The sequence below is a fragment of the Leuresthes tenuis genome, unplaced genomic scaffold, assembly GCF_036924035.1.
Source record: "Leuresthes tenuis unplaced genomic scaffold, fLeuTen1.0.hap1 SCAF_21, whole genome shotgun sequence".
In the NCBI taxonomy this organism is placed as follows: Eukaryota; Metazoa; Chordata; class Actinopteri; order Atheriniformes; family Atherinopsidae; genus Leuresthes; species Leuresthes tenuis.
The window spans coordinates 1,603,492-1,725,104 of NW_027325375.1; the positions used below are offsets into that span (position 1 = coordinate 1,603,492).

A 121,613-nucleotide genomic window follows, 5' to 3' on the forward strand; every position below is an offset into this window, starting at 1 on the left:
GCAAAATATTCCGGTGGTTTGTGGCTGTGGAAGCAACAGAACTTCTAATGGACATAAAATATATGAATAAAGTATTTATATTCAGATTTTTTGGTCATTTATTAACTCAATTCATCCGCACTCTGCAGTGACCCCCTGAACTTTCGCCACAAATGCCTTCCGTTGTGTGAACATACACCGCCACCTGGTGGCTGTTCTGTGTAGCTGCAGATAATGTGACGTCACTGGTCTGAATTTTCCATAACAATTAATTCATCCATCTGTCTATAACCCCATTTTAACTGAGATTCAAAGGTCTGTGGATAAGGATTTTCACAAAGGACCCAATTCCCCAATTAATCTTTTTAAGTACAAGTATGAGGCAGCTGAATTTCCATGCTGCCGTCTTTTTCTCCCCTTCACCACATTCTTCTTACAGATGCCTTCTAACAATGTAAGATTTTTGCACACAGCCATGAAAAACTAATAGAATATTTTTAAGACACAAAGGGCCCATTCGAACAAACGCACTCCTTCTCAGGTGAAGTGCTGATTCTCTGATCCTCAGGAAGGTGTTGGTGTGATTTTAGATCTAACAATCACTTTGACAGCAAAATAATACAGTAGCTGGGGGTAGATTTTCTCTCTTTAAATTCCTTGAAAGCCCCCCGAACCGTAAATGGACCCGATGGACAAAGGCTTTGTAAATTCTATTGGTTCTATTTCATGTTTGCCTTTTAAAGCTTTAATGAAGAAGAACAAGTGTAGAGAAATTGTCCATAAATTTGGTCAAATTACGTTTTAATAGAAGAAAAGTGTAAGAATATAAGAAAATAAAAATATATACATAACATATATATATTTTATGTATAAAATAAGAAAAAAAACTTTGTTGCAATTTAAAAGTAGACGCAAGATTAAATATATGCTTTCAGAAATGGATTAATTTACTAATAAATGTATGCAATGAAGTGCAGGGGAGGGGGGGTTGCCCCCAAAACACGTGCTAAATTGTCTCCTTGCAGCCAAAACTGTGCTAAAGTGTCTCCTTGCAGCCAAAAACGGTGCTAAAGTGTCTCCTTGGAACCAAAACGGTGCTAAAGTGTCTCCTTGGAACCAAAACGGTGCTAAAGTGTCTCCTTGCAGCCAAAACATGCGTGAAAGTGTCTCCTTGCAGCCAAAAGGGTGCTAAAGTGTCTCCTTGCAGCCAAAACATGCGTGAAAGTGTCTCCTTGCAGCCAAAACGGTGCTAAAGTGTCTCATTGGGAGCCAAAACGGTGCTAAATTGTCTCCTTGCAGCCAAAACTGTGCTAAATTGTCTCCTTGCAGCCAAAACTGTGCTAAAGTGTCTCCTTGCAGCCAAAAACGGTGCTAAAGTGTCTCCTTGCAGCCAAAAACGGTGCTAAAGTGTCTCCTTGGAACCAAAACGGTGCTAAAGTGTCTCCTTGGAACCAAAACGGTGCTAAAGTGTCTCCTTGCAGCCAAAACATGCGTGAAAGTGTCTCCTTGCAGCCAAAACTGTGCTAAATTGTCTCCTTGCAGCCAAAACGGTGCTAAAGTGTCTCATTGGGAGCCAAAACGGTGCTAAATTGTCTCCTTGCAGCCAAAACTGTGCTAAAGTGTCTCCTTGCAGCCAAAACTGTGCTAAAGTGTCTCCTTGCAGCCAAAAACGGTGCTAAAGTGTCTCCTTGCAGCCAAAAACGGTGCTAAAGTGTCTCCTTGGAACCAAAACGGTGCTAAAGTGTCTCCTTGGAACCAAAACACGTGCTAAAATGTTTCCTTGAGAACCAAAACACATGCTAAAGTGTCTCCTTGAAACCAAACCACGTGATAAAGTGTCTCATTGGAGCCAAAACTGTGCTAATGTGTCTCCTTGGGAACCAAAACACGTGCTAAAGTGTCTCCTTGCAGCCAAAACTGTGCTAAAGTGTCTCCTTGGGAACCAAAACACGTGCTAAAGTGTCTCCTTGCAGCCAAAAACTGTGCTAAAGTGTCTCCTTGGAGCCAAAACGGTGCTTAAGTGTCTCCTTGGGAACCAAAACGGTGCTAAAGTGTCTCCCTGGGAGCCAAAACTGTGCTAAAGCGTCTCCTTGCAGCCAAAACTGTGCTAAAGTGTCTCCTTGAAGCCAAAACGGTGCTAAAGTGTCTCCTTGGAACCAAAAACATGCTAAAGTGTCTCCTTGGAGCCAAAACTGTGCTAAAGTGTCTCCTTGGAACCAAAAACATGCTAAAGTGTCTCCTTGGAGCCAAAACTGTGCTAAAGTGTCTCCTTGCAGACAAAATACGTGCTAAAGTGTCTCCTTGCAGCCAAAACTGTGCTAAAGTGTTTCCTTGGGAGCCAAAACTGTGCTAAAGTGTCTCCTTGGAACCAAAACACATGCTAAATGTTTCCTTGAGAACCAAAACACATGCTAAAGTGTCTCCTTGGGAACCAAAACACATGCTAAAGTGTCTCCTTGAAACCAAACCACGTGATAAAGTGTCTCCTTGGAGCCAAAACTGTGCTAAAGTGTCTCCTTGGGAGCCAAAACTGTGCTAATGTGTCTCCTTGGGAACCAAAACACGTGCTAAAGTGTCTCCTTGCAGCCAAAACTGTGCTAAAGTGTCTCCTTGGGAACCAAAACACGTGCTAAAGTGTCTCCTTGCAGCCAAAACTGTGCTAAAGTGTCTCCTTGGAACCAAAAACATGCTAAAGTGTCTCCTTGGAGCCAAAACTGTGCTAAAGTGTCTCCTTGCAGCCAAAATACGTGCTAAAGTGTTTCCTTGCAACCAAAACTGTGCTAAAGTGTTTCCTTGGGAGCCAAAACTGTGCTAAAGTGTCTCCTTGGAACCAAAACACGTGCTAAATGTTTCCTTGAGAACCAAAACACATGCTAAAGTGTCTCCTTGGGAACCAAAACACGTGCTAAAGTGTCTCCTTGCAGCCAAAACTGTGCTAAAGTGTCTCCTTGGAACCAAAAACATGCTAAAGTGTCTCCTTGGAGCCAAAACTGTGCTAAAGTGTCTCCTTGCAGCCAAAATACGTGCTAAAGTGTTTCCTTGCAGCCAAAACTGTGCTAAAGTGTTTCCTTGGGAGCCAAAACTGTGCTAAAGTGTCTCCTTGGAACCAAAACACGTGCTAAATGTTTCCTTGAGAACCAAAACACATGCTAAAGTGTCTCCTTGGGAACCAAAACACGTGCTAAAGTGTCTCCTTGGAGCCAAAACGTTGCTAAAGTGTCTCCTTGCAGCTAAAACACGTGCTAAAGTGTCTCCTTGGAACCAAAACGCGTGCTAATGTGTCTCCTTGCAGCCAAAACTGTGCTAAAGTGTCTCCCTGGGAGCCAAAACTGTGCTAAAGTGTCTCCTTGGAGCCAAAACACGCGCTAAAGTGTCTCCTTGGGAGCCAAAACACGCGCTAAAGTGTCTCCTTGGGAGCCAAAACACGCGCTAAAGTGCCCTCTACAGTGGCGAGGACGCGCTATATGTGCCCTTTTTTTCTTTCCGCCCCTGCCCTTGAAAAGTCTGTGCGCGCCGCTGCATGTATGTTCTTATTTGTGAGGGATGGCACTGGCTTCACACAGACCTCCTGGTGCTTCCCTGGTGTTGCAGTTTGGATTTCTGACGCTGTTCGGCGCTCCCGCACAGCGCGTGCAGAGAGCGCGTCCTGTCCGGTGAAACACGCTCTCTGACAGCTCCCGACTCTGCCCCCCACCCCCCTACGGAAAGCCACCATTCAGCATTTCAGTCCTGACGCCGGAGCGCACGCACAGGCATGCAGGCATCCACGGAAGCGCACTGACAGGACAGAGCGGGATGGACGCCGAACCAAGACACCGGGGTCTGTCTGGTGGGAGATGCAGAAGCTGAAGGCGCGAGGAGGAGCACCACACCGTCAGTTTCTATCTAACTGCTGGTGCAGCCTCTCAGTAATCCGTTCCCCGGCAGGAGCAGGGAAAGCCCCTCACTGACACCGACAAAGCGGAGGCTTGAAGTCCGACAGAGTTGATGAGCGCGCGCCGCGATATTTTGAGCGTTTGACCTGCCCGTGGAGGCTGAAATTGACTGACTCTCCTGACTCTGAAGGCGGTGTAGTTATTCAGGCTGCTGGGACTCCACTTCACATCATGAGCAGACCAACAAATGGTAAGCGATTTGTAAGTGTGTGTGTGTACGTGTGCGTGCGCGCGGTGCGTCTGGGGGGCGTCTAACCAATCAATATCGGTGTCCTGGGAGGATTTAACGTGAAATAGATCATAAAGAGTCCCTCACAGAGGTCATTTTTCTTTTCTTTCTGAAGTCTTGTAAGTCTTAAATGATGAATCTATGAAATGAATCAGAGTTTTGGGGATTCTTATGCAGTCGGAAGCTAAATAATCAGAGTCTGTTATAGTTCCTGCCATCGAAGAGAAGAAGCCTGCAGTCTGACAGCATGAAGACAATAGAGCAAGGTGGTCAACACAAATTAAAATGGCTCACGGTCTAAATATAGAAGCACATAAAGCCAGTCTTTTATTAACGTGAAATCCCAAATTTGATTTTCCATAAAAGAACAAATGAGCCTGGCACCAGTTAAAGCCCTGGAGTAGCTGCTTACTCCTCCATACGTCCCACCTGAGGGGGATATCCAACCTTATAAAAGCTGCTGGGATAAAGTGGCACAGAGTTATAACCTCTGGCTCTGGCTGAGGGACTCTAACCCCTTCCATTTCCCACAGAAATAATAAAAAAAACAGGAACTGAGCTCATTGGTTTTCATCCTGACCCGTGAGGTCACAGGTCAGAGTAAATCTGTGGCGCTGTCAAAGACTCGGGTGTAAATGGTCCATCTGACTTTGAAGTGATTCGTAGGAGAGATGCAGGAGAACGAGTGTATTCCTTAAATATTAGAGAGAAGCTTCCTGCACAAACTGAATGAAAATCAGGGTCAAAGCCACACAAAGTGTCTCAACCAGCTCCTTATCTCACAGTTTTCCCAACCTGAGGGGACAACTTGCAGGTTTTAGGCGTTATTTCATCTTTTTCCTTTCAGCAGCATTACATCGCTTTAGCTTGACTATAAAACAAAGCAGTAATTAGACAAAATAAAGGTTAATTTCACGTCATTTCCAGAGGAAACCTGCATCTAAACCTGCTAATAATGACAAAGACTCCCAGAAATAACACATTCCTCTTGCAGCCACTCACAGGTGGCTCAGATCTTTCTCTGTCTGTTGTTCCAGTCCTTGTGCTGCCATCTGGCTACAGAACCAATGCCAGCACACATGCATGAGGATACAACATTGTTGTCCCACTTTTACCTCTTTTTTTCCCCCGTGAACATGCATATATCCACAGCTCTTACTCTGTGTGGCCCCTCCTGCTGCCATCAGCTTAACCTGCCAGCATGCTGTGTTTGCTGCGATTGCGTAACACTGGGATGCAAAAGCATTAGCAGAATACAGTAGATTTGTTGCTCAGTCTGTTGCACAGTGGGCCGTCTTTGGAAATCCAAATGAATTGAGACACAGTCAGATAAGTCTATTCATTCCATGCTTCTTTTGCTGCGTCACCCTGACAAAGAGGAACCAGCATAAAGACACAACTCGTTCCACTAAGAGGGATTTGAGCAGTTTCATAATCGAGGATGAAAGAAGTGTAATCCCAAAAAGATCCACGGTGACCTTTTCTGTCTCTAGTAGCACGTATATCAGGATTAGTCAAAGCTTTGCATGAAGGACAAGTTGCAAGTTACAGTGCATTCCTGTGGAAAACGTTCAGGAGAGCTTCGGATCTTCTTAGGAGCAAACGTCCCAACAGGTTGACCCCAAGGTCATATGATACAACACAAAGACAAGTTGCAGTAAATCAAAGAGCCACAGGCCTTAGGCGGCATATTAAATGTTAAAGTTCACAGCAGCACAGTTAGGAGAAGACCGAAGGAGTACGGCTTGTATGGAAGGAGGCAGGAAAACCAAAACAAATCATTTTTTTAATTAAGAAATGGCAGCTTATAGAGAACCAAACACCTCATAGCAGCTGTCAAGCACGGTGGTGGAGGGCTGATGATCTGGGCTGGTTCTGCAGCCACAGGACCTGGGCACCTTGCAGTCATTGAGTCCACCATGAACTCCTCTGGATACCAAAGTATTCTAGAGTCAAATGTGAGGCCATCTGTCCCACAGCTAAAGCTGGGCTGAAACTGGCTCATCAACAGGACAAAGATCCCAAACACAGCAGCAGATCTACAGCAGAATGTGGGAAAAAGAGAAGAATCAAGGTGTTGCAATGGTCCAGTCAGAGTCCAGACCTCAGCCTGACTGAAATGCTGTGGTGGGACCTTAAGAGAGCTGTGCAGAAACACATGTCTGGCAGTTTTTAGGCAGTTTTTGGGCATTTTTCAAATAAAGACTCACTGAAATATGTCGTCTGAGGATGTTTTTACCTACTTTTAGGAGCTCATTGGAACCAGATGTTATTTTTCTCTTGGAATTGTTTTCACATGACTGTAAGTTAGTCCGAAAAACATCAAATCAAGAAGACTTAATCTTTAATGGCTTATTATGAATAGCTTATTGCCATGGTTACTTAAAGTTTATATAGAATCTGGAAGCCAGGAACTTTAAAGACGAAGTTTCCACCATGCTGCAATGTGCTTTCTTCAGGATTTAAACCACATTAGACGTGGTTTTGGTCTAATTAAAGTGGTTTTGTATATTAGAAGATCCATTCATGTCATTCATGGACCGTGGCATTGGCTGCTGTCCTCTGAAACGGTTGGAAAGGTTTAAAGATTTATACAAAAATGTAAAGGACACTGAAGGCTGGTAAAACGTCTTTCTCCCTGGTTAAGAATGGGTTTAAGGCTGATATTCTTGTCTTTCCAGGATTTCCAGGAACACCATTCGTTAAAAAGCTAATCGCTAAGCCATTTTACTCTTCTGGGAACCTTAAGCCAAGAATCCACGGGATTATTTTGTGTGTTTATCTGTTTTACTGTTTTTTTGCTGTTTGATCCACTCAAATAAAAGCTCGAATCTGCTATTTTAGCTGCTGCTTCGTTTCCATTTGACTGAGAAGACGAGCCTGAAGGAGCGTTTCCACACTCATAAAAGGCTGTTTAAAGTGCACCAGCCATCCTTTCTGTTTGAGGCTGTTGCTTCTCGTTTCTTTATCCCACTTTGATCTGCTTGAATTCCCAGAAGAAGAAAACGAACGGCTTGAAAATGACAACGTGTGACATGCTTTTGATGCTCTTCTCTTCCTCCAGCTCACTACCAGTCAGGTCTCTACGGAGGAAACAACAACAGCAGCAGCTCTCCGCTCTCCAGCCGTGGAAATTCTCCCATTGTGTGCGAACGCTGTGGGAAGGTTTGTCGCGGCGAAGTAGTTCGTGTGAAGAACACGCACTTCCACGTCCACTGCTTCACCTGCCAAGGTAAAGAAGAGAAAAACTAAAAGAAGAAAACATTATCATTTACCGCCTCCTGAGTACAAACTCACATGTTCCCATTGCACTTTATTTTCCAGTCTTTTACTAATGCATGGCTTTCAATGTGTGGATTACACCCAAATCAATTTGCTTGATTAAATATTGAATTATGGCCAGTACTCAGACAAGCGGGAACCAGCACAATTGAAACATTAGTAGCCTCTGTACTCACTGAAATAAAAGCTTAACTATGACTATACCGGGATTAAAGCCAGGATGGAAGCCAATTACAAAGTGTATTATATCAGAAAAAGGACATTGGCGTCACCACAGACCAGAGGGGACTTGTGGGATCTCTGCAGGGTTCAAAATGGGGGGAAAATGTACATATTTCAAACATTAATTCAATTCAATTCAGTTTTATTTATAAAGCGCCAGATTACAACAATTGTCATCTCAAGGCACTTAAGTAATAAAGTCCAATTCAAGCCAATTGGAATTCAATTCATTGTAATCATAATCCAATTAATTCATATGGAGCCAATTCAAAAATAATATCCGAGCTAAGGAAACCAACAGATTGGACCGAAACTTGTCTTCAGTCCAATCTCCCGTCCTGAGCCTGAGGGACTGTGGAAAGGAACGACTCCCTTTAACAGGAAGAAACCTCTGGCAGAACCAGAACCAGGAAGAAACCTCTGGCAGAACCAGAACCAGGAAGAAACCTCTGGCAGAACCAGAACCAGGAAGAAACCTCTGGCAGAACCAGAACCAGGAAGGAACCTCTGACAGAACCAGAACCAGGAAGAAACCTCTGACAGAACCAGAACCGGGAAGAAACCTCTGGCAGAACCAGGAAGAAACCTCTGGCAGAACCAGGACCAGGAAGAAACCTCTGGCAGAACCAGGAAGAAACCTCTGGCAGAACCAGAACCAGGAAGAAACCTCTGGCAGAACCAGAACCAGGAAGAAACCTCTGGCAGAACCAGGACCAGGAAGAAACCTCTGGCAGAACCAGGAAGAAACCTCTGGCAGAACCAGGACCAGGAAGAAACCTCTGGCAGAACCAGGAAGAAACCTCTGGCAGAACCAGGACCAGGAAGAAACCTCTGGCAGAACCAGAACCAGGAAGAAACCTCTGGAAGAACCAGGAAGAAACCTCTGGCAGAACCAGAACCAGGAAGAAACCTCTGGCAGAACCAGAACCAGGAACAAACCTCTGGCAGAACCAGAACCAGGAAGAAACCTCTGGCAGAACCAGGAAGAAACCTCTGGCAGAACCAGAACCAGGAAGAAACCTCTGGCAGAACCAGGAAGAAACCTCTGGCAGAACCAGAACCAGGAAGAAACCTCTGGCAGAACCAGAACCAGGAAGAAACCTCTGGCAGAACCAGAACCAGGAAGGGTGTCCATCGGCCTCGACCAGCTGGGGTTTGAGAAGACAGAAAAGAGGGAAAAGAGGGGGGAAAAACACCATAACACCATTCAAAGGATACCTGCTGGAACAGGGAAACACAAGTTAATAACCACAATAATGTCACAGGGACATAAAATCATTTGAGAAATTAAACAGGGGGAAAAAGAGAGCAAAGTGAGGAAAGGTGTGACAGATGAGGTCCCCCAGCAGGCTGGGCCTATAGCAGCAGAACTATGGGATGTTTCAGGATTACCTGAGCCATCCCTAACTATAAGCTTTATCAGAAAGGAAAGTTTTAAACCTAATCTTAAAAGTGGAAAGGGTGTCTGCTTCCTGGACATTTACTGGCAGCTGGTTCCACAGAGAGGGGCCTGATAACTGAAGGCTCTGCCTCCCATTCTGCTTTTAGAAACTCTGGGAACAACAAGTAAACCTGCAGTTTAGAGCTCAGCAGGTGAGAAGACCAGACACAGAAAAGCTCGGTATTCCTTGGCTTTGGAAGAGACTTTTGAAGGGCCATACGGACCGCTAACATTAGCCTGCTAGTTTTCCTGATGTCACTTCCTGGTTCTGGTAAAAGTTTGATTTGACTGCTGATTCAACACAATGTGAATGTGGTTATGTACAGGTGGACATCTTATGGCTCAGGTGTCTCCTCGCCCGTTTCCTGCATCTTTCTTTGAGTGCATGTAAAATGGTGAGCGTTATTAGCAATGACAAGACTTTTAAGGTATGTTTTGGTCATGTTTCATGCAAGTTTTCTTGATGCATGATGGTTTTTTACTGATATCACCTTAGTTGTGCTGCCTGATTCTGGATCATGTTCATATGAAAAGCTCGGTATTCCTTGGCTTTGGAAGAGACTTTTGAAGGGCCATACGGACCGCTAACATTAGCCTGCTAAGTTTGATTAGCCTGCTGATTCAACACACCGCTGTACGTCTTCTGCTGAATGTGGTTATGTACAGATGGACATCTTACGGCTCAGGTGTCCAGATTTCCTCTTTGGGGGACACGTCCTCGCCCGTTTCCTGCATCTTTCTTTGAGTGCATGTAAAATGGTGAGCGTTATTAGCAATGACAAGACTTTAAAGGTATGTTTTGGTCATGTTTCATGCAGGAAAAACAGACTGTCGGATGATGCACAGGTTTTTTTTACTGATATCACCTTAGTTGTTCTGCCTGATTCTGGATCATGTTCATATGTGGCTCATTCTTTGCATGATGGAGCTTCAAAGAGAATCTTTTGATGGTATTATATCAAATACTGGTCCATAATTTGTAGAAGCAGAATTTACAGATTGCTCAGCCTTTGATAATCTTTACTCCTGAGAGACTCTGCCTCTCTCAGGTGCTCTTCCTGGCATCCTCCACAGTCCACAAACATGCAGGTCAGGTCAAGTGAAGAATCTGAATTCACCCTGGGTGTGAATGTAAGTGTGCTTGGTTGTTGGCCCTGTTTTAGACTTGAAACCAGCAAGTAGCCTGGCCCCTAAGGTGCAGAAAAAAGGGCCAAATATAAGGCCAGTGAACACTGGAGAGGAGCCTTTGCCTTTGCTGAAGGTTATGATGATAACTGCTGATGATCCGCGCATTAGTTTTTGTTCTTTTAACCAGGTTGCCCCATACATTTTCTATTCCCACTTAATCCAACTGTAAGGGGGCGGAGCCACAGATAACCAAGACAACAGTAGATGCTACTGCTAAACCTTTGCTGAAGGCAGCTAATGATCCGAGCAATGATAAGCAGGAACAAATTGTTAGTATAATTAGTCTTTGTTCTTTTAACCAGGTTGCCCCATACATTTTCTATTCCCACTTAATCCAACTGTAAGGGGGCGGAGCCACAGATAACCAAGACAACAGTAGGTGCTACTGCTAAACCTTTGCTGAAGGCAGCTAATGATCCGAGCAATGATAAGCAGGAACAAATTGTTAGTATAATTAGTCTTTGTTCTTTTAACCAGGTTGCCCCATACTTTCTATTCCCGCTTAATCCAACTGTAAGGGGGCGGAGCCACAGATAACCAAGACAACAGTAGATGCTACTGCTAAACCTTTGCTGAAGGCAGCTAATGATCCGAGCAATGATAAGCAGGAACAAATTGTTAGTATAATTAGTCTTTGTTCTTTTAACCAGGTTGCCCCATACTTTCTATTCCCGCTTAATCCAACTGTAAGGGGGCGGAGCCACAGACAACCAAGACAACAGTAGGTGCTACTACTAAATAGAAAAGAAGACAAGCTAACACAGCATCTTATTGAATTCATTTAGCAACCAAAGCCTGGAAATGCCAATGCATGGAAGAGGCAGTAGATTATCCAATGAACAGCTACGATCTTTTGGTCAGATCAGCTACCAGTGTTGGCTTATTACTGGTTAGAGCAATAGCTGCCTTTTGTAGGGACCTAGCCTAAGAATAGCACCAAACCTTTCACCTAATGGCAGCTTAGACCGTGTCCAGCACTCCTGTGATCCTGAATAGGATGAAGTGGGTCTGGAAATGAATGAATATTCTCACAGCTGTGTCATTTTTGTACTTTTGCTGCCTCCATCCAATACTGGAGTGGCTAATTGGGAGCATCTAGAGGATTCCTGCTGACAAGATGGGCCATTCCAGTGTAATCTCTATTGCTACTTTTGAGTTAATCAATCGTTCAATCGATCGTATGGCTGAGAAGCGGTTGTAGCTCTCTATCCCTTGTTGAACTTGATCTGTCAGATAGAAATGATCCCAACAGACACAGACCGGCCCATTCAGGAGCAGCGTATTGCCCAGATGTTGGTGTTGCTGGTGAGTCTTGTGCAATTAGTGCTCCTCATTGCTCTGAAGGTGCTTTTCAGCTAATTATTGCGGTTCCTCCTCCCAAACTATCAAAGGTGGTAGAGACCAAAGAGTCTGACTTCTATCTTCACAATGTGGTTAAATCAACCCCTTAAAGTAGGTCAAATCTCAGGTCACTGGGGAAAGACTTAAGAATGTCTCAAAGCACAAAGGGCATGTCATATAACAACACCCCGTCACGCTTTTGTAGCCTTTGGGCCGTATGTATTTTTACTGAGTAGCTCGATGACCCTGAAATTAGTCCCGATGAACCTGACAGCTGCAGGCTTAACAGGAAGGATCCCAGTTTAATATGTGTGAATATGAGTCATTTAAAAACACAAAAAGGGTTTAAAATCTGTCTGTTCAGAAGCTTCTGATATTTATATTGTAAATTAAAGTGACACAGGTCTATCAGAATGAGTTAGACTAGTGTTATAGATTAAATACATCAATTCAAAGCGCTGCACCGTGTCTTCAAACACAGAGTTGTTAAGTCAATAGTTGTTTCAGTTAAAGGGGAACTCCGGTGTTTTTAAACCTTATTTCTGGCGTGAAATACGTTCATCTGCTCACTGAGAACAGTTTGGTGAAAGTCGGCGTCCTTCGGAAGATATTTAGATAACTGGAGATCCATATAACGGAGTGAACGGGGCTTAGAGGATGCAGCCTCTAAATAAGGCATTATCTGTCTTTATTTCACCAATACTTTAAGAAGAATGAATGAATGAACGTGTGCTATAGCTCTGTTAGCTCATAGCTCTGTTAGCTCATAGCTCTGTTAGCTCATAGCTGCTGTTATGTGGCTACTTGCAGCTATAGGAGAGCTAACGGAGGGATTTCTACACAGGCACTCTACTGGGACCACTTCATCCACACGCCCCCCTGCAGCACAGTTTATTCACTCCGTGCTCTGTGGCAGTCGGCTAACTTCACACAGAGTTTGCTGCTGATAGTTTTGTGCAACATGGCAGGATATTTATCAGATTTTAACAACGTGAACGAGGACTTTGAGTAAGATGGACGTTCTTACCGGAGTGAATGAGCTTTAAAAATACCGGAGTTCCCCTTTAACTGCTCAGTGATAAATGATTAAAACAATCACCAAGTAACTAAGATATTTAGCAATCTGTCCGCTGTGAGATGTTTTGGAGCAGGTGTGTGCTGAAGACCTAAACACATCTCAGATGAGCTCAAATGAACCATCGATCAAACGGAGCTTGTTTCAACTCAAGCAAACTGCTTAAATGTGAAATGTGCACATTTCAAATAGCTTGGTCTGCCTCCAGCTTTGGAACAAGTTGCCAACATTGTTTTGAGCTGTGCTGCAGCGGCACGTCATTGACGTCATCCCAGTAGACGAGTGTGTAGAAAGCCCTCTATAAGCCCCCCCCGATAGCCTCCAATAACAACAACACAGCAGCTATGAGCTAGCAGCAGCGATGAGCTAACAGAGCTATGAGCTAACAGAACTATGAGCTAACAGAGCTATGAGCTAACAGAGCTATGAGCTAACAGCAGCTATGAGCTAACAGCAGCTATGAGCTAACAGCAGCTATGAGCTAACAGAGCTATAGCACACGTTCATTTATTCATTCTTCTTAAAGTATTGGTGAAATAAAGACAGATAATGCCTTATTTAGAGGTTGCATCCTCTAATTCTCGGTGAGAGAGGCTTCTCAGCACTGACTAAGGAGAACTTTCAGGCCTTCATGTTGATGTGTAATGAAACATATTTTATACAATATATAATATAACAGACCAACGGTAACATCATTTAATTGGTTAAAACCACAGTGACACGTTGCTTTGTTGGTTTGGTTCACTCCACATAGCAAAGAAATGGGCTGAAAGAGCACATTTTTTTCATGAAACAGGAAAATCTTTGAACATTTCCTGTGTCACATGTTCCATTGGGATTTAATTGAACCCTTAACCAGTATTTTTTGGATCTGGGATTTTACGGCTTATATTTGAGATAGTTTTTCTCTTATATTTGCATCTTTTAATGTTTGAACTCCTCCACCAGTAAACAGAGTCTGGAGTCAGCAGCTGGCTTTGCAGTAGAATCAGCAGGTTTTCTGCCCGTAGTCAACCTCCTTTTCCAGGCCGGGACTCATGCTCAGAGACTCTGAAGCTTTCTCCATTTGTTCTGCAACAAAACACTCAGTCACCAAGCACCAAAAAGGCAGATTTTCTATTTTTTTTCATGAAATAGCATATTTCAGGTCGTGCAACAGTCCCCACAAAGGATCTTAAAAATAACTTGAGCTAAAGGAGGCTCCTTGGTTGTGTCTTTGGATGAATTATTGATCGTCCAATTGGCTGATTGTTTGCTCAGTTAAAGGAGCTCATTCCTTGTGACAGGGCAGAGCGAGATTAATTGACAGAAGTTGTTCTGCCTTTGATATTAAAGTATCTGTCATCATGGACACTTGATCTTGCAGAGTAAGCTTAATGACTTTAAGCTAATGGAGTCTTGGCAGTTTCCATCTCCTCCCCCGGTCTTTCTCTCACATTCTTAGCTTGTCTGAGTGCTTTAAATGTCAGAGTTACAGTCCATCTTGGTTTTTGGTAAACAGAGAGTGACTTTTCATGTCTGAAAAGGGTCAAAGCAGGAGATAATCGATGTTCGAATGTGACCGGAGATGTTTGGGCTCCTGCAGGAACCAGTAACCTGCAGTAAAATTCATATCCTGTTTATCTTTTAATCTTTTTCCAGAAGTGAGAAGAGGTATGCTTAATAAATTAGATTAGCTTTCATAATCAATCATATAGATTAATATAAAAATCAGTTAATAATTACATGGCATATGTACAAAATACAGTTTAGTGATGGTTACTTATAAGCTGTTGCTATGAGACAGATGTGTGTTGGTCAGAGCAAACTATTAATTAATCTATTAATGAATTTTTATAGAACATTAGGAGATATTCATGTTTCCCAAATTTTAATAACTTTACTTACTCAAGTTCCATTATCAGGCATAAATTTAGTGAATTTAATGCTTATTAACTGGCCATCATGTACATCTTTACGTACATCCTGATGTGATTAATCCAGATGAACACTAAAGGGACGCTGTTTCATGACTGGATCAATGCTCTGGTCTCATTCTGTCTGCCAAAGCAGCTGTGACACGAAGCACAGCCATGAAACCGCTGCTCTGCTGCCTGTGGGATTCTTTGTGGTTATAAAAACGTGTGTTTGATACATTTATCAGGTGGCCAAGGCCAAGAGGGGATTTGTTGCATGTGTCAAAGTAAAGTTGATATGAATGGATGAAGCCGAGGTTTGAAAACAAACTGCCACATAACCTGTTGGTGCAAATATGCAAATCCACGTTGTGCTTTATCTCAGACCGACGAGGTTTCTTTTCCTTTTCTTGGACTCATCCATCCATCCTGATCATGCAAATTGAGCAGGGAAAGGAGTGACAGGACGGCAGATGTGTGCAGGATGGACAGATCGATAGACTCTCTGATACCTCCCTTGGGATCCTCTGTCTCATCCTTTCACTTTGCTGTCTGCTTCCCTTTCACATCATATATGATGCCTGTTCTTTTCCTCTAATCTGTCCCTTGACTCCCATCTTTCATAATTTTTCTCCCCATCTTGTCTCAGACGTAATTCTCTCTTCCTCCATGAAAATGTAGCCATCATGCGTGACCTTACAGCTTTACTGGGAAAAAGAGCAAATGCAGTGCAGTTCTGGACAACCTTTTGGGATAATCTGGCATCTATCCATGTGTTTGAGCTGCAGGAGCTTCCTCTTCTCAAAGTAATTTTAAACAGACTTAAATGATTCCCCTTATGACATTTAGTGGAAAGTCTGACCTACTTTGGGTTAAAACAAGTAGGTGTTTGCGAAGAGATGCATGCCAAGAGGAGGGACTGTGTATTTCGTCTGCTCCGCAGATAGTCACGCATGGCCTGGCTCATTTCTACAGAAGAGACTTCAAGGACAAACTGTACAGTATTAAGGACTGTATCAGCTCTGCTTTGCAGCATCTGTACAGCAGGTCAGTGTCCTTGCACTGGGTTTTTATGTGTAACTCTGAGCTAAACAGCAAAGATGAGACAACTTGTGTCATCTGGCCTCCATGAGGCTCTTAAACACTCTTTTTAAATGAATTTTGCTTTGCCTCAACCTTTAGCTTCTGGTAATAAAGAAAGAAACGTTTGCAGCCTGTGTTTAAGAGCATCTTTGTCTACATCAGTCTTACCAACAGGCTAAAAGTCCTTGAAACAAAACTGATGGAGTTTGGAAGGAAGGATAAAATGTTGCAATTTTACTTATTTGCACCGAAGATCATTTTCTCTGCTTTCTTAACAAGGCTGATTTCAGTTTTCCCTTCTTCTAGTTCTGCAGAAGGTCCAGAACTTTGTTAGCTGGAGGTTACATCATTACAGGACTGCTGCCTCCTACAGCAGGGATAAAGAATAAGCTTATTCATAGTCACAAGCTGGTGTATTTAGTGCTACTCGGCGTGTTTTTAGCTTTTCGTGCATTCTGTGCACTGAAAATGTTACATTTTAAAGATGGAGGCAAGAGTCTGTTTGCTAAAATGTTTTTGCCGATATTTCAAGTTTTTACAAACACTTTCATGACATGTTTTTGATATAAAGTTTGCAACTGATCGAGATATCTGCTCATTAAGTGCTCAGATAGGTTTTAGGCCTTCCTTCCTGTGTTTAACCTGCCCTGCGGTGTCATTCCTGTGCTGGTTTTGGTTGTCTATAACTTAGATATCTCAGTGCACAACTGTCTGGGTGGCAACATCTGTGACATTTTATTAAATAAGCACAGAGTTTTGGCATTGATTACTTTGATAGCACCTTCATACAATATATGCACATAGAAAAGTGGCCATTTCTAGTGTTATATCTGTATATTCTTAAAGAAAATGCCATCTGTGTTGTCACCATTCAACAGCAGGACAGCATCCCATCAGTCTTCTTCAGTTGTTTGTGTCTGTCTATGTTTAAGCCGTATATTTTTGTCCTTTACTTTTCTCAAAGCGATGCCGAAGAGACTCTCTATTTAGATACAGAATTAGAAAAAAGAAACAGGAAGAAAAGCCTGAGGTTCTACAAATAGCGAGACTCCTGGGATCCCAGACACTGTCACAACAGATAGCTGACTCACTGGAGTCTGGCTGGGCTGCACAGTGGGAGAGAAATGAAGCTGGATTACCCTTCAGATGGAGGTCTGTCACTTGCTTTGCTCCTGGTTTAGTTGGCCATTAGAAACAAAAAGTCACAAAAGATATGTTTGCTGTTGCTCATCGATGATTTTCATAATCACTGATGGGACTTACGGTTGATTAGCTCAGTCCCACAGTACTGCTGCCAGGTTTTATTTAGCTCCTGGTTGCTGCTGATTCAGCACGCAGGGAAGAGTGTGGAAAGCACTCAGTTTTGGACAACAGGTGAGGTCAGGGGGAGTCAGATGGTCCTGATGTCTTGCTTGACAGGTCTGGCATTGGAGCATCTGACCAACCTTTGACCTATTTGGAAATTAAGCTTGAGTCAGCAGGTTCAAGTGGCAGCAGGAAGGTTTGTCCCGACTGTCTGATTCATATTCCAGGGGTATTTTCTTCTTCTATTACAGTCGCACTTTAAATGCATCCAGTCCAATCTTTGTCAGATTGAATTATTTCTGCTCAGGCACACTTTTGTGTACTATATGATACAGACAGGAGTTACTGTGGTGGTGTCACCATTTGTCAGTGTAAGACTGATGCAGCCATTCCAGCAGCTCTTTGATGGAGAGGGATTTTGCCTCTTTAACACAGGTCCTTTGGAATGATACTGAATAAAATAATAGCAGTAAAGGTTGTGGTATACATCAAGGAAACAATGTGGGCTCACTTCTTTTTCCTGCTTTTGTTAAAGGAGATGCACCACATGCAAAAATTCAGTCGGTATTAATCGTGTAGGTTTTTCAAAATCCAAACTTACAACTTGAAAACACCTCAGTGTTGTTTGAGATTGTTTTTCCCAGCATGCAGTGGGGTCACTGCTACCTCTTGAGTTTGGGAATAATTACTGACACCACCAACAGCGATTTCATTCAGACGTGTTATAAAAAAGATGGAGCTGAACATTAAAGGGGAACTTCGGTATTTTTAAACATGAAATCCGTTCATCTACTCACTGAGAACAGTTTGGTGAAAGTCGGCGTCCTTCATAAGATATTTAGATAACTGGAGATCCATATAACGGAGTGAACGGGGCTTAGAGGATGCAGCCTCTAAATAAGGCATTATCTGTCTTTATTTCACCAATACTTTAAGAAGAATGAATGAATGAACGTGTGCTATAGCTCTGTTAGCTCATAGCTCTGTTAGCTCATAGCTGCTGTTAGCTCATAGCTCTGTTAGCTCATAGCTGCTGTTATGTGGCTACTTGCAGCTACAGGAGAGCTAACGGAGGGATTTCTACACAGGCACTCTACTGGGACCACTTCATCCACACGCCCCCCTGCAGCACAGTTTATTCACTCCGGTAAGAACGTCCATCTTACTCAAAGTCGTCGTTCACGTTGTCAAAATCTGATAAATATCCTGCCATGTTGCACAAAACTATCAGCAGCAAACTCTGTGTGAAGTTAGCCGACTGTCACAGAGCACGGAGTGAATAAACTGTGCTGCAGGGGGGCGTGTGGATGAAGTGGTCCCAGTAGAGTGCCTGTGTAGAAATCCCTCCGTTAGCTCTCCTGTAGCTGCAAGTAGCCACATAACAGCAGCTATGAGCTAACAGAGCTATGAGCTAACAGCAGCTATGAGCTAACAGCAGCTATGAGCTAACAGAGCTATCAGCAGCAAACTCTGTGTGAAGTTAGCCGACTGTCACAGAGCACGGAGTGAATAAACTGTGCTGCAGGGGGGCGTGTGGATGAAGAAATAAGTTCTAGGTTTAAAGATACCGGAGTTCCCCTTTAATGACTTTTCCTGCAGTATGTGTTGAAATATGAAAGTATAATGATGTACATGTAAAAAAATAAAGATCAAACAAATAAACCGAGAATTAACAAATGCAAAACTAGAGCCTAAAGCTGAATTATAGGGCCTACCTGTTAACCTGTTGTTCTTACTCAGAGATGAAGATGCTGTTTTTCCATCGTGTAAATGAATGAATGTGGCCTAAATGAAAAGTGATTAGTTTAGGATGAGGGTGATTCACTTTTTTCTTCTTTTAAAAGAAGAGGTTTTACATTTTTAGACTCATTGGTGCCTTCTGCCCTAATATGTGGCCTAAATAAAAAGTGACCGTCATGGAGTAGCCTCGTGTCTTCTCAGAGGTACACACAGTTAAAAGGATGCAGTTCTGTTGTATTTCTCCATCTGGCCAGCTTATTGAATCGTTTAGCTGTTTCTAATGTTTCTAATATTGTGCACTACTGTAAGTACGATGGTTTGCAAAGCATTAGCATTAGCGGCACATGCTAATAGTTGCTAAGTCATTTTAACCGACTTTCTGGTTTATGATACATGGCCACATCCAGGCGCAGGAAACATGACATTAAAAGTATTTTAAAGACATTTATTTGATTAATTATAATATATATTTGGATTGCAACATGTATTGCTTTCTGCATGCAGTTTCCTGGTCTGGCATTTAAACCAGAATGAGCTTTTATGGAGCATATTTCATTGCTATGACAATCTATTGGGGAGATAATATTCATATTTTGTGACCAAAGATTGTTGTTTTGCATGAATCTAATAAGACAAGATCTGACATCTGAGTTTGAAAAGAAATACTCAGCTATTTCTCACGAGGCTGCCATGAGAAAAGGGAACACGTGCACAGATTCTGGCCACTGAGGGCAGCTTTTGGTCAGCCATTTGAAATACAAATATGCCAGAGATCCCTCCAGAGAGGCCAAGTCTCAACAGCTCCCCTCTTTCCTGTTTACTCCACATCTTAATAGCTTTCCATTTAGACAGGGATGAATGTGTGAATGCTATCAGCAGAGTGAGAAAAGATTGTTTCGAGTGTTTCTGGGTCCAGTGGACACAGAGACAAGAGGAAGCGATGTCTGTGGGTTTGTTTATGGCGGCTCATTGAAGCCTCACAGCAATATTGTCTTTTAAGTCCCACAGAAGCATGAACTTGCTGGGCTTGTGTCAGATGTGTATTGTGCTTATGTAGGAGAATATGAATGTGTTCCAGCAGCTCTTCCATAAACAGCTTTAGTCCTGGGATAAAGGTCAGGCTGACATTTCAAAGTTCTGCCACAGAAGAGCTAGAGGAAAACACACAATTCGATTTTTCTGTGTTTTGGATGATAGTTTTTATTTGCTGAGAGAAAAGTTTCAAGCTAACTCTAGAGAGAGAATCACAATGTTTTTCCTCTGGGGAAAGTAAAAGTATGTCTGTGTTGGACAGTCTCATCCTTAGTTTCTGATCCGCAAGTTAAAACATTTAATTATAGTCAGATTACGTTATATTGGGGGTCAATCCTGGTATTTATCACGTGAAATTTAAAAAAAAACACTCAAAAAGAGTCATCAATAGGCAAATATTACAAAATCCATCCATTTTTAAGTGTGGAGATAACATCTTAGATTTACTACATTTATCTTAAAGTGTGAAGCAGTTAATTTCTGTGTGAAAAGTGGAAAAATTCCAACGTGATCTCATAAAAAAACAGATTTATTAACAATGAGACGAGTGAACCTGGAAGCTAAGTCCTGCAGGTGATTAGTGACGAGGTTCAGCTGTGGAACAGAAACAGGTGACCTGAGTGAAACCTAACGGGGAAAAACACGACAAGAAATAAACCAAGACCTGAAAACATGACAGAACAAAACTCAAAAGGGGACAAATACGTAGTTTGGTGCACGGGAAATGGAAAATGTGTTGCTATTTCACAATAACAGCTCAAAGATTGCACCATCATTCTTCTATATTTGTGTGATTACTGACCTTTCTGCTAATGATTATGGTTAGGAGTTAAAAGTCAGGGTTTAGGGTTAGGATAAATGTACTTGGATAGGCTTGAATAGTAAAGAATTAATGGTTACGGTTAGAAAATATACATTTTCACAGATTCGGAGGGTTGGCACCATTTATTTACACTGTTTATATCAGACTGTGCTTCTGTGGTATGTTCTGTTCATGCTTTTTATGTCAAACACTGAAGCTATGCAACAGTATGGATTTAATGGTAATTAAACTTAGACAAAAGAAGTGGAGCACATCAGTCCAGCTGTGAGGTCTTTCCACCGGCTGCCGGTCCATCAGAGGATAGACTTTAAAGTTCTGATGCTGGTCTATAAAGCTCTGAATGGTCCAAAATGCATCAGTGACCTCCTGACCCAGTATGAACCTCCCAGACCCCTCAGGTCATCTGGATCCGGTTCTTTATCAGTTCCCAGAGTCAGAACCAGACCTGGAGGAGCTGCATTCAGCTTCTATGCTCCACATGTCTGGAACAAACTCCCAGAAAGCCTCAGATCAGCTGAAACTCTCAGTATTTAAGTCCAGGTTGAAGAAACATTTGAATAAGCTTGAGTTTCAAAACGGAATCATATTTTAACTGATTTTATCTTTTATATATATAATTTTTTCTGATTTTATCTATTGTTCTTATTTCTTTCTTTTGCTTAAATTTTAAATCCTGCTTTTTATTTCTTCTGTTTTAATGTCTCTGTGAATCACCTTGTTGTTGAATTGTTCTGTACAGATAAACCCAAAGAGAAACTGTTGCCGAATGACGGGAAAATGATTTATATAGTTTTTTTTAAAGTAAAAAGAGGCAGATAAGTTTTACACTTCATCCTAAAGAAGTTCCCTCCCCTGAGACTGAGGGGATTTAATTTTTCTGATCAGTATGTTGTGCGGAGGGCGTGTGTCCACTTTGTGAAGCAGCCGGTGCAACCTTTCAGCTCCAGGGTCTCCAGCACAGAGCCAGCCTTCTTTATCTGTCTCCCCAGTTTCTTTGAGTAACTGCCTCTGCTGCCCCAACAGTTACAATTACATGCTGATAGAAAATATGCAGCTTCTTGTTGCAAACAGTCTATGTGAGGAATGTTGTGCTTACAGTTACCCTCTCCTGCAATAAGAGGAGACACTCAAACTGTGGCGTTATGGTAACAAAAGGAGGCCTTTAATTGATGCTCTTCTCTTTGAAAATGAACCAGTTGGTCTTCAGGCTTGTATCAAGTGCAGTTGCACTCTCATAGCCACCCCCCACCCTGCAGTATCTGTCTGGCTCTTTCCCTCTCTGTCTGAGCCTCTGAACACTCTGGCTTGGATCAGCTCAGATCCATTCACTCTGCTGGGTTTAGACCCATTAGCTTAATTACAGAGCAGACACTCAATTCGCTGTCCGATATCTTGATCTGTTGGCTGCCTTTCAGACGTCTAACCTACATTTTCATTGAGTTTGTATCATAGTGCACGTGCTCACCGGTACCCTTCATACCTGCTGACTTCTGTGGAGCTGATTTGGCAAAACGTGATGCAGGATTTTACTCATCTCCATTTGTTCCAATACCAAAAGATTTTTCTAAACGCTGTGAAACTCAGCTGATAGAAGTCGAGAGGCTGAGCTCCCCCCAACTGGAGCAAATCACGGTTTAGCTCCTTTTAAACTGCATAACCAACCACCTCCTCACTTTTGGTGGACCAGAAATAATCATTTGGCAGAAGGACATTGCATTTTCTTAATAAAAGTCATACATCATGCTGTCAGGCCACATAGTAAACACTTTCTTTTGTGTCTGTCACACAACGCTGCCTGCGTTTATGCATATAAATGCATATAAATAACATTAAGTTAATCTCACAGAAACAGCTGAGCAGAAGCTAAAGGCAAAGCAACATGTTGATGATGAGTCAGCGCCATAGAAACTGAAACTAGTGCTGAATCACTGCACCGGGACTTTTGGGACGTCGTTTTTTCCCCTTTTGTCTCTGAAGAAGAACTTGTTGCCATGGCGCAGGATGAGTGTGAGGTTGTCCTGTGAAAGATATTTATGACGGACTAGCATCTAAACATCTGCAGCGGCTCGGGACAGTTGCGCTACATCCACTCATGTGGGCAGACAACCAAAGCGTATTGTGTCATGTGAGAGTTCCTGTTCTAATCTCCACAGCCAGATTACAGCATTAACCCTTTAGAGGTCAGAACAGACATCAGATTGTTCAAATCCACTCCCACAAACACACAGTGCTGAATGATCCGTGATTATTGCTCCTGTGGCGCCCAAAAAAACAGAAGGTGAGGGGATTAACATGAATGTTTGCGTCAAACAAGGCGAGAAACTCTGGCCTTAATCACATGTCGTCACTGATCGCATATTAAAAGCATGTAAATATAAATGTAATTTATCTATAAAGCCCTTTACAATAATCCATTTCGGTTTACAGCAGATAATAAATAAAGAAAAGAATAAGTAAACGCAATAAAATACGGCAAAATTGAATAAGATAATATAAAAGTGTCACCATACTGCTGGGTATTAAAAGCCATCTGAAAAGTTAGCAAAGTTAGCATGTTATTGTTGTAATGATGAGAGTTTGTCCTGCAGAGGATTGAACATCTGCTGCAGATGTTTCTGAGGAACAAAACGAGCCTGTTGAGTGTTTCTCTGTTCAGTGTGCGGCGGTGACTTGGTGCACTCTGGGTTCTTCCACCACTCTGGGGAGTACATCTGTACAGAGGACTACCAGCGGCTGTACGGGACCCAGTGCGACAGCTGCGACCAGTACATCACCGGGGAGGTGGTGTCTGCCCTGGGGAGGACCTACCACCCGCACTGCTTTGTCTGCAGCATCTGCAGGTAAGGCGGGGGGGGGGCTGCGCTACACAGACTGGTGCACAGCAGGCACGGGGACGGCCAAAGTCAGAAACTCACACAGGTGACAGGGGAAGGCGGCGCAAGCTGGAAAAATGGCTTTTAAATAAATGTTTACTGCGAAAATGTGACTATAGAGAGACATACGTGATATTTAGAGAAGATGAGGCGGAGCTGAAGTATTAGAGGTGTAAGGGGGGGATGAGATGCAGATTTTAAATAAAACACTTGATTTATTTACAAAAAGGAACAAAAAGCGCAGCTGAGCCAGATAACAATAACTGTAAACTGTGGAAAAAACTAAGCAAAGCTGTGGAAAAATGAGGCAACTCCCATGTCTTTTAAATAAATGTTTACTGCGAAAATGTGACCATAGAGAGACATACGTGATACTTAGAGAAGATGAGGCGGAGCTGAAATATTGACGTGGATGAGATGCAGATTTTTAATAAAAACACTCGATTTATTTACAAAAAGGAACAAAAAGCGCGGCTGAGCCGGATAACAATAAATCTAAACTGTGGAACAATGAGAGGCAAAACCTGAGCAGACAACACATGAAAGAACGAGGCATCAGTGGAGGTGGAGTAAAGATTTGCACTGTCTGGGGAAACCTGGAAACTGAATACTAAGGGAGGTGACTGGGGATGAAGTGCAGCTGTGAAGCAATGAAAAAACTATTGAGTACAAATAAATCTGAAACCCAAAACAAGACACTTTGAAAGTCTCTCCACAGACTGCAGGCAGATCATCATAACTAAAACACAGTGTGCCTCATATGTACTGCAGGCCAGTAAACTCTGGTGTTTGTGTTCATCTGCATCATAAAACTGAAGCCAGGGTAAGAGACGCCGTCTTTGATGGCTGTTTAATCAGAAAATGTGTTACTGTGGTTGGAATTTAAAGGGTGGGGAGAATAAAACACACACCCGTCCCAGTGATCTTAACTTTAAAATAAAGGTTAAAGGTTTCTGGACAGCTGGGCCAAAGCATCGCAGAGTTACACTGTTTTTAGTTTCTTTTCCTCCGATTGTCACTGCTCATCTATGCAGAGGTTTTCACACGGCATCGCTATGACAACTAGGTCATCCTGGTTGTCATAGCGAACATGCTAGCGAACATGCTAGCTGTAACATCTGTAAAGGTTTTTGCTGACATGTATGCGTGGCGTTTCTGGTTATATATGTGTGTGTCTGTTTGTTCTCAGGAGTCCATTCCCCATCGGAGACAGAGTAACCTTCTGTGGGAAAAAGTGTGTGTGTCAGCAGTGCTCAAACCATCTGAGCAGCGACAAGCCCGTCAAGGTCCACGGGCCGAGCTGTAAGAAGCAAACACACCTTTCTGTGGCAGATTTGCTGCATTATGGATGAAGATATCAGTAAAGATCTATAGTGCTGAGCAAGGGCGTAACCATGGTTTAGACATTGGGGGGGTCCAAGAAAAACAAAATTGTTAAGTGCATTATCTACAATTCTTTATTTATATATGAAAAATTGGACATTTAGAACATAGTTTAGAGGACTACATTGACCATGTAAGTTCACATCTAAAGGAATAGTGTAATTTCTCAGAGACAGTGACTGCCCCCCCACTTTGTTTTGGTTAGTTGCTTACTGTTTACTGACCTTAAACACACCTACCAATTACAGTTATGCTCTTCCAGTAGTTCTGTAGCAAATAGGACAGCTTCCAATGGAAAACGACCAAATACCCAAAGCATGTTTATGGAAATATTTTAATAAGGACAACTAATGATGTAACAAATTACAGACTTTTCCTTTAACAAAAAATGTGCTGAGGACTTTTAAGTCCAGGTTCAATGTCTCAAAATGTGCATTAACAATGAAAAGTCTAATAGTCTAATGTTATTTTTGTTTTAAGTTCTTTTATTTTGAAAGGGGGCGGAAGTTTATTTTGTTGATTCTGTGTTGGACTTCCTGTTCTGGTACAATCTGCTCTGTTGAGCAGCGGCTCCGTCAAAAGTAGAAGTCCAACGTAAAGATAAGGAGAGCCGCTGCTGAGACGGCGGCGCAGCCGTTACGTTCCCATGGTAACACACGCAAGCGCGCCCGGTGGGTCACTCTCATTGGCTGTTAGCATCACCAACGGCCACCGCGGCGCAGCCGTTACGTTCCCATGGTAACACACGGAAATAAGTTGAAAATAAATAAGACATAACAAGAGACCGATCCCTTGACAGGGTTCATAAAAGGAGAACATGCATTTTACATGTTTTCTGCTGAATATTGGGGGGGACAGGTTGGTATTTTCTCAATATTGGGGGGGACACGACCCCCCCCAAAGAATGCGTGGTTACGCCATAGGTGCTGAGGAATAAAATATAAGAGGCTCATCACTGGTCTCCTGATTACGGCTTTATCTAATCTACTGATATGATTTGTAATTCATCTCAGTCCAAAAGCACATCCCCTGTCCCTGCAGCTTCTGAAGCACACATGAGAAGGTGGCCTGCTGCTTCAGGTAGCCTCGCAGCCTTATTCTGGGAGCTCCATCTGTTATAGGAGCGTCAGGGCAGGACAGGGGGGTGAGGAAAACAGGTGAAGGAGGAGAGACCCAAATGGCAAGAGAAGGCAGAGAGGGAGGCTGATGAAAGCAGAAATGCTGGAAATGTTGAACGTCTTTGCGTGCTTTGTCCTCGCCTACAGACTGCGCCGGCTGTGGGGAGCAGATCAAACAAGGTCAGTCCCTGTTGGCTCTGGAGAGACAGTGGCACGTCAGCTGTTTTAAATGCCGGACATGTGGCTGTGCGCTCACTGGGGAATACATCAGCAAGTAGGTGGCTTGATCTTCCAGAAGAAACTAGCATGTTTTGGAAAGACCCGGCTGCACAAAGCCCGGCAGGGAACCTGAACAGTGTGTCCTGTTGGCAGAGACGGGGTTCCTTACTGTGAGACCGACTACCACAAGCAGTTTGGCATCAGGTGTGACGGCTGTAACAGGTATATCAGCGGCAGAGTGCTTGAGGTGAGGGCATTTGTGTGAGTTGGTCCATGAAAATAGAGCAGCTGTCCCTCCTCAAATGACTGATGTCATAGCAGCAATCGTTTTTTCTCCGTTTCTTATCTCCACATCTGCTTTTCTGTCCTTTCTCCTCCTTTCTACACCCTTCTCTGTCCTGCAGGCTGGAGGGAAGCACTACCACCCCAGCTGTGCCAGGTGTGCCCGCTGTCACATGATGTTCCTGGAGGGAGAGGAAATGTACCTCACAGGTAACGGCAGAGCAGGAGAAACTGTGGCAGCCTCATGTAAAGGTTTTCCTTACTTATAGATGAATTCACCGGCCAGATGGTGCCGAATTATGATATAATAAGTATAAATAGAGGTGCTTTGCATTTGTACAGTTAACAGGCGTAAAAATAGACTTGGAGCATCTATTGAATTTGCTGTTCCCTGCAAGGATCCAGATGGCTCGTGAGTTATGCTGCATCTGTGGAACTGTGTTAGCGAGAGCTTGCATAACTCATGTTGTGGGGACATAAATCTGTTTGCAGGGGCATTATTGCACAGACCTGCTTCCCTTTGAGTTCAAAAGTTGGGTCCCAGTGACATGCAAATTATCAGGAACTGGTGGAGAGGTAGGACCCAGATGCAGCTCTTTTGGTTAAAAATAAAGGTTTATTCCAACAAAAACAAGAACAAACAAACAGAGCAAAAATATAACGATGAAGAAACAAGACATAACAAGACTGAAAATACTGCGGCTATGGTGGCAAAAACCCTGACTTGCCAACCGTGGCTGTGGCATGAAAGGTTAGTGAGGATTCTGCAGTGACTGGAAGGAAACCAGGAGGCTAAATACTGTGGAAGTGATCAGTGAATGAAGTGCAGCTGTGAGCAATGAGCCAGGTGACGTGAGTGAACCGAACATGACTAGAACATAACCTGAAAACAAGATTAAACATAAACTGGGACATTAACATGGACTGTGACACAAATGGAGTAAAGAATGAGCTGCTGTATAAAAGGTTTAGATATTATTTAGATGGAGAGGTAGGACCCAGATGCAGTTCTTTAACTTAATAAAAAAGGTTTATTCCAAAAATACTTAACTACAAAGAACTTAAAGTGTGGCAAAAAATAACAAGACTTTGAATAACAAGACTGTGGCTATGGGGTAAAAAACCTGCCCTGACGAAACAGACAAAGCGTGGCACGAATGGTAAAGTGAGGATTCTGTGATGAATGAAAGGAAACCAGGAGACTAAATGCTGTGGAGGGAGTGATTAATGAAGGAAGTGCAGCTGATGACAAAGAAGCAGGAGACATGAGTGAAACTAGGTGGGAAAAAACATGGAAAAACATACCCTGAAAACATGGGAAACTGTTAAAACAAGACTATTAAAACATAAACTGTGACATAAAAAACATAAACTGTGACATGAGTGAAACTAGGTGGAAAAAAACATAGAAAAACTGTTAAAACAAGACTATTAAAACATAAACTGTGACACATGTTGTATTTTCTGCTGATCTATTATTGTTTCAAAGCAACAAAAAAAGGACTTAGGCCTAAATTTGGCTGATGAAGTAACAGCCCCTCTGTGCCGTGGCTTATTATGGATTTCTGTGATAACGAGGAGTCCTTCAGATCTTCTTTTGGAGGTCTTCTCTCATTCCAGCTCTGACTTTAGTGGTGTGTCTTTCATGCAATGCTCTATTATGGTCTGTCCACATCCTTTGGCTTCTGTTTAGTTCAGGAGGCTGTGACAGTTTGCACGTCTTGGGGTGGTCCGGTGTGGGTTTTGAGGTGTATTGCGCATCCTTTTCTGGAAGCTATCATCATTTCTCTTTCGGCTTTTCAGAGGTGGTGTGTGCTTTCAGAATTTAATGGTATTTAATGTGATCCCATGTCCCACAGCCTTAAAGCATGATCCATCCACCCCTGTCCTTAACAACCAAAGGTTCTGCACCCGTTTTCTCCTAAAGTATCTTTGTTTAAAGCTCTCAGGATGTTCTGTTGTACTTTAACCCTTCAACAGGCCTTTTTTTCTTCGGTTTTTGTACTTTTACATGCTGCTGTGTTCATTTTTGTGCAGAATATCTATTAAATGTGACTGCATTTTTGGCCAGTGCTAGCTGCCTAACACACATCAGAGAGCCGAGTTAGGCTTGGATTCATGGTTACGCTGGAGTATTTGATGGGGTTCTGGTTTATATGCGCCTGTGTGTGGCAAAGAGAAGGAAAGCCTGACAGATGGAAGAAGTGGTGACCAGATAAAAGGCTGCTTTTAACCAAGTACCATTGAAAAGGTTATTGATTTCACATATAACACTTGTAGCTAGACTGAATGGTAAAGACACACAAATGCACTTGTGCACACCATCTGATATACTCAAAGGCTGAAGTCAATTACCTTTTATCCTTCACCTCTGCTGCTGGGCCCATTACTCTGAGCTGTCACCGACAGAATTATTCTGAATGAGATCAACAGTGGACGACTAAACTGAATGATCCTGGAGCTTCTGTTTTATTGATTAGACGGCAGTAATCTGTGGATACGAGGAAGCTTGGAAGCGAAACATTTCTAAACAAAATGTCCCACATGCAGAAGAGGAAATAGATACCGGATTTTAAACAGAACATCTTTATGAATCTTTTGTGTTCAACAGAAATATCGACAGCGAAGGAAAGAGTGTTGGAAAGGACACACGGTGCATCACACTGTAAGAATAATGACGTATAAATGAGACATTTTGCATATACATCCACATTAAAAGTGCAGTTTGATGCTCTAAAGAAAACAACTTTTATTTTAGGACATGATGGCGATGCAAATAGGTGCATATGAAGGTACTGTAGGCCTGGAGATAAGAGCACTGGGCTCCAAACTCTGCTCGCTTTTCAAGATAAACTCGAGTCTGAACAATAAATTCAGATAGTAACACGACAGTAAATGTGAGGGTAAACAGAGGAAGTTTAAAGCGGAAAAATACACTTTGTGCATCTCAAAGGAGGCGGCTTGAGGGAGCAGAGATTAAGTGTGGAGGTACTGCACCGTAACAGAGTCGCCACACAGGTCGACACCTCCTGTTTCACCTCATTGGCATTCTGCTGCTCGCCCGCCCAGAGCAACAGTAAAATTTAGCATTTGCATGTTGTGCTTGAAGTCTTTGCCTGTGTGTTCTAATCTATAGCTATTAATACACACAAGGTTTTCTCTGTATCTGCCTGAATGCACGTTTTCACAGCCGTGCGTCTGCATTTGAATGCAGGCGCATGTGCAGGTGTGTTTTTGTGTGTTTTTGTGTGAGTGCGCTGAGCTCCAGATAACCGCCCCAAGGTTACATTCCCTCCTTCTGATGACTTCAGACTTGTAGGAGGGCTGAGCAATCACCCCCGTGAGACACGCTAAATCAGGACACACGGAACATGCACATGCACGCCAACACGTGCACACGCCTCTCTGTAATCAATCTGCTGATGCGTGTCTGGAATAGGAAATGGTGTGTGCGTGGATTTGGTGGAGATGAATAACTTTTTCATGAACCAGCTGTGGATGCTTTATCTCGTCATCCACCCATTAGATAGATAAATGAATAATAAAGTATTTTTTCACCATCGTGAGTCAGGTTTTTTATTGATTAGGGCTGCCACAAACGATTATTTTAATAGTCGACTAATCGGATCGTACATATATCGAATGTAAAACTTATGCTTATCTCACCAGGATGCAGCTGCTCTTATATAACCATCATTAGCCTTCAGCTTGGACTGTTTAAGGTAGATGCTAACTAAAAAAAAGACAATTAATATCATAGTTCATTAACCCTTTGATGAAATATGCAGCTTGTTGCAACAAACAATTATTTAACTGTGAAGCAAACACACAAAAATGAATACTTTAGGTTTTTCTTTCCTTCATTTGTCTCTGGCATCAAACACAGCTGCTTTTAAATCAGACGAGGCACCTGAAACTAAGGAATTATTAACACCAACATGTTCAATATGGACTCAGTCAGGACATTTGCTTGCTGAGGTGTGCTTGTAGCTAGCTTTGTAACAAAGCCGTCCATTGTACCTTTTTAGCACTGAAACGTAACGTTAGAAAACATTAGCGTTCATAATTAAACACATCAGTGTTATAACGTTACAGAAAACACATGAAATATGTGTGCTAAGGCTAATTAATCCAGTCATAATCGCTAATGTTAACGTTTACAGCTATTAGTATGAGTAAGCAGCAAGCTAACTCTCTGTTTATGCTAATTTTAGCAGCTAACTAGCCAGTTAGCTTAGCAAGAGGACGGTGCCTCTTCACAATCAGACAGAACAACATGCTTCCTGTTCAGGGGCTCGTGCATCGTTGTTGTTTTAATAGTAGACTAATCGTGGCAGCCCTAGTATTGATGGAAACGGCTTGGAAAGGCTTGCAGAAAAAAGATTTTCTATCAAATGTGGCCAAGGCTAATCGTGTTTGTCTCCCTCAAAGTTTTGTTTTTCAGCTAGTGGCCACTGCTCTGTCTATTACAGCCTAATTAAGTCTGAGAATACATGGCAGGGTCACATTTATTCTCTTTTCTTTGACATCTTAACACCTGAAACTGCTCTTTCTATTGTGTGAGACTTAGTGAGGACCTGTAGATGTCAAACATGACCCAAACTGCCAGTTTTGGACGACTTTTAACTGTTTTATTGATCCAAACAGCTGAAACCTGATCTCAGTCCAAACAGAATGAATTTTGAAGTTATTACCTTACACACTTGTCTCATTTGCTGCTGAACTCTACAGTTTGTTCCTAATCCCAGGAATACATCCTTCTGATAGTGTTTCTGATGTAGATCAAGCACGTTTGAGACATTTTTGCTCGTGTAAACTGAAATATTCACTGCTCAGAGCTATCTTCTACACAAGGATCAACAGTAAAGTCTATATATATATATATATTCTGTATTTATCCATCTGAAATAATGAGGAGATTACATTTGATGTTGAAATAATCTTACAGTTGCTGTTTTACTCAACAAGAGGAAGGTGATTTCTGAGGGCTGAGTAGTATTTTTGGTCACCAAAAGTGGTGCCAAACGGGATATTTTTTTTATTTGGAAGAATCAACACAGATTTCATACAAAAGAAACACTCCCACATCTGTAGAGGAACTTATTTATTTTTACTCAGACCGGTCAAAGATGTCCCTTTAGAATCTGAATGTATTGTTCTGAGCTGCTCCTCATGACAGCATTATTCAGCAAAGAGGAACTCACTTAAGGCCATTTAGAGATCTGCTGCTTTATACTAAACGTCAGGATGATTTTGAAAGGTTTGCACTGGCTGCTTTCATCCCGTATTATTGAATATCTCAGGTCAGAATCAAAGGGCTGGTTTGTTAAATTGATTCATCGTATTTTGCATAATGAGACCTCATTCGTCAAGTCACCCTTCAAGTAACGTAAAGACAACATCTGTACAGTGAAATCAGTTATTTGTTATTACAAATGCACGATGATGTCCCACAGAGAAAGATAGAAGCTGCAAAATATCTTGAAGGCATCCGACATACATCACAAATTCAAAGTGTGTTCTACAACTACAACAAACAAAAATGCCCTCATTCGCAACAATTTCAGGAAAGAAACTGTTCCTAAACTGTTCCTAAACAGCTATGGGACTGTGTTGACATCACAGTTAGCAGTAGTAGCATAGTTAGTCACTGGCATGTAAACCTAACGGCTGCTGGAGGCTCTTCTAAGGGAAGGTGGGGGTCTGCAGGCTTTGCTGGAAAATCAGCAACAGGTCCAATCAAAGAGAAAGTCAGACAATGATGTGCATGTAGTGCAAGTTTTGACGTTCCAGGAGTATGATACTTAACGTGGGCTGAGGTACCAGAAGCTGCATCAGGAGAGGAAAAAGTAGAATTTATGCATTCCTAATGTTTCCAGTAGCTGGTTCCACTACATTAGTTTCATCAGCTTTCAGATCAGATCAGAATCAAAGGGCTGGTTTGTTAAATTGATTCATCCTTCATTCCTTAACATGTAATGAAACAAAAAAGGGAGTCTAATCATTTCATAGGACGTGTTTGACAAACTTCACGCTGATAATCTCCGACCTGCACCTGAATTCCTTTTCTTTGCACAAGACTTTGATCGTCCAGGAGATAAAGGATCTGAAGGCCGGTTCGGCAGCAGAGCTGAGGAGCGTGGGTGGGACGGGGGTGCACTGAATCACCACGCATGGTTTCTGTCCACAGTATTGATTCTGCGAGCTGGTTTGTGAGAGAGTGTGTCTACTTGCTGTGTGTATGTGGCACATGTGCAGGTTAGATTTATGGTGTTGATGGTAGCTGTATATTAGAGTCATGATCAGCTAACTGAGTCCGTTCTGATGGCCTGCATTGCCCCAAGGCCCAAGGAAATGATACATACTCGTTCATGTGTGCTCTGAGCGGATATATTAACGTCATTATCACTATCAGATCCATATGCATGTAGCATCCTGACATTAGTGGTTTATTGTTATGAATCAGATCTAATAGCCTTTGTTCATTTCCTCTTTCGTCTCTTGCTCTGTAGGTCATCCTCTGCTTCTTTGTTCTCCTCCCTTCATCTTTCCTCTCAGATGACCTTTATGTTCGCATTTATCTCAGTTCACTTCAACTGAACTTTTTCTGCAATCCAAAAATCACAAGTTTCCTGAATTATTAAGGCTATGAGATGAAGTGAAGTGTGCTCTCACTCGCCTGTCAACATCTCGGTTGCTTTCTTTTTCCTCCTTGATGGGCTTTTAAACTCATAAATGGACATTATTTAAGCAGAATTTCATAATAGAGTAATATTGCTCATTGGAATTTTTATTGTGGAATATAAACACAAAAAACAGCCTCTCTCATTACAAGGCGACGCATCGCTCAATTTGTTTTTAGGTGAAAACATCAACTGTTTACTTGGCAGCTCCCCTTAGGATAAAATGTGAAAAAGTTTCCTCAAAACAGTTTCTCTGGTCCATGTTGTTAACTTTGATGTGACACTCAGTGGGTTTACATGCTGAGATTAACTGGATTACAGCTACAGTTGGGTTCTGCTCCTTATCTGAGGGTAATTATCCTTGGATATATGGCGGTGAATGAATGGAATCACTGGCACAAAGCATGTCATACCCCGGTACGATAGGTGGCGCTGTCCCCATTTCAGCTATCGCTAATAGAGCCACTTCCTGTTGACGTCTTCACCGCCAACAACAACAAACTCAGGCATTCAGAAAGATGGCGAACGCAGAGTGAGATGAAGCTGCGTCCCTCTCCATCTGTGATGAGCTGGTTATGGAACAGACGATGCCCAACGGCGCATTCTCCATCGCGTTGTTTCTTTCTTTCTGACGGCAGCAACAGGAATATCGTCTCCTTCCACTTCCGGGTGACGATCGCGGGAAAAAATCTGGAGCATGCGCAGAACGATCGATCCGATCCGCTGTCGTCTGCAGGCACGTTCAGTGCACGTTTGGATAGAATTATCTCGGGTCTTAACCCGATCCGATCCGTTTTTTGGTCAGATTAAGCTTGTTACATGAGCTGAATAACTCAGTCTTATTGTAATTTAGCCATTAATCCGATCCGATGGCGCTCATGTAATCTACTGAATGAAATGCTTATGAAAACCTGGGAGCCTATCCCAGCGGTCATTGGGTGAGAGGCGGGGTTCACCCTGGACAGGTCCAGTCCATCACAGGACCGCACACAGACAAACAACCACACACGCTCACTACTAGGTTCAATTTAGAGTCACCAGTTAACCTAACAGCATGTTTTTGGGCGGTGGGAGGAAGCTGGAGAACCCACACATACACGGGTAGAACATGCAAACGCCACACAGAAAGGCCCCACCGGGAGCTGACCCTCCTGCTGTGAGGTCAAGTAGTTTGGTGAGAGGTGAGAGGTGAGGACCACCCGGATGCAAATATTTAAATAAAACTGGATTTATATCAAAGAAACTGTAACAAAAAACAAAAAACGCCGTAAAACAAAAATCTAAACTGAGACTGAAAAACCTGAGTGCTGGTGAGGCTCTGACAAAGAACATGAATCAAATCTGGAGATAAATACAGCGGAGGGTGATTAGTGAATGAATGCAGCTGATGATAATGAACACAGGTGGAGGGGGGGTGGAGCTGATGACCAGACCAGAGGCAGACTGAGGAGAAATGGCTAAACTTTAGAAACCAAACAGAAACACAGATCAGGTGGAAAATCAAGTCTGATGAAACGTGACGTCATGAATTCAGCATGATTCAGAGCACTCAACTGTACTTCCTTTCCTTTGAGCACATGGTTCTAAAGACAAATTCACAGATAATACACAAGATAATCATATATATATATATATATATATATATATATATGAGCTCACACAAACCTGGTGTGGTTACCGTTGGTGATATATTGCACAGTGGGCTGGACCTCGCCACATCTGTGCTTTCAGCCACATCAGCATGCTAATGTACGCATGGTGATTAAGCTAATTATGGGGATGTTTGGCGGGTTTAAGACTCACTGTAATGATGGTAACACATGGTCATTAGCACCAACATAAAGCAGAGTGGAGGCTGATGGGAGGTGCTGTGTTTATCCAAGAATTAGAGCTAATAACCAAAGTAAAAACCATTTTCAGTGGAAATGAATGAGCAAAAACTCACCAGTAGCTGTTGAGATATTTACTTTGGGACCCTTAAAGCCATGCTGTTAGCGCAGCTAATTCTCTTCCTCTATGTTTATCTGTTTGAGCAGACCAGAGGAGCTCCATCCATCCTGTTTGTAGGCCAGACAAACTGCCTCCACAGCCCTACAGCCCGGCTCCTGTGAGCCTATGTGTGTTTGTGCTGGTAACTGATGTTGATGCACTTGAGAGAGACTGATCTACTCTTCACTGGAGCTCATAAAACTGACAATAAACAAAATAGAAAACTTGTGTGTGTGTGTGTGTGCAGGTTCAGAGGTTTGGCACCCAATGTGTAAAGAGGCAGCCCGGCTGGAAAGAAAACTGAGGGTGAGTTAACCTGCGAAACACCTGCATCCACCCTGCCCTTCCTCTCCGGTTCTGTTCCTGCCCTTCAACACTACTTGTACTAGAATGATGCACTCAATGCTAGAAGGCTACCAGCTATAAAGTGTTTTAAATGCACTGAAATGGTTTAAGAGGTATAAAATGAAACGTGCGCTGCTTGATAAAACAAAACTGCATCTCATGAGTGTTGTATTGGAGCTAATTTCACTGCTATTCTCTCTCTGGCTCCTTTTTTTGACCCACCAGCTGAGACGTACCTCTGAGACGGCGTCCATTTCCCCCACGGGCTCGTCCCCTCTTCTCGGCTCCCCTCACCGGCTCATCTGTGTGAGTAGCTGTCACCACAGTTAGGTCCTCAGCTGTCAATGTCACGGCCGTCATTCAAATCTAACCATCACAGACAGAAGTGTTAAGAGTCCCCTGAAAGCTCCCACTTTTGTCTGTCAGTCTCACCATCAGAGATTTTTCCCACAAAATACATGTATTTTTATACAAAATGGCCACTGGTCATCTAGTATTTTATATCTATGACTAAATCCCTCTTTACTATCCTGTTTGTGTGTCTTTCTTACAGTCTAAGGCTGACAGTGATGTTTTAGACTATAAACAGCTGGCAGCTCTGCCCAGGGTCAAAGCTATATATGACATCCAGCAGCCTGACATCATTCCTTATCAGGCTGACCATCCACACTCACAGCTCTCAGTTGACACCTTGGAGAGATACAACTGTGGGCAGGTACACACAAAAAGACAAGTTGATTTAAGATATTTTTACAACAAATCTGATCATTTAGAGGAGCTAAACATTTTCTCTTCTTCTTCTTCTTCTCCTTATCCAGTCATTGGGCTCCTTATCACCGTACTCCCATGTAAGTACTTCATCCAACAGTCTTTCATCTCAATTTAATGACTCGATTTGTTTTACTCCAGTGAATTGAATACAAACTAGAGAAGAAGGTTAATCCCTACAAATGGGCAACGTGTGCTCAAAGAAGGACATTATCTGTGTTTCAGGCTTTCTCATTAGTAAATCTGTACTGGTGGCATGCGTTCTGTTGCTCTCTAACATTAAAGAGAAGGCAAAGCTAGCAATGGTGTTGAGAGACAATGAAGAAAAGGTGCCTGCACATTAGGGCTGAGCGATTTTATCGATACCGCGATATATATCGATACCGCGATATATATCGATATTTTGTTACCCAATAAAGTATCGATTTTTCGGCACATTAGGGCTGAGCGATTTTATCGATACCGCGATATGTATCGATACCGCGATATATATCGATACCGCGATATATATATCGATATTTTGTTACCCAATAAAGTATCGATTTTTCAGCCACGAGTATCGATTTTAAAATTTTTTTTATTAAACTTTATTGAATAATTGGACTTTACAATTAGTGAAAACACAGAACATCAACATAAAACAAAACAATGTCGGGGGGGGGGATGATGTAATATTCACAACATAAACATGAGTCTGCGTACGCTGAAGACACGTTTGTGACGTGTTTGTTTGTTTCCGTTTGTCTGGCGGTGTTGTCTTTCAGGTTCAAAGGTCGGACCACCGGTCCAATCAGCGACGATTCATGTCAAATCACACTGTCCCTTTAAAATCTTTCAGAAAATTATGGGTTTTGAATCGTATCGAATCATATCATATAAAATCGTATCGTATCGTTGGCTAAATGCCGTGTATCGTATCGTGAGATTAGCGTATCGCTACAGCCCTACCGCACATGCTCCCAAGTTCTATCTTTTTGCATCTTTTTGTAAAAACAGTGTAAGTTACAGCCAAATGCCCAATAAAGCTGCTCTCATTCACATATTTCTGTTTCTTTTGTTAGGCCGCTAAACATGTCACATTGTTATTGAAAATCAGGCCGTTAAGACTCTCTTTTAACTCTGACTTACAGCATTTCCAGACTGACACTCTGCTCTAATTAATTACTGATTTTACGACATCAGCGTCATCTGACAAAGTCACCCTTCAAGTAACGTAAAGACAACATCTGTTCAGTGAAATCAGTTATTTGTTATTACAAATGTCCCACAGAGAAAGATAGAAGCTGCAAAATATCTTGAAGGCATCCGACATACATCACAAATTCAAAGTGTGTTCTACAACTACAACAAACAAAAAAATGCCCTCATTCGCAACAATTTCTGGAAAGAAACTGTTCCTAAACTGAGCCTATACCGCTATGGAACTGTGTTGACATCACAGTTAGCAGTAGTAGCATAGTTAGTCACTGACATGTAAACCTAACGGCTGCTGGAGGCTCTTCTAAGGGAAGGTGGGGGTCTGCAGGCTTTGCTGGAAAATCAGCAACAGGTCCAATCAAAGAGAAAGTCAGACAATGATGTTCCAGGAGTATGATACTTAACGTAGGCTGAGGTACAAGAATCTGCATCAGGAGAGGAAAAAGTAGAATTTATGCATTCCTAATGTTTCCAGTAGCTGGTTCCACTACATTAGTTTCATCAGCTTTCATGTTTTAGGTGAATAGATTTCTCTTCAGCGAGTCAGGCTCGATGCTTCTGCATTTTTCCAGTCTATAGTTTGCTGGCTTTAGCTTCATTTTAAACACGTAGTCACCTGAGTGATATTGAACTTCTCGTTTAGGTCTTGAAAGCCAGAAATCATTAAAGTTTGGCTTCTTCGTAGGTCAAAGTCTTTTTTCCCTACCGACACTAGCGGAAAATGATAAACAGAAGGGGCTTAGGAGCATAGAGGAAATGCTGAGTTATACAAGACATAAGATATACAAGATATTAAACTGCTGTCGACATGGTTAAAATTGTTGGGCGGAACTGCGTGATTTGATTTGCTGCTTTGATTGAACTAAAGCACATTACACCAAGACAGCATCTCTTTCCTTTCAGGATCTGTTGGATGGCATGGAGCTGAGAACGAGGCGTTCCTCCAGCTCCGCCTTCACCGACTCTCCGACACACAGTCGTCACGGAGGATCCCCTCTGCATTATTATCTCCCTGGTAACGTGCACAAACTGGAAATATGAACTGTACAAGCAGTGTCACGCTCCACCGCCACCAGTCGCACACAGTAGCTCACAGACTTGTAAGCCGTCAGGTTGTCTTTCATTTGCCTGTCATGCTTTGGTTTCTCTCACTGTGCTTGCCTGGGCTGACTGCAGGCAGTGAAAGTGGCAGGAGCTCACCCTATTACAGTCAGCCTGAGCCCAGGTGTACTACACCCACCACCTCCACCTTCCAAGCCCCCAGGCATTTCCATGTGCCAGGTAGGCCATCACAAATAACCCCGACCCCTAACCGTTTACTAACACCAACAACGCCCTTAAATAGCTTCTGCAACATGTGGATCATGGCAGCTAATTGGGGTTCTAGCAAGAGCCGATTTGTGGGGCTATTACCAGTTTGGAGTAAAACATTTGAACGCTGACACATCGACCAGTTTCTGTAATTATTGAGAAAAAGGAAATTGATCGGGTCGCATTTTATTACCTTTCTAACAATGCATTTCACAAATTAGAGAACGACTTAGACAACATTTGACTTCACACCATCTGCTCAACCATTTTCTAAGTGTAATTCAAAGTGTTTTATATATGCAGCCAACTTTTTTTGCATGATATTTTGCAAATAAAAAGCATTTTAAAGGGGAACTCCGGTATTTTTAAACCTAGACCTTATTTCTTCATCCACACGCCCCCCTGCAGCACAGTTTATTCACTCCGTGCTCTGTGACAGTCGGCTAACTTCACACAGAGTTTGCTGCTGATAGTTTTGTGCAACATGGCAGGATATTTATTAGATTTTAACAACGTGGACGACAACTTTGAGTGAGATGGACGTTCTTACCGGAGTGAATAAACTGTGCTGCAGGGGGGCGTGTGGATGAAGTGGTCCCAGTAGAGTGCCTGTGTAGAAATCCCTCCGTTAGCTCTCCTATAGCTGCAAGTAGCCACATAACAGCAGCTATGAGCTAACAGAGCTATGAGCTAACAGCAGCTATGAGCTAACAGAGCTATGAGCTAACAGAGCTATGAGCTAACAGCAGCTATGAGCTAACAGCAGCTATGAGCTAACAGCAGCTATGAGCTAACAGAGCTATAGCACACGTTCATTCATTCATTCTTCTTAAAGTATTGGTGAAATAAAGACAGATAATGCCTTATTTAGAGGCTGCATCCTCTAAGCCCCGTTCACTCCGTTATATGGATCTCCAGTTATCTAAATATCTTCAGAAGGACTTTCACCAAACTGTTCTCTGTGAGCAGATGAACGTATTTCATGCCAGAAATAAGGTTTAAAAACACCAGAGTTCCCCTTTAAGTTGAAACGATATACCGATATAAAAACCCAGTTCTGCTCTTTAGTTTTAACACTCATATGAACTGATCTATCTTCTCTGTCTCCTCCAGTCAGTCACAATCCGAGGTTCCTCTGTAGCATACAGACTCTTTTTGGTTTTTCAACTGTCCATATCCCCTCCATTTGGTCAATTTACTGCCCACTTTCCTCCTGAACATTTCCCATCGCAGTTCTTTTCACTTTAAAAGCTTCATGCCTTAACTGCGAGCTGTGAATTTGATTTCCTTCCATCATTCCCTCCGCTTGCCTACAGTCCGTTTCTGCAGGTTTCTTTTTGCAGTTTTTTTCGTTTTTTCTTCCTGGAGTCTGTTCTTCCTTGCCAGCTCTGCTCCTTTCATGCTTTTTGAGAGTGAGCAAAATGTATTTGGCGCAGGCTTTTATCCAAAGTGCCTCACCACAAGGGCATACAGATTTAGCAAGGATGGCCCACTGGGAATCAAGCCCCCAACTAAGTAGGATTGGTGGCACTCTTCGTATATATATTATTTTATTTTTTGCTGTATTTTTATGGTAGGACATAAGCTATTTCTAATTTACTGAGACATATGGTTGTGGCGCTTCTCAACCGATCAACATGAATGGCTGTACAAAATCCAGCAAATGAGGGCTACAAGATCCATTCTTGTCATCTGTAAGTTTCTCCCTCTTCATGTTCCTCCCCTTCTCCTCCACCCTTGAGCAGCTCTCTCCCTTCCTCTCCACTCCTGTGCCATCTGCCTCTCTTCTTTGTATAATGCCTGTGAAGCTGTATTAATCAGCCTCTCCGGATGTCAGTCAGGTTGTCTGGATGCACAGCACCACCTCCGCTGCAGCAGTTTATTACTTGTGCTGTCAGCTTTATGGCTCTGAAGGCTGTTAATGCATGCAGCTAATTTGGTGGGATTGAATGAATGAGGAGATCCAGATTAGTCTCCTCCTCCTCTCCAATGAAACAGTCTTTTGCTTTGTGCCACTAACTATAGTTTTGCTTCTGTTTGCAGCCTCTGAGGAAACAAACATATACAGGAAGCCTCCCATCTATAAGAGACAAGGTTAGTCAGCTCCTTGTAATATTTGTTGTTTTTTTCCACATGTTCAGCCAGTGGATTCATAATGCAAAATAGATCTGTTTGACAAACTTAATGAAACATCTGTGGAAAATGTATTTTTCATCTTCAGAAAAGCCTGGTTGCTTTTGATGGTTTTTGAGCCCACACTTCAAATTTCCTCCAGAGGGAAGTAATCAGAAAAAGCCTTGTTGTCTGAAAGCCTGCACAGACTAGATTCAGAAGCAATTTGTCTTCTGCCATGTTGCGTACAAATAGACTTCCACTGGATAATGTGAGTGGAAGATCAGTTTTCAGAACTCATCTCAAATTCAGTGCTTCATTTTCTCTGGTCATCGCAGAAAAAATCCTCTCTTTATTTTCATTCTGAAAGAAACATTTTGTTTCTGAATAAAGATCAGATAAACAGCATGAAAACCATAAAAGATAGAAAGTTGTGCACCTATGATTAGCGTGGTGTAGAGGGAGGACCCAGATGCAGAATTCAAAGAGTAACTTGATTTATTTAACAAACAATAGGAACAAAAAGCACGGCTGAGCCGGATAACAAGTTATCTAAACTGTGAAAAGCAACAAAACATGGAAATATGGAAAATAAGGCAAAACCTGACCCGTGAAACTTGTTGCATTGAACTGAGAGAAACCTGGAAACTAAATACTGTGGGGAGGGGATTGGTGATGGGGTGCAGCTGTGAAACAAAGACAAGTGACTTGAGTGAACCTAATGTGACAAACATGACAAGAAATAAACCTAAAACCTGAAAAGAACACTTAAAACATGGCATGACAACCAGTGTGATCCCAGCCTGTTGAATAGCAGGCTTCTACATTTCTGCTGCTTTGGGAAAGCTACTCGCTAAAAGAGACACTCCAAAGTGAGATTTTTAATGGCAAAGTGAGAGTTTTGCATCAGAATCAGTGTATTTGAGGAGTAAAATGTTGGATATACTCACTGACCACACACTATGGGGTGTTTTGGTTTGCCTAAACTCAACTAAAAGAGGAGGATGTAAAGTTTGGTCGTTGTTGCCACATCAAAAATGAGATTACAGATCCAGATGATGATTTAAGAGATGAAGTAAAGCTGAGAGAAGCAGTGCCAACTACTGAGTGTGTCGGTTATCCATCAGTGCAGAGGCAGCAGGTCCCACAGAGTTACAGTTCCTCGAAAAGACCTCCCTATGATTTACACTGTGCTACAAAACGCTCTCTCCTCAGTCTGACCAAGCAATGCGTAATCTGGGGTGGTTCATTGGTAAAATCTACGGTTTGAATCGTGTTAGAGAGCAGCTTTCATATGATGGCAAAATACCAGAAATACACCATGTTTCCTCTCTTTTTAAAGTAGGGTTGTGTGTGAAATACTTATGGGTAGTCGGTATCTAACCTGCAACAGACAGGGGTCGCCAGGAGTCCTTCTCGAGAATCTCAGGTTGCATTTAGGCCCGTAAAAGGTCAGGAGGTCAGCCATGTATTCTGGAGCTAACCGTCTGCGTCTTAACCTCATCCAACCCTTGAGCCTCCTCCAGTCAGGCAGCGTGAAACTATTCTTTTAGAGGATTTCATGCATCTGTTGCGTTACGTCGGTATCGCTGAGATTTCCCCAGCTTCTGACCTTTTTTTAGGGTTTTTCAAAGCAAATTAGCATTTTTCCAAAAAAAGCAAATAGTTTACAGGGTTAAAGCTGGTTCAAATCTATTCTAACACTGAAAGGGAGACCACGAGTTGGCGTTTGTTGAGATTTTATTTACTCTGGTAAAAGATTGTATTGCAGCTATTGATCATCAAGTTTGATAGAGAGCTTTCTGCAATAGTTTCTCATGTTTAATGATCTTTGATCTTTCTTTTTCCTCAATAGTTTGACTAGTTAATATGACGAAATTATGATTATCAACAATATCAATATAATTGGAGGTCGTATAAAGCAGGGATGTCAAACTCCGGTCCTCGAGGGCCGCTGTCCTGCAGGTTTTAGATGTTTCCCTGCTTCAAAGCACCTGATTCAGATTAAATGAAGCTCTTCAAAAGATTGTTACATTCTGCACAAACCAGCTAATGAGGCATTGATCTCAATCAGGTGTGTTGGAGCAGGGAAACATCTAAAACCTGCAGGAAAACATCTAAAACCTGCAGGGAAACGTCTAAAACCTGCAGGGAAATGTCTAAAACCTGCAGGGAAACGTCTAAAACCTGCAGGGAAATGTCTAAAACCTGCAGGGAAACATCTAAAACCTGCAGGAAACATCTAAAACCTGCAGGAAAACATCTAAAACCTGCAGGACAGCGGCCCTTGAGGACCGGAGTTTGACATCCCTGGTCTAAGGGCTCCTGATTAGTGGGCTAAAGCTGAAAGTCTGTCAGAAGAGACACAACTTTTTCCATCTAAAGCAACTCAAACCTGAAAACAATTCATGGCGGTCCAAGTGAAAGCTGTATTGTGGAGTTTTACACGTTCACATCACATTTACGGTTACTTTCTTTGTCACGACACTCTCTAAACCAAGGAACGTCCAAGTCCAACACGATCCTCTTTCTATATAAGCGTTTGCCTGGATCGCCGGGACATTTTTGAGTTTTTAGAGCCAGAGAATTTGCTTTTCTGCTGTCCCTGTTCGAAGCAGCAATTAGCTTGAATTACTTATCTGGAATCCTGCCTGAGCGCTCGGCCCACTGTCTACTGCAGGTATGACACTGCCCACTCATAAATACCTCATACTTCAAATGAAAGGAAAATCCCTTTAAGTAGCTCTTTGGTTATAAAGGGAGAAAAGAGGCACAGATTAGTCATTTTGACAGTTGATCAAAGCTAATCGATTCAGCGTTTACTCAGCTGAATTTTTGAGCCTGTGTACTTTTGAATGGTCTTTTTTTAAGTCGATTCATGAGCTTTGATACATCTCACCATCTGTTCCTCTCTGAACTTTCCCACCACTCATTAGAGACTGTCTAATAAAAGCCAAATTGCCCCAAAATTGCTCTCTTTTCATTAGTTTGCAAACCCATCTGCTGCTTAATCACAAAATGTGTAACAGTTACAGTGGTAATAGTAGAAAAATGTGGGATGGCACCCCCCCCTCCTCGGTGGTAAGGCCCCAGGGGTGGATGAGGTCTCTCAGGGCTCTGGATGTTGTAGGGCTGTCTTGGCTGACACACCTCTGCAGTATCGCATGGATATCGGGGACAGTGCCTCTGGACTGGCAGATTGGGGTGGTGGTCCCCTTCTTTAAAATGGGGGACCGGAGGGTGTGTTCCAACTACAGGGGGATCACACTCCTCAGCCTCCCTGGTAAGGTCTATTCGGGGGTACTGGAGAGGAGGATCCGTCGGATAATCGAGCCTCGGATTCAGGAGGTGCAGTGTGGTTTTCATCCTGGCCGTGGAACAGTGGACCAGCTCTATACCCTCGGCAGGATCCTGGAGGGTGGATGGGAGTTCGATGTGTTTGGGGGACTTGGAGAAAGCGTTCGACCGTGTCCCTCGGGGAGTCCTGTGGGGGGTGCTCCGGGAGTATGGCGTGCCGGACCCCTTGATAGGGTCCGTTCTGTCTCTGTATGACCGGTCCCAGAGTTTGGTCTGCATTACCGGCAGTAAGTTGGATATGTTTCCGGTGAGGGTTGGACTCCGTCAGGGCTGCCTTTTGTCACCGATTCTGTTCCTAACTTTTATGGACAGAATTTCTAGGCACAGCCAGGGCGTTGAGGGTGTCCGATTTGGCGACCTCAGAATCGCGTCTCTGCTTTTTGCGGATGATGTGGTTCTGTTAGCGTCGTCGGGCCGTGACCTTCAGCTCTCACTGGAGCGGTTTGCAGCCGAGTGTGAAGCGGCTGGGATGAGAATCAGCACCTTCAAATCCGAGACTATGGTCCACAGCCGGAAAAGGGTGGAATGCTCTCTCCTGGTCGGGAATGAGATCCTTCTCCAAGTGGAGGAGTTCAAGTATCTCGGGGTCTTGTTCACAGTGAGGGACGAATGGAGCGGGAGATTGACGGAGGATCGGTGCGGCGTCTGCAGTGTTGCTCTGCCCCGACCCGTCGCTGTGAAGAAGGAGCTGAGCCAGAAGGGGAAGCTCTCTACTTACTGGTCAATCTACGTTCCCATCCTCACCTGTGGTCACGAGTTGTGGGAAGAGACCGAAAGAACGAGATCAAGAATACAAGCGGCCGAAATGGGTTTCCTCCGCAGGGTGTCTGGGCCTCCCTTAGAGATAGGGTGAGAAGCTCAGTCATCCGGGAGGGGCTCGGAGTAGAACCGCTGCTCCTCCGCATTGAGAGGAGTCAGATGAGGTGGCATCTGGTTAGGATGCCCCCTGGACGCCTCCCTGGGGAGGTGTTCCGGGCCCGTCCCACTGGGAGGAGACCCGGGGAAGACCCAGGACACGTTGGAGAGACTATGGCCTGGGAACGCCTCGGGGTCCCCCCGGAAGAGCTGGAGGAAGTGGCCGTGGACAGGGACGCCTGGGTTTCTCTGCCCCCGCGACCCGACCCCCGGATAAGCGGTAGATAATGGATGGATGGATGGATGGATGGGCACCCCACCCCATAATCTTCTCTATTGATCCACCACCATGAAGTTTAGCCCACACTGAAACTCACCATAAAGTGCCCAGGGCTAAACCTAAGGTTACCCGACTGAGCCACAAATTCTGCTTCAGTTGTATGGACCCTTGGTGCCTGAATAGTGAACATGATGAAGAGTGGTTGGAGACTGGAGATTAGATTATATAGCGGTAATCAGGTATGTGGATGCTGCAGGTTTACTGATTGAGAAACAGGAAGGAGGTGAGGAGGGTCTGGCAAGCAAGGAACAAGCAACGAAGGGAACCTCATGAGAGTGGATTACAAAATAAACCAAAAACAATGAAAGATTTAGGCTGTGGACAAAAGTAAAAAATCACACAAATAGATATGAGGCCAAATATTAAAGCTTTTAAAACAACACTAAGGCAGTGCGTTGAAATCTTTCACGTATTTCACACCATTAACTGTTTCTTTCTTTTATTGTGAGCCTTACAGCACCACACCGACAGCCTTGCTTCCTGTCTATAAACGGAACATTTTCTCTGAGCTGCTCTCTGTTATCTGTTCCCTTATTTTTGACGCACCTCCTTTATTCTCCTCCCTTCTTCTTTCCTGCTGTGCTTCCCCCCCCCCTCTGTAAGTAAATGTCGATCGTCGTCCGTCTGGTTTCTCTTGCACTAAGTCACTAAAAACCAAAAATAAAGGTTTCATACTTGAATTGACCCGTAGAACATTTAGAAAATAACTCTCTGGCTCAACTAATTTTCAGATTTACTTTTTAAGTTATTATTTTGAGCCTGAAAATCATCCTGAATTCCTGATTAGATAAAAAAGTTTCACCCTCGTAAGATAAATATTCATTGTTTTTGTAAAATGAGCTCCTTTCTTTCTTTGATTATCTTCCCGTCAGATATGACTGCCTCACCATCAGCGAATAAGAGCAAGACCAATGAGAATTTCATCCATTCCAGCCGCCTTTCTACCTCTAATTGCAACAACCTGTATCACACGGACTCCAACTACTATCCCTATAGTGGCTCCCCAAAAGGTAAAGCCCGCTCAAGTTAACATTTTGTTACTTTTACCCCTCATTTCCTCTTACTTACCGTTACTTCCTCCATCTGTCCAGTCTCCAGAGTGAGGAGGTTTTCATCTGGAGGAGAGGAGGATGGATGGAATCATAATATAAACAGGGTAAGAGAGGAGGATATTCTCCCTTTTTATAACGTGAGTGAGTGTTAATATTTAATGATCCAGTTAATTAAATGCTTCATTCCAACCTCACCCACTGGACATCACACAAAGTGATGCTTCGGTGCTTCTTGCTCCCTCTTTCTCCTGATATTCTGCTTTTAAAACCGCAGCCATCACATTTCCCTCTCATCCTGTCGTATTCCATCATCATCTATCATCTTATGCATCCGTCCCACCCAACTCTTATTGCTCCATCCATCTCCTTCTGCACCTCTTTTTCCCGATCTCTTTAAGTAATTCCTTTGTGCCTCCCCTCTGATGATCTTTCCCTCTCCCCAAGCAGGGAATTGGCAGAATGATCCTGAAGGAGGAGATGAAGGCCCGATCAGGTTGTCACAACAATGACCAGTGGGGGAGCAGGCGCAGTTCCCAGTGTAACAGCAAGGAGGCGCTGAACAACCTGGACTATAGCTCCCTTAATGGCTGTAAGTTTATGTTTCTGTTTCTGTATTTCTCAGACGCTTTTATCCAAAGCGACTTACAAATCAAGATATAACAAGCTATACAAAAAGCTAACAATAAACTACATAGAAGAAACCCTGAAACGCTAACTTTGGTGTCACGGTTAAAGGTTTTACTCATCAAGATAAAGATCTAGGTGCTCACTACATGGATAGGTCCATGGTAACCAGGTGATGAATAACATCCTTGGTAAACCCAATGGACCCCATGACAACCACCGGATGTTAATGTTTCTGTATTTATCAGACGCTTTTATCCAAAGCGACTTACAAATGAAGATATAACAGCTTTATAAAAAGCTAACAATAAGCTCCATAGAAGGAACCCAGGAGTCCGACTCTGTCAGAGGGGACAGAGTAGAGATAGGGTGCAGGCATAGAAGGAAGTGCAGAAAGATAAAGTGCAGAGATAGAGGGGGTAGGGAAGGACAAGGGAAGTGCTGGGATAGGAGATGCTCTCTGAAGAGCTGGGTTTTCAGGAGCTTCTTGAAGATAGACAGGGACGCCCCTGTTCTGGTAGCGCTCGGTAGGTCATTCCACCATCGTGGGACGACACATGAACAGAGTTTGGATTGTCTTAGGCGTGGTGTAGGAGCTGCTAGACGACAATCCTGGGACCAACGGAGGGACCCAGTTGGGACAGAAGCCTTTGCAAGAGCATTCAAGTAAATGGAGCCGTTCCATTAAGCTCTTTGTAGCTAACATCAGGGACTTGGATCTGATGCAGGCGGCTAAGGGCAGCCAGAGGAGCTCAATGAACAGAGGGGGGACGTGTTCTTTTAGGCTGATCCAAGACCAGACGCACCGCCGCGTTCTGGACCATCTGCAGAGGTTTCACAGGCTGGAGACCAGTTAGGAAACCAGTTAGGAGACCAGTTAGGAGACCAGTTAGGAAACCAGTTAGGAAACCAGTTAGGAAACCAGTTAGGAAGCCAGTTAGGAGACCAGTTAGGAGACCAGTTAGGAGACCAGTTAGGAGAGCAGTTAGGAGACCAGTTAGGAAACCAGTTAGGAGACCAGTTAGGAAACCAGTTAGGAGAGCGTTGCAGTAGTTAAGGTGGGAGATGACCATGGCCTGCAGCAGGAGCTGGGGGGCATGTTGGGTTAGGTATGGTCTGATCTTTCTTATCTTTAGTAATGCAAAGCGGCACGAAGGAGCAGCCGAGGTAACGTGATCTTTGAAGGTTAGTTGGTCATCAATCATGACACCCAAGTTTCTAGCAACCTTTGATGGAGCAAGAGTTAGGGATTCAGTTTGGATGCAGATGCTGCGTTTATTAGAAGTTTATTGGGTTTGATTTTCTTACTTTTTGAATGTTTGTAAGATTTTGATTCCTCATCTGTCGAATGCCCAGACAGAGGTATGTGTCACCAGTTTGTTTGTCTCTCTGATGGCTCAGTGAAGAGGTAAAATCATGCAGATTCACCTCACTTTCTTAGAAACTGAAAAGGAGGGCTTTGGCTTTGATGAAAGATGTGCTCACCATGTTCCTTTGAACTGTGGTTTACCTGCTTTATCTCAATATCTGTGGCAGCTTGTTTTTACTGCTCGTCCCTACTTCTCTTGAAAGACCCTCGACTACAAGATCGGTGGTTTGAAGTAAGTCTCAGTCAGACCTAGAATAGCAAAGATTAAATCACCGGGACTGTTTGTAAAGAGGAGGCATTGGAATGGTAGTAATGGATGTTTCCCTTCTCAGTCAGGTCTGAAATATCTTCACATTTTGCACAAACATTCATGATTCTCTGACTTATATTATAGCAGCAGTAATGTTTTTCTTTTCAGTTATTCAGATGATTGTATTATATTGTATTTTCCAGGCCTAATTATCTAATTAGATGCTTGGATCTTGGATGATCCACTGACCTTTGCTCAGAGATACTATGATGGTGACCTCATGGTTTCAGGTTAAATCTGAATAACTCCACAGACAGGCAGGTGGAAAAAATAATTAACTTTTTTCTTATGAGAAACTTAAGGTGCCGCTGACAGGAACAATCTAAACTCTGATTTATTTTGACAAGACACAACCAAAACTCCTACAACGATCCTGCAACAAACAAATGAAACCCAGGAGCTGATACGCTGAGGGTGGTAATGACTTAATGCAAAAGCAGGTGTGGCAGTCAGAAAAAGAAACCTGGTGTGACTTAAGAGCAGGAAGCAAAGCAAAGGGGAGCGAACAGCAGGGGGAAGAACTACTAAACAACACAGGAGGTAAAGTGAACCACAATCCAAAATAGGGCAGGAGCTAACCAGAAAAGCAAGAGCAAAAAAACTTCATACAACCACACCTAATCTAACTGGAAGATATCAACTGAACATGGCAAAAAAAAACAAAAAAAGACAAACTACAAAAGCCGTAGATCATGGCAAAATGTCCCAACCAGTATTGGACTGGTTCCTACGATTTTTGGTGCAGAGATGAATGTTTCTCTAGCTTTTGATGACTGCAAACCTAATGCTACAACTCTAAAGTGGTGAACATGATTTTAAACTTGATAAACTTTGCCCTGTCGTCACAGAAAATGTTGCCAGGTTTGTAGAAATATTCAGTGTTTCTCAGCCAAAAGAGTGTGGGGTCACACTCAGTTCATCCGTTGACTTTCCTTAAAACTTACTACACTTACAGAAAGGAAAAATGCTCTCACATTGGTATCAAATCCATGTCTCTGGGTCTACGAATTAGTTCGTGTTTGCTAACCGATAAAAGCAACTGACTGATGTGGTTTCCAGAAAAATAGGAGGCAATGAAAGATTTAGTCTGTGGACAAAAGTAAAAAATCACACAAATAGATATGAGGCTTGGCCAAATATTAAAGCTTTTAAAACAACAGAGATCAACAACATTTACAAAAAAAGCTGAGAATCCATGTTTTCTAAAGAGCTAGCTTGGAAAGGAAGCTAGCTTGAAAAGGCAGCTAGCTTGAAAAGGCAGCTAGCTTGAAAAGGCAGCTAGCTTGATTAAGCAGCTAGCTTGAAAAGGCAGCTAGCTAGCGTCCCTTTAAACCTGAAGATTGCTTCTGCCTGATGTGGTGACAAAGTAATGAACATAATGTTAAGTTTATATCATTTGTAAACAATGTCTTTCAAGGTTATGTTTATGTATTTAGCAGACGCTTTTATCCAAAGCGACTTACAAATGGAGATATAACAAGCTATATAAAAGCTAACAATAAAGGTTAACTTCCAACTTATAGTAAAGTTAGAACTGAAGGTTCAATCCTGAGCTAAAGATCAGCTTTTGGTTAATGTGATGGTGATAAATAGTCGCGTCTTTGGCAGGAAGAATGTGAGAGTTTTCTTTATCAACTCCTCCATTGATGTAATTTCTCATTGCCTTCAGCAGCTATAAGGGGGAGACTAAGATGAAGAGACTCACAGAGCAGAAAGAAAGGATAGTGAGTTTGTTGTAGGTGGAGGCCAGATGGGAATAAAAGAAGAAGAAGGGTGTTATTACAAAAAAGACAGAGTGAGTAGAAAGTGAATTAGATGTTAGGATGAGAGAGGGAATTAGACTCTAAGGCAATTTGAGAAGACTCAGAGAAGACGTACGACATGAGGCCTGGAGGTAAATCAGGGTCAGAGAGTCAGAAATTAGCTCTGTGCAACAGAGAGTCACAACGAGAGAGATGTGCATAATCATTATGGCTTTTACGATGTCTGCTGGTAAAATACTGCTTAGAAAAATCATATGTGGTGTGCACTCAAATACCCTTTAGAGAAAGTTATGACGAAAAAATATAGGGGCGGGGGGGTTATTGCTCTTTTGGTGACAGTTACTTCTGTTTGCCTAAAATAAAAATACCAGTTCAATTATGAATTTACGACCAAGACGGGGCCCTCTTCTGTCACGGCAAGGATTAGGACCCGGATGCAGATATTTATAAAGAAATTTATAAATGAAATTGATTTATTTATATTCCAAACAAAAAGCTTAACTTTAAACTTGAAAACTAACTAAACAAACCATGACAATGACTGTGAATAAGAACGATTGAAGCCCAACCTGGCAACATGAAGGTGAGGATCTGGCAAAGAACTGAGGGAACCTGGAAACTAAATACTGTGGGGAGGTGATTGGAGATGGAGTGCAGCTGTGAACAAAGACAGGTGGCGTGGATGAACCTAATGATGTGCAAGAGTGACCGAGGAAAACATGGCAAGAACTAAATCCTGAAGAGAAACATGAAAAACCTAAAGTCATAACAGAGAAATCAACCACAAAAAACCCACAGATGTGACATCTTCAGTCTAAACCAGGTGCTAAAGTTTCTGTTTCACTTAAATTACTGTTAAAAGTCCATTTTTGGACCTTGTAAGAAGAGGCTCAGAGGTTAAATATCAAGTCTGTTGATGCCAGAAGTGTTGTTCCTGCAAAGGGTTTGATTCCTCGTGTCCTGAAGAATTTAGCACGCCATTTTGTACATGTTCCCAGTGGATATACATTATTTGCAGGGCTTCACTGACCGGTTTAGTGCTAAGTATATATTTTCAGGAGCATGTTACATGCATATGAGATCAAATCTAAAAAGGTTAAAGTTTCCCTCTCTTATGCCTGGGGTCCAGCAATGCGTGTGACTTTGTTCTAGAAAAATAACTGCTGAAACAGTCCGTTAAACTTAGAAAAGGCAGTGTGTTGGTGCCAAATGCAAATGCATTTTTAACATGAAGGTTGTGAGTGTAAACCCTGGTGCTTCATATTTTATATGTTGTGTAGGTCTCGATGGTGATTATGCCTGCATTTTGACGCTGTGAGGGACATATCCGCACGCAGCTGATGTTTTATGGATGTCTCACCGCAGCTGGACGTATTATTTCCCCTCCAATGGAGGCTTTTACTGTGTCGTAGATTTATTGACACGACTGAACACAGTCGAACTCGCTGTTCATGTTTATATAGCAACGGAACAGTTAAAGAGCGATAGAAAATAGGATATTTAAAACATGTAATCTGCCAGCTGCAAAAGTATTCAGTCACAGGGCAGATGGAGGCGTTCAGGGAACACCTGCACAGGGAACACCTGCACAGGGAACACAGGGAACACCTGCACAGGCAACACCTGCACAGACAACACCTGCACAGGGAACACCTGTACAGGGAACACCTGCACAGGGAACACAGGCAACACCTGCACAGGCAACACCTGCACAGGGAACACAGGCAACACCTGCACAGGGAACACAGGCAACACCTGCACAGGCAACACCTGCACAGGGAACACAGGCAACACCTGCACAGGGAACACAGGGAACACCTGCACAGGGAACACAGGCAACACCTGCACAGGGAACACAGGCAACACCTGCACAGGGAACACCTGCACAGGGAACACATGCACAGGGAACACAGGCAACACCTGCACAGGGAACACAGGCAACACCTGCACAGGGAACACAGGCAACACCTGCACAGGGAACACAGGCAACACCTGCACAGGGAACACAGGGAACACCTGCACAGGGAACACAGGCAACACCTGCACAGGGAACACAGGGAACACCTGCACAGGGAACACCTGCACAGGGAACACAGGGAACACCTGCACAGGGAACACCTGCACAGGGAACACAGGCAACACCTGCACAGGGAACACAGGCAACACCTGCACAGGGAACACCTGCACAGGGAACACAGGCAACACCTGCACAGGGAACACAGGCAACACCTGCACAGGCAACACCTGCACAGGGAACACAGGCAACACCTGCACAGGGAACACAGGCAACACCTGCACAGGGAACACAGGGAACACCTGCACAGGGAACACAGGCAACACCTGCACAGGGAACACAGGCAACACCTGCACAGGGAACACCTGCACAGGGAACACATGCACAGGGAACACAGGCAACACCTGCACAGGGAACACAGGCAACACCTGCACAGGGAACACAGGCAACACCTGCACAGGGAACACAGGGAACACCTGCACAGGGAACACAGGGAACACCTGCACAGGGAACACCTGCACAGGGAACACAGGGAACACCTGCACAGGGAACACCTGCACAGGGAACACAGGGAACACCTGCACAGGGAACACCTGCACAGGGAACACAGGCAACACCTGCACAGGGAACACAGGCAACACCTGCACAGGGAACACCTGCACAGGGAACACAGGCAACACCTGCACAGGGAACACAGGCAACACCTGCACAGGCAACACCTGCACAGGGAACACAGGCAACACCTGCACAGGGAACACAGGCAACACCTGCACAGGCAACACCTGCACAGGGAACACAGGGAACACCTGCACAGGGAACACAGGCAACACCTGCACAGGGAACACCTGCACAGGGAACACAGGCAACACCTGCACAGGGAACACAGGCAACACCTGCACAGGGAACACCTGCACAGGGAACACAGGCAACACCTGCACAGGGAACACAGGCAACACCTGCACAGGCAACACCTGCACAGGGAACACAGGCAACACCTGCACAAGGAACACAGGCAACACCTGCACAGACAACACCTGCACAGGGAACACATGCAACACCTGCACAAGGAACACAGGCAACACCTGCACAGACAACACCTGCACAGGGAACACATGCAACTCCTGCACAGGGAACACCTGCACAGGGAACACAGGCAACACCTGCACAGGCAACACCTGCACAGGGAACACCTGCACAGACAACACCTGCACAGGGAACACAGGCAACACCTGCACAGACAACACCTGCACAGGGAACACCTGCACAGGGAACACAGGCAACACCTGCACAGACAACACCTGCACAGGGAACACAGGCAACCCCTGCACAGGGAACACCTGCACAGGGAACACAGGCAACACCTGCACAGGCAACACCTGCACAGGGAACACAGGGAACACCTGCACAGGGAACACAGGCAACACCTGCACAGGGAACACCTGCACAGGGAACACAGGCAACACCTGCACAGGGAACACAGGCAACACCTGCACAGGGAACACCTGCACAGGGAACACAGGCAACACCTGCACAGGGAACACAGGCAACACCTGCACAGGCAACACCTGCACAGGGAACACAGGCAACACCTGCACAGGGAACACAGGCAACACCTGCACAGGGAACACAGGCAACACCTGCACAGACAACACCTGCACAGGGAACACATGCAACTCCTGCACAGGGAACACCTGCACAGGGAACACAGGCAACACCTGCACAGGGAACACCTGCACAGGGAACACAGGCAACACCTGCACAGGGAACACCTGCACAGGGAACACAGGCAACACCTGCACAGGCAACACCTGCACAGGGAACACCTGCACAGACAACACCTGCACAGGGAACACAGGCAACACCTGCACAGACAACACCTGCACAGGGAACACCTGCACAGGGAACACAGGCAACACCTGCACAGGGAACACAGGGAACACCTGCACAGGGAACACCTGCACAGGGAACACAGGGAACACCTGCACAGGGAACACCTGCACAGGGAACACAGGGAACACCTGCACAGGGAACACCTGCACAGGGAACACAGGCAACACCTGCACAGGGAACACAGGCAACACCTGCACAGACAACACCTGCACAGGGAACACCTGCACAGGGAACACAGGCAACACCTGCACAGACAACACCTGCACAGGGAACACAGGCAACCCCTGCACAGGGAACACCTGCACAGGGAACACAGGCAACACCTGCACAGGCAACACCTGCACAGGGAACACAGGGAACACCTGCACAGGGAACACAGGCAACACCTGCACAGGGAACACCTGCACAGGGAACACAGGCAACACCTGCACAGGGAACACAGGCAACACCTGCACAGACAACACCTGCACAGGGAACACCTGTACAGGGAACACCTGCACAGGGAACACAGGCAACACCTGCACAGGCAACACCTGCACAGGGAACACAGGCAACACCTGCACAGGGAACACAGGCAACACCTGCACAGGCAACACCTGCACAGGGAACACAGGCAACACCTGCACAGGGAACACAGGGAACACCTGCACAGGGAACACAGGCAACACCTGCACAGGGAACACAGGCAACACCTGCACAGGGAACACCTGCACAGGGAACACATGCACAGGGAACACAGGCAACACCTGCACAGGGAACACAGGCAACACCTGCACAGGGAACACAGGCAACACCTGCACAGGGAACACAGGCAACACCTGCACAGGGAACACAGGGAACACCTGCACAGGGAACACAGGCAACACCTGCACAGGGAACACAGGGAACACCTGCACAGGGAACACCTGCACAGGGAACACAGGGAACACCTGCACAGGGAACACCTGCACAGGGAACACAGGCAACACCTGCACAGGGAACACAGGCAACACCTGCACAGGGAACACCTGCACAGGGAAAACAGGCAACACCTGCACAGGGAACACAGGCAACACCTGCACAGGCAACACCTGCACAGGGAACACAGGCAACACCTGCACAGGCAACACCTGCACAGGGAACACAGGCAACACCTGCACAGGGAACACAGGGAACACCTGCACAGGGAACACAGGCAACACCTGCACAGGGAACACAGGCAACACCTGCACAGGGAACACCTGCACAGGGAACACATGCACAGGGAACACAGGCAACACCTGCACAGGGAACACAGGCAACACCTGCACAGGGAACACAGGCAACACCTGCACAGGGAACACAGGGAACACCTGCACAGGGAACACAGGCAACACCTGCACAGGGAACACAGGGAACACCTGCACAGGGAACACCTGCACAGGGAACACAGGGAACACCTGCACAGGGAACACCTGCACAGGGAACACAGGGAACACCTGCACAGGGAACACCTGCACAGGGAACACAGGCAACACCTGCACAGGGAACACAGGCAACACCTGCACAGGGAACACCTGCATAGGGAACACAGGCAACACCTGCACAGGGAACACAGGCAACACCTGCACAGGCAACACCTGCACAGGGAACACAGGCAACACCTGCACAGGGAACACAGGCAACACCTGCACAGGCAACACCTGCACAGGGAACACAGGGAACACCTGCACAGGGAACACAGGCAACACCTGCACAGGGAACACCTGCACAGGGAACACAGGCAACACCTGCACAGGGAACACAGGCAACACCTGCACAGGGAACACCTGCACAGGGAACACAGGCAACACCTGCACAGGGAACACAGGCAACACCTGCACAGGCAACACCTGCACAGGGAACACAGGCAACACCTGCACAAGGAACACAGGCAACACCTGCACAGACAACACCTGCACAGGGAACACATGCAACACCTGCACAAGGAACACAGGCAACACCTGCACAGACAACACCTGCACAGGGAACACATGCAACTCCTGCACAGGGAACACCTGCACAGGGAACACAGGCAACACCTGCACAGGCAACACCTGCACAGGGAACACCTGCACAGACAACACCTGCACAGGGAACACAGGCAACACCTGCACAGACAACACCTGCACAGGGAACACCTGCACAGGGAACACAGGCAACACCTGCACAGACAACACCTGCACAGGGAACACAGGCAACCCCTGCACAGGGAACACCTGCACAGGGAACACAGGCAACACCTGCACAGGCAACACCTGCACAGGGAACACAGGGAACACCTGCACAGGGAACACAGGCAACACCTGCACAGGGAACACCTGCACAGGGAACACAGGCAACACCTGCACAGGGAACACAGGCAACACCTGCACAGGGAACACCTGCACAGGGAACACAGGCAACACCTGCACAGGGAACACAGGCAACACCTGCACAGGCAACACCTGCACAGGGAACACAGGCAACACCTGCACAGGGAACACAGGCAACACCTGCACAGGGAACACAGGCAACACCTGCACAGACAACACCTGCACAGGGAACACATGCAACTCCTGCACAGGGAACACCTGCACAGGGAACACAGGCAACACCTGCACAGGGAACACCTGCACAGGGAACACAGGCAACACCTGCACAGGGAACACCTGCACAGGGAACACAGGCAACACCTGCACAGGCAACACCTGCACAGGGAACACAGGCAACACCTGCACAGGGAACACAGGCAACACCTGCACAGGGAACACAGGGAACACCTGCACAGGGAACACAGGCAACACCTGCACAGGGAACACAGGGAACACCTGCACAGGGAACACCTGCACAGGGAACACAGGGAACACCTGCACAGGGAACACCTGCACAGGGAACACAGGGAACACCTGCACAGGGAACACCTGCACAGGGAACACAGGCAACACCTGCACAGGGAACACAGGCAACACCTGCACAGGGAACACCTGCACAGGGAACACAGGCAACACCTGCACAGGGAACACAGGCAACACCTGCACAGGCAACACCTGCACAGGGAACACAGGCAACACCTGCACAGGGAACACAGGCAACACCTGCACAGGCAACACCTGCACAGGGAACACAGGGAACACCTGCACAGGGAACACAGGCAACACCTGCACAGGGAACACCTGCACAGGGAACACAGGCAACACCTGCACAGGGAACACAGGCAACACCTGCACAGGGAACACCTGCACAGGGAACACAGGCAACACCTGCACAGGGAACACAGGCAACACCTGCACAGGCAACACCTGCACAGGGAACACAGGCAACACCTGCACAAGGAACACAGGCAACACCTGCACAGACAACACCTGCACAGGGAACACATGCAACACCTGCACAAGGAACACAGGCAACACCTGCACAGACAACACCTGCACAGGGAACACATGCAACTCCTGCACAGGGAACACCTGCACAGGGAACACAGGCAACACCTGCACAGGCAACACCTGCACAGGGAACACCTGCACAGACAACACCTGCACAGGGAACACAGGCAACACCTGCACAGACAACACCTGCACAGGGAACACCTGCACAGGGAACACAGGCAACACCTGCACAGACAACACCTGCACAGGGAACACAGGCAACCCCTGCACAGGGAACACCTGCACAGGGAACACAGGCAACACCTGCACAGGCAACACCTGCACAGGGAACACAGGGAACACCTGCACAGGGAACACAGGCAACACCTGCACAGGGAACACCTGCACAGGGAACACAGGCAACACCTGCACAGGGAACACAGGCAACACCTGCACAGGGAACACCTGCACAGGGAACACAGGCAACACCTGCACAGGGAACACAGGCAACACCTGCACAGGCAACACCTGCACAGGGAACACAGGCAACACCTGCACAGGGAACACAGGCAACACCTGCACAGGGAACACAGGCAACACCTGCACAGACAACACCTGCACAGGGAACACATGCAACTCCTGCACAGGGAACACCTGCACAGGGAACACAGGCAACACCTACACAGGCAACACCTGCACAGGGAACACAGGCAACTCCTGCACAGGGAACACCTGCACAGGGAACACAGGCAACACCTGCACAGGCAACACCTGCACAGGGAACACCTGCACAGACAACACCTGCACAGGGAACACAGGCAACACCTGCACAGACAACACCTGCACAGGGAACACCTGCACAGGGAACACAGGCAACACCTGCACAGGCAACACCTGCACAGGGAACACAGGCAACTCCTGCACAGACAACACCTGCACAGGGAACACCTGCACAGACAACACCTGCACAGGGAACACAGGCAACACCTGCACAGACAACACCTGCACAGGGAACACAGGCAACCCCTGCACAGACAACACCTGCACAGGGAACACAGGGAACACCTGCACAGGGAACACCTGCACAAGGAACACGGGGAACACCTGCACAGGGAACACCTGCACAGGGAACACAGGCAACACCTGCACAGGCAACACCTGCACAGGGAACACCTGCACAGACAACACCTGCACAGGGAACACAGGCAACACCTGCACAGACAACACCTGCACAGGGAACACCTGCACAAGGAACACGGGGAACACCTGCACAGGGAACACCTGCACAGGGAACACCTGCACAAGGAACACGGGGAACACCTGCACAGGGAACACCTGCACAGGGAACACAGGCAACACCTGCACAGGCAACACCTGCACAGGGAACACCTGCACAGACAACACCTGCACAGGGAACACAGGCAACACCTGCACAGACAACACCTGCACAGGGAACACAGGCAACCCCTGCACAGACAACACCTGCACAGGGAACACAGGGAACACCTGCACAGGGAACACCTGCACAAGGAACATGGGGAACACCTGCACAGGGAACACCTGCACAAGGAACACCTGCACAGGGAACACAGGCAACACCTGCACAGGGAACACAGGCAACACCTGCACAGGGAACACAGGGAACACCTGCACAGGGAACACAGGGAACACCTGCACAGGGAACACAGGCAACACCTGCACAGGGAACACAGGGAACACCTGCACAGGAAACACAGGGAACACCTGCACAGGGAACACAGGGAACACCTGCACAGGGAACACAGGGAACACCTGCACAGGGAACACAGGGAACACCTGCACAGGGAACACAGGCAACACCTGCACAGGGAACACAGGGAACACCTGCACAGGGAACACAGGGAACACCTGCACAGGGAACACAGGGAACACCTGCACAGGGAACACAGGCAACACCTGCACAGGGAACACAGGGAACACCTGCACAGGGAACACAGGGAACACCTGCACAGGGAACACAGGGAACACCTGCACAGGAAACACAGGGAACACCTGCACAGGGAACACAGGGAACACCTGCACAGGGAACACCTGCACAGGGAACACAGGCAACACCTGCACAGGGAACACAGGGAACACCTGCACAGGGAACACAGGGAACACCTGCACAGGGAACACAGGGAACACCTGCACAGGGAACACAGGCAACACCTGCACAGGGAACACGGGGAACACCTGCACAGGGAACACAGGCAACACCTGCACAGGGAACACAGAGAACACCTGCACAGGGAACACAGGGAACACCTGCACAGGGAACACAGGCAACACCTGCACAGGGAACACAGGGAACACCTGCACAGGAAACACAGGGAACACAGGGAACACCTGCACAGGGAACACAGGCTACACCTGCACATACCTCCTGTTGTAAAGGAGCCTGCAGCTTTGATGGCAAACGAGGAATCCTAGAATTTACTTCACCTTTGTTCTTGTAATCTAATTTTATTTTCCAGATTAAGATTTTTATGATACCAGATGTTATATTACAACTCAGCACTTCTGTTTGTGTCTTTTTCGAACCTGTAAAGCATCACAGGTGGTATATATATATATATACTCTGAATTCTTCCCTGTTGCTTAATTTGTTTAAGTTTTGCTTCTAATCAGAGTCTATAAATCTCAGGATGACTTCTTTGGTATTTATTATTATAATTTTTTAGCATTTTTTAGCATTTTTAGCATTTAATCCTGAAGTTTTTCTTTGGTCATTTTAGGAAGTCGGTTTAGCACCATAAAGTTAAATCGTCTGTCTCTCTGTCCTCAGCTCCCAGGTCCTTCTACGGTGCAGACGACGGTGAGTGTTTCATCGATGTGTTTTCATCCCGGGGGGGGGGGGGGGGGGGGGCGTTTCAGCGCTCCCTTATCCCCTTCATCCCGTCGTAAAGTGGGAGATAATTATCAGCTCACACTTGGATACACAAATCTATCTTGTGGGTGAGAGGTGGGAGGATGAATGGTGCTGTAGTTAAAGCCCGTATCTTTGATAAAAGCAGCACTGATAGAGACCCTCAGCCATCTGCTTCATAACATTTAGAAATAAACTCATATTATCCCCTCTTGCCTCTGTGCCTTCCGCTTATTTTACTGCTGGGGTGAGGATTTTAGCCCTTTAACATCCCAACTCTGCTTCACATTTGTTTTGGAGCTATTTTGATGACTAAAAGTGGTGCAAATTGCACAAAAACCTGAACTACGGGATGTCGGATAGCAGTTGTAGTAATTGCAGAACTTGTACAGTAATAACACTGATGAATGAGATGCTTAGGCCAGTAGTTTCCACATGGTTTTGCGTGCGGCACACTTTGATGAAACAGCTATATTTCTGAGACTAACACCATGACTAATCATTTCTCACTGAACGAGAGAGTAGAAGATGACAAACTCATTATAGTTCAGCATCTCGTGCAGTGGCTCTACACACCGGGCAGGATTTTGCTGCATCATGGTGTTTCTCCCAGCTGTCTGACATCGCTGTGCTGTTCAATTCCTTTAAACATGAACGTGAAGAAGAGAGGGAGAGGCTGAGAGAAAAGATTAGCAGAGCGAGTAAATGGAGAAGAAGGGGGAAAGGAGGATGGGAGAGGATTGGAGAGCAAATAACACAAGGAAGCGATGGTGAAGCCTTGGAAAACAGTGAACTCTGCTGCCCTCTGCTGCTGCTCCTGCTGCACTGCAGGCCACAAATCCGTGCCCGTCAGAGGATGTTTGGACGCTGGTGTTTACCATCGGAAAAGAGTCACATTTATAGATAAGAGTCTCTCAGGAAGAAGTCATTATTTAAGGCTGTGGCTTTGAGATAAGAAGAACGCTGCTGCTTTGAATTTTTGCAGCTGTGGAGAGTCTGTTCCTCTGGTGTAATACTCTGAGAAACTGGAGAACAGGGATGGATTACAGGCCTTTTTCTAATCTTTCACCAACATGTCAGTGAGATTCTGTTGAGCTGCACAGAAGCTCTGCAGATGTTGGTGACACTCTGAGCTTCAACAGAGAGGATAAAAGGGAACTGGGACCAAGAGTTAGTTACCAAGAGGGTTATATGAAAGCATTCCAGAGGTAGAGTAACTCAGGAATAATAAGGAAAAAAAGAAATTGATGAATGTAAAGAGATTTTTCCCACCTGAAAACCCAAAACTGTGAGCTGTGCTCTCCTTCCTAGAAAGAAAATACATTTAGAATAAACAGAGGAACTGTCAGTATTAATCTATTTATGGACACGGTTTTGTTTCCTCTTCCAGATTCATGCGTTGCCAAATCTGCCTCGTTGCCAGGCTATGGCAGAAATGGATTAAACCGGGTAAGCAGGCTTGGTTGCTGACGTGTGTGAGTGTGTACTTGTATTGCTTGGATGGTGCTTTCCCTTTTATGGACAGTGAGCACGTCTCTAATTTCATTTTGCTGTGGGCTTAGGATCTGAGATAAGGTAAAATGTCTTTAGGGTGAAGTTGGGATAAGTCCAGGGAAGAATAGCTTCTTCTGAAGTGACTAAAGTAAGACACTAAAGATAAAAAAACACATTGTTTTATCAATTTTAAAGTTTCTAACTTGCTTCCACAAATTAAAAATGCACACTTTTCCTATTAGACATAGCTAGCATTAGCTAGGACGGTATGTAGCTTCTGTTACCTCGTGAAATAGATAAATTTTATCATTTAAAAGGTGATATTCAGTCATTTAAGGATCTGAGATAAGGTAAAATGTCTTTAGGGTGAAGTTAGCAGTCGCAAGGATAAGTCCAGGGAAGAACAGTTTCTTCTGAAGTGACTAAAGTAAGACACTAAAGATAAAAAAACACATTGTTTTATCAATTTTAAAGTTTCTAACTTGCTTCCACAAATTAAAAATGCACACTTTTCCTATTAGACATAGCTAGCATTAGCTAGGACGGTATGTAGCTTCTGTTACCTCGTGAAATAGATTAATTTTATCATTTAAAAGGTGATATTCAGTCATTTAAGGATCTGAGATAAGGTAAAATGTCTTTAGGGTGAAGTTAGCAGTCGCAAGGATAAGTCCAGGGAAGAACAGTTTCTTCTGAAGTGACTAAAGTAAGACACTAAAGATAAAAAAACACATTGTTTTATCAATTTTAAAGTTTCTAATTTGCTTCCACAAATTAAAAATGCACACTTTTCCTATTAGACATAGCTAGCATTAGCTAGGACGGTATGTAGCTTCTGTTACCTCGAGAAATAGATTAATTTTATCATTTAAAAGGTGATATTCAGTCATTTAAGGATCTGAGATAAGGTAAAATGTCTTTAGGGTGAAGTTAGCAGTCGCAGGGATAAGTCCAGGGAAGAATAGCTTCTTCTGAAGTGACTAAAGTAAGACACTAAAGATAAAAAAACACATTGTTTTATCAATTTTAAAGTTTCTAACTTGCTTCCACAAATTAAAAATGCACACTTTTCCTATTAGACATAGCTAGCATTAGCTAGGACGGTATGTAGCTTCTGTTATCCCGTGAAATAGATTAATTTTATCATTTAAAAGGTGATATTCAGTCATTTACTGGACACAGTATTAAGTATAAAGCATGCTGAGTTTGCCTTCTTACTGCAAGGCCAGTGGTTGTTTCACAAATCTTTACTTTAGCAACACTTGAAAAATGCTAAAAATGATATTTCTCCCATTTTTCAGAGGTTTTTTTTTTTTACACAGGGGTGTGTTCATATGTCGTTCAGTCCTGATATTATTTATGTCATTTAACATATAATTTTATCCTTTTTTTTCTGTATGTGGACATTATGAGATATTCACAATCCTCCCTTTAAAAACATTTGACTGGAAATTACTGCATATTCTACTATATATATATAGATATATATATCTATATATATATATATAGATATATATATATATATATTATGGCATGCCGTTCAGGAAATTAATCAAATTAATTGAATATATGGAATGAAACTTTGAATATATTGAATGAAACTCTGAATATATTGAATGAACCTTGAATATATTGAATGAAACTCTGAATATATTGAATGAAACTCTGAATATATGGAAGTAAACTCTGAATATATTGAATGAAACTCTGAATATATGGAATTAAACTCTGAACATATTGAATGAAACTCTGAATATATTGAATGAACCTTGAATATATTGAATGAACCTTGAATATATTGAATGAAACTCTGAATATATGGAATTAAACTCTGAATATATTGAATGAAACTCTGAATATATGGAATTAAACTCTGAATATATTGAATGAACCTTGAATATATTGAATGAAACTCTGAATATATGGAATTAAACTCTGAATATATTGAATGAAACTCTAAATATATTGAATGAACCTTGAATATATTGAATTAAACTCTGAATATATTGAATGAAACTCTGAATATATGGAATGAACATATAACTAAAACCAAAAGAGATGTACAGAAAGAGACTGAGACAAACATGAACATTCACTAAGCTGTGATACAGTCCTTGAAAGTCATTTATATCAGATTGCTACATGAGGCCAAACGTGACAAGTGGTCAGATTGTGATGGATTAATAAGTCCCAGATTTAAAGTTTCTGTCGTTTTTGTTCTATGAAGACAGAAAAGTGTTTTTCCAAACTGATTTTGTTGTGTTTTGGCAGCCTGGGAGTGCAGGTGCAGATTATTACCAGTATGACGGCAGTAATGCAGTCAACTGGCAGATCAGAGGTAAGCATGTTGAATGAATTCAAGCTTTTCTCTTAATGTAGCTCTCCTTTCACTTTATCTGTTTATCTTCTTCTTTTCTTTCAGAATACAAGGTAGGATGCTGCTGTTCCTGAGTCTAGTGGGAGAAGCCTGCACCAGTCTATAATAGATAAGAAAGAAGTGTTCCCGGTTTCCATTGACTGCATCTCACTCTCTCACACCCACTCTACTGACTCACTTATCAAAGACCAATAAATTCCTAAATGAACACTGACAAAGGGCAACTCTGTGGCATTTACTGGGGTTTGTGTGAGCCACCCACTTTGTCTCTTTATGTCAAGATGAACCACAAACAAATCAAAATGTGTTTTTGAATCGTGTGCCGGAACGTTTTAGCTTAAGCTTAAGATTGAAATAACAGAAAATGCATCCAGACAGTCAAAGTCGATCCGATTTCTTTGAAATGGGTGGGAACCATGGTTTAGAAAAGTCTAATAGTCTAATGGTCTAATGTTATTTTTGTTTTAAGTTCTTTTATTTTGAAAGGGGGCGGAAGTTTATTTTGTTGATTCTGTGTTGGATTTCCTGTTCTGGTACAATCTGCTCTGTTGAGCAGCGGCTCCGTCAAAAGTAGAAGTCCAACGTAAAGATAAGGAGAGCCGCTGCTGAGACGGCGGCGCGCCCGGCGGCGCGCCCGGTGGGTCACTCTCATTGGCTGTTAGCATCACCAACGGCGACCGCGACGCAGCCGTTACGTTCCCATGGTAACACACGGAAATAAGTTGAAAATAAATAAGACATAACAAGAGACCGATCCCTTGACAGGGTTCATAAAAGGAGAACATGCATTTTACATGTTTTGTTCTGTATATTGGGGGGGGGGGCAGGTTGGTATTTTCTCAATATTGGGGGGCACGACCCCCCCAAAGAATGCGTGGTTACGCCATAGGTGGGAACCACTTATCATCAGACTTATCATGTCTCTCTACTAATAAGAAAGGATAAAACAGAACGTGTCAGCATTGTATCCTCTGCAATCTTATGTTTATTTGCTGGAAATGGAGACAGTTGCTCTGTTAAGAATGATAATACATTTAATTTTTCATTTTTTTGGAGTGTGAGAAGCTGATTTAATGTTGAAACACATCTGTAGTGGTCACAGACGGGTAATACCTTCTTTTTCCCCGTCAGATCTACCCATATGAAGCCCTGGTGGTGTCAGTCAGAGGGCAGCAGCGTCTCCCTGGCGACGTGGACAGAGCCAGACTAGAGGTAAACATCTGCATCACCATCAACCAGATGTACTTCCACTGAAACATTAGAGCGTAAAAACAACACGGAAAGACATAAAGTGCCTCCTGAAAGCCATCTTTTGTAAAGAATAAACATTTCAGTTGTTAGACTTCACCTGTGCCTAACCGAGCCGACTGAATATTATCACAAATGTTACATATTCTTGCATGTAATGGGTGAAAACTGCTGTGAAAACCTGGCCATGAGGTCCAGAAAGCTGACTTTGAGTCGGGCATGTTGTAAGGCACACTTCTAGGGGTGAATAAGACATCTCTGGGATTCAAAGTGCCTAAAACAGTGGGCTCTGCCTGTCTAAAATGGAGAAACTTGGTACCATCAACAAACTCAGAGCTTGGTCAGACAGGTAACCAACAAGTGAACTCCGTTAATCCCGCCTTAATGGAGGAGTTACCCACGGGAAGTCATTCCTGTCCAAGATGTGCACGAGAGCCTGCTGCAAATTTCCTAAAAGGTACCTGAATGAGCGCTGAAAGCCTCTTATCTGATTAAATCAGCACTGGCTACAAATCCAAACCAGGAAGTGAGTGTTAGTGACGTTATCCCACAGTCTGACACGGTGGTGGCAGCATCATTCTGTGGGGACTATTTGCTCAGGGGACTGATGTAAGCCAAAATGAGTTCAAATCTTTTTAGATTGCTCAGGATCGAGATTTAAATTCACATCTAGACCACAACAGCAAGGATGCTGCCAAGAAAACACCAGGATGACTTCAGGGAAACAAAGAGGAGGCAACAAAATAGCCGAGCTAAAGTTATGAAAGGCTTTAAATCCTTTTGCAACCCAAAAGTCGATTAAATCAATGAATGAAGACTTTTCTAAGTCAGGCATTTCAGTTTTATTTGATCCAAAACTGGCAAAACACTAAATATTTCTGAGCAGACTGAGAAAATGAATCGAATTAGTCTGAAACTCATCTAAATGGGGGGAAACTGAACGGGTTTGAAAACTGATACTGAAGCTAAAAGAGGGAATCCTCCTCCTGGATGCTGGATGCTGCCAAGAAAGCACCAGGTTGACTTCAGGGAAACTTCGCCTGGTCCTGGAGGGATCAGTCCAGAGTCTGGACACTGATGCTGCTAAACCACCTGGTTGAGTTTGGATGAGCAAAGAGGAGGAAACAAAATAGCCGAAAGGCTTTAAATCCTTTTGCAACCGAAAGTCGATTAAATGAATGAATGAAGACTTTTCTAAGTCAGGCATTTCAGTTTTATTTGATCCAAAACTGGCAAAACACTAAATATTACTGAGCAGACTGAGAAAATGAATCGAATTAGTCTGAAACTCATCTAAATGGGGGGAATCTGAACGGGTTTGAAAACTGATACTGAAGCTAAAAGAGGGAATCCTCCTCCTGAAATGTTTCACAGAGCATGCTGCTTTCCTCCTGTGGTGGAAAAAGTCCTTTCTGGTTCATTCTGGGAGCCGTCTGATCTTTTTTTAGCCGCCTTTTTTTTCCAGACACTGTGTGATTATGTGCTTCTGTAATCTGATCTTTGCTCTCACAGCGCCACCTCTCACCAGAAGAGTTTTACAGAGTCTTCGGCATGTCCATGTCTGCCTTTGACCGCCTCGCTCAGTGGAAAAAGAACGAGCTGAAGAAACAGGTCCGACTTTTCTGAGAAAACTCCACGTCTGACAGAGCAGCTTCCTGACCGCCGGAGTGTGTCACCCCCCCAGATGTCAGGAAAAGAAAACCACTGGCCTCGTGCTCTCGCCGTGCTTTAACTGGTGTGTGCCAAGGCTTCTTAAGCAATAGATGTGGAGTCGGCCAACTGTGGAGAAGCTGGATGAGTGGAGGGAGAGCAGAGAGCAGCAGGAGGCTGCTGCTGCCGCTCCTACCAGCAGGTGGCAGTGTGTTGCAGACGGAGACCTGGAGGAACCTGCGTACCAAACTGAGCATGTGTCATACTTTGGGGGGGGATTCATGCCAAAAATAAGGGAGATTTATGATGAAGAGCTTCACTTTTACTCACAGACACAGAAACAAACACAGCGAGAGTCTCAGCATTAAGGTTGATAATCCCTCATGTTGTGTTTCTAAGGCGCAAACACTGAAAACCAAAGGGTTTCCTCTGCTTTTTAACAGCAAACTGAAGCCATATCAGTGTTAAGACTTATTTTATAGGAAATGAGCAGAATATCCATCTCAGTTTCACAGGCTTCGAGCACAGAGATCTTAACTGGGGTTAATCACCTCATTCTTTCACAGATTTTATTCAAGGAAACCAAGTGCACGCCTACAGCGACACTTGAGAAACAGCGCTTCATTTCAGTGGCACTTTGGTGGCAGTTTAGTCTTTGAATAGAGAGAAGAATACTGATATGAAAGAAGGAAAAGTGATGAAGGGGTATGAGGAGAAACTGTCTGAACTGGGCTGATGTGTCAGAAACAGAAGGTGTTGGATGGCTTTTTACCCTGGTGTGTTCACAGGTTGCAGCAAAAGATCGCTTTTAACATATCAACTGTGTGTGGAAGTGATTCTTTTTGTTTATTGGAGGTAATATTTGTCATCTACAGGCTCATATCTTTCACTGCAACTTTTGAATAAATGACTCAATCATTTCCTATTGTTGCCACTGTTATTTTTCCCTGAAAGCCTAAAAAGAAGAAGGTTTCTCTGTGTTTTCGGGTTAGGAGTCACTGGATTAGTGAAGTATCGAAAGAACTGAAATGTACCGGCGAGGTTTTCTTTTCCTTTATCTCCCCACAAAGAGGCCTGCAGCCCTGGGAGGTTCGAGCTGCATCTTTACCTTTGAAAAGTCATTAAAAAACTCACATTAATACCTCATGTCGCTCCGGCTCTGTTCTCTGCAGTAGTTCTTGGACATTTACTGCAGGGTTATACCTCGGACTCTGTGGGGTAAATAGTGCTGTGAAATAGTGCCACAGGATGTGTTTTGTGGTCAAATCACAAGAGCAACGCAGGACATTTCTGAGGAACGAGTCGTGACCTCTCAGCACCATTTATTCCTACATTTACAGAGGCTGGAAAGACCAGTGACTGATCCAGGTCCTCAACAGAAAAAAACGGAAACATTTCAAGGGGAAAAGTGCAATATGATGCATTATTGTAGATTAGAACAAAGAAAAGCTTCCACTCCACGGACCTATATTAGCCGTGGAATGCTGAGGCAATGAGTCAAAGCAGGAGTTGAAGAACAGATCCCTCCCCCTACCTCTCTGCTGTGCTTCAGCTTGCAGAGGAGGTTACCATGGTGACGCACAGACAGTTCAGTAACCATGGCACCTGCAGAAGCACCAGTGATTGACAGGTTACAGACTTCTCCTGACTCCTATTGGACGTTTTTACTCAGGTTCTGCTGATTTATTCTGAATCACATTAGCAGCAGCAAAGGCAGAGAAGTCTGACTCCCCCCCCCCTGCAGACTGTCTCATGAATATGAAGAGACATCCACCCCCCACTTTAAGAAACCTCGGAGATCCTCACACTTTCCCCTTTGGCCTGATACATTTGAACCAATTCCTGGGAAACCAGGTGAAAATAAAGTAGGTGCCATTACAGACAGTTATAAAAGTATTATATTATTTAAAATCATGTTGCTGTTGCAGTTGTTGGATGTGTGAACACATTAATGCTGCTATTGCTGGGTAATGCATCATCTAACTGTGTGAATGCAGCACGTATTCTGCGTGTAAAACAACACTTTTCCTCCCAGCTGGGAGTAAAATGCGCCTCTGAAAGTAAGTTGCTCGGTTAGATGGACGGTGTCTGACGGCGCGCGCACCCACGAGCCGTCACGTAATTCTATTAAGGCAAATGGACAAATGATCTCGCGGGTTTACGGGGATTTAATCTCCTCAAATAGAAATAGTGTGGCGTAATGAGGAGTCTTGTCGGAACTGCGCTGGCGATAGGACCCAGCGGAGCGCTGGATGACGAACATGCAGCCGCCGAACTGTAAGTTGTAGCGGCCACTCTGAGTCACTCAGCCGCACAGAGACCTCCAGTCCGCCGCCCAGGCTGTGCGCAACGCGTCCCACATGTTAATAACTTTTTACTGACACCATGAAGGGATTATAACCGGAAACAATCAGGCGACATGGACTCCAAGCGCCAGAGCGGTGAGTAACGGGCTGCCTTTATTATAAGTAACCTTTTCATATTTCCAGAGGAGAAACCACAACTTTGAGACGAGGCGTCCACAGAGAAGACTGGAACTGAGGAAATATGGAAATATGTCCTACAGATGAACTCCAGGAGTGTGGTGTTGAGAGAATGAATCAATAAAAAATGAGATTTTCGTGCATTCATGGGATCAAACTAACTGTGTGCGCCTCGCGCCCGGCTCCATGGTTGGAGTAGGCTGGTGTGATGTCATGTGGCCACGCGCCGGCTGGTGTGTGTGTGGATGGAGGAGGTATCCTCAGGTAGAGTGATGCAACCTGATCCCAACACAGAAGCGCCCTGTTGGAAGCTGCAGGGAAGCAGCTGAATGGCCGCTCTGTTTAAAGCCCCGAACAGGAAGCTGCATTATGCGGCACCAGGTGATGAAAAATGTGGAAATCTGGAAAAAACATCTGAAAGAAATCGTTGAAACGGCCAAATCAGTCCGAGGGAAAGTCCTCATCATGTTGCCTACTCAGCTGACATGAATGAACAGTCACAAAATGATGCCACTAACTTAAATGTACTGAAATAGACTTTTATATCAGTTAGGATCTAACACTTATGCCAGCCTGAACCGCTAAAATGATGCATCTTATGTCATTTTGCCTGATATTCTCCAGGTATCTTAAAAGTATTTCTTTTTATTCTATTATGTACATTCATAATATGTATAAATCTGTATTTATTTGTCGAAAATGAGCCAGCAGAAACTATACTGGGACCCTGTGACTGAAGCAGCTAAACTGAATTCAGACGTAGATTTTAAATCTGTGACATTCAAAAAGTGAACAGTTCATTTCAGTATTTCCCTTTGGGGCGAAACAAGTATTTTTCATTTAATTCATTCATTTTCATTCACTCAGGCACACCATTTCTTTCTGTTTAATATCTGTCACAGTCCTTGACCTTAACCATGGTCTCCTTATCTTTCCTTTCCCCTTCCTCCTCCTCCCCCCACTCACCCCTCTTTTCCATTTTCTTTCAGTCAGAAAGTACAGAACACGGTCTCATGATTTCATTTCAAGATGTGTTTCACACAGAAAAACGTCTTAACCTCCGTAAACTGCAGCGCTATCACAAGTCAAAGAGTGATTAAGTTACATTTTCAGAAATATAACACAGCAGCAGGCCAGAAACTGAGCTGGTGTGATGGGAGCAGTCCTCCGTCACAGAAGAAGAAACACTACCATTTCACTTCCTGGAAAAGTTGTAGTGAAAAACCAACGTGATTCAAACCTTTAGTGGCTATGAAAACGTGTAATAATGTGTATGAACGTGTGTCTCAGTTTCATACAGAAGGAACACAACAAATGACACTAAAGTTCATGCCAATGATAGATTTGAATAGCTGATATTACAGCTTTGTGCATTCATAAGTCATGTGACATGTCTTCCCTGAGAAGTATTTCCATCTATTTGCTGTTATGAAACACATTAGAAATGTATATAGAGACAGCTGGAGGGAAACTGAACTTAAAGTGCCGTGAAAACAGGTTCAGCAGATAAACAACAGGCAGAAAACATGTGTGCCCCAGGGCATGTTATCAGGACCCTTTCAGAAACACCAAATTCCTTCTTTCCACGGCCCACTTTCCTCTCTTCCCTCACGTTTTTCATGTTTTCACAGTTTGCTTTCCTTAATGTTTGACTCGGATTGCATCACCCTGAGAAAACATTTGAATTCCAGTGGCTGAGAGACGTTTTACCCGATCAAACCGCGGTCCTACGATGCCTTGGCTTGAATTTGAACTCATTCTTGCCCACATTGGCTCAGTTTTTTTTGTGAACCGTTAATTATCTGCAGAAAGTGATAAGATACTGAAAGAATGTGAAAAGGAGAATTCTTCCAGTGTTTTCCCACAGCTGTTTCTTTTTATGGGTCCTGCCAGCTCGTGGACTTTTTAAAGTGTCTGACTGAGAGCTAACCCCAGCTGAGCAGTGACACCATCGACTGTTGTCATGAAAATATGATTTACAGGATGCTGAATCTCTGAAGCAGACTTTTGTCTCAGAGGGAGCTGCTGGGGCCGCCCAGCCTTGAACTCTGACCTCCCTCTGAAGAGGATGGGTGTCTGGAGAAGGGACGGGAGTCACATTAGGGAGAGGAGTTAAAAGGAAAGGATCTGAGCGGGGGGAGCTCAGGGGAAAGAAAGTAATGAAGATGAGGGGACGAGAGAAACCTCTCGGAGTATGGGGGAGGCAGGAAGAGAAGTAAAACAGCAGCTTCAAACACTTTTGAGGCTTGAGTTATATCTTAAAATGCTCCTTTCATATGCCTCAGGCAGCTGAATTAATGGAAATGACAAGAGATCAATTTCAGTGTCCAGATAAACTGCATTTCTGCTCGAAGTCTTGAAAACATTTTGACAAGGAGGGATAGTTTGGATAAGAGCTGGAGATGTGTTGATTGATGGGTTAGACGTGTAATGGATGGGAATTAAAGCCTCAGGTTAGGAGGAGAGCTTTCTCTTTCAGCCTGTGGTGGGATAAACAGCAGCAGCAGCAGCTGTTTTCTTCTGAGCTGCAACCAAACACACTAAATCAGAGCAAATGATAGTCGCATGGCTCAGGTCTCATGACCGAAGTCCGTCTGCTAACACAGAGAAATGCAAGAAACAGTAAACACACAAATGCATTCTCATTAGTGCTCTTGTGACTGTGTGATTGTGTGCTATTAGTCAGTAAAATATGAATTAACAGATACATTGTGTGTCCCTTTTGGTGATTGAATGACTGACGAGTAAAAAAAAAAGTGAATTTGAAGGGGAAATACGTGTGTGGGGGGGGGTAACAAAGATCCCTCTGTGGGTGAGACTGACCACAAGCTTTCAGAACAGCTGATTCTCAGCCTGTGAAGCCTCCGGTCCCCCGAGAGAAGATGGCCACGACTGCCGAAATAAAGAAATAGACCCGGCAGGGGCTGTTAATGCTGATAACTCTGCAGTGTGCTGATATAACAGTTCTGGCACCTTTCCGAGGGAAAAGCTCTTATTAGGTTTGTTTTGACAAAGCTGAGGATAGAGACAAAAGAGTGTGGCTGGAAGAAAGAATGTGAACAACAGATGGAAGGAGAGTTTGCAGCAGGAGAAGATGAGGAAAGTGGGAGGAAAAGAAAGAGGAGGTGAGGCTCGCCGCTGGGATAGCGTGGAGAGTCAAGGAAGGAGTGAAGAGAAGCCTCTGTCGACAGCTTAGACAGGAAACCACAGCTGCTGGAGATATATCCTTTAACCCTGAATGCCCACGGATCGAGGCGACGCAGCTGCGCTGCACCACGCCCGCTCACACGTTGTGTGGCTGTGTGCTACTTCCTGTTCTGTTTTGTTATTTCTGACTCTGACAATACGATTGTTTTCTCTGGTTTCGCGCAGCATTGTGGTCTTCTAATTTTGGCCCTTGTGGAGACAATAGAGTATTGTTGGAATGAGGGGGGTGGCGGAAGAGGGGCAGAGAGGGCTTTTCTCTCACTCTCTCTGTCTCCAGTTTGTGTGAAAGAAAAGGAGCTTTTTCTGCTCTTAGTTCAGCTTAGTCACACATCTGTTGAAAACTGAAGTGATCCTGGCCAACAAAGCCATGAAAAACACTTCATTTTGGTGCTTTTTTAACTGTGAAAAGGTCAAAGGGGTCTAAGGGTCAGCTCCTGAAAATATTTGTGATGATTTTCTGTGATTGTTGATGTTCATTTTCTGTTTTGGATCAAATGTCTCAGTTTATTTTCTCATCTTAAAATGTTTCCACGACACACAATGCTTGCTTTCTGCAGCTGTAAATAGATGATAAACTTATATCTGAAAGAGATTAACTTAAAGCTTAGACGTTTATTGAATGCTTTGCACAAGATTGATTTTTAAAATAGTTTTGGTTGGTTTGTTTTGCACAATTTTACAGTTTTAGAAGGAAACAGCCACCGTGCAAATGTACCCTCAGAGATCTGAGCTCTAACTTTCTCTAATGAGCTTTTTAGGATCAGTCATAGGAAAAGCCAGGTGATGCAAATTCTAAAGCTTCCCTCAAACTTGTTCTGTCAGTCGGCAGCTTAGTACTTGGCATCTCTTCTATGCAGCTGCCAAGATTGATGCCCACAGGAGAAGGTTATGAAGAAAGCAGTTTCCTGATTTCATAATGTAATTAAGAAATGGCCCTTAATGCGAACAGAAGCAGTCGGGTTGAGATCTGGAAAACCAAGAGAGCTTTCTCAGGAAATAACTTGTAGGATTCCTAAAAAAAAAAAGAGGAAAAACCCCAGATTTATTTTAAATGACCTTCAGAAAAATATCTTTTTTTTGCATCGTCACTACAAAATTATGCATCATAAGTTGGGAATTTGGTGGCTTTAAGGAAATGTAGGGAGGGATGGATCCATCATGCATTGTTTTAGTCACAGTCAGTGACATGAGGAGCGTGTAGAATAAAGAAGGAATTCAGTAAAGTACCAGCTAATTCTGCAGGTATCACAGCATCTGTAAAAGATGAAAACAGGCCGAAACGCACCTCAAAATCCAAAAAGGACACAAACTGAAGCTTTTTCCATGGCCCTCACAGTCCTAAACATAACAGAAACAAATGCCCTTTTCAGGAAAATTAAACCAAAGCCGCTTCATAATCAGTTAAAGGGGAACTGCGGTGTTTTTAAACCTTATTTCTGGCATGAAATACGTTCATCTGCTCACTGAGAACAGTTTGGTGAAAGTCGGCGTCCTTCGGAAGATATTTAGATAACTGGAGATCCATATAACGGAGTGAACGGGGCTTAGAGGATGCAGCCTCTAAATAAGGCATTATCTGTCTTTATTTCACCAATACTTTAAGAAGAATGAATGAATGAACGTGTGCTATAGCTCTGTTAGCTCATAGCTGCTGTTAGCTCATAGCTCTGTTATGTGGCTATTTGCAGCTATAGGAGAGCTAACGGAGGGATTTCTACACAGGCACTCTACTGGGACCACTTCATCCACACGCCCCCCTGCAGCACAGTTTATTCACTCCGGTAAGAACGTCCATCTTACTCAAAGTTGTCGTCCACATTGTCAAAATCTGATAAATATCCTGCCATGTTGCACAAAACTATCAGCAGCAAACTCTGTGTGAAGTTAGCCGACTGTCACAGAGCACGGAGTGAATAAACTGTGCTGCAGGGGGGCGTGTGGATGAAGTGGTCCCAGTAGAGTGCCTGTGTAGAAATCCCTCCGTTAGCTCTCCTATAGCTGCAAGTAGCCACATAACAGCAGCTATGAGCTAACAGCAGCTCTGAGCTAACAGCAGCTATGAGCTAACAGAGCTATGAGCTAACAGAGCTATGAGCTAACAGAGCTATGAGCTAACAGCAGCTCTGAGCTAACAGCAGCTATGAGCTAACAGCAGCTATGAGCTAACAGAGCTATGAGCTAACAGAGCTATAGTACAAGTTCATTCATTCATTCTTCTTAAAGTATTGGTGAAATAAAGACAGATAATGCCTTATTTAGAGGCTGCATCCTCTAAGCCCCGTTCACTCCGTTATATGGATCTCCAGTTATCTAAATATCTTCTGAAGGACGCCGACTTTCACCAAACTGTTCTCAGTGAGTAGATGAACGTATTTCATGCCAGAAATAAGGTTTAAAAACACCAGAGTTCCCCTTTAAGGAGCTCACCAAAGGAAAAGCTGCTGGAATAAAAGAGCAGGTCATCACTATCAGACAAGAAAACTTTCCACTGAAACCGTTTCAGAGGTAAAAGCTCCTAAACTCTGACTGATCCACCCCATAATTGCAGTGGCCTTACTTTATCAGACCTGTTTGCTTTGGGTTCAAACAGATGTTTAACCTGTTTATTACAGTGTCCTTCTCAGCTGAAGCTATAGATTTTCGTCTTTACTTTGGCTCCATTTCCTCCGTGGAAGGAAGCTTCCTGGCCCCTCCACGTAACCATCTTTTCTCTTCCCTCCTCCTCTCTTTGTCGGCTGTGAGCAGGCAGGATGTGTGAGAGTGTGTCACGGCATTGGGAACAATGTCAAGGTCAACAAAACGCACAAACAGGCGCACACATTCGCACAAACACGGACTCACACAGGATGTCAGAGTTGAGCGTGAAAACAGTTCGTTTTTTAAAGAAAGCACACTCCACGCTGTCCATGGGTGGAGGGCTGTTGAACATCTCTTCCCTGTCAGCTGTTGCAACAGGCGCTAAGCTCCCAGATCCAAAGGGACTTCATGCCCCTCGTCAACTGCCAGTTCTGCTCGCCCGAAGGGCCTCACATGCACATGCTAAATTGATATTTGCTGCACTTGGTGTAACAGTATAAGCATTTTAGCTATGCTGCCTTATGGCCTGGAGGTTATTTTCGCCAAAGAGCATTCAGTTAGGAGACAATCCCAAATAAAAGAGTTGTTTTTGTTGTTGCCAGTGGTGATGGAGCGACTTGTGAATGAGCTCAGCTGTCTCCTGAAGATGCTGGACCACGAGACGGTCAGTCCTGCTACCGCCGACAAGGTGGCCTCCATACGCAACATCATGGACTCACTGTCAGGTACAGACACAAAGAAGGCCGTTATATTGTTGCTTTAGCATTAGAAGCACCATCTGTACCATTTTTTGTTAGAGCGAAGCTGAAGAAACCTCTGACTGAACACTCTCTAATGTTTTATCCCTATGTTGTGTAAATTATATGCACTGTTATCCATAATGTTTAGCACCTCGTGCATCATTCCTCCAGTGGCTCCAGAGCTTTCCCACCTTATTGATACGATGAGCGAAAGGAATGCTTTTAAATCTTTGTGTAACTTTCTTCCTGCATTTTCAAAATACTGACATAATGTGTGAAGCTGCACTGGTCCAAAATGTTAGCTAAAAGGCTGTAAAACAGTTTTATCCAGGTTTATATCCAATATACATCATGTTTTTGTAATTGATTGATTTAATTTCAGTGTTTTTTAGTGTCCTATTGAGTCCCCATGTGCAGCCAAACCTGTTTTTTTTAAAAACTGCATTTAATTTTCAGTAGTTTAGGTAAGTTTGTGCAACAAAATGTCTCAAATTGTTTTTGGGAAAGAGTTAAAAAAGAAAGAAAGACAATTCATTACATTACAAAGCAACATTTTTATGATTGCATCATTCCTCCAGTGGCTCCAGAGCAGTGTCAGTGAGCACATAGCCCACACTGAACCTGTATTTCCCACCTTATTGATACGATGAGCGAAAGGAATGCTTTTAAATCTTTATGTTGAGTGCGTAACTTTCTTCCTGCATTTGCAAAATACTGACATAATGTGTGATAGCTACACTGGTCCAAAATGTTAGCTAAAAGGCTGTAAAACAGTTTTATCCAGGTTTATATCCAATATACATCATGTTTTTGTAATTGATTGATTTAATTTCAGTGTTTTTTAGTGTCCTATTGAGTCCCCATGTGTAGCCAAACCTGTTTTTTTTTAAAACTGCATTTAATTTTCAGTAGTTTAGGTAAGTTTGTGCAACAAAATGTCTCAAATTGTTTTTGGGAAAGAGTTAAAAAAGAAAGAAAGACAATTCATTACATTACAAAGCAACATTTTTATGATTGCATCATTTCTCCAGTGGCTCCAGAGCAGTGTCAGTGAGCACATAGCCCACACTGAACCTGTATTTCCCACCTTATTGATACGATGAGCGAAAGGAATGCTTTTAAATCTTTGCGTAACTTTCTTCCTGCATTTTCAAAATACTGACATAATGTGTGATAGCTACACTGGTCCAAAATGTTAGCTAAAAGGCTGTAAAACAGTGTTATCCAGGTTTATATCCAATATACATCATGTTTTTGTAATTGATTGATTTAATTTCAGTGTTTTTTAGTGTCCTATTGAGTCCCCATGTGTAGCCAAACCTGTTTTTTTTTAAAACTGCATTTAATTTTCAGTAGTTTAGGTAAGTTTGTGCAACAAAATGTCTCAAATTGTTTTTGGGAAAGAGTTAAAAAAGAAAGAAAGACAATTCATTTAATTACAAAGCAACATTTTTATGATTGCATCATTCCTCCAGTGGCTCCAGAGCAGTGTCAGTGAGCACATAGCCCACACTGAACCTGTATTTCCCACCTTATTGATACGATGAGCGAAAGGAATGCTTTTAAATCTTTATGTTGAGTGCGTAACTTTCTTCCTGCATTTTCAAAATACTGACATAACAGACCATCTACTCTCCAAATAAAATGTGTGATAGCTACACTGGTCCAAAATATGTTAGATAAAAGGCTGTGAAACAGTTTTATCCAGGTTTATATCCAATATACATCATGTTTTTGTAATTGATTGATTTAATTTCAGTGTTTTTTAGTGTCCTATTGAGTCCCCATGTGCAGCCAAACCTGTTTTTTTTAAAAACTGCATTTAATTTTCAGTAGTTTAGGTAAGTTTGTGCAACAAAATGTCTCAAATTGTTTTTGGGAAAGAGTTAAAAAAGAAAGAAAGACAATTCATTACATTACAAAGCAACATTTTTATGATTGCATCATTCCTCCAGTGGCTCCAGAGCAGTGTCAGTGAGCACATAGCCCACACTGAACCTGTATTTCCCACCTTATTGATACGATGAGCGAAAGGAATGCTTTTAAATCTTTGCGTAACTTTCTTCCTGCATTTTCAAAATACTGACATAATGTGTGATAGCTACACTGGTCCAAAATGTTAGCTAAAAGGCTGTAAAACAGTGTTATCCAGGTTTATATCCAATATACATCATGTTTTTGTAATTGATTGATTTAATTTCAGTGTTTTTTAGTGTCCTATTGAGTCCCCATGTGCAGCCAAACCTGTTTTTCTTTAAACTGCATTTAATTTTCAGTAGTTTAGGTAAGTTTGTGCAACAAAATGTCTCAAATTGATTTTGGGAAAGAGTTAAAAAAAGAAAGAAAGACAATTCATTACATTACAAAGCAACATTTTCGTTATGACTGGGGTCACAAGTTCTGCCCAAAGAAATCGATACCATCCCACAATCGTCTCTTTTACAGCCTTTACGGTCAAATCGAGAAATCTTTAAGCTTTAACTGTCTTTCATTCGCTTTTAAACAGCACAGAAAACGTTTGTGTGTATTCAAATCCTCAGCTTTTCTGAGCCTGAACAGGGTTTTTCTAACGAAAAGGTTTCATAAAACAAGCAGTGAGAAAAAATTTAATGTTATCATGATTCAGTTTTCACTGCAAAAAGAGTAATTTACAGAGTAATCCTGCATTTATCACACTTTTTCTTTTCATCAAAAGGTTGGCTTCCTTGTCATGAGCAGGCGAGGCTGCAGCGGCTCACCTTAACACTCCAGTAACTCTTATTGGTTGCTAAACTCAGCATTTGCTATATCAAAGCTCCCCGAGGACTTTACAACCGATCCTTGTTTATCTGGAAGCGTGTAGCAAGTCAGGGGGGATAAAAGGATTGATGTAAGAGGATAATGAAATGCAAAGTTTAAAGGGGATAATGAGGCAAGGTCAAAGAAAGGGGACAAACAAAATATCCTGACGCTTGACAACTGTGATAATGGGCTGGCTCGGTTTGTCCAGAACATACTCAGGTGGAGTCAGACTTTCACCTCTTTTAGCACGAGGTCTCGCAGGTTTCCTGCCGTCTCCGACAGTAAAGCTTTTATTCTCCGTCAGGACAGGCCAAAGTCATAATTCTGATTCTGTCTCTAACTTCTTTGTTTTCCACAGTCAATGGATCAGATGTCTACATGAACAGTTGTCTTTATGGAAATGGCACTAGCTTTGTAGAGTCTCTATTTGAGGATTTTGGTTAGTAGACCTTCAGAATACCTACAGACCAGTTCCATTTGGTGTTGATGGTTGTGTATTTAGCCTATCTTCTGTTGCTCCCCCAGATTGCGATTTGCACATGCTCAGTGCGTCTCCCGTGGAGCAGAAAGAGCAGAAAGATGAGGAGGAAAAGACTCACCTAAATAAATCTGTAAGTCGTTTACTGTATACTGCATTCGCTTCTCTGCTGCTTTTACCCACAATTCTGGTTAAACCTCAAATTCTTTAGACGCCAACCGACACGCCCCCTCCCCTACCAACCACCCCCCTTCCTGATGACTACTATGAAGAGGCTGTTCCTCTAGATCCTGGATCCACCCCGCAGTACTTTACGACCAACATGAACCGTCAGTTCGTACAAACACACACTCATAGATCTGATTAACTCTAATTAAACAACTTATGAGCTTTAGTTCACACGAGTTTTCCCCACTTAGCTTCGAGGAACTCTGTCGAAGATGCTTACTATGAAGATGCTGACGATAACTACCCCACCACCAGGATTAACGGCCCTCCTAAAAGCTCCTGTGAGTCTTACTTTGAACACGATAGCAGCCAAATATGCATTTATTAACTGAGGTACATGCTCTGTGGTGTTTTTTGACATCCAGACAATGACTCAGACGCTCTGAGCAGCTCCTATGAGTCTTATGAAGAAGAGGAAGAGGAGGCCAAGGGGCGGGACCCATCTCAGACATGGGCTGCTGAAGAAAGCCCAGACGGACCAGTCAGAGACTGCCGCATCTGTGCCTTCCTGCTGCGGAAAAAACGTTTTGGACAGTGGGCTAAACAGCTAGTGGTTGTCAGAGATAATAAACTCCAGGTAAGACTTGATTGGTGATGAAACATCTTTGAATATCCATGTCATAGCATCAAATTTCTTGCATTTTTTAGGGCTTTTGTTAGCCACAGTATCTCCCACAATGATTCCAGGATGGTCTTTAAACGATACTGACAGAAAGTGAACATTGTCTGTCTTTCATAGTGTTATAAGAACATCAAGGAGACCACCCCCCACATAGAGCTGCCGCTGAATCTTTGCAATGTCATCTACGTCCCGAAGGAGGGCCGGAAAAAGAGGCACGAGTTGCGCTTCTCATTGCCTGGAGGCGAGGCGCTCGTCCTGGCAGTTCAGAGCAAAGAACAGGCGCAGCGATGGCTCAAGGTAGATTAGGTTTCTGAATCAGAGGGCTGGTTCTGAGGGGGGTTTCTGGAAGTGAAGGTTGTCTGTTTCTGAGTTCAGGTGGTCCGGGATGTTGGCAGCCAGTGTAACAACACCGATGGACTGAATGGATCCACTTCTCCCATCATACAGAGGAAGCTGGAGCTTGACAAGGTGTTCTTATACCCTTCAGTTTATCTGTCTTAACCTCTGTAAAATCCTGTATCCAAATGAGAGCTATTCATTCATTTAATTCTGAATCTATACCCTAGTTTTTACATTTCAGTGTAGCTGATGTCACCTCCTTCTGCCCACGCATGACACAACTATTCCTTTAGCTCCTAGTTTACAAGCAGTGAGTGAAGTGACATTATTGTGGTTGCTGAGCTGGCTCGGTCTGAGCAAAGTAAACGGTGACCTGGCAGTTACACCCGACACATGATAGCTTTTAAAACTACAGACAGTAACATTAAAAAAAACACACACAAATGGAGTAATTCCCTTGTTTTCCCTCAGATGCTGCAGGCTGACAGACAGGCGTCAGACTCAGACAGCGGACCAACAGCAGACAATCAGTCTACCGGTCATGTGCCGGGCCGAGAGGCCACTGACTCCCTCAGTAAGTGTGACCTTTAAAGATGCCACAGCTTAAGTTAAGAGTTAAGAGTTGCAGAGAGACTGGGGAAGTTCAACATGATTCCTGCGTGTCTCTTTAAAATGGTTGAAGGTCACTTTGAAAGAGTACTGCTCTCCATCTGCTTTCTGGTTGCTGAGAATGTTTACTGGACCGAGTGCAGATTTAGAGGTTGGAGAAATAACCTACAGGACTTTCACCCAGGAGAGAAAACTTTAAAGCTGCTTGGATGGGTGTAAGAAAGCATGGTTGGGGTTAAACACACCATTTGACAGCAGTAATTCAGTGACAGATGGTATAGACTTTTCCTTTCCGTAAGACATTTCTTCGTTTTCTGAGTTACCACGGTGACCAGCATTTCAACAGGGGCGTTTCCAACAGAAAGCATTAAGCCACGGGGAACTAAGATTCATTTCAGGCGCCGAAAGGCTTCTAAAAAACATATGGAGCCACAGTTCATCATGGAAAATAATGTTCATGGGGTACCTTTGCATTAAATTGTTACGTCAAGGAGTTCTGTAGCAATTCTGGAGAGAAAACGGGCGCCTTTAACCACCTACATTTAAGTGCATACAGCTGGAATTGTGTCTTTTACTGTGATATGCTATGCTAACTACTAGCATGCAAGCTATTTGCACAGCTAGTTCGCGTCTCATTGTGTTATAGACATTTAGTTAACTAAAAAACCTTTAAGAGACTATTTAATTGTTCCCTTCAGGGCATTAATCACCAGCATTTCAACAGGGGCGTTTCCAACAGAAAACATTAACTAACATTCATTTCAGGCGCCGAAAGGCTTCTAAAAAAACATATGGAGCCACAGTTCATCATGGAAAATAATGTTCATGGGGTACCTTTGCATTAAATTCTTACGTCAAGGGATTCTGTAACAATTCTGGAGAGAAAACGGGCGCCTTTAACCACCTACATTTAAGTGCATACAGCTGGAATTGTGTCATTTACTGTGATATGCTATGCTAACTACTAGCATGCAAGCTATTTGCACAGCTAGTTCGCGTCTCATTGTGTTATAGACATTGAGTTAACTAAAAAACCTTTAAGAGACTATTTAATTTTTCCCTTCAGGGCATTAATCATTGATTAAAAGCATCTTGACTGCTATAAGTCTCATTTTATTTCACATTGTTTCAGAACATATTCACAGTTTTGATTTATTCTGACAGATGTTTATGACATTTTTACCCTATTTATGTCAATGAGAATAAATAGAATTACATATATATATATATACACACACATTACCATACTTTTTAGTGTTGTTTCCTAATGAAAACCTGAAAATTTTAAGTCACATTCTGACTGAACAGCATCTCCGGTTCCTAACTCAACTTTTATCCAAAGCCAAATTACAGTGAATGACCTCGCTTTTTGAATCTAATCTTCCATCTAAAAGGCTCCAGAGCGCACAGACATAAACAGACGTGCTCCAAAGTGTCTAATTTGAATGTTTTTAATGTTTTCTGTCAAAATTAGGAAGGATAAAGCCAGGAACTCTATAATCTGAGGTGGGAAAGCAGGCTAAACAGTCATGTTGTCGCAGTTTGTTTACTGATCGAGCAGCTCTGAACCTAAAAGAGACATGAGAGAGAGGGAGATACAGGAAGCAAAGCACAAGCAGATATGACATCCATCCTGCCCTCTTCCTGCGATTGTCTTCCACTGACATCATAGGAAGCAGGGTGAACTGAGCCCTGCTGCAGCTGCTTCATACTGAAATGAACTTGAAAAGATTTGTTGGGTCATAAAAGACAGAAACTGCATGATATTATTTATTCTAAAAGCTCTTTAAATCCCGATTAGATCGACGGTCCCTCATTTAAACGTATGAAATAATGCAATGTCTCACTTTTGAGTTAGAAAACTTTAACAGAGCTAATGTCAGAACAAGATGGGGCTACATGATGTAGGGTTTTAATCCAGGTTCTTCTGGCTTCAGACAGGGGGAAGCGCGGTGCCTTCTCCGAGCTGACGGGGTCGATGAGCCGAGCTGCAGGCAAGAAAATCAATCGAATCATCACCTTCTCCAAAAAGAAGCCTCCTCTGCCAGGAGAGCCTCCGTCCTCCTCTGGCCACCCCGACAACCCCCGCTGTGGTGAGGACACGACCTAATCAAGTTGCTGTTGTGTTTGAGGAGTAGTTGGTGGATCATTAGTAACTGTACATGCATTTTTTCTGTGGTGTTGAATACTGAAAAAGACCTTTGGTGTCCTTGTTAAAAACACCAGTGAAGCATATACTATGCTGCAAAATAGGCTATGTTTACTGCTAATGTTCAGGTCAGCTGCAGCTGTTAATACCTCTATTATAACCATGGGTTTGTCATATATTTAATACATGTTCCATTGCCTGGGTGCAGTGTATTAAAACTAAAATGATCTAAATTTAAATTCTTGTGTAGCTGCCAGAGTTTCTCTTATCAGTGCACTGTAATGCTAATGCTTAAAACCTGTAAGAAGAAGAAGAAATTATTCCTGTACGGCTCAGAAAATACAAAATAGATGCTGTAGATGCTGTAGATCCGAAACAAATAGAAGCATATATATATATATATATATATAATTCCTCCCACAGGCAGTCTCAGTGTGTGCCTTAGCGGCTCTTGGAAGGAACGTTGGTGCACGCTGCGAAGTGGAAGCCTGTACCTGCAAAAGGACCCCGGCGACCAGCGGCCCCCCATCATTGTGGTGCCGCTAAAGGGGGCAGAGGTGGTGCCAGGCGGGCTCGGGCCTAAACATCCTTTCTCCTTCCGCATCCTGCAAGGAGGCAATGAACTGGCAGCTTTGGAGGTGCGGTGTTCCTGAAAAGTATAAAGATTTAAACCATTTTATCGCACCGGGTTGGACTTTTATATGTTGTGCTGTTTTGTTTGTGGTTTTTTTGCTTTTTTAGGCCTGTTTGTTTGTTATTTGTGATGATATTTTCACTGTAGATTTGAAATATTCTATTTTATTGTGTCTGAAATGATCATTTGATGCAGATGTTTGGGAGTTTCTCTTAAGTTATATTCCAGATACTCAAATGTTCATTCTAGATTTAATGAATGTAATTATGGATTTGGATGAGCCCAGTTTCCATTACGTTTTGATGTATGAAAATAATCACTATAGCCAGAAATGATGGATTTCTGACATGTATCCATATCCATATATGCTCCAGTTATTAATAGTTAAAACGGGGGGGCTGTTACCTTTGATTATGGCTTTAAATTAAAAAAGATGGGCATGAAAAACTTTACCTGTTTTATGAAGGCAGACTTATGCTTCCTGGCTCTCATTATGGATCCAGATGAGCTCCTGTTGTGTGTCCAGATAAAACAAGTTGTTGAAAAGTGTATTTGTCCATCAGGCCAGCTGCTCTGAGGACCTTGGCCGCTGGTTGGGTGTTTTGTTTGCAGAGACTGGCAGCGCCACGCTCCCTGAAGAGCTGCACTACGACTACATCGACGTAGACACGCTCACTGACATACGACATGCTGCCAGACACTCCTTCATGTGAGTTCCTGCACTTAATGAGAATGTCCTGTTTCTTATTATAGTAGCAAACCCAGACCTCGGCCCTTTGACCCTCTTTCTTTGTTAGGGCAAAAAGAGAAAAGAACAACCTTGCAACTGTCCTTTCCTGTGACTGTCCAACAGCAAAAGGCTCCTTTAACTGCTTCAGCTCTAGAACAAGAGTTAAAGCAACTGTCATTTAGAAACAGTGTAATTACCAAAGATAGCTACTGTTTCATCCACATCCTCCCTATTCATCACATGAGCTGCACGGACCCTCAGGCGCCAAATTATGGCAACAGAGCGGGACTCAAAGTGCATCATAGCTGAAAGTTCACACGGTAGGAGAGTGCACACACAGCTCCAGTAACCAGTGATCTGAACTGATGTTATCCTGGAGCAGCAGATTATTAAATGTATGTCACGTTTCATTCAGATGTAGATTAAACACGTATGATCAGTGGCGTGCGCAGACTTTTTGAAGGGAAGGGTCGGAACAAAAAAAAAGGCACATTAGCACATGTTTTGGCTCCAAAAGAAGCACTTTAGCACATGTTTTAGTTCCGAAGGAGGCACTTAAGCACGCTTTTGGCTCCCAAGGGGTTGCTTTAGCATGTTTTGGCGCCCAAGGAGGCACTTTAGCACGTCTTTTGGCTCCCATGGGGGTGCTTTAGCATGTTTTGGCTCCCAAGGAGGCACTTTAGCACGTTTTGGCGCCCAAGGAGGCACTTTAGCACGTTTTGGCGCCCAAGGAGGCACGTTAGCACACCTTTTGGCTCCCAAGAGGGCACTTTAGCACGCCTTTTGGCTCCCAAGGGGGCACTTAACACGCCATTTGGCTCCCAAGAAGGTACTTTAGCACGTTTCAGCTCCCAAGGAGGCACTTTAGCACGCCTTTTGGTTTGCAAGAGGGCACTTAGCACGCCTTTTGGTTTGCAAGAGGGCACTTAGCACGCGTTTTGGCTCCCAAGAAGGTACTTTAGCACGTTTCAGCTCCCAAGAGGGCACTTTAGCACGTTTTGGCTCCCAAGGAGGCACTTTAGCACGCCTTTTGGCTTGCAAGAGGGCACTTAGCACGCGTTTTGGCTCCCAAGAAGGTACTTTAGCACGTTTCAGCTCCCAAGAGGGCACTTTAGCACATTTTGGCTCCCAAGGAGGCACTTTAGCACGCCTTTTGGCTTGCAAGGGGGCACTTAACACGCCTTTTGGCTCCCAAGAAGGTACTTTAGCACGTTTCAGCTCCCAAGAGGGCACTTTAGCACGTTTTGGCTCCCAAGGAGGCACTTTAGCACGCCTTTTGGCTTGCAAGAGGGCACTTAGCACGCGTTTTGGCTCCCAAGAAGGTACTTTAGCACGTTTCAGCTCCCAAGAGGGCACTTTAGCACATTTTGGCTCCCAAGGAGGCACTTTAGCACGCCTTTTGGCTTGCAAGGGGGCACTTAACACGCCTTTTGGCTCCCAAGAAGGTACTTTAGCACGTTTCAGCTCCCAAGAGGGCACTTTAGCACGTTTTGGCTCCCAAGGAGGCACTTTAGCACGCCTTTTGGCTTGCAAGAGGGCACTTAGCACGCGTTTTGGCTCCCAAGAAGGTACTTTAGCACGTTTCAGCTCCCAAGAGGGCGCTTTAGCACGTTTTGGGTCCCAATGAGGCACTTTAGCATTTTCCAATGCTGGCAAATTTCCAATGATATTCTCTGTCTGCTGCTATCGTGGCCAAAAGGCTGGCTGGAAGTCTTCGGTTCTTTGGAGCCATTCTCCAGTCATTTGATTATAGAACTGATTATAGATTATAGAACTGAACACATTCTGCACACATTCTTCTTAACAACACAGAGCTTAAACATTTCTTCAATTAACTAATCGACACATTCAAGGATTGTTTTGTCTTCAGAAACATTTTCTTTAGTTAGTTACATTCAGAAATTTGCTAAATAAAATGACCACATGCAGATTTTTATAATACATGAGAGGGCCTCTGCCTTATTGTGAGCTCAGTCCTGAAATACTCTCTTTTCTTTCCTCTGGTAGGTGGGCTACTTCCACCAGCAGTGCCTCAGTCGACTCCAGAACGTATGATGAGGTTTATGAAAGCATTGCGGTGAGGACCTACAGTTTGAGAAACCTTTGACTGTTCAATCTGCAAAAATCTGCAAATCTCTGCTCTCTGATCCTTTCCCCTGACACTCAGAGCTCATTAAAGAATCCAAATGGACTTAAATTATTGTGTAATTCCTCTGCTTTTAAAACAGTAAAGCCCTGCTTGTTTACAGATGTTTTTTTAGCATCTGTGCTGGGCTTTACTGGCGTCCCAGTGCTCATAATGAGGTTTTTGATAAAACGAAGTATGATTTTCATTTACACAAAAGCTTATGTTTAAAACATAATTATTTATGACCAGTGCAGATATTTCTCATGTTTTTCCTTTCATTGTATTTCTCTGTCTGCAAAGACAGCCAAAAACCATCAAACTAACTCAGTAAATGATGGTTTATTGTAGGTTTATTGTAGGTTTAATGTAGGTTTATTTGATTTTCCCCTATCTTGCAGGACGAAGATGTGGAGAGCAAAGCAGGTCAGGTGAGACGCCATGCTTCCTTCTCCAGTCGGGACTCTGAAAAAACAGAGCAACAGGCTGCCATTAAGAGACACACCTCCAGTGAGTCTCCTTTCATTTCAGAACTCATTAGGCAGCCATTCATTAAGATGCAACACCAGCATTTTGAATGCTCCTTCCGTTTTTCTCCTAGATGTAAACCAGTATGGACGATATGGGAAGATGCGTGCAGAGGAGGACGCCAAGCGGTACCTGAGACAGAAAGAGGAGCTGGAAAAGCAAAAAGAGGCGCTCAGAAATGAACTGATCACCCTGCGAGTGGAGAAGAGGGAAGTGAAGGAGGAGATGAAGAGCGACGCAGGTCAGGGATGGATACCTCTCACAGAACTGTGCAGACTTTAGCTTTGGAGCTGTGTTCATGACGTTGGCTTGTGTGCAGGTCAAGGTGGCGAGAAGCGTCTCGCTGAGCTGGAAACGCTGTGTAAGCAGAAGGAGGAGGAGAGGGTGGAGCTGGAGCTCAGACTGACAGAAGTCAAAGAAAACCTGAAAAAATCACTGGCGAGAGGAGCGCTAGATCCTCCGACTGACCTGAAGATCAATGTACAGGTGAGCAGCTGAAGCTAAGGTACCTTTACAGGACTCCCCTGCATAGTTCTTATGAAAGTACTCTGGAGAAGTTCCAGTTATTCGTTTTGTTATCGCTCCTCCTGTCCAAGAAGCAGGAAAGCTGTTTAAATGTCCAATGTGCTCCAGTGTGGCAGAGCTTTGGCACGTTTTGGCTCCCAAGGAGAAACTTTGGCACGTTTTGGCTCCCAAGGAGAAACTTTAGCACGATTTGGCTCCCAAGAGGGCACTTTAGCACGCGTTGTGTCTCCTAAGAGGGCGCTTTAGTACGTTTTGGGTCCCAAGGAGAAACTTTTGGCACGTTTTAGCTCCCAAGGAGGCACTTTAGCACAAGTTTTAGCTCCCAAGGAGGCACTTTAGCACAAGTTTTAGCTCCCAAGGAGGCACTTTAGCACGCGTTTTGTCTCCTAAGAGGGCGCTTTAGTACGTTTTGGCTCCCAAGGAGAAACTTTTGGCACGTTTTAGCTCCCAAAGAGGCACTTTGGCACGTTTTGGCTCCCAAGGAGAAACTTTGGCACGTTTTAGCTCCCAAGGAGGCACTTTAGCACAAGTTTTGTCTCCTAAGAGGGCGCTTTAGCATGCGTTTTAGCTCCCAAGAGGGCACTTTAGCACATGTTTTGGCTCCCAAGAGGGCACTTTAGCACAAGTTTTGTCTCCTAAGAGGGCGCTTTAGTACGTTTTGGCTCCCAAGGAGAAACTTTGGCACGTTTTAGCTCCCAAGGAGGCACTTTAGCACATGTTTTGGGTCCCAAGAGGGCACTTTAGCATGCGTTTTAGCTCCCAAGAGGGCACTTTAGCACATGTTTTGGCTCCCAAGAGGGCACTTTAGCACATGTTTTGGCTCCCAAGAGGGCACTTTAGCACATGTTTTGGCTCCCAAGAGGGCACTTTAGCACATGTTTTGGGTCCCAAGAGGGCACTTTAGCACGTTTTGGCTCCCAAGGAGGCACTTTAGCACAAGTTTTAGATCCCAAGAGGGCACTTTAGCACAAGTTTTAGATCCCAAGGAGGCACTTTAGCACAAGTTTTAGATCCCAAGGAGGCACTTTAGCACGTGTTTTGGGTCCCAAGAGGGCACTTTAGCACGCGTTTTGTCTCCTAAGAGGGCGCTTTAGTACGTTTTGGCTCCCAAGGAGAAACTTTAGCACGTGTTTTGGGTCCCAAGAGGGCGCTTTAGTACGTTTTGGCTCCCAAGAGGGCACTTTAGCACGCGTTTTGGGTCCCAAGAGGGCGCTTTAGTACGTTTTGGCTCCCAAGAGGGCACTTTAGCACGTTTTGGCTCCCAAGGAGGCACTTTAGCATGCGTTTTGTCCCACCAGGAAAGCTGTTTAAATATCTAATGTCCTCCAGTGTGGCAGAGCTGTGCCACCACCTGTTTTTATTGCGGATTTTCTGTTTATCTCAACATATGATTTCACAGCTGCTTCAAAATGCTTTGACAGAAAAACGCGTTTTGGCCTTCTAACTGAGTTGAGCTGCTGCTGTTTAGTGGGAAAATAGTCCAAAACAGTGAAAAGGCACATTTCCTACAGTCTTACCTTTACTTTGCATGTGCTGTGATGTCAATGAGAAACTTTGGCTTGTTTTGGCTCCCAAGGAGGCACTTTAGCAAGTTTTGGCTCCCAAGGAGGCACTTTAGCACGCGTTTTGGGTCCCAAGAGGGCGCTATAGTACGTTTTGGCTCCCAAGGAGGCACTTTAGCATGCGTTTTGGCCCACCAGGAAAGCTGTTTAAATATCTAATGTCCTCCAGTGTGGCAGAGCTGTGCCACCACCTGTTTTTATTGCGGATTTTCTGTTTATCTCAACATATGATTTCACAGCTGCTTCAAAATGCTTTGACAGAAAAACACGTTTTGGCCTTCTAACTGAGTTGAGCTGCTGCTGTTTAGTGGGAAAATAGTCCAAAACAGTGAAAAGGCACATTTCCTACAGTCTTACCTTTACTTTGCATGTGCTGTGATGTCAATGAGAAACTTTGGCTTGTTTTGGCTCCCAAGGAGGCACTTTAGCACATGTTTTGGGTCCCAAGGAGACACTTTAGCACACGTTTTGGGTCCCAAGAGGGCACTTTAGCACGATTTGGCACCCAAGAGGGCACTTTAGCACGCGTTTTGTCTCCTAAGAGGGCGCTTTAGTACGTTTTGGGTCCCAAGGAGAAACTTTGGCACGTGTTTTGGGTCCCAAGAGGGCACTTTAGCACGATTTGGCACCCAAGAGGGCACTTTAGCACGCGTTTTGTCTCCTAAGAGGGCGCTTTAGTACGTTTTGGGTCCCAAGGAGAAACTTTGGCACATTTTGGCTCCCAAGGAGACACTTTAGCACGCGTTTTGGCTCCCAAGGAGGCACTTTAGCACGCGTTTTGGGTCCCAAGGAGAAACTTTAGCACGCGTTTTGGCCCACCAGGAAAGCTGTTTAAATGTCTAATTTGCTCCAATGTGGCAGAGCTGTGCCACCACCTGTTTTTATTGCGATTTTTCTGTTTATCTCAACAGAAAAACGCGTTTTGACCTTTTAACTGAGTTGAGCTGCTGCTGTTTAGTGGGAAAATAGTCCAAAACAGTGAAAAGGCACATTTCCTACAGTCTTACCTTTACTTTGCATGTGCTGTGATGTCAATGAGAAACTTTGGCTTGTTTTGGCTCCCAAGGAGGCACTTTAGCACGTTTTGGCTCCCAAGGAGGCACTTTAGCACACGTTTTGGGTCCCAAGAGGGCACTTTAGCACGCGTTTTGTCTCCTAAGAGGGCGCTTTAGTACGTTTTGGGTCCCAAGGAGAAACTTTAGCACGTGTTTTGGGTCCCAAGGAGAAACTTTGGCACATTTTGGCTCCCAAGGAGACACTTTAGCACGTGTTTTGGGTCCCAAGAGGACACTTTAGCACAATTTGGCTCCCAAGGAGGCACTTTAGCAAGTTTTGGCTCCCAAGGAGGCACTTTAGCAAGTTTTGGCTCCCAAGGAGGCACTTTAGCACGCGTTTTGGGTCCCAAGGAGAAACTTTAGCACGCGTTTTGGTCCACCAGGAAAGCTGTTTAAATATCTAATGTCCTCCAGTGTGGCAGAGCTGTGCCACCACCTGTTTTTATTGCGATTTTTCTGTTTATCTCAACAGAAAAACGCGTTTTGACCTTTTAACTGAGTTGAGCTGCTGCTTTTTAGTGGGAAAATAGTCCAAAACAGTGAAAAGGCACATTTCCTACAGTCTTACCTTTACTTTGCATGTGCTGTGATGTCTGTTTGTGTTTACAGGCACCAGCATGTAAGGTGGAAAAGGTTTACACTGAGACCGTCCCGGTCAACTCAGCATCTGAGCTTCGTAAACGTCCTCCATCCCTTTACGCCTCTTCCAAGGGGAACGTCATGCAGAAAGCAAAGGTAGAGTATTTGTGCATCTGGATGTGTGGTCTGTTTTGTTGTTAATGTCCTGGTGTGTACTTAAATCTAACCGCACATCGGCCCACGGAGGCTTTCTGTCACTGCTGGGAACCTAATGTGTGGAGAATATATATGATTAGAGGTGGGCTTGTAATGGTTGTGAGGAAACGGATGAGCTAGCAGCATGGACAATATAAAAAAGCAAGGAGACACTGGCTCTGGCTGCAGGAGACTCACATTGGACAGATATATTGAATGTTTTCTACTCTCATGGCTTCCAGGAGTGGGAATCAAAGAAGGGGACCTAGACTGAACTTTAACAGATCGACAGAGGGACCCATGGAGAGAGGAAAGCTGAGCTTTAGCAGGAGGATGTGAAAAGGAGAAGGCAAGAAGAGACGGATAACTGGCACTAAAGAGAAGAAGAAGAAGAGAAATTCTTCAAAAATAAGCACAGACAGCAGGATGCTGCCTCAACCACTGTAAATATGACTGATATACCAGTTCAGTATTAATGGGATCACTATGGACGTTAGATATATACAGAATCTGAGTGTTTGCATCGGGCTGCAGAAAGTGAAATGTAAGCAAAGAAGGGAGCGTGTGGTAAGAAACACTGTGAGAGTTATGAACTTCCTACCTAAACCTACTGGTTTCACTTTATTTTACAGACAAATAACTTGGACGTGACAATTGACAAACTAAAGTTTTTGCTATCGTCTTAAATTATCGTTATTAGTGAGAAAAGGTAGCTACTATCTTGTATTTAAATCTTTTAAAAAAAACACCAAGTTTGACACTGAAATAAACAAATGTTTGTGGTTGCAATGTGAAAAAAATTGGGTATATTTTTCAGATATGACTCTTTATGGCACTTTATCTTGTTGTATTTTTGTATTTTATGATTCTATAAATGTTTTTGGACCTTACCGTTCATGCCCCTTGCAGCCAAATCTTTTAAAAATGAACGCCTGTCTATGCTTTCCTTCCATCGCAGCGTTGTGAACAAAAACACGTGTTGGAGTAAATGATTTCTGCGTCTACTGTTTTGAATTTTGAAGATATTTTCCTCGAGTTAAAAACACCAAAATGACACCTGAAACACCCTCTAGTGTTAAAGTCACATTAAAGCACTATTTTAAACTGGAATGGTCTAAAACCCTCTTGATACGGGACATCTTTCAGTACTTTTTCCATTCGTAAAGGCTTTTCTGACACAAGTAGAGCCTCCATTTCCTGCAGCATGTGACGGGAGATGAGTTTACAGCAGCTGCATCATCATTTTAATGTGTTATATATGTAAAATCTGTGGTCTGAGCAAACCGATTTGATCCCAGTCCAACACACATTAATGTATTTTAACTTAGGATACACAGCATGCAAAGAATTCAGTGTGAGTCATTAGAAATCTGGACAAAAACCGGGAGTCAGGTGGTAAAATTTGTCTTGTGATTTGGTCGAACTGGCCCTTTAAGAACCTTTTCTCCTCATTTTTCTCTTTATCTTGTTGTATTTTTGTATTTTATGATTCTATAAATGTTTTTGGACCTTACCGTTCATGCCCCTTGCAGCCAAATCTTTTAAAAATGAACGCCTGTCTATGCTTTCCTTCCATCGCAGCGTTGTGAACAAAAACACGTGTTGGAGTAAATGATTTCTGCGTCTACTGTTTTGAATTTTGAAGATATTTTCCTCGAGTTAAAAACACCAAAATGCAACCTGAAACACCCTCTAGTGTTAAAGTCACATTAAAGCACTATTTTAAACTGAAATGGTCTAAAACCCTCTTGATACGGGACATCTTTCAGTACTTTTTCCATTCGTAAAGGCTTTTCTGACACAAGTAGAGCCTCCATTTCCTGCAGCATGTGACGGGAGATGAGTTTACAGCAGCTGCATCATCATTTTAATGTGTTATATATGTAAAATCTGTGGTCTGAGCAAACCGATTTGATCCCAGCACAACACACATTAATGTATTTTAACTTAGGATACACAGCATGCAAAGAATTCAGTGTGAGTCATTAGAAATCTGGACAAAAACCGGGAGTCAGGCGGTAAAATTTGTCTTGTGATTTGGTCGAACCGGCCCTTTAAGAACCTTTTCTCCTCATTTTTCTCTTTATCTTGGTGTATTTTATGACTCTATAAATGTTTTTGGACCTTACCGTTCATGCCCCTTGCAGCCAAATCTTTTAAAAATGAACGCCTGTCTATGCTTTCCTTCCATCGCAGCGTTGTGAACAAAAACACGTGTTGGAGTAAATGATTTCTGCGTCTACTGTTTTGAATTTTGAAGATATTTTCCTCGCGTTAAAAACACCAAAATGCAACCTGAAACACCCTCTAGTGTTAAAGTCACATTAAAGCACTATTTTAAACTGGAATTGTCTAAAACCCTCTTGATACGGGACATCTTTCAGTACTTTTTCCATTCGTAAAGGCTTTTCTTACACAAGTAGAGCCTCCATTTGCTGCAGCATGTGACGGGAGATGAGTTTACAGCAGCTGCATCATCATTTTAATGTGTTATATATGTAAAATCTGTGGTCTGAGCAAACCAATTTGATCCCAGTCCAACACACATTAATGTATTTTAACTTAGGATACACAGCATGCAAAGAATTCAGTGTGAGTCATTAGAAATCTGGACAAAAACCGGGAATCAGGCGGTAAAATTTGTCTTGTGATTTGGTCGAACCGGCCCTTTAAGAACCTTTTCTCCTCATTTTTCTCTTTATCTTGTTGTATTTTATGACTCTATAAATGTTTTTGGACCTTACCGTTCATGCCCCTTGCAGCCAAATCTTTTAAAAATGAACGCCTGTCTATGCTTTCCTTCCATCGCAGCGTTGTGAACAAAAACACGTGTTGGAGTAAATGATTTCTGCGTCTACTGTTTTGAATTTTGAAGATATTTTCCTCCAGTTAAAAACACCAAAATGCAACCTGAAACACCCTCTAGTGTTAAAGTCACATTAAAGCACTATTTTAAACTGAAATGGTCTAAAACCCTCTTGATACGGGACATCTTTCAGTACTTTTTCCATTCGTAAAGGCTTTTCTTACACAAGTAGAGCCTCCATTTCCTGCAGAATATGACGGGAGATGAGTTTACAGCAGCTGCATCATCATTTTAATGTGTTATATATTTAAAATCTGTGGTCTGAGCAAACCGATTTGATCCCAGCACAACACACATTAATGTATTTTAACTTAGGATACACAGCATGCAAAGAATTCAGTGTGAGTCATTAGAAATCTGGACAAAAACCGGGAATCAGGTGGTAAAATTTGTCTTGTGATTTGGTCGAACCGGCCCTTTAAGAACCTTTTCTCCTCATTTTTCTCTTTATCTTGTTGTATTTTTGTATTTTATGACTCTATAAATGTTTTTGGACCTTACCGTTCATGCCCCTTGCAGCCAAATCTTTTAAAAATGAACGCCTGTCTATGCTTTCCTTCCATCGCAGCGTTGTGAACAAAAACACGTGTTGGAGTAAATGATTTCTGCGTCTACTGTTTTGAATTTTGAAGATATTTTCCTCCAGTTAAAAACACCAAAATGCAACCTGAAACACCCTCTAGTGTTAAAGTCACATTAAAGCACTATTTTAAACTGAAATGGTCTAAAACCCTCTTGATACAGGACATCATTCAGTACTTTTTCCATTCGTAAAGGCTTTTCTGACACAAGTAGAGCCTCCATTTCCTGCAGCATGTGACGGGAGATGAGTTTACAGCAGCTGCATCATCATTTTAATGTGTTATATATGTAAAATCTGTGGTCTGAGCAAACCGATTTGATCCCAGTCCAACACACATTAATGTATTTTAACTTAGGATACACAGCATGCAAAGAATTCAGTGTGAGTCATTAGAAATCTGGACAAAAACCGGGAGTCAGGTGGTAAAATTTGTCTTGTGATTTGGTCGAACCGGCCCTTTAAGAACCTTTTCTCCTCATTTTTCTCTTTATCTTGTTGTATTTTTGTATTTTATGACTCTATAAATGTTTTTGGACCTTACCGTTCATGCCCCTTGCAGCCAAATCTTTTAAAAATGAATGCCTGTCTATGCTTTCCTTCCATCGAACCGGCCCTTTAAGAACCTTTTCTCCTCATTTTTCTCCTAAATCACACACATGAAAGAACAAACAGTCAAATCACTTCTTTACAAAGAGTTTATTTAGTGCATTTCTAGTTTGTCCACAGCAGGAACCAAAATATGAAGTTGATCTGTGCTCCCATTGGTTCACCAAAGTTCTGGTCCAACATCGTCGGTCCACTCATGTTCTGGTGCTAAACTATTGGTCCAGTAGTGTCCTAACACCCTCACGTTGGTTCACTAGTGTTCTGGTATCACACTATCGGCTCACTAGTGTTCTCTTGTGGTCAGGAACACAAAAGTGTAGGAGAAAGAAAGAAATCGGGGGGGGGGAAGAGGACCTTTGGCATGCTGCTACTGAGCAGAGGTCCACAAGCTTCCATGCAACAGCAAACAAACAGCAAGGGACGAAAAGAGAAGCTCCGCCTGTAAGAAGAAAGCATGGAAGCATATACAGTAAATAACCTGCTAAAGCCCTCAGGAGGTTTGTCTGATATACAACAGATCTTAAAAAGGTAAAATCCACCGACTGCAAGCACAGCTTTCTCACACACACACACAGGCGCACCTGCATGCTAAACAAATGGCAAGTCCTCAGAAAGTTCTTTAAAATATGACTTAACCCCAGAGCTCTGTGTAAACTTCGCGTTCGGGAGGATAGATAAAGACTTTCTGTCTCCCTCTCTGGCCTTTCCATAGCGCTAACCCAGCTGGTTGATTCTTAGACTCTTTGGTTCTCGGTAACAGTCTCACTGTGGGACTGACTTTCTCCGCCTCAGTCGTACGATCTGATCTGTTTTACACTACAGCAGGAAGAGAAGTGGAGGGAAGGATTCACAGGTCCGGTCCCTCTGCAGCAGAACCGGACGGATTGATTGATTGTCTTTGATTTATTTACATCACAGTCAGTCACAGTGGGCTCCGTGAAGTGGAAGAACGCCTCCTGGTCCCCCCCTGGCTCTCCTCACCTCGTCCTACCCCTCACAAGCCTGTGTGGGCGTGTCAGCCTGAGATCTGTGTGTGTGTGCTTGTGGACGTGCGTGTTTGCGTGCATGTGTGAGGGGTCCAGAGGCTAGGATAGGTCATTGTTGCTGGGCGTCTTCCCGCCGCCGTTCAGCAGCGCCGAGGCGCTGCGGCTCTTGGTCGGCGTGCCGCTGCCGGAGCGCGAGAGCTCTGTCAGGTCGTGGAGGGAGGGCTCCCGGTACATGGCCACTGCGCGCGCACACACACACACACACACACACACATGGTTAATTCAGCAGCAGCACCACTCAGGTGCAGTACGCTAAATGGACCGCACTTTCCTCGTCTTATCGGCCACTCGGAGCACTTTACAGCTCACATAATGCCTCGTTCAGCCAGTTAAGTGAAGTTAGTTAGAGAGCTATGCATCTAATCTCCTGCTTTATGGCACATTTGAGATTCATAACACCTCTTCGTACATTTTAGTGCATTAATTAATGATCTGTTGTCATTAACTGGCACAATCTAATATCCATAAACAACAGCATTTTAATCAAAGAGTCAATTGCAGAGCTGCGTGTTTGCAGATTAGAAGCAGCTTGAACATCAGTTTGGAGTCGTGTTTGAGCCCATCTGATATGAATATCCTCTCAGCTTTGTTCCGCTCTGCAGCAACTCCTGAGGGAAACAGTCCAGAAACAACTCCTCGGCTGAGTTTCTGCGTCTGTTTGAGCTTTTTTTCACTACTCCTGGTTGCGTTTAGACGGGAGAGTGAAACCAAACCAGCCACATTGTGATTTAAACAGTCAGCAGCCTCTCTTCTTGCTATTCTTTCCCTCCTTCGGACAACATAATGTTCAGAGAGTGATGAGCCACTCCCAGGCCTGCAATTTAGTCCTGCAAGTTACATTTCCTACAGATTTCCTTTCATGGTTTGATCATCTTACTTTCCCCCGAACAGATCAATGGAAAGAAATACAGATTTCACGATTAGTTTATCGCATCCCGCAGAGCAGTTCTATATAAACCCAGAGATTATACGACTGTTTTCCAAACCTTAACTTTGATCGTTGCGTTTAATCGTGAATATTTGCGGATCCCCTCCAGACGCGGTTTAAGGGTCATGAAAACAGTGATTTTTTTAATGGGAAAATCAATTAAACTTCTTAACTGTTGGCTTCCGGCCAAAATGTTTGAATAAGCGGCTGCATTCACCTTGAGAATTTAACTTTTAGTCCCAAGATGTCACCTATGGTGAGTTCTCTGCACTGAAAAAAATATATTGTAAGTATTTGCATGTAAATTGACTTTAATCCTGCAATATTAAGTAAAACTCACTTGCCAGTATCAAATAAACGTTACTTTCCATGTGAAAATATTAAGTAACATTTACTTGATTACATCCAAGTTTTAAAGTATATTTATTTAAACAAATTAAGTAAAGTGTACTTGCTTTTCAAAGGCAGGAATCTTACATATCTGTAGAATTTGGATTACATTACTAACTAAAATTAGGTCCATTAGTGTCCATTTTCGGGGAGAACATGCACCAGGCGGGGATCGAACCTGCAACCCTCTCGCTCTGAGGCGACAGTGCTAACCGTGCTATAGATATAATATATATTATTACAGATTTAAAACAGAGCGGTGAAAATGTACCGCTCGTGCGTGCTACACTTTGCTGAGCGTGATGCTGCTGTAACGTCCGGAGCGGTGTCGCTTCATGTGCGCATGCGTCGTGCATGCGTTTCGAAACCCTACACTTTCAGAGTAAAGTTCATGTAAAATTTTTAGGTTTATCGTCATAAACATCTATTAAATATTTAAATGATATGAGGAAACCGAAGTAAAACTTACTTTTCCACTATAATTCATGTGTTACGGTAATAAAATGTTTAATTTTACTTAAGAAACTCTAGTTCTTACTGAATCTTAAACATACAGGGTAGAAATTATGACAGTTACTCCAAAAAGTCACTTTTTTCAGTGTGTGTGTATACCGAAAACGACTTTATGATGTACAGTAAAGGTTGAACAACCATGAGAAGCTTTCAATGGCTGCCAAGCCCTGGTCATATTTACGTATGATTTGGAATAATAGAGGCTCCTTTTATTATCCTCAGGTGTTTTAAGGAGGCTGTATGTTGCTTTGTGTGCATTTTCCAACATTGTTCTGCTCAGGGCTGCTGCTAACATGGCTGAAGGACCTAATTAGCACTCGAGGTGCTTCCTCTTTGGCTTGTTTGGCACACCTTAGTGAAAGAACGGGCTGTTGCATCTTATTTCATAGGTTTTTACCTAATTTTTCCGACATTTTTTCAACATTAAAGCATGCAGATGTGTTGCAGGAGATGCTCCTTCTGTATTAGTCCTACCCTTGAGCGGTTTCGGTATGAAGTGTGCGGCAGCTTTGTTCTTCTTGACGTGGTTCCCCTTCATTATCCCGCCCTCCTTGTTGAGTCCCAGGTACCAGGCCCTGCCTGAGGCCTGCTGCCGGTACAGCATGGAGGAGTAGGTGACGTAGTAGTTCTCAAACACCGACTCCTTGAACTTACACTCTGGGGTAAAATGTTCCTGAGTGGAAATGGTGACAGATATGAGAACAAAGTGTAAAAGAAAGGAGACAAGGGGGTGATTAAGTGGGCATGAGGAGCTGAGAAGTTTGCTAATGGAAGCGCGGAGTCACTGAGGGGATGAGATCGTAACGGCAGCTCCATTAAAAACCTGTTCAATCGCTCGTCTATTTCACCCATCAGCTGGACTGCCCTTTGAGTCATTATCTCGGCCGGGCTGTAGTCTCTGAGAACAAACTGCACCAACTTAGGACAGCTGACATTTGCATTTCCTTATTCCTGTGTCTCCATAGCAACAGGCTACTCCCTTGAATACCAACCAGCCCACTGGGAAAGATGGTGCCCAGGTTGCCGGGGGAAACAGAGAGACACAGAGTGGGTGCTCTTTATCGCTGACACCCATTGATCTCGTATGAATTTTGATGGAGTTTGTAAAGGGAGAGTTTCTTGAATGGACTTAGTGAGAAATCGTGAAGTATTGTGCTGTATTTTCTGTGTTTGTGCCTTTAATATCATGTCAGAAGATGAAAAGAGTGATATCAGCGTTATGAGTGAAGCTGAGAAAACAAGAAAAAGCATCCAGGGCTGCACCTGATAGGCCAGATGCTGTTATTACACCGACTTGTGTGGCATTTTTCTATTTCCGTTTGTTATTTTTCATCATTTTGTCTCTCAGCTTTGTTGAGATTGTGTTATTCTTGTTGATTCTCCTTGTTATTGCTTCTCCACCACCCACCATCAAAGCTGAAGAGCTAAAACGAGGAGCTCAAAGCGCAGCCTGCAGCCAACACCACCTTCTGGCCTGCCAGATGAAACAAATGCACCGAAGCATGCGTGAACCGAACTGAAAATACATATCAGATAGAACGGCTCGGGGTGAGGGATGATCTGAAATCAATCCTGAGGAGGCCTGACACCCGTTAAAGTGTTGATGAAACGATAATAAGCTCCTGTGCTTCAGCACCCAAACTGAGAAAGAGTCTCATCTGATGATGATGATGATGATGGTGCGTTTTTGTGGTGACCTACAGAGGTGTAGACAAAGCCTTCGTTGTTCATTGCCAGGTAGAGTTTGGTCTGGACACCCTGGATGGCCACCACACGAAGCCCCACAGGGATCAGGTTGAACACAGCTACACACACAGAGCCACACAAATAACACGAAGGAAAACAGAGAACAGTCCGTGTCAATGTCAAGGACATAACCACAGCTTCATTTTACCACAGAGAAGCGATTTCAGAAGTTCAAACGGGTGCCAAGCTTTCAGCTTTCAGTGATCCATGCAGTGAAAGGGACACAAAACACCAGGGTTTGGTTAATAACTGACACGTTTCAGCAGAAAAGCCCCAGAAAAGTCAGCTGAAAACCAGTATTTTTCCTGGTTTGTCATTTATTTCATATAATATCAAAGGAAATGATGCCTTGAAATGGCTTTTTCTTGTAATATTTGATTAACAATCCAAATTTACTGAAGTTACTTAAACTTTTTTAATCATTTCTGTCAAACAACTTATTTATTTTCCATTCAGCTAATGTCTTCAGACATTTTAGGGTTAAGCCACAAGTTATTTTGTTTGATTTGGAGTTTTAACCATAAGATTTCATTTAAAATTAAAGGAAAATCTAAATATTTTAGTTAATAATATCAAAACAATCATTACAATAATGTAAAAGTGATTTTTTTGTGTTACTGACAGTCAAAGGAAATGATGCCTTGAAATGGCTTTTTCTTGTAATATTTGAATAACAATCCAAATCCAAACTGTGAAAAGATGCAATTTTAACAGTAAAAAAAACCGCAGAGAATGTACTTAAACTTTTAAAAAATCATTTCTGTCAAACAACTTATTTATTTTCCATTCAGCTAATGTCTTCAGACGTTTTAGGGTTAAGCCACAAGTTATTTTGTTTGATTTGGAGTTTTAACCATAAGATTTCATTTAAAATTAAAGGAAAATCTAAATATTTTAGTTAATAATAGCAAAACAATCATTACAATAATGTAAAAGTGATTTTTTTTGGTGTTACTGACAGACTAAAACTCTTTTATGTCTGATGTTAATAAAAAACAGTTATCAGCTGCCCATCTGCACCCCCCACTTAGGCTGAAGCCGACTCCCTGAACCCTCAGCATTTACATGCAAGGTTGGATTATCCTGTTAAATACTCAGTTTAATGTTTAAGTTTAACGACTGCCGTTATTAGTTTGAACTCGAGTTAAAACGGGAGGCTGTCAAATAGAAAAGGAGGCTGAAATACCACAGAACTCTGGGAAGCGTCAGCCTCCCTGTAGAGGTCAGGGCTGTTGTGCTGGAGGGGAAAACCTTGGCTGCAAATCTCCGACCTGTTGATGCCAGACTTGGAAAATATCCCTGAATCTGAGTAATCCCAGCTCAGGAACTACAGACAGACTCGGAGACACTGGGACCGGCTGCCCCGGCCTCTCAGCTCTACCTCAACCTACTTTGTGTGTAGCTTGTCATCTTGGATCCTAGTAACCATTTGACCTCGTTTTTTGCTGCTTATGTACGTCTTCAGCAACAAAGCTGTCCATCTCAGAAAAGATCTGGTGATGGATGGCAGCTAATTTCTCTTTCTATCACTCACAAAACTTCTTTCCTACTTGAAACTTGTAGCTTATTTATTCAATTTGGAGATAAATACCATCTACAACATAACTTCTTCTATTTTTCTGCTGTTTTGCAGCCATAGAGACAAACTGAAAAGCTACTTATACATTTCTACAGAAGAAGCCATTGTCTTTCAACCACCCATGTTCTTTTTAATGACCGTCGTATGGAGATTACAGGGATTATTCATCCAAGCCCAGACGCAGCGTTTCCATGCTGTAATCATTTAATTAAAGGATGCACGTCCCTGTCTTCCTCTTTGCACAACAGCTGGTGACCTGAGAAGTAGCAGAGAAGTGAATAAGCGGCGTCAATCACACATTGCAGCCCGTGCGTGTGAAAAAGAGAGAACTGGCGAAGAGCTGGTGGCGTTGACATTCTTTTCAATCTGTTGTCTTTCATTATTTCTGCCCCTGCTTGTTGCTATTCGATCAATTCATTTAACAAGGAGGCATTTTCAGAGTTTCCATCTGACATTTGGAGGAAAAGCCTGCTCCAATTGACTAATTAAGTGAGAACTTGACATGTTGCTGAGTGACCGCCGGAATTAAAAATCAGATTAAATAAACATCCACGGGGTGAAAATAATCAATAAATTGGATTTCACTGAAGTTGCTTGCTCGCCCTAAAGTGGATATAAATGGTAGATTAAATTGCTCCTTGCTAATTATCAAACTTTTGACATTATGCACTATTCTGATGTGGCACAAAGTGACATCAGCCCACACATTGAGTGCAAAAAATGATGGTTTCAGTCTCTGCTGAACAGAAATATGTGCTTATAATCTTTGAAAAAAGGCACAAAGATGCTTAAAAATGCCTTCACATGGTTCTCCTTTTGTAAAGAAAGACATTTATGAAATTAAACTATTTAAATGCCTGTTAAAATGGACAGAATTTGATGTATTTTAACACTGGTTTCAGAGCTAAAAAAAATGGGCTCATTATTAAGATGTCAGAAGATTAAAAGTGTAAAATTTAATTGTAAAATTCACAAACATGACAGTAAATTCAATATCCAAGTCTTTTGGACAGCTGGTCAGACTGAAAGAGCATTTTCAAGGCATCAGTTTCGCTTCTTGGAGCTTTTAATTTGCATTTTCCGATACTTTCTGACATTTTGTAGCAGAAATGATTAATCAATAAGTCGTGCAAACAACTGTCAGATTAATAAAAAATAAACCTCAGGTGGAGCGATGAGTTGGATTCGTGAAAAAGGAAAATGCTGAAAGTCAATTATCTTTCATGCATCTTGAAAGGCGAGAGTCCGACTTACCAAAGGCGCTGTCTTCATCCTTGGTTCCATCGATGGTGCCATCAGGCTGCATCTGCAGCTGGAAGCCCTGGCGACTGGAGAGCCTGGTCACAATGCCCTTCAGTTGTGGCTCTGAGAGGTGAAGAAGGCAGAGATGTTACCTTTTCACTGCCATGTGGGGAAGGAGAAGTTTGTGTTTACAGCCACTGAGACTTGAGAGTAAATCCTTCACCCCTGAACATGGCTGCTTTTTTGAAAAATCTGATATTTATTGACTGATCACATCGTTAAAACTGTGTTTTTTTTAAAGTTATTTACACTGCAGATGTTCGTGGACCATTCTAAGTTTATTTCTGGTTTATTCATTTACAAATACTACTACTACTAGTTGTAGGCTGCTGAGCCTGAGTCACAAATGGTCAACAGTTCTCTTCGAGTCTTAACACAGGAAGAATTGCAATAAAATGAGCCTTGAACTGCCAGGAGGACACAGCTCCGGTATCTGCCGGTGACAAATGATGAGGTGATGGTGAGATGCCCCAGTGATGTGGTGAAATGGTGTTGGATGGTGGCGATGATGCTGGTGGTGATGGTGATTATGGTTGGCATGGTGGTGGTGCCCCATGGTTTTCCAACTGTTCTCCCCCCTCCCTCAGACCTGGTGGTCGCCTTCTCTTCCGTTTCTTCCTCGATCCAAACAATTTGACACGGGAGAACACATTCAGCTTGCTCGGCTTCTCGTTTGCGCCTTTGCTGTTGCTCGGGCTGCTGCTGCCGCGGCAGGCATTCGCCTTCTCTCGCTCCCGTGCCTGCCGCTTCTGGCGGATCAGGGAGCTGGCGATAGCCGCTGCCCGGGACATGCTCCGCCGATGGAGTGAGACAAGACGATGCGTCCCGGTTGAAGGGGGTGTTCGCGGACAAGGCGGTAGGGGTGTGAGGAGTGCGGGGAGGGGGTCTACGCCACCCACGACTCAGTTCGCATCACAAACCGTCCGCTGCAGACTCGCAGATTTCCATGATTGTAAGAAGCGTAAAGAATCCTCCATCAGAGCGTCCGGGCGCCTCATGGAAGCCGTAAAACAAATCCAGTACTGTGCCAATGACTGCCCGTTAACGACGCCTCCTCCCATCCCCCAGGGGGTCTGAGTGGCAAAAGCTGTCTAACTCCCCCCTCAGGTGATTTTTGGGGCTGTCCCGGGAGAGCGTGGATGAAGTGGAGCTGCGTGATGATCCAGTCCGGCTCCAAGGAGCGAATCAACAGCTTCTAAACTGGTGCGAACGGCGCCGGGCGCCGACGGTGATGAGAACTGCAGCTGCTGCCTCCTCTCCTGCTGCCGCTCTGCACCGCTCCCCCGGTGATGAAGCGCCGCTCCTCGACGCTGTCCGTGACAGAAATGCAGCAGCCGGAATGTTTGTCAATGACACAGGTCGGAGCTCGATCTGCGGGAAAGGGATCATGATGCAGCCGTGCCGTTCATAAAACTACTGCAGCCCTGCCCGCCCAGAGGAAGAGGGGCGAGGGGGGGTGGAGGGGGTGCATGTGTGGACGTGTGGGAAGGGGCTGGTTGCACGAGGTCCTTCATCATACAGGACACCTGTAGCCTGGCACCCCACGTGGCATGATATTTACATGTTCCACTGAATACTGATGTGTGATAGGCAGGGCCACTGAGAGGGGGGGTGCAGCTGGGGGAGGAGAATAAACAATGAAATAATAGAGGGAAAGCAGACAGAAAGATGACTGGATGGGAGGACGAATGATAACAGAGGAGGTGTGGGAGGAGAAAATGGGATATTGAGTCTGCCTGTGAGTGAGGAAGAAAAAACGGATTAAAAAAGAGAGAATAGTGAATGAAAGAGGAGAGAATCAGTGGAGAATCAAGAGATGACATAAATCTAGAAGGAGGCACAGCAAAATGTCAATAAGGATAATAATGAAATAGTGAAAAGAGAGGGAGGGAAAAGGAGGGGCTCTTGTCTTATTTTGGTGCAGAGGTTCACTGCTGAAAGGCTGCAGCTTGCAAGAAGGAGGTGAATAACACTCTTCGGTCTGGGCGAGGTGTGTCATTTTCTCGAGGTTTGCTTTGCATTAGCACCAGAGCGGAGGCAGGCACAGAGCAGTAATCAGCCACTTCATGCATGTCAGCTGGCCACAGGCAGCCCCCACAGGAAAACAGATGCACAGCTGTCAGAGCCAGATACAGCTGATGGTGCACGAGCAAAACAGTAGAGGAGGAGGTGGACAACAAGCCGAGAGACTCACAATGGAGGGCGACCTGCGTCCGAACAGCTGTTCTCCAGAGGAAAACATGGTCAGAATCAGACAGTGAGGAGCAAAGAGGATGCATGGAGGAGGAAAGGACTTTACTGAAAAGATAAGCCACTGTGGGAATGAGCCAGAGGATGGAGACACTGAGGTCAGGGTCTGAGGGGAAACTGAGGGGGCACCTGTGGCCTTCTGGTCAGGTAAGACCATTGGAAATGTGCAGATGATATTATTTTAGGTGTAATCATACAGTTCAACCCACATTACATGAACCAACCCTCACAAGACGACACATCCTGACATATGAAAGCGTAAAACTAAAGTTAAAACCAAATGCTAGATCAGATCCTTCGTTTTTCTTTCATGGGATTTCTGATTTAATCAAGTCCTCCTGAGGGTGGTGTAGAGAAATCAAGTGTCTCAGTTACCACAATGACAAACAGAAAGATATTAAATCAACAATTTAATCAATGAACAACACAGAAAAATCAATTAGTGAGGATTTGATACAAAGATGCAAAAAAATATCCAATTTTACTAAGATATTAGTCATAATGTATCATGTGGTAATAAAAAATACGCCTTAAGAAACTTTAAAATACAGTTTAGATGATGTATAATAAGTGGAAATAGTCCTTTTAGATCGGGAGTTCTGTAGCGCTCCCTGTGGGCGATTTTAATTGGTTCCACAAAGAGGTTGGAGAGGAAAGTTTCTGTATAATAACAGTAAATACCGACATTTAGCCGAGAGGGTTTGGTTCTCAGTTGAAGTGAACAGCGGTTAGAGCAGAAATGTGATCAGTCTCCCAGCAGCAAACACGGTAAAAAACCTACAGGAATGCCCACGTTCTGCTTAAATTGCGTTTGGGAGCATGTTTGTAGATGTTTAGCGCAAAATTATGCTATTATCAGTCTTATTTTTAGTAAAACTGCAGATGCGAGCAGCCGGGATTAGTCGGAGATCAAAAGACTGAAACTTTTGGAAGAAAAAGAAGAATCATTTAGATTAAACCATATTTCGGGGTCTCAACAAAATAAGGAATAACTTTATTCGCTGCGAAGATTACAGCGTCATTCATTATGAATGGGCTCAAAGGAAATGTTCTTTTAAAAGCCCAGCGTGTGTCCAACAGAGCCGATGGGCGCGTCCCGCGATGGTTTCAGCACCGCGGACAGCGCCTCAACTTTTCTGCTTAGTTTCCAACATTTTTACCTAATTTCTGCCAAAATAATCAAACAATTTTCGTTTCAAATCGCTGATATTCATTTAAAATCACGTACACTTGTGTAAGATTTATTAAAATGTGTCAATATCCATGAATAGCTGCATCACCTAATCATTTCAATGCGTGGTATCAAAAGTCTTTTCTCGGCTTCGGAGACTTTTAGCGCGTAGTAACGAAACCTTTGAGTTCCCTTTGCACTAAAACAACTTACTCCCAACGCATATTACAACACGCTGATATTCTCCCAACTGTCTTTTGAATTTTTTATGACAGAATTAGCAGTGGCCCTTTTAAAACGCCTCCGTCTCGCCTTACCTGAGGTCGACCGACGGAGAGGGAAAGCCATGCTGCGCCCGTGGAGCTCCGCAGCCTTGTGTTCGTGGCTTTTCGCACTTCCTGCCGAGGGCTGCTCCACCAAAAGAGGCCGAATTACAGAAGTTCAAACCCCAGAATTCTCCACGGTATTGGATCCATTAAGGCCGCGCACGTGGCGTTGACGGGGGATCATTACAGAACATTAGAGACCATTAAGCCGTTGGAACCGGTCATCAATGATTCATCTCGAGGCCCCGCTGATCTGGCACAGTGAGCGAGGAATGGAGCCAGCAGGCCGTTCCCAAACCCAAGGATATATCGACTAGACGGTGCATTTGTTTTGTTTTAGTATGTGAGCGGGAGTGGGACACTTCTGGGGCTCAAACACACGGATATTGGTGCGCTTTGAAGCACTATCGATGTTTCAGTTTCCTCTAACCAAGTGTGCACAACAGCACAAACAGCTAAGAGTCTCCTGTCCGCATTCTGGCGTCACTTAGATTAATAACTTGACCTTTTGTTGTCTCTGAAAACTCAGTTAGCGGTTATATCCGCCCTCTGATGACCGAAGGTTAACGGATCACGGAACTTCCTGCCTAAACTGAGGCATCAGGCACGCCTTAAAGTTGCGTTATTTCTGCCAAACACATCCAATCTGTACTGAATGAGAGGAATAAATAAAATATCCCTGCATTGAGTTTAATATTTCATGCCAGTTGCTTGCCAAAGTGAAAAACTTCCCCTAAGGTTGTTTAGTGTAATATTTCACCCGTTAAAATCAGAAATATTGACTTGGAATATGGTGATATGTGAAATGTATTGAGCTGTGGCAGAACTGAGGCCTTCGGGTTAGTGAGGGAGACACAAAACTTAAAATAAACCAGTGAAACCAGTCAAATGTGGACACAAACACACAGGAATACAACTAATGCTTCTGCACAGTCTCCCTGATATCCTTAATGCCTCCTACACCCCCCCCATAATGCCATATTATGAAGCCATTACACTTTTGTTCAGTGCTTCCTATGCTGCTGTTAACCAGCAGTTGTCCTTATATGAGGTCCTAATGAGTTAAAACGGGGCAGCACCCATAATGCTGTGCGGTCGGAGGAAGTCTGGCACGGGGCGGAGTGGAGGAGATAAAAGTCAGTGAAGGCAGTGAAGCCGGATGTTGCTGGAGAATGTGCAGAATCAGCAGCTTCGGCAGTAGAGCTGATAGGAGAAGAAATGCTGTCTGAGGAAGCATCTTCCTTCCTTCCTTCCTTCCTTCCTTCCTTCCTTCCTTCCTTCCTTCCTTCCTTCCTTCGCTATCAGCTCATTATTATCAGTAGAGCTGATAGGAGAAGAAATGCTGTCTGAGGAAGCATCTTTCACATCTTTCCTTCCTTCCTTCCTTCCTTCCTTCCTTCCTTCCTTCCTTCCTTCCTTCCTTCCTTCCTTCCTTCCTTCGCTATCAGCTCATTATTATCAGTAGAGCTGATAGGAGAAGAAATGCTGTCTGAGGAAGCATCTTCCTTCCTTCCTTCCTTCCTTCCTTCCTTCCTTCCTTCCTTCCTTCCTTCCTTCCTTCCTTCCTTCCTTCCTTCCTTCCTTCCTTCCTTCGCTATCAGCTCATTATTATCAGTAGAGCTGATAGGAGAAGAAATGCTGTCTGAGGAAGCATCTTCCTTCCTTCCTTCCTTCCTTCCTTCCTTCCTTCCTTCCTTCCTTCCTTCCTTCCTTCCTTCCTTCCTTCGCTATCAGCTCATTATTATCAGTAGAGCTGATAGGAGAAGAAATGCTGTCTGAGGAAGCATCTTTCCTTCCTTCCTTCCTTCCTTCCTTCCTTCCTTCCTTCCTTCCTTCCTTCCTTCCTTCCTTCCTTCCTTCCTTCCTTCCTTCCTTCCTTCCTTCCTTCCTTCCTTCCTTCCTTCCTTCCTTCCTTCCTTCCTTCCTTCCTTCCTTCCTGCCTGCCTGCCTGCCTGCCTGCCTGCCTGCCTGCCTGCCTGCCTGCCTGCCTGCCTGCCTGCCTGCCTTCCTTCCTTCCTTCCTTCCTTCCTTCGCTATCAGCTCATTATTATCAGTAGAGCTGATAGGAGAAGAAATGCTGTCTGAGGAAGCATCTTCCTTCCTTCCTTCCTTCCTTCCTTCCTTCCTTCCTTCCTTCCTTCCTTCCTTCCTTCCTTCCTTCCTTCCTTCCTTCCTTCCTTCCTTCCTTCCTGCCTTCCTTCCTTCCTTCCTTCCTTCCTTCCTTCGCTATCAGCTCATTATTATCAGTAGAGCTGATAGGAGAAGAAATGCTGTCTGAGGAAGCATCTTTCACATCTTTCTTTCCTTCCTTCTTTCCTTCCTTCTTTCCTTCCTTATTTCCTTCCTTCCTTCCTTCCTTCCTTCCTTCCTTCCTTCCTTCCTTCCTTCCTTCCTTCCTTCCTTCCTTCCTTCCTTCCTTCCTTCCTTCCTTCCTGCCTTCCTTCCTTCGCTATCAGCTCATTATTATCAGTAGAGCTGATAGGAGAAGAAATGCTGTCTGAGGAAGCATCTTCCTTCCTTCCTTCCTTCCTGCCTTCCTTCCTTCGCTATCAGCTCATTATTATCAGTAGAGCTGATAGGAGAAGAAATGCTGTCTGAGGAAGCATCTTCCTTCCTTCCTTCCTTCCTTCCTTCCTTCCTTCCTTCCTTCCTTCCTTCCTTCCTTCCTTCCTTCCTTCCTTCCTTCCTTCCTTCCTTCCTTCCTTCGCTATCAGCTCATTATTATCAGTAGAGCTGATAGGAGAAGAAATGCTGTCTGAGGAAGCATCTTCCTTCCTTCCTTCCTTCCTTCCTTCCTTCCTTCCTTCCTTCCTTCCTTCCTTCCTTCCTTCCTTCCTTAGCTATCAGCTCATTATTATCAGTAGAGCTGATAGGAGAAGAAATGCTGTCTGAGGAAGCATCTTTCACATCTTTCCTTCCTTCCTTCCTTCCTTCCTTCCTTCCTTCGCTATCAGCTCATTATTATCAGTAGAGCTGATAGGAGAAGAAATGCTGTCTGAGGAAGCATCTTCCTTCCTTCCTTCCTTCCTTCCTTCCTTCCTTCCTTCCTTCCTTCCTTCCTTCCTTCCTTCCTTCCTTCCTTCCTTCCTTCCTTCCTTCCTTCCTTCCTTCCTGCCTGCCTGCCTGCCTGCCTGCCTGCCTGCCTGCCTGCCTGCCTGCCTTCCTTCCTTCCTTCCTTCCTTCCTTCCTTCCTTCCTTCCTTCCTTCCTTCCTTCGCTATCAGCTCATTATTATCAGTAGAGCTGATAGGAGAAGAAATGCTGTCTGAGGAAGCATCTTTCACATCTTTCCTTCCTTCCTTCCTTCCTTCCTTCCTTCCTTCCTTCCTTCCTTCCTTCCTTCCTTCCTTCCTTCCTTCCTTCCTTCCTTCCTTCCTTCCTTCCTTCCTTCCTTCCTTCCTTCCTTCCTTCCTTCCTTCCTTCCTTCCTTCCTTCCTGCCTGCCTGCCTGCCTGCCTGCCTGCCTGCCTGCCTGCCTGCCTGCCTGCCTGCCTGCCTTCCTTCCTTCCTTCCTTCCTTCCTTCCTTCGCTATCAGCTCATTATTATCAGTAGAGCTGATAGGAGAAGAAATGCTGTCTGAGGAAGCATCTTCCTTCCTTCCTTCCTTCCTTCCTTCCTTCCTTCCTTCCTTCCTTCCTTCCTTCCTTCCTTCCTTCCTTCCTTCCTTCCTTCCTTCCTTCCTTCCTTCCTTCCTTCCTTCGCTATCAGCTCATTATTATCAGTAGAGCTGATAGGAGAAGAAATGCTGTCTGAGGAAGCATCTTTCACATCTTTCTTTCCTTCCTTCTTTCCTTCCTTATTTCCTTCCTTCCTTCCTTCCTTCCTTCCTTCCTTCCTTCCTTCCTTCCTTCCTTCCTTCCTTCCTTCCTTCCTTCCTTCCTTCCTTCCTTCCTTCCTTCCTTCCTTCCTTCCTTCCTGCCTTCCTTCCTTCCTTCCTTCCTTCCTTCCTGCCTTCCTTCCTTCGCTATCAGCTCATTATTATCAGTAGAGCTGATAGGAGAAGAAATGCTGTCTGAGGAAGCATCTTCCTTCCTTCCTTCCTTCCTTCCTTCCTTCCTTCCTTCCTTCCTTCCTTCCTTCCTTCCTTCCTTCCTTCCTTCCTTCCTTCCTTCCTTCGCTATCAGCTCATTATTATCAGTAGAGCTGATAGGAGAAGAAATGCTGTCTGAGGAAGCATCTTCCTTCCTTCCTTCCTTCCTTTCCTTCCTTCCTTAGCTATCAGCTCATTATTATCAGTAGAGCTGATAGGAGAAGAAATGCTGTCTGAGGAAGCATCTTTCTTTCCTTCCTTCCTTTATTCCCTTCCTTCCTTCCTTCCTTCCTTCCTTAGCTATCAGCTCATTATTATCAGTAGAGCTGATAGGAGAAGAAATGCTGTCTGAGGAAGCATCCTTCCTTCCTTCCTTCCTTCCTTCCTTCCTTCCTTCCTTCCTTCCTTCCTTCCTTCCTTCCTTCGCTATCAGCTCATTATTATCAGTAGAGCTGATAGGAGAAGAAATGCTGTCTGAGGAAGCATCTTCCTTCCTTCCTTCCTTCCTTCCTTCCTTCCTTCCTTCCTTCCTTCCTTCCTTCCTTCCTTCCTTCCTTCCTTCCTTCCTTCGCTATCAGCTCATTATTATCAGTAGAGCTGATAGGAGAAGAAATGGTGTCTGAGGAAGCATCTTCCTTCCTTCCTTCCTTCCTTCCTTCCTTCCTTCCTTCCTTCCTTCCTTCCTTCCTTCCTTCCTTCCTTCCTTCCTTCCTTCCTTCCTTCCTTCCTTCCTTCCTTCCTTCCTTCCTTCCTGCCTGCCTGCCTGCCTGCCTGCCTGCCTGCCTGCCTGCCTGCCTGCCTGCCTGCCTTCCTTCCTTCCTTCCTTCCTTCCTTCCTTCGCTATCAGCTCATTATTATCAGTAGAGCTGATAGGAGAAGAAATGCTGTCTGAGGAAGCATCTTTCACATCTTTCTTTCCTTCCTTCCTTCCTTCCTTCCTTCCTTCCTTCCTGCCTTCCTTCCTGCCTTCCTTCCTGCCTTCCTTCCTTCCTTCCTTCCTTCCTTCCTTCCTTCCTTCCCTATCAGCTCATTATTATCAGTAGAGCTGATAGAAGAAGAAATGCTGTCTGAGGAAGCATCTTCCTTCCTTCCTTCCTTCCTTCCTTCCTTCCTTCCTTCCTTCCTTCCTTCCTTCCTTCCTTCCTTCCTTCCTTCCTTCCTTCCTTCCTTCCTTCCTTCCTTCGCTATCAGCTCATTATTATCAGTAGAGCTCATAGGAGAAGAAATGCTGTCTGAGGAAGCATCTTCCTTCCTTCCTTCCTTCCTTCCTTCCTTCCTTCCTTCCTTCCTTCCTTCCTTCCTTCCTTCCTTCCTTCCTTCCTTCCTTCCTTCCTTCCTTCCTTCCTTCCTTCCTTATCAGCTCATTATTATCAGTAGAGCTGATAGGAGAAGAAATGCTGTCTGAGGAAGCATCTTCCTTCCTTCCTTCCTTCCTTCCTTCCTTCCTTCCTTCCTTCCTTCCTTCCTTCCTTCCTTCCTTCCTTCCTTCGCTATCAGCTCATTATTATCAGTAGAGCTGATAGGAGAAGAAATGCTGTCTGAGGAAGCATCTTCCTTCCTTCCTTCCTTCCTTCCTTCCTTCCTTCCTTCCTTCCTTCCTTCCTTCGCTATCAGCTCATTATTATCAGTAGAGCTGATAGGAGAAGAAATGCTGTCTGAGGAAGCATCTTCCTTCCTTCCTTCCTTCCTTCCTTCCTTCCTTCCTTCCTTCCTTCCTTCCTTCCTTCCTTCCTTCCTTCCTTCCTTCCTTCCTTCCTTCCTGCCTGCCTGCCTGCCTGCCTGCCTGCCTGCCTTCCTTCCTTCCTTCCTTCCTTCCTTCCTTCGCTATCAGCTCATTATTATCAGTAGAGCTGATAGGAGAAGAAATGCTGTCTGAGGAAGCATCTTTCACATCTTTCTTTCCTTCCTTCTTTCCTTCCTTCTTTCCTTCCTTCTTTCCTTCCTTCCTTCCTTCCTTCCTTCCTTCCTTCCTTCCTTCCTTCCTTCCTTCGCTATCAGCTCATTATTATCAGTAGAGCTGATAGGAGAAGAAATGCTGTCTGAGGAAGCATCTTCCTTCCTTCCTTCCTTCCTTCCTTCCTTCCTTCCTTCCTTCCTTCCTTCCTTCCTTCCTTCCTTCCTTCCTTCCTTCCTTCCTTCCTTCCTTCCTTCCTTCCTTCCTTCCTTCCTTCGCTATCAGCTCATTATTATCAGTAGAGCTGATAGGAGAAGAAATGCTGTCTGAGGAAGCATCTTCCTTCCTTCCTTCCTTCCTTCCTTCCTTCCTTCCTTCCTTCCTTCCTTCGCTATCAGCTCATTATTATCAGTAGAGCTGATAGGAGAAGAAATGCTGTCTGAGGAAGCATCTTTCACATCTTTCCTTCCTTCCTTCCTTCCTTCCTTCCTTCCTTCCTTCGCTATCAGCTCATTATTATCAGTAGAGCTGATAGGAGAAGAAATGCTGTCTGAGGAAGCATCTTCCTTCCTTCCTTCCTTCCTTTCCTTCCTTCCTTAGCTATCAGCTCATTATTATCAGTAGAGCTGATAGGAGAAGAAATGCTGTCTGAGGAAGCATCTTTCCTTCCTTCCTTCCTTCCTTCCTTCCTTCCTTCCTTCCTTCCTTCCTTCCTTCCTTCCTTCCTTCGCTATCAGCTCATTATTATCAGTAGAGCTGATAGGAGAAGAAATGCTGTCTGAGGAAGCATCTTCCTTCCTTCCTTCCTTCCTTCCTTCCTTCGCTATCAGCTCATTATTATCAGTAGAGCTGATAGGAGAAGAAATGCTGTCTGAGGAAGCATCTTCCTTCCTTCCTTCCTTCCTTCCTTCCTTCCTTCCTTCCTTCCTTCCTTCCTTCCTTCCTTCCTTCCTTCCTTCCTTCCTTCCTTCCTTCCTTCCTTCGCTATCAGCTCATTATTATCAGTAGAGCTGATAGGAGAAGAAATGCTGTCTGAGGAAGCATCTTTCACATCTTTCTTTCCTTCCTTCCTTCCTTCCTTCCTTCCTTCCTTCCTTCCTTCCTTCCTTCCTTCCTTCCTTCCTTCCTTCCTTCCTTCCTTCCTTCCTTCCTTCCTTCCTTCCTTCCTGCCTGCCTGCCTGCCTGCCTTCCTTCCTTCCTTCCTTCGCTATCAGCTCATTATTATCAGTAGAGCTGATAGGAGAAGAAATGCTGTCTGAGGAAGCATCTTTCACATCTTTCTTTCCTTCCTTCCTTCCTTCCTTCCTTCCTGCCTGCCTGCCTGCCTGCCTGCCTGCCTGCCTGCCTGCCTGCCTGCCTGCCTTCCTTCCTTCCTTCCTTCCTTCCTTCCTTCCTTCCTTCCTTCCTTCCTTCGCTATCAGCTCATTATTATCAGTAGAGCTGATAGGAGAAGAAATGCTGTCTGAGGAAGCATCTTCCTTCCTTCCTTCCTTCCTTCCTTCCTTCCTTCCTTCCTTCCTTCCTTCCTTCCTTCCTTCCTTCCTTCCTTCCTTCCTTCCTTCCTTCCTTCCTTCCTTCCTTCCTTCCTTCCTTCCTTCCTTCCTTCCTTCCTGCCTTCCTTCCTGCCTTCCTTCCTTCGCTATCAGCTCATTATTATCAGTAGAGCTGATAGGAGAAGAAATGCTGTCTGAGGAAGCATCTTCCTTCCTTCCTTCCTTCCTTCCTTCCTTCCTTCGCTATCAGCTCATTATTATCAGTAGAGCTGATAGGAGAAGAAATGCTGTCTGAGGAAGCATCTTTCACATCTTTCCTTCCTTCCTTCCTTCCTTCCTTCCTTCCTTCCTTCCTTCGCTATCAGCTCATTATTATCAGTAGAGCTGATAGGAGAAGAAATGCTGTCTGAGGAAGCTTCCTTCCTTCCTTCCTTCCTTCCTTCCTTCCTTCCTTCCTTCCTTCCTTCCTTCCTTCCTTCCTTCCTTCCTTCCTTCCTTCCTTCCTTCCTTCCTTCCTTCCTTCCTGCCTTCCTTCCTTCCTTCCTTCCTGCCTTCCTTCCTTCCTTCCTTCCTTCCTTCCTTCCTTCCTTCCTTCCTTCCTTCCTTCCTGCCTTCCTTCCTATATTGCTCCAACTGAACTTCTCTGAACAAACAGATGATTCCTCTTAAAATAGCGATGTATCCTTGGCTTGAAATAGAAAACTGAAATGATGCCAGAATGTACATTTTGGAAAAAAAAAAAAAATCTAGGCCAGGAGTCTGGGCTGCTGGCCAGTATTCAATCACTGTGTCTCTTCCAAAAAACTCTTTTCAGCTGTTGTTTTGCAGCAGCTTTTTAGACCAACTGCTAAAAATTCACTCCAAGTTATCCAAATAATCAACCACAAGATGGCGCCATAGCTATGGAGAACAGAAGGGGGTCTGCAGCTAATTTTAAAGGCTATCCGTCCAAATTATAAGACTGACCTCTTTAGGAACAAGATGTTAATGAGTTCTTGTTCTTCCAAAATCTTAATCTTTAATTACATTTCAACATAAAGAACAGCACAAGGTGACGTATAGCCCTGATTAGTTTTCTGTTCCTCCTGAGAGAAACAGCCACTGCTAAAGATGTGGTAGAAAGCTTACTGCTGGTGAATAATGTAACTGGCACAATCAGTCTTACTCTGCCCTTTGCAACTGCTGAGTAACTATTTCTTGAATTGATGAATGTATCTTACTTTTTCATCAAGACATTTTACCAGACCTTGGTTTTATCATCAAAACCAGAATAAGACTGGGATGGAGCTCACAATACAGTGAGAATAGAGACTTTCTCCTTTTTATTCTGTGGTGCTTATGCTCTATAGACTACCCTCAAAAATGAGTCAACCAGAAGGGCAGCACTGCGGCTGACATCTTATGAATCACCTCCCTTCTGTTGATTTGATTTAATTGCCTTTTCTGGGTATTAATCTGATAATCTGAAGTGCTTTAGTGATGGCTGCTGTCACCCAGCAGTCAGCGCTGCCAACCCCTTACAGCACAGCCAACAAAAAAAACGGGGGTTAAGCAGATTTAGAAGTGCAGCATTTTACTAAATCTGTGATAAAATACTTCTAGGTGGTATTCATCAACCCATAAAACGTCTTCATTGAAGCTTTACAAGTGGCTCCTCCTTTTATGACTGCTGTCTGATTGTTAACATTAAGTTTCCTACGACTGCCAAGCTAGCTCCATGCTAATGCATTGTTCTGCAGCTGAGCTGGGAGATGCACCACATGCAAAAATTCAGTCGGTATTAATCCTCCAAATCCAAACTTACAACTTGAAAACACCTCAGTGTTGTTTGAGATTGTTTTCCCAGCATGCAGTGGGGTCACTGCTACCTCTTGTGGAAGTTCGAGCTGCATTTACAGAGTCCATATTAAAGGGGAACTCTGGTGTTTTTAAACCTTAATTCTGGCATGAAATACGTTCATCTGCTCACCGAGAACAGTTTGGTGAAAGTCGGCGTCCTTCAGAAGATATTTAGATAACTGGAGATCCATATAACGGAGTGAACGGGGCTTAGAGGATGCAGCCTCTAAATAAGGCATTATCTGTCTTTATTTCACCAATACTTTAAGAAGAATGAATGAATGAACGTGTGCTATAGCTCTGTTAGCTCAGAGCTCTGTTAGCTCATAGCTGCTGTTAGCTCATAGCTCTGTTAGCTCATAGCTCTGTTAGCTCATAGCTGCTGTTAGCTCATAGCTGCTGTTAGCTCATAGCTCTGTTAGCTCATAGCTGCTGTTATGTGGCTACTTGCAGCTATAGGAGAGCTAACGGAGGGATTTCTACACAGGCACTCTACTGGGCCCACTTCATCCACACGCCCCCCTGCAGCACAGTTTATTCACTCCGTGCTCTGTGACAGTCGGCTAACTTCACACAGAGTTTGCTGCTGATAGTTTTGTGCAACATGACAGGATATTTATCAGATTTTGGCGACGTGAACGACGACTTTGAGTAAGATGGACGTTCTTACCGGAGTGAAAAACCTGTGCTGCAGGGGGGCGTGTGGATGAAGTGGTCCCAGTAGAGTGCCTGTGTAGAAATCCCTCCGTTAGCTCTCCTATAGCTGCAAGTAGCCACATAACAGCAGCTATGTGCTAAGAGAGCAATGCATGCAGTTTAATATTGTAATTAATATGAAAAGCCCCCTCTTGTGGTATTCACAACTGTGTAAATGGAATTTTTCTGCCAGCTCTGAGTGTAGAATCCTTTAACCCACTAAAAAACTAAAGATCTGAGGAACATGTTCAGGCTGTTGTGTTGCTTCACTGATGCAGAGGTTCATAACAGTGGAGTGGCAGTAAGCAAAGCCACTTCTATGCAGCAAATAAGCATGCAAACACAAGGAATATACTCGCATTCACAGGATTACAAAGGAGGGTTAGCATGTAGCATTGACCTCCTAATAAGAATACTCTTTAAGTTACATCACTGAAGTTCCAGGATCACTGAAATGGAATTTATGGCTCTCATTACCCTGACTTTTAGCATTAGAGTTACTAAGCGGAGAGGCTTGCATCTAGAAGGAATTCAATTAATGGAGCCGTTTGATGGTTTTTTCCCTGCAGCTTGAGGAGAGCAGTAGCAAACTAATGTTTTTGGAAGCTAAGTTCGACCAGCTTCACCATAAAAACTATCACATTTTTCAACATTTGCTAAGTGGCACTGAAGCATTTGCTAACCACCCATCCATTTTCTATACCCGATTAATCCAACTCATGGTCGCAGGACGGCTGGAGCCTATCCCATCAGTCTGGTCTAATTCATAGCACACAACACAGAACGACTTTGTTTGGAACTTTAACAGCAGACTTGAAGCTAGCTTTAGCAGAGGTAAGATATATATAATCTAAATGCATTTGGTCCTGCCACAGACTGAAAATCTTTGCATTTTCAAAAACCTAAATTAACAAATTAAACACCTCCTGAGGACTACTTTTTATAGTTGAGCCTATAAAGAAATACTGGAAACCCAGAGTGAAAGCACACATTATTGAAATAGATCACAGTGATTAGCAAACTGAAGGTATTTTAAGGCTAAATATTGAAATAGATCACAGTGATTAGCAAACTCATGGTATTTTAAGGCTAAATATTGAAATAGATCACAGTGATTAACCAACTCAAGGTATTTTAAGGCTAAATATTGAAATAGATCACAGTGATTAACCAACTCATGGTATTTTAAGGCTAAATATTGAAATAGATCACAGTGATTAGCCAACTCATGGTATTTTAAGGCTAAATATTGAAATAGATCACAGTGATTAGCCAACTCAAGGTATTTTAAGGCTAAATATTGAAATAGATCACAGTGATTAGCCAACTCATGGTATTTTAAGGCTAAATATTGAAATAGATCACAGTGATTAGCCAACTCATGGTATTTTAAGGCTAAATATTGAAATAGATCACAGTGATTAACCAACTCATGGTATTTTAAGGCTAAATATTGAAATAGATCACAGTGATTAACCAACTCATGGTATTTTAAGGCGAAATATTGAAATAGATCACAGTGATTAGCCAACTCAATGTATTTTAAGGCTAAATATTGAAATAGATCACAGTGATTAACCAACTCATGGTATTTTAAGGCTAAATATTGAAATAGATCACAGTGATTAACCAACTCATGGTATTTTAAGGCTAAATATTGAAATAGATCACAGTGATTAGCCAACTCATGGCATTTTAAGGCTAAATATTGAAATAGATCACAGTGATTAGCCAACTCAAGGTATTTTAAGGCTAAATATTGAAATAGATCAGTGATTAGCCAACTCAAGGTATTTTAAGGCTAAATATTGAAATAGATCACAGTGATTAGCCAACTCATGGTATTTTTTAAGGCTAAATATTGAAATAGATCACAGTGATTAGCCAACTCATGGTATTTTAAGGCTAAATATTGAAATAGATCACAGTGATTAGCCAACTCAATGTATTTTAAGGCTAAATATTGAAATAGATCACAGTGATTAGCAAACTCAAGGTATTTTAAGGCTAAATATTGAAATAGATCACAGTGATTAACCAACTCATGGTATTTTAAGGCTAAATATTGAAATAGATCACAGTGATTAACCAACTCATGGTATTTTAAGGCTAAATATTGAAATAGATCACAGTGATTAACCAACTCATGGTATTTTAAGGCTAAATATTGAAATAGATCACAGTGATTAACCAACTCAAGGTATTTTAAGGCTAAATATTGAAATAGATCACAGTGATTAGCCAACTCAAGGTATTTTAAGGCTAAATATTGAAATAGATCACAGTGATTAGCCAACTCATGGTATTTTAAGGCTAAATATTGAAATAGATCACAGTGATTAGCCAACTCATGGTATTTTAAGGCTAAATATTGAAATAGATCACAGTGATTAGCCAACTCATGGTATTTTAAGGCTAAATATTGAAATAGATCACAGTGATTAGCCAACTCATGGTATTTTAAGGCTAAATATTGAAATAGATCACAGTGATTAACCAACTCATGGTATTTTAAGGCTAAATATTGAAATAGATCACAGTGATTAGCCAACTCATGGTATTTTTTAAGGCTAAATATTGAAATAGATCACAGTGATTAACCAACTCATGGTATTTTTTAAGGCTAAATATTGAAATAGATCACAGTGATTAGCCAACTCATGGTATTTTAAGGCTAAATATTGAAATAGATCACAGTGATTAGCCAACTCATGGTATTTTAAGGCTAAATATTGAAATAGATCACAGTGATTAGCCAACTCATGGTATTTTAAGGCTAAATATTGAAATAGATCACAGTGATTAGCCAGCTCATGGTATTTTAAGGCTAAATATTGAAATAGATCACAGTGATTAGCCAACTCATGGTATTTTAAGGCTAAATATTGAAATAGATCACAGTGATTAACCAACTCAAGGTATTTTAAGGCTAAATATTGAAATAGATCACAGTGATTAACCAACTCAAGGTATTTTAAGGCTAAATATTGAAATAGATCACAGTGATTAGCCAACTCAAGGTATTTTAAGGCTAAATATTGAAATAGATCACAGTGAATTCTGAAAGAATATTTTTTCTCAGTAAGATTAGCTCAGTTTCACTGAACTTGAATACATTTAAGTTTAATGCACAGACAGGATATTTATGCATGTAGGAGCTCAGCTTGTGAGGCTACTCCCTTTTTGTTTCCATGGCAATGTTAGTTTCCCAGTTTCCATTGCGTTGCATCCCGCACTGACATTCCTGCTGTTGGAGGACTAATTGAATGTCTGATAGAAACTGAGAGCCAGAAACCATTCAGTGGGAAAATAAATATTAAACACAAATACGAAAACTACATTTAGAAATCTTTGTTTCACATCCGTGTCGATAGTGTACAACTTTCACATTTTAGCCAACAATATACCGACCTCTAATCTGAACAGAGACTATGGGATTTTGTGGCCACGTGCTCTAAAACACATCATTATTCAATATTCCACTTTTCTGTTTGTTAAGGGAAAAATTATGTATCTCCAGCTGAATCCTGACCCGGGTTTATCACTCACCTTTGGCAGCATGGTCTTCTTTGCCTTTCGTTTTTCCGCTCATGGAGCTCCGCTTCTGCTGCTTGTTGAATAAAACTTGGGTTGAGAGAGATGCAGGAATAGGTTTTACTTTGTCATCTTCCAGCAGTTTCCGCTCAGTTGTTCCTTCCCTCTCTGCGTCTTTCGGCACAAACGGACTCAATCTGAGAGCTTCACCATGTAGCCGAACATCTCTCCACCAACCACACGCGCACAAATCAGCACGCGCTGCAGACGCACTCACAATGACAGACAAAGAGAGGTGGCACTGAAGGTAAAATGCGCTCAAACCAGGACCCAATATATCATATTATGAGGAATTCAAAGCAGACGGACAGCTTCTACCGACTCCCGAGATATGAACTGTAATTAACAGATTTCATCCTGGTACAATTAAAAGCTAAAAACAGCGCTTTGTCCCACCTGCAGGCGGAAAGGACGGAATATTTAAATAGCTTTCAGGCAGCTGATCTCTAATTAGAGTACAATGGCTGCAAATAGCAAAAACTTTTTGCATATAACTTAATAATATGTTAAAGAAAGCAGTAAATGGGATCTTGCTGTGTACCACTGCAAAGGTTGATGAAGCCATTAATTACTGCTTATGAAACCCTGTGTGAAAGGTATTAAAAATAAAAAGAAACAGAGCATATCTTTAACTATAAGGCATTCACAGGCATTTTGTGCGTACCGTTTAAACACGGAAGGTCACTATATCTACAAGGCTGCCCTCTGTTCAATAAATGTAGATCCACTTGCAAACTCAGCAGTTCAGCACTATGCAAATGAATCCATTCATTGATCATTTAATCAATTTGTGTTTTTAACAAGGCAGAACGAGGATCCACACAATTTATTCCACAACTGTTTGCTAAAACCAGAGCATCTGGACAGATTATATCCTGTGCTTATTACTAGATGTGTTCAATTCTTCAAATTAAATAATTATCATGCTGTTGAAATCTTCATTTTACAGATTCTTACCTTTAAATATCAAACAGGAACAACATTTATATCCTTCCAATTTGTTTCTGAGACAGATTTAACGGCTGTAAAATAATGTCAAAGCCCCACAATATCAGGTCCCATTCACTCCAAGCTTATCGTTCATTTATTTTAAAGGTTTCTGTTTGTCAGAGCGATTGATTTAGTTTTTTCTGTCAGCCAAGGAGTCACTGTGTGGCACAGAATGTCTTGTTGGAAGTAGCTCCAATGTTTT

At 43.6% G+C, this 121,613-nt stretch overlaps 3 protein-coding genes across 6 annotated transcripts; 2 read left to right on the forward strand and 1 right to left on the reverse strand.

Moving 5' to 3' along the window:
• The first annotated feature begins 3,739 nt into the window (after positions 1–3,739).
• Positions 3,740–68,325, forward strand: LOC140280014 (actin-binding LIM protein 3-like). 3 transcript variants are annotated; one of them, XM_072375265.1, is made up of 22 exons: positions 3,740–4,104; positions 7,208–7,375; positions 23,227–23,410; positions 24,633–24,745; positions 26,092–26,218; positions 26,317–26,410; positions 26,568–26,655; positions 35,365–35,423; positions 35,688–35,768; positions 36,016–36,177; positions 36,281–36,310; positions 38,331–38,442; positions 38,604–38,708; positions 40,782–40,832; positions 46,275–46,412; positions 46,494–46,558; positions 46,902–47,043; positions 60,575–60,604; positions 62,046–62,104; positions 64,421–64,495; positions 65,658–65,738; positions 67,287–68,325. In XM_072375265.1, exons 1-22 carry the CDS (start codon positions 4,086–4,088, stop codon positions 67,398–67,400), a joined length of 2,097 nt encoding a protein of 698 aa, XP_072231366.1. In that variant the 5' UTR covers positions 3,740–4,085; the 3' UTR covers positions 67,401–68,325. The 3 variants fall into 3 exon arrangements, with proteins under 3 accessions (XP_072231366.1, XP_072231367.1, XP_072231368.1); XM_072375266.1 differs by lacking the exon at positions 38,604–38,708; XM_072375267.1 differs by lacking the exon at positions 38,604–38,708 and having other exon boundaries at positions 46,296–46,412.
• Positions 68,326–69,739: 1,414 nt separating this feature from the next.
• afap1l1b (actin filament associated protein 1-like 1b) lies at positions 69,740–92,572 on the forward strand. The gene is made up of 19 exons (XM_072375313.1): positions 69,740–69,865; positions 76,294–76,416; positions 79,571–79,651; positions 79,738–79,823; positions 79,902–80,019; positions 80,110–80,199; positions 80,284–80,495; positions 80,658–80,837; positions 80,916–81,008; positions 81,351–81,453; positions 83,426–83,581; positions 84,061–84,275; positions 84,835–84,980; positions 87,009–87,078; positions 87,528–87,636; positions 87,728–87,895; positions 87,974–88,140; positions 91,406–91,531; positions 91,813–92,572. Exons 1-19 carry the CDS (start codon positions 69,844–69,846, stop codon positions 91,837–91,839), a joined length of 2,292 nt encoding a protein of 763 aa, XP_072231414.1. The 5' UTR covers positions 69,740–69,843; the 3' UTR covers positions 91,840–92,572.
• A 3,151-nt stretch (positions 92,573–95,723) lies between these two features.
• Positions 95,724–106,956, reverse strand: fgf13b (fibroblast growth factor 13b). Of its 2 annotated transcripts, none has more exons than XM_072375459.1 (5): positions 106,868–106,956; positions 103,082–103,192; positions 100,204–100,307; positions 98,977–99,175; positions 95,724–96,850 (listed from the first exon to the last, which is right to left on the reverse strand). In XM_072375459.1, exons 1-5 carry the CDS (start codon positions 106,896–106,898, stop codon positions 96,711–96,713), a joined length of 585 nt encoding a protein of 194 aa, XP_072231560.1. In that variant the 5' UTR covers positions 106,899–106,956; the 3' UTR covers positions 95,724–96,710. The 2 variants fall into 2 exon arrangements, with proteins under 2 accessions (XP_072231560.1, XP_072231559.1); XM_072375458.1 differs by lacking the exon at positions 106,868–106,956 and adding an exon at positions 103,719–104,550.
• Positions 106,957–121,613: the final 14,657 nt, after the last annotated feature.

Bases quoted from the DNA above. Each gene is read 5' to 3' on its own strand.
- LOC140280014 (XM_072375265.1), top strand. The intron at 23,411-24,632 runs GTAAGGCGGGGG...GTTTGTTCTCAG, and splicing joins TTTGTCTGCAGCATCTGCAG to GAGTCCATTCCCCATCGGAG. The intron at 46,413-46,493 runs GTAAAGCCCGCT...CCATCTGTCCAG, and splicing joins CTATAGTGGCTCCCCAAAAG to TCTCCAGAGTGAGGAGGTTT.
- afap1l1b (XM_072375313.1), top strand. From the start codon at position 69,844: ATGGACTCCAAGCGCCAGAGCG. The intron at 84,981-87,008 runs GTGAGTTCCTGC...TTCCTCTGGTAG, and splicing joins GCTGCCAGACACTCCTTCAT to GTGGGCTACTTCCACCAGCA. The intron at 91,532-91,812 runs GTAGAGTATTTG...CATGGCTTCCAG, and splicing joins ACGTCATGCAGAAAGCAAAG to GAGTGGGAATCAAAGAAGGG.
- fgf13b (XM_072375458.1), bottom strand. From the start codon at position 103,920: ATGTCCCGGGCAGCGGCTATCGCCAGCTCCCTGATCCGCCAGAAGCGG. The intron at 100,308-103,081 runs GTAAGTCGGACT...CTGTGTGTGTAG, and splicing joins GGATGAAGACAGCGCCTTTG to CTGTGTTCAACCTGATCCCT. The intron at 96,851-98,976 runs GTAGGACTAATA...GTGCGCGCGCAG, and splicing joins CATACCGAAACCGCTCAAGG to TGGCCATGTACCGGGAGCCC.